At 37.7% G+C, this 144,179-nt stretch overlaps 1 protein-coding gene across 1 annotated transcript; it reads right to left on the bottom strand.

Moving 5' to 3' along the window:
* Positions 1 to 8,106: 8,106 nt before the first annotated feature.
* Positions 8,107 to 84,389, bottom strand: TRPC6 (transient receptor potential cation channel subfamily C member 6). The gene is made up of 12 exons (XM_079302238.1): positions 84,111 to 84,389; positions 38,123 to 38,897; positions 30,773 to 30,958; positions 28,737 to 28,901; positions 26,751 to 26,964; positions 24,736 to 24,963; positions 22,743 to 23,007; positions 21,761 to 21,956; positions 20,756 to 20,959; positions 14,832 to 14,915; positions 12,822 to 12,897; positions 8,107 to 12,017 (listed from the first exon to the last, which is right to left on the bottom strand). The coding sequence occupies exons 1-12, from the start codon at positions 84,251 to 84,253 to the stop codon at positions 11,866 to 11,868; spliced, it is 2,688 nt and encodes an 895-aa protein (XP_079158364.1). The 5' UTR covers positions 84,254 to 84,389; the 3' UTR covers positions 8,107 to 11,865.
* Positions 84,390 to 144,179: the final 59,790 nt, after the last annotated feature.

The following is a 144,179-nucleotide window of genomic DNA, read 5'->3' on the forward strand; positions in this document are numbered from 1 at the left end:
GGAAAAAAAGTTTTCTGCTGACATAAAGAGTGATAATAAACCTTCACTCTCCCATTTCTGCCTATTCTATTCATTTTCAGGGAAACAACATGCTCAGTGCTTCTAGAGCACTGGCAGGTTGTCACTCCAAACAGTCCTTTGACATTTTGTTGCTTTCTGAGGTCAGACTCTAGTATCTTTATGTAGAAGTGCAATGTGTAATAATACGAATGAAAGCAATACCATTTCTAAATGAAAATATACTTGTTTTGTGCTTATAGCCAGTAAATAGGTCCAGAACATGGAAGTTTGGTGTAGACCTTTAGACTGCCTTGGGAACAGCCCAGAGAGGAGCAGCTGGAGCTCTGGGCAGTCCAGGGTGGATTCCTGCAGGCAAAGACTGCTCTGGGGGGTCCTGTTGGGCAGCAAGGACACACAGATCCCTTCCCAATGCATTCCCAATACCAGAGGGGCTCTTTGGTGATGGAAATCCTGCAGCCATGAAAGCAATAATGACACTAGGAGCTGGTGGCAGCCCCATGCCTTAGGCTACTCTCCAAGTAAACAGAGCTTATTCTTGCCTTTAAAAGTAGGGAGATCCCTTTCTTCCCCAGCAATGAAAGCCTTCTAATGCCCTTCATTTTGCTAATCACAAAGCATTAGCACCAAATACACACAAGTCAGCTCTGTTTTTTGGAGAAGAATCTGGCTGTTTATAGCTGTGGGGAGTGATTTAGTGTTTCCTTACTGAGTACTGGTGTCATGCAGAAAATATAGCAATGAGACCTTCATGCCTTAATTTCCCTGAAAGGATGGGGTTTTTTTCCAAAATTCCACCAGGCAAACTGATTTGGTCATTGTTTTCCAGTGGGAGGACAAGTCCTTTATCATATACTTGTTCCATACAACTCCCATCACTTAGGACTTGGAAAGCAGACCTTATTGTCCCCAAAACCTTTTAAAAACGAGAATATTTCCCAACTCTAAATAGTGAAATGCATTTACTCTGTTCTTCTGAGTCCTCCTTATATCTCATATAATTTCCCAAACCTTCTTATCTGCAGTTAGATACAAAACTCCTGAGGAAAGATAAGTCATAAATTTTTCTCAAAGATCGCCTGTTTGCTTGTTGCTTTCTGAGGCACAAGGTGCAGATTGAAGCACTGGCTTTAGCAAAAATTATTTACAAAAACAGAAGTGTTAAAATATTATTCAGCAACAAATGGCTGTGTTTTTTCCAGGTAACTAGCAGTTTCAGCTCATCTAGCAGGCATAGAAAACCTGTGGTCAATTTGCTCACATCACCCCTCTGCCTGCCAAGGCTTAAGAGCAAGGGAAGAAAATGAATAGAAACAAGGCCATGTCACATAATCATCACTTTTCTGTAGAATAAAATCCAGACACTGGAGTAATTCAACCCTCATGACCTTGCTAGGACTGGAGATGTGCCAGTCCCAAGAGAAGAAATTAGATATAAGACAAATAAGCATAAGTCACAAGGACAGTGACCATTAAAATGAGATTTCATACGTATAAATGAGGTAACAGGCAGTCAATTAGCAGGTGTGGGATGGCAAGGATGAGAAATACAAAAACACAGCCTGACAGAACTGCAGTTTTCAGTGTCCATTATTGCAGCATGGCCCCAGGAAACACATGCAGTCCAAACCCATGCAATGCGTTTGACCTGTGCCACCACTTTGGATTTCTGTGATGCCCCAACATAGTGGGATGAGTGGATGGAATGTTTTATTTTCTGTGAGTAAAATGAAGACAGCCTCTAGACTATTCTGCAATGAGAGCCATCTGTGAGCCAGTAAGTAAGTCTAGCATGGGAGAGCCAAAAACATGGAGCTGAGGATTATGTTCTCAATGACCCCTCTGTAAAGCCAGAGCAGATGAGAACTGGGGTGAGGAGCTGAAAGCTGCACTGGTCCTCATGCCTTCTCCCAGTGGCCAGCACAGATTTACTGCCTGCAAGGGTCAGAGGCCAGGGTCTGCCTGGTCCCTGAGCTGTGTTTGAACTCCAGGGCTGCTGGGTCACTCTCTGTTCTATTTCCAAATATTATATATGCCCAAAGAGGTTATTTACTCATGGGCTTCTCTCAGAAACTTCTGGCTCCATCCTGAGTGAGGAAAGTACAGCACAAGCCCTGTAAAGTTACCACACTGGCTGGCAATTTGATTTGGGAAATATTTGCATTAATATGGAATATTAATATGGAATGGAAACGGATATAATAGTAAAACATCTTGTTGTTTTTTTGTTGTTTTTTTTTTTTTTTTTAATAATAAATCTAATATAAATCCAGGAATGAAGAAGGAATCAAAATACATTTCCTATTTACCTATAACCTAATAAAGTTGATCCATGGCATTTAAGATACAAAAAATCCAACTCATTTGACCTTCTGCTGTAAATCCAGAGCAGGTTCTTTGCTTCTCTCTCTCTTGGCTCTCTCAAGCCAAACAAGCTCTGTCAAATACTCACCTCCTCACTGCTGTTCCAAAATTAATATCAAGCACTGATGACCAAGGGTTTATTGAGAAAAAGTGGTGCAAGATAGGAAATGAGAGAAAATAATTTGGAGTTGTTTTACTAGAAAGAGGATAATGTGAAAATTGGTGAAGTCATTTTCATGCTTGGAATCTTAGCCTGAGAAGTGACAGCAGATATATTTTAAGACTTAAAAGTTCCTGTCTTCAGGGATTTGAAACATTCATAATAAGTTCTACCTGAGGTGCAACTTTTTACAGACCTTCATTTTGATGATATAATATCTTTCTAAAGAATTGTTAAGGCAGCTTTCTAATGCTGCTGCATCAGATTGGAATAATAATATTTTTCTGCTACTTTCAAATTTTATATTCTGCAAGACTTTCTAAGTAGGGATAGGCCCTGTTGCCTATATTGGTTTGTCTTTTTGAGGCTTTTACTTGTCTGGTTTTTACTTGGTTGTTTTCCTTGGATGGGAAAATAAAAAAAAATTCTGTAATTCTGTTGTGTGTAGATGAGAGGGAAGTAATTAATCATAGACATAGAAAATATACATAAAAATACTAAATTTTACGAATTCACCAAGGGAAAATTGAAATGGTGAAATCTTAGAAGATTTCTTGTATCCATTCTGGAACACAAGCCAGAGGCTTTGCAAACATGGTCAGTCCAGAATCCTAAATTGTTGCTTTGTTTAAATATGGGTAACACATTCAATTACTGAGGCTTGTAAATGTGTTTAAAATTACCCATAATAATCAAAGACTTACAGAGTTATGGAATATTTTAGTTTTGAAAGAAGTGCAATAGACCATCTGGACCAGCCTCTTGGTCGAAGTTGATCCAAACCCTATTAAATTGGCTCAAAACTTTGTCCTGTCAGATTTTAAAATCTGGCAAGATTAGGACTACACAGTGTCTGTGAGCAGCCTGTGCCAGTGTGTGAACCTGTCCAGTGGGAAAATACTTCTCCTAATATCTGACCCATCTTTACTGCACTTTGTGTCAATGGCCCCTTATTCATGATTTTTACAGCCTTTGAGTATTTTTACTGCCATCATAGTTTCACTTGACCATCTGTTTCACAGGAAAGATATTATGGGAATGCCCAATGCACTGTGAAATTCAGGTAAGTTTGGTGTCTGTATGTCTAATAATACACACTTATGTGTTATACATATATAATATTTGTGTATGTGTAACACTTATGGATATGTAGCAAAGGCAAGCACACACACAAACATGCATGTGATGGGTGTACATTTACATGAACACGAGTGTGCAAGGACAGTGCAAAGCCTGTGTTTGTGTGAGCCTTTTGCCAGCCCTGCTCAGGGAGGTGAGAGCACAGGTTTGGCAGGACTGTGCACAGCCAGCCCATCACCTGCTTTTTAAGTAAACCTAGGGCATTGCTGCCCCAGCGTGGTGGATTGTGCTCTTGCAAGTGCCTTGAGAACTGCAGATCCAGAATTCACTGAATTTTTCTCACTCTGATCCTTAAAACTTTACTACACTTATACAAATTCAAACAGAGTTTTGTTCTAATCTTCATGTCAGTTTCCCTGAACCTCAAATAATAGAGTGCTATTAGACTAGGCAGCTCCAAAAGAAACAAAAGAAACATAATGTGCTTTTTGTTTAAGAAACCATACACACACAAAGAAAATACTGCAAAATAATATAATCATTTCAACACAGACTGTTTAGAAGATTTTTTTGGAAGTGATGCCTTCCTTGTGATTTCCTTTGGTTTGGCCAACCAGCTTGCTCATGCCTGGAGAGCAAAGCATGCACACTGAGATGCTATGGGCATCACTGCTGCCCTTAGGTGGCTGCAATTCTTGCACCTGTATAGCTGATAAGGCCTTACTGCATCTGATTTAAGGCTTTCATCTGTTTGTCCTGAGTGAGCCATATGAGGCCAAATGAGTGTACTGTGGACATTATAGCACTGACCTCAGGCCAGGAGAATAACATATTCCCAGGTCAGGTTCATAGGCACTTTAGCTAGGAATAATCTTGAACCCATTTTGAAGGTGTGTATGGGCTCAGTCAGCCTCCATTCCTGGTTTTCTTAACACTTTCATCCAGACCATCTCAGTGGGAGGCAGGTGTCAGCTGGCATGAGGGCCTGGTGCTCATGTTTGCCAGGCACAGTGCCAGGAAGATGGAGCTCATGACTGCAGAGGCAGAGAGAGCCACCAGACATCAGGGGCTCATGAGTTTTATTTACAGTGATGCCCAGCCAGGACATCCATTGCATCCAACTGCTGTTACAGCCAGAGGGTTAATGTGGAAGGTAAAATACGAACTGGGATATAGGGCTTGAATTTTATAGGGCTGCAACCTGCTGAAGGGGATTTATCTATGTTACAGTTGTTTACAGCCATTTGTAGTGCTGAAGATAACTTCTCCCAGTAGAAACTGGGCTTTTATAATACTCAAATCCTTTTATATTGCAAACAATAAATAAGAATGAGGACAGTGGTTTTAACTTCCATAGTTTGGTTTGCTCAGACAAGTTCATTTCTTTTGTGTTTCCTCCTGGTTTTGTAGAAAGATTTCTGAAAACTTGGTGCAGTAAATTGAATCATCCATACTTTAATAAATGTGCTGCACAAAGATAGGTCATTTATATTATAATCATTACTGAATCAATTATTTTTTTTCCTAATTATTAATTCAAACCTCTGGCCACAGTATAGAGTTTATGTTTGCCAAGGCACTGCTGTGAGACAGTGTTGTTTTCAAGCTGACTTGGAAGTGTTATTAAGAAAAAGGGTAGAGGAATGTGCAAATACAGTTGGAAAATAACATGCTGTTAAAATATTTGCTTTATTGGAAAGAGAATGATACTTTGTGCATTTACATATCCAGTTAAGACATTTACAGGGGTGAACTTAGCAGAAGATGGAGTTTAATGGGACTACTGAAGACAGTGAGTGTGCAGCAAGAGGGAATGCAGTTCTCATTAACTGAAGAAAATGTGATTGATATACTTCTGTGCTATAGGAAATCTTCTCTTTGATGCAGTTAGTAATTGTATTTATTTTGTATAGCACTACCAAAAAAAACATTGTTGCAACTCAGCTAAGTTGATGAGAAGTTGCCAGTGTTTTCTTTTCCTGTTGTTCAGAGGGAAACCCCCTACCAGTGGGCAGATTTTTGTCTAGGAAATAATTATGTGTTTAACTCTCCTGACTTGTCTCATGAACCATAAATCTCAGGAGTTGCTGGAAGCTGTTTTTCAGTCAGTCACTGCTACTTCAGCTATATTGGAACTATTCTTAGGGTTTTTTTACAATTTTCGGAACTAGAAACTTAAAATAGTCACTGAACTTTGTAATTAGAGATTCCCTTGGTTCTTGCTGGATTCTGAGATCCTACCCACAGTCCTGCAGGGACTTTACTATAACTCAGTCCCCATCATTACAGCTCCCTCTTGTTCCCCCTTACCTACCAAGTCACCTGAACTAAGAAACACCCGAGGTTTTATTTGAAGACTGACTTCTCCAGGTTGTTTTTACCTTTGCTATTAGACAGAATTTACTTTACACAAGCAACTACAGGTCTGTGTCACACAGAATAGGGTGCATATAAATATTTTTCAGCCCCATTATAAAGTTAATTAAAATCTTTTAGGTGTGTAGGAAGGAAAATTCACTCTAAGTCACTGGAATGGATTAATTTGAGAGTCTGCAAAGTCTGGAGTAATAGCTCCTCTACAATGTATCCTGTGAATGCAAACACAATTTACTTGACAGAAATTCAAAGTTCTCTTTGCTATAGTCTATTAAAAAAGATGGATATCTGATACCATCTCTCACCTTCTGATCTGCATCCTGGGTTCTGCAGGTACACAGAGATCTTTACCTTCTGCTGCATCAACTGATGGTGTTCATCATGCATGGAGGAATCCCAGGACGACAAACTCTTGGCTACTATGCTAGAACACCACCATAAAATTTATAGACATTGAAAATGATGACTTGAAATATATTTATTTTAGTTAAATTCCCGCCTAAACCAACTATGTAAACCAATAAACCTAAAAATAAATGGATAACCTTAATAATTTACTTTTCAAAAGCAGTGTTAGATGACAGGAAGGGATAAGTAAGCAGAAATAGTTTACTGGGAGGCATGCTATGTCAACTTTGCAGTTCCTAAGACTAATGGCATAAGTGAAGAAGCTGAAGAACAGAGACTTGAGCTGGTTTAACAATGGTCATAGGAAAATACATTTATTTGTATTTGAGAGTGAATAGGTTTTGCATAAAAATTTTTTGGACTGCTTGTCACTTTATTTATGCCCTTTGCCTTGTGCAAACCTACTAGAATATACTGGTTTATGAAGCACAATTAAACATCAAAATGGTATTAAAGTGGTCATATATAAAAGGGCATAAAAATGTTGCTATTAACATTGATAATGATTTATCTGCTGATTTTTCTTTGCATACAGTATGAACTGATCTTCACTTACTTTGATTGGAGTTCCATTGATTAAAGGAGCAAAGTGTAAACATCAAGGAGCTGAATCACAGAATACTCAAAGCTTAAAACAAAACTGAATGCTACTAAAATACAATTTCTTGGACAGAGAAAGAAAGGGGAACTGGAAACTTTGCAAAAAATGAAAACAAGAGAACAAATTAAATATTTTGCTGTAACTCATATACCAGGGAAGAACAGTGTATGGGATCCCCTGGCCTTCTAAGAGCTTGGAGCTTAAGGTACACAACTCACCCTTGATTAACTTCTCCTGATATGAGCTTCTGAAGCACAAGTAGTTTTCCAAGCACAAACTTTGTGAATTCTACTTTCCACAAGCCAAATTAAAATTTAAGCAGGAACATAATTGCTTAGATAGATTATTCACACCAAGCAGTTTCTAACAAATTTTAAAAAGCGTTAAATATTTACATGAAAGATTAGCAACTTATACTATAAAGACAATTTCTTCTGTTCTACAAATGACATTTGCAGACTATGTGGTTTGTAATGTATTAATTATAATGTTCAGATACAAATTTCAAGCCTGAGGGAAATCTCTAAGAAGCAAATGAAAGATTTTGTTGTACTAAACTGCATTTTGGGACACAGCAGTCATGAGAACATGTTCTTAGTAAATTACATGATACAGCTGCTACAGCTGAAGTACTGCCAAGATCAAGCTATATATTTTAAGCTTTGAAAACATTGAAAATATATGCTCACCCCAATGTAGTAAAAAGTGGGATAAACTTCTCATTATCATAAAAGTTCTGGTTTGTCAACAAGAATTTAGTTGACGTGTTCTGTAACAGAGTTTTTCTCACATTTGTGATAGATTTGATTAATGTGTGGTTCTGTAACACTAATGAAAAAGGAAAAAATGAAATATTGGTGCAGAGTAAAGAAGAACCTAACTCACACATCATCCCTGGGGGATGGGCTGGATTCTTCTGAAGGCAAGTTAGATCCTGCTCCTCTCAGTGACTATCCTCATCAGTTCAAGCACTTCCAGGGAGATGATCATTTGTGATGGTTCATGGCCTTGCCATGTTCATGAGCTGCAGTGCTGACAAGCTGGGGCTCCTCACACTTCAATAGAAATGTTGCTAACAGCTACAGTGGCTTCTCCAGAGTAACAGGAGATAAATGGTCACTTCTACTGCATGACTCCTACCTCAAGATAACACAAAATCCTGCCTTTGACAGTCTCTATCCACTGAATACAAAGAAAGACTAGACAAGCTCAGCTGCATAAGTCTTCATGGCTGTCATCTAAAATCAGATGAATCTATAGATGCCCCTTCTAAAACCAGAAGCATTCATTGGCTTGGCCTGTCAGTGCTCTAAAATATGGCATAATGCAGCAGTTTTTTACCTGGAATGTCGGAATTTTCATTTGAAATCCTGTAGCTTTTTCTCAGCATCTGTCACCATAAATCTTGGGCACCTTGGGCTTGCATTGCACAATTGGTCTCTAACAAAATTTCCATGATGTATAAAGCTTTTTCTCAATCTTTAGATGTGATTCTGTTTCATCCGGAATAGTGTGAGAAAACCTTGGATTTGGGGATTTCTTACTTCATTGTCCTCTTATCAGAAGTTCTCAAGTCCTTCCATAACTTTTAGTGAAATATATTTGGGTGAACAGAAAGGAGATTCTCTAAGGGATGATGCAATCTACTCACCATATTTCATAATTCAAGTTTAGGAAATACTCAGGAGAAAAAAAAATATATAAAGGCAATACTTCATAGCAGGTCTGGTTTAAATGTGGAAGCTGCTGATACAGAAACAGAATTGCTGAGCTCAAATAATTAACAAGGTTTAAAGAAACAATTAAGTAGGTAGCCAGACTACCTTGTTATCCTAATAATTCATAAAAAAATCTTGGAATGTTTCCTCATCAAATTATTGTTTTATAAGAAAACAAAAGGAAACTATGCAAGGTGAAAATTATCTGTTACTGCAGATGTTCTGAAACATCTAGCATCAGACACAGTCAGAGGAGACAAAATACTTGGCTTGAGTCTAATTAAGTATGAAACGATCCTTGTTCCTTCTCTGAATGTTTTTTTAATATTAGTGTTGTTAGCAAATAGAAGTTTTTTTACCATATCAGTCTTCCAAGCAGGAGCAGACAAAGGTTCCCAGTGAAATACCAAGATGTTCATACAATGGATCACAAAGGCATTTTCAGTCTGGTAAATTTAATTAGGTTTTTTTAATCAGGATAATATATTTGGTATTGTGCTCATTTTAGATACTACATTGCTTGTCACACTACATTTGGCAATAGACCTCTTCAAATATATTTAACAAATTGCTCCATGTTTATATGAGTAATAACTACATATAAAATATCTTCAATGATTAAAAAAATCCATATGCATTTTCTTCATGAAATACAATATATACATTATGTTCTTATAGTTTTAAGGTACATCAAATTTTGGGTTTAAACAAATTCACAGTGTACATTTTAGCTCTGTAATAAAAATCTTCACTTTAAAAGTGCCTGGATCTCAAACTGTGTATATGCATTTCCTTTCACCAGGTTTATGGAGAGTGAGGGTTTACCATCAACAAGCACTACAGCAGATCCAAATTGTGTATTACAATGACCAAAAATTAAGACTTTTGATTACTGAAAGTGAGCATTGACTGTCCCTGTTAGCTCAGATTCTGACCAAGAGATTTTCTGAAGAGATTCTCTCAGATGGAAGATGTTCTTTCAGCAGCATGGCCTCTAACACAGCCATTCAGGGTAGCTGAATGAACTGCCCACAGTTTCAGATAAAAAGACCCAAAAATCTCAGGTGGACTCCAATGCAGAGGCCAGTCCTGGCCAAGGGAGTTGGCCAGGAACCATCCAGGACCCAAATTGCAGTGAAGTTACTGTCACACTGCCTTCCAGCCTGAGGTCACACCAATTGCCTGTGTTCTACCACCTTTGAATCCTCATTTTCCTTCTTTTTCCTCAGAGGAAGCAGCCTTAGAAGATTCTAAGCCCTGAGTTCAGAGGCCCACAGGACACACAATGTTCCCCATGCTCCATTTGTGGCTAAACTTTTGTGAAAAGCACTTCCTCCAAAGCATGACAAACACTCATGGGGCAGGCTGACCTCAGGCCCCTATCTCCACCTGTCTCCAAGTGATTTCAAAACCCATTCTAATATATGTTTCTTTTTTCCCTGAAAATACACAGTGATTCCATCAACAATTTTTAAAAAAGAACTATCAATAAATCCAGCTGGAAACTAATCTAGAGCCATTAAAAATAATCTCCAGCCTAAAAGGGAGAGGCAGAAACATTCTAATACATTCCACAGTAAATAAGTTTCAAAAAGCTCATTTTAAAGCATTTTTAAAGCATGATTGATGACAAGCCTTTTTAAGTCTTGTTTCATACAAGTCTTTTACAGGTGTGTTATACACGTTGATGTCATCTTAGAATTTTTCACAGCCCTTTCACTAATCTCAAAAAAAGCCTTTAAGAGAAGCAGAGATGCCCATGTAACTTAGGTTTATAACACTTCCAGAATTAGTGACTGTCCAAAGAGAGAAACACAAATTACTGTATTAACCAAGGGAAAAACTACATGGAATTTATGCTGTTTCTATCTGGAAAGACCGAAACCAGCTGACTGTCCTGCATGGACATTGTTACACAACAAAGCCAGGCAGAGCATGGGATATTCTCATCTGCAGTATAACAGAAAGAGACTTTTAACTACTGCATTGGGCAGGGTGAAAGTGTTGGAGCTTTCCTTATCATATGGACTGAAGACTCTTTATTAAAAGAGTCCCAAAGAATACAGCACAAGAGCTGAGCTTTCACCAGTGGAAAAAAAGACAAGGGATGCAAATCCACAGAACATGAGATTTCATGATTTTTTGCACCAAGATTGTTTTGTTTGCTATCTATATGCCTGAAGAAAATTTAATCATTTAAACAGGTTTAACAAAGAGAAACATGGTCCCTGTGTCTGACATTCCCAGAATCCAAAGAGAAGTTTGCACTTAACATTTTGTTATCTTCCACCTCAAATAAAAATGTTACATTCAAACCCCTAACCTGCACTTTGGGAGGTTCAGTTCAAGACATAAAACCTGGAGAACTTGGGAATTCTGAAACAGATTGGAACATCAAGGGTTAATTACTTTGGGTTAAAGAAGGTTTTCTTCCAGCATCCCAGCCTCAGAAATAGCTTTTTAATAAACTTGGTGATAAATACCTCTTTCTTAATGCACTCACTCCCATTGGAACTTAGGTACCTTGCAGGATAGTCCAGTGCTGACAGGGATCAGTAGGGGAAAGTACAACACAGTGCTCTGAGTGAACTGCTATCTACCTCTACATGGAAACTCTCATAAGTTTATTTAAATATCCTACACTTCTTAAAGAAAGGCAGTTAGCTTTTTCTTAAATTTTTTTGCTAGTTGGGAATTTTGGAAAAATTATATAGCTTTTGATATATGTATATAAAAAGCCTGGATTTTTTTTCTTTTGCTTCACTAAAATATATGTAAGAATACTTACAAAAGGAAATTCACAAAAAATAAACAGTTAACATAGGAAAAGTTTAGATCTCTGCTTTTAATCTTTCTTGACTGGACTTATCAAGATTGCACTGGTATTCTAAAAGAGGTAAATTGAGTATTTAAATTCTCTCAGATCATCTAGTCTTCAGCAGGTAAAGAATAAATATCTTTACTGAAGTGGTCTCACTTCCCTACTGCAGACCCAGAAGATTTGCCACTGTGTTTTTTCAATAAAGAATTGAAATGATTTAATTTCTGAATCTTTTTTAGAAATGTGAGCTAGACTTGAGGAAAACAGAAATATGGCTTTAAGTGAACTGTTAACATTCTGTTGTGTATCTTATTTTTGGTTATCTCTTGCTTTGTTCTTCCTTAGAGTCAAGTGACAGTTTTTCCCCAAGTTTCCTTATGAGTTCTGCCAGATCTTCAGAATTCTGAGATTTTTCCTCAAGGAGTTCATACCGAAGACTTGAGATGTCCTGTTTAATTTCCTTCAATTCACCTGTAACAGATTTTAAAAGATCACAATATTAAGAAACAAAAGGAAAAAATCCCCAGCTTATCCAAATATCTCACAATTATCATGACATTATAATTATAATGGGTTTTTTCTGTATTTCTTTGTTGAAATAGAAGAAGTAAATATTCTGCTGCCTGTTGGTGAATCATATTATAGTCTGAGTTGGAAGGGACCCACAATGATCATTGAGTCCAACTTTTAAGTGAATGGCCCACACAGGGATTAAACCCAGAATCTTGATGTTATTAGCACCATGCTCTGACCAGCTGAGCTAACCTCAGTGGAATGGTGCCTTGGGGATAGGAATATGAAGATGCAGTTCAGGAATCATACATATCTGAATGCAAAACTGTGAGAGACCAGAAGTTCATAAAATTCACATAATCTATTTAATGGAAGATGCTGTTCTGCTGCAAGAGAGATCATAGAATCACAGTCACAGAATCATTTAGGTTGGAAAAGATCTCTAAGATCTCTGAATCCAGCCATTAATCCAGCACTGCCCAGCCCACTACATCCTTAAAAAACTAGATGATCTTCAAGAGCTCTTCCAAACCAAACTATTCTGTGATTCCATTATTACTAGATGTAGCAACTTGTTTTAAAGCTTGTCAGAGCAGTGATAGTTTCTGATGGAAGAGACAGAAATCCCATCCCCTCTTCAATTGCATGTTGATTTTATCTCTTACACTTGTAAACATGTCAAGTGGATTAAGTATTTTGAAAATATGTAACCACTTGATTTTGTTTTGATTCTCTGATGAAACACACAATCCATTAACATACCTTCATTGACTTCATCACTTTCCTTATCTATCTGAGCTTTCAACACGTATCTTTTAATAAGACGCTTCATTATTTTCTGCAGAGAAGAAAGAAAGGAAAAAAGAATTTTCTTCTAGTATTGTCATGACATTTCAAAGAGCTCTTGTCATGGTTTCAGCTGGGACAGAGGCTTGGCCTTTTGGCCTTGAGGGGTGATCATTGCTCCTCTCTCTCTCCTTTTCATTGCTACTGCTACTACTATGACTTCTACTATTTTTTAAAAATTTAAATTAGTGAAGTATTATTATCTCAACTCACAAGTTTTACCTTTTAAAATTCTCCTCCTCATCCCATGCAGCTGGAAGGGGCAGTGCAGGAACAGTGAGTAAGCAACTGTGTGGTACTTAGTTGACAGGTTAAAGAAATTGAATGTAGAAATCTCTGCTTTAATCTACATGATTCTGCATATACATATATAATTCATTGCCTTCATTGCTACTCAAAGATGATAATGACCCTGCTTAGCAGTGCTAATTGCTAAACCCTTTTCTTGTCAGTTTATTTGAACCTATTTTGATATATTTGCCAAGTTATATTTTCCCAGGGTAGGGCTTGCTTAGAGAAAATGGGATCCAAAATTCTAAGTCATTTAAGTATCTCAGCTGGGATTTATCTAGCCCAGACAGATTGTTTCTAATATAAATATACATATCTGTCACTTTTATTTCCTTCTATGGATACAATTAGCAAACCTGAGAGCACAGTTCATCTGACACAGCTAAAAATGATCAAACAGCTCATGCCATGAGAATGACCAACCTCTCTGCTAATAATAAGGGGAACCTAGGCCAGCAAATTTATTGTAAATTTTACCTTTCCAGGAAAAAATTTATTCTGGCTATGATTTTCCCATTAGTTCAAATAACTTTAAAATAGCAATGTTTTAGGATGTGTATTTCTGCCTTTGGGTTTAATATTTTTGTAGGGTGTAGTTCATGACAAAACAATACTTGTTCTTTTCCATGTTAAGATATAAAACATTCATAAATTTATATATGTGCTTTTGTCTCCACAATAATAGAGCTGACCAGAGCTGGTTTTGAGGTGAGTCATCCCACATTAGTGGTCCCAGACCATCACTACAGTCACGCTTGCAAGGTCAGCAACTGTACTGTTTATTATAATAATCCAAGAATGTTTCAAATACAAAGCCACCCTACATGTTTATGGGATAGATTTTTAATCTTAGTATCTATTCCTGCATCATAATGAAATTGGCTGTGAAAAGGTCAGGGAGTTTTTGGAATAGACTCTTGTAGACACTGTGTAACAAAAAGTGGAGTGGAGCCAGCCTGCCCAAGGGAAAATCTCTTTTTCTGTCTTGTGGTCAATAAAGTATACTTGTTTTCTGTACCCTTTTTCATTCAGATTGCCTTTTTATATTGCCCAGGCAGCCCTTGCTTCTTCCTTTCTACCCACTTTGTAGCATTACAAGAAGGAAACAAACAGTCTCTGGACCAGAATAGCTGAGATTTATGTGGATTGTGCTGGGTCTCTTTATACTTAACTGCACAGAGGCTCACTGCAGTTGTTTAGGAGGCAAAGGAAAAACAGACTGCATTGATAGGATAAAGGCTGACAGATATTGCAGTGCTTCAGGCATTTGTATGTAGAGGTGTGCCACAATAAGCTGATCTGCTTCAGCAAATGGAATGGGAAGATTTGGGGATTATTTTTCATTTTCTCAATTCACATTGTGCAGTCGAGGACTCAACTCTAGAATTAAAACCATTTTTCTAAAGCACATTAATATATTGCACTATAAGGGTACCATTACAGAAACAGAGGAGAAAAATATCCTCAAATTGTGCTGCAGATACCTAAATTGTTTAATTTATTTCTGATATATCCAAATTCTGTAGATTTATTCTTGACTCATGTTGTATAGAATCAATTCAAAATTGTCCTCATGCCATCAGTCTGTCAGTTCTACTACTTCTTGATTTTATTTAAAAATAAACTGGTTTTTACCTGGTATTGTCTTGGAGGATTGTTTAAACTGTTTAAGTGGATTTCATCTGAGCTTCTTATACTTGATTGCTTCCTTTGACCGAGCTGAAATGGAAACATTATTTATAGTACAAAATAAATAGAAGATCAATATGTATATCTCCTGTATATATCCTATGACAGAAAACCTAGTGCATCACAGAATGGTGAACTGGGACTCAAGCTGAAGAACTGGGCTGCAGCAAGAGTGAACAGAAACTGTAAAAACAAATGGAATTACTTTAGATAAACAGTAGGGCCAGTTCAACAAGTAGCAGTGCAAGAAATATAAACAATGATAGATTTGGATGAGGGATAAGTGAAACTGTCAGTAAAAATTCAGTTCCCTGAAATTATATATAGTCTAACAAAATTTTTACTGTTTCAAAGGATGGGACTATCAGTGCAGTGTCTCAAATCCTGTGGGATCATTTTGTACTTCCATTGAAACTCTCTGTGTTGTGTCCTAATACATAAAGCATCTATTGACAAGTTAAATACTCTGTGGGATATGCTGGGATATAATTTTTGGGGACAAAAATATGGCAGGATTCTATGCTTAGGCAGCTGTACACTGGGAATATTTTAAATACTACCAGATTTTGTTTAGCATTCCATAGAATCACAGAATGGTTTGTGTTGGAAGGGACACCTAAAAACAGGTAGTCCAATGGCACCTTCTATTAGATCACACCTGTATTTTGATACAAAAATTGATTACATCTGCTGATAAAATATATTCCTTAGCAATTAATATAAAGTGTACACTGAATTTAGGATTTTTTTTTCATTCTTTAGAAAGATTCATAAATCTATTTGCCCATAATTTTAATAAAACATTATTTATTTGTTTTACTAAGCAAAAGTAAAGATAAATGATAAATAGTGTAAAACATATCAAACTATTAATATTTCACTTATATATTAACCTACATGTGGATGGAAATTAATGATATATAAATAAATGCAAGTTACTACTTTTTCATGCTTGAATAAAGCTATTTCAGATACTTTGAAACCATAATCTTATCAAAATGCTTTAACTTAATCTAGGTATCTTATTTATAATAAAAATAATGGCTAGTGAGTCTACACAATCACTATTTAATCACAATGCTTTTCAGGATTTTAGAACTAATTATACACTCTCTTGGACTTCATATATAATACTGGGTTAAAAGAGGAAAATAATCTTCCTGTTTCAGCTCCTGGATTTCTCAGGCACCACTTTTGGAAATAATATAGTAGAATAAGAGTAAGACCAGCAGCAGCAGAGAGAAGTTGCCTTGCATATTTATTATGTATGTTATTATATATTTTAAAAGCACTGTGTCCTGCTGGTAACCAGTTTCAAACTTATTGGTTCACCTCAAAAGTTAATCCATTGCTTAATTACAATTTAATTTTCGCTTGAAATAGCAAAATTGGTAATACGTGGCAAGATGAGTCATTGCAAACTTGTAAAACCATGCTCACTGTAATGCTTTTAACCTAACCTTTTTAACAGTTTTTAAGATAATAAGGTACAATTAGCTACAGAGTGTACTTTGAAAGTTGGCAGGTAAATCAGAAATGTGTGAGATCTTCTCATGTGTACCAGTAACAGGACACAGGATCCACTGTAAATTGCTGAATGACCACTTGGTGGCAGAGACTGACAAGATTTCATTATAAAATCTAATAACGTTCTTAAACTCTCTTTAAGCTCTCTTTAAACTTCCTTTTAGCTTCCTCACTATGGCTTTTTTCTTTCTCCAAAAGTACTACTAGAGTACACTCAGCCTGTCACATTGATGACTGACCTAGAAATTTTTAATTTAGTATTGATTGAACATGAATAACTAGAGGGGAAATGATGCAAATTAAATAAAACAATTATATAAATCCCAAGAAAAAGAATTCTTCTCCTAGAGTGTTGTGTGAAATATGAAATGCAGGATATATGGATCACTACTCTTTGTAAACACCTTCATCTTTAAGCTTGCCTCTCGTTAGTCTCTTGTACTACTTAAAATTCAATGCAATCAGAATAGTAATGAAATCATTGTAGTTGTTTTATTTAGCACTTCATTAATGTCTGAAGTCAGAAGCTGCTGTCAATTTGAAATTCCAAAAGAATTGTACTTTCTTGGATCAAAAGGGAAGGTTCCCAGAAAGTGGCTCAGTTTGTGCTACTATAACCAGACATCACCTGTAAAAATTTCAGAAACACTGTTTTACACTAGGAAATTAAAGTTGACGTATTTTTTTTGTTTGAGTGAGGTCTTAAAGCTACCTCAATAGTTGTCCCTTACTTTTTATCTGAAAGGCCATTTTTAAAGAACAAAATTTAAATATATTATCTCTCACTGCTGATTTTTTAGCTTAGGAAGATGAACAAGTTCTGTGACACTTGAGCAATAAACTTTCTCAGTCCCAAGGCAATTTTTAAATGTAGAATAGAAGGTGAAGTAGGATTATTTTTAAAATGCTCTCTTTTCTTAATTTTTTCCTCTCTTTTATTGGTTTGTTTCTCACACATTTGATGTTTAAAATGCCAATTCTAGTCTGAAACAAGAAATCTATAGATTTTAATCAACAGCCTGAAAGAAAGCATCTTCACAGTCATTAGTATTGTATTTAGATATGTCTCAGGAAATTAATTTGTAGTGTACTACACTTTGAACACAGCTATGAAAATAACTTGCTGTTCAGGACTGAGCATCTGGCTTCATTTTCTGCTAGCAATAATCAGGGCAGAGGTGGATTTAGGAGTAGAATTTCCTTCCTTCTCACCATAATGTTTGTTTTCACACCGAAGCTGCTGCTGCTGCTGCTTTTGCACTGAGAAGGTGCAGGCTCTGCAGCAGAACAACCCACAGGCTGGGTCTGAATCAGCAAACATAAGTTTGTATAAACATTTTTGGGCACTGCAATGCAATGTCTTCCATCAGTAAACATTTACTGTCCTCCTAGGTAGGACTTGCACCAGAACAACCTTCTATCTTCCTAGGCACAGTCTGGCAACTGGAATGTTTTGGGAACAAGAGGTTTCCTACTTTGTGAGGAAAACCACCTGAATAGGGGCAAGCCATTCCTGAATTGGCTTCAATGCCCACATAAGATACCCACAAACACAGCCATCAGGTCTTGGGTTTGGTCTTGCCAAATCGTTCCTTATTTTTCCACAGCTCATTTTGTTTATAGTAGCTCCCTGCACAGGTAGCTCCTTGCTCAGCAGTCACAGCAGCATCAACCCACTTAGCACTAAATGAATCAAAATTCAAAATCCAAAAAGCCTGAGAGTGCCTTTGAGAAGATGCCATGACAGTCTCAACAATAATGAATCATCAACAGTGGACCAAAAGGCAACACAAAACCACTTTAGCTGCTTTTTGGAAGTGCACAGCATGGCAACATCTCAGAGATTCAGATAAAGTCAGCTCCACAGCATGTGGTAGCCCAGAATGTAAGTAAAAATGAAATCATCTGCCAGTATCTGCTGCAAAACCTGAGAAATTAATAAATATGACTTTCAACATAAAAGCTTTTTTTTTTTTTTAATTTGATATGCAGTTTTATAACTGCTCTGGCTGGGGAGTAAGCACATTTCATTTAGGATTAGTTATACTAAAATCTGCACTGAGTGTAAAGCATTAATATTTGAAGACTTAAAATTAATTCAGGGTTAGGAAAATATCTGATAAATGTTTGCATCCCTACAGCTCTCTTATAGAGGGACTGCTATAGAAGCTGACAAACCTGTGACTGTTTTATGTAGAACTGTTAATTATTAGACTTTGCACCCTTCCAGAAACATGCATTTGCACCCTTCTGAGAAACATTCATGACAGAAAACATGAATTGCTAGTTTGAATGGAATGATAAAAATACATCTTCTTTCCTTAGACAGTATAAATGGGATTTACAAGAGCACCTGTTTTGTGGGAACATAAATTTCATGTTAAAAGTCATTAAAACAAGCTTATGTGCTTTTCAAATTCATAGAGTGAGTGAATTAGGAGAAGAACCATTTGTTGTTTTCCATCACCACTCAATTTTAAGTTTATATGCATCTCCTCAAATGCACAATATTTTAGTGATGACTTTATCACTCACAGAGGTTTTAAAATCAGGTTGCATCAGGCTGCATGATGAGAAGTTTTGCAAATGTCAGATTCATTAAAAACCTGAGCAAATACAGAGTCATTTCTGTCAAGTCTTAAATACATTAGGATTAAATTTCCTAAATAAAATGAAATCTGTAAAACACTAGAAAAATTACTGGTAATAGAGATGGGGCATTTGAAATTATTAACAATTTTTACTTTGGTGACAGTGTTTGCAATACTTGTATTTGTTTTCATAAACTTACCCAGAGGCACAGGATTTTTCTCTAAAACTCCATTTTTTTTTTCCTTCTAGGATTGTGAATATTTTCTCTCTTTTTCTATAAATGTGAAAAATGTGCTGGTCACATTAGTGACAGAGAACTGACAGGTGCACATAAATTCCTCACTGGTCCCCAGTGTAATGACTAATGGCTCCTGAGTACAGACTTAAGAACTACTAACCTTCAACAGGCCTCTGTTCAGACCACAGCCCATTTTAACAAAGAGCCTTCCACACTTAAATTTCCATTGAAGAAAAATTTGTTTTGTCACCATGACAAATTCTTTTTTTTTTTTTTTTTGTATGTAAGCATATGATCACCTTTCTACTCTCTGCATGTGATCAGCTGCCTAGCACAACTCTTCTTCCATAACACATTACAATACTGCTAGAATAGTGCCAGCCTTTACATTTCCAATACCACCTAACATTCCATGTTCTTCTAAAGCAATTGATTTGATTTATGCCAAGACAGTGCAAGGAAAATACACTGACTACAAACTCTTTAAGCAAGTCCTATGAATCAACTCAAGTGCTTTTTACTGAAACTGTGTAGTAAAACAGTTAAAAAATATTTTACAAAAATACAAGGGCCATTTGCAGTGGAAGCAGAGACAGGCTACCAAGGGGGAACTTTAGAAACTGCCCAGGCTTGTGAGGGTAGAAAAGACAAAGCTTGCCTTATGCTGACATTTGCAAGGGCAGTAAGAACTATTGCTACAACAGCAATGTAAAGCTGAACAAGGGAAATGCAGGCCTATTGCTCAGTGGGGAAAGGGATTTAGGTGGGAGTTGAAGGTAAGAATGAGGGACTTGATGCCTTTTTTGCCTCAGGCTTCATCAGTCTCTCAGGCCTCTGTGCTGAGGGAAGGAATTCAAAGAGACAGGAAGAACTTGATCCAGGCAAGTCCAGAGTGCAACATCCACAGGTAGCTACATCTGAGAGAGCAGATGCACCCCTTGCAAATATGCCATCATCTCTGAAAGACCACGGGTATTGGGAGAGGTCCCCAAAAGCTGGAGAAAGGCAAATGTCAGATCCATCTCCAAAAAAGGTCAAAATTGTATTTCAAGCAACCCATGGCACTCAACCTCCTTTCAGTAATGGGCAAAATAATGGAAAGAAAAATGAAACTTCTTGGAGCACATGCAAGAACAGATGGTGACTGGAAAAAGCAGGTGTGTATTTATGAAAAGTAAAATCTGTCTGATCATCTAGATGGCATTCTGAGATAAAATGACTTGTAAATAAGGGGAAAGCAGGAGACGTCATTGGATCTGAACTTTAGCAGGGATTTTAACTATTCTATTCTATTCTATTCTATTCTATTCTATTCTATTCTATTCTATTCTATTCTATTCTATTCTATTCTATTCTATTCTATTCTATTCTATTCTCCCACATTAGTGAATGACTTCAGTATGATTTAAGTATGTTGGGAAATTCATGAGTAAAGCAGAGCAATAATAAAAATGAACTTAAAATTTGCTTTATCTTCTAAAATTAGCAGTCAGTATATACAAGATAAAATTACCTTGTTCATCTCTGCATCTTCCTGAAAGCTTTTCTTTTGGCACAAAAATGGTTTAGAAATGCATTTTTTAATTCTGATTAGGAGATACAACAAAGATTTTGGGCTTGGCACTAAGTTGAAGGGTACTGGAAGAGTTCTCCCTTCTTCAAAGTAGGAAAACCAAAGTTTAGCCCTTGCAAATTTCCATTCTACATCAGCATCATCCTGTAAAACAGAAACACAGCAGTTAAGGCACTGTTAATATCACTTTGACTATTGAAGATGCTCTAGCTAAACTTTATGTGTGTTTTAAGTGTAATTGACTGAAGTAAGATCAAGATCTATGAAAACCAAAATTTCAATGGATGGAATTGTTCTTATTAATCCATTTAAAATAATTCAATTGCAGAAGAACAGAATGGATTTCATTTAAACATCCTTTATTCCAGAGTCAGTGCTAATAATATGCCATACAGGATCATAATGACAGACTCTATTACTAGCATGGCCCAGCTCCTGGAGATCTGCTTACTTGTTCCCTAAACAGTGATAATGATTTAGCCCTCTGCTTTCCATGGAATGCAAAAGGTCATGCAGAAGTCTAGAGCAATACTTGTTTCAATGAAAGAAGAACACAGCATGTGGGAGATGTGCCTGCAATGCTGAGGCACAGGAAAGAGAACATCCTTGCAGGAAGGACACTTCTCAAGTAATTACAAATAAGGCAAATGAAAGATTCACAAAGTCACACCATGTAGCCCACACTCTTTAGGAACGTGACACAACTCACCAGTGGTTTCTTATTCCAGTCTGGTTCTTACTATTGCAAGCACATGCAAACAGGTAATTGCCAGGTATTTTATAATAAAAATGAACAGTGGAACAAACATTTTCTTCTAAAATATTCCAAAAGCTTATGTGGTACTTTTCTTAAATCAGATGTCAACAAGAAAATTTCCCAGGAACCTAAGACAATTAGTTGTAACAGTAAATAGGGTGATAGTTCATCATAAATTGACTTTTTACCTCAATTTCCTGGAATGAACTGTTGATCATTGCAATAAGCATGTTCAGCAAGACGATGACCATGGTAACATTATAGACTCCATAAAGAACATAACCAATATTTTCAATAAATTTGTGTTTATAATTGATAACAACTGATTTAACTTCTGAGAGTCCAAATATAGCCCAGAACAATGTTTTGAAACTTTCTTCAACACTATAAGGAGAAATTGGACACATGCACACATTATTGAAGAAAAGCTGTATATTCTTATTGTAGAAATTCCCAGTTATATTTATACAGTGCACAAATTTTTCCATTCTCATAATTTTGAACTCCACCTCAGTGCATAAAAGTAGACTGTCTAATTTAATGGGTATAGGCTGTTTCATAACATGAGATTCCTAATACTGAAGAATGACAATAAAACCATCTGATTCATAACAGATGGTTTTAGGAATCATATATCCATCCTCAAAAGAATATTATGACAATTCACTTGCTAATCACTTTAATCTACATGCTACAAGCTAGCTGTTAATATGAAAGTAAATTTTAAAAATAATTAACATGCACCATTAGTTCACTTACTGGGAATTATTTCACCATTAATATGACAAACATTCTGAAAATATGACAAAGACAGAATATCTGATAGCAAATTACCAATTTTTAAAAAAAAATTATTCTTATGGACCATAATCTTTTTGAGCTTTTACTATTCCACAGTTCCAGGGTAAAGCCATGGTAGGGGAATAGTGATGTTTTTTTCAGGTTAGTTAATTTAAATACATGTATTTCCTCCTAATCAGTTCACAAATAAACATATGTCCAAATCTCTGAGGTACTTTTTCCTATCTATCTCCATCTGTCTGAAGACTTATTTTCTCTTGCTTTGATAAAGAGATCTCAGTTCCCCACATCCAAAAATATAGAACATTTAGTATTTTATTGAGTAATTGTTAAGAACATAAAGGTAACAGTTTAATCAGTTGTACTCACGTTGTGAACGCTTCATTTTGTTTTGCCCCCAGATAGTAGGAATAGAGATTAAACATGCCTATCATGAAAGCCACAAAGACCATGATAAATATCACCATGAACTTGAAGATGTCTTTCACAGTTCTCCCAAGTGATATCTGGAGTGGTCCAAAGCTTTCATTAGCTGGTAAGATGTAGGCAATCCGTGAGAAACTTAGCACCACTGCAATTGCATACAGCCCTTCAGAAATGATCTGAGGATCAGATGGATCCCAGTTTATTCTGGCTGGAAACAAAAGATGAGAATTCCTGTCATTATAACATGTGCTTATCCATGGGAGGTCTTTTTGGACCACCTGCTGCCAGTGCTCTGCCTAATGCAGCCCAGGATACCACTGGCCTTTGCTGCACAGGCTCATTGCTGGCTCATGTTCAACCTGCAGTCCACCAAGTTATGTTTGCTAGCCTATAAGAAAACCTGGCATTAAATATTCACTGTTAACATTATCCATACACAGAGGGTCTCCAAGCAGACTTCAATGTACGTGCATGCATGAAAAAATGCCTTAACTAGCTGCTTTTAGGACTTAGGTGAAATTTATAAATTTCCAGTGAAATTTATAAAACTACAATTTAATGCATTTCAGAATATATATATTTTACTTGCTCTGCTTTTCTACAGTCTGGATAACACAGAAATGCAACCTTACCAGAAATAGTACCTGAAGCACAGAATACACATAGAAACAGATGTAATTCAATATCTAGAGAAAAATATCTAATAATGGTAAGAGAGATGTGGTGGTCTTGAGAGTGAACACAAGTCAACAGTGCTTCTTTTTTTTCTCATTTGGGCAAAATACCTTCTAGGAATTCCCAAATATGCCACAAAAATTTATGAACATTTGTATCTCTTACTGCTAAAGTGAGTAGATTGAGAAATATTAAAGTAATATAATAAAGTCTCTGACCAAATAATGTACAAAAGATATACTTGCTTTGCTGGCAAAGCAGGTTTAACAACCACCTGCATCTCATTGCTCAGCTCTGTCCCTGCATTAAAGCACATTCCATTCACAGTTGCACCACCACAGACTGGTTTTCGACAGTATTATGTAATTGAACTTATTAAAATTATCTAGAAAAGGGGTGGGTGTCAGTGACTTTATTTTGATATTAGATAATTTCAGTGCTGTCTAGAACTGTCTACAAAAAGATGTACAAACACAGTCAGAACTATGATCCAATAGCAGAATCATAGAATAAGCAGAGTTGGAAGGGATCCATGAGGATCATCAAGTTCAGCTCCTAGCCCTGCACAGCACCATTCCCAGGAGTCACGTCAGGTGCCTGAGAACATTGCCCAAATGTTTTCTGAACTCTGCCAGGCTGGTGCTGTGACCACTTCCCTGCAGAGCCAGGTCCAGTGCCCAAACACCCTCTGGGTGAAGAACATTTTCCTAATATCCAACCTAAACCTCCCCTGACACAGCTTCAGGCCATTCCTATGGGTCCTATCACTGTCACCACAAAGAGATCAGTGCCTGCCTCTCCTCTTCCTCTCTCAAGGAAGCTGCAGATTGCAATGGGGGTCTCCTCTCAGTCTCCTCCTCTCCAGGCTGAACAGACCAAGTGACCTCAGCCATTCCTCATGCAGCTTCCCCTCAAGGCCTTTCACCACCCTCATGTCCCTCCCTTGGACACTCTCCAATAGTTTAGTGTCTCTTTTATACTGTGGCACCCAAAGGTGTCCCCAGCACTGGGGGTGAGGCTGTCCCAGCTCAGAGCAGAGCAGGACAATCCCCTCCCTTGCCCAGCTGGCCATGCTGTGCCTGATGCTCCCAGGACAGGGCTGGCTCTCCTGGCTGCCAGGGCTCTGCTGCCTCATGTCCAACTTACAACAGGGATAACAAAGAGAAGAAGTGGGAATTTCTTCAGCACAACATTGTGAAACTAAGGTATTATTAAAAGAAAATCAGTTTGTTTTGGCCCAAGAAGTGTGCAATTAACTCACCTAAGGTGTAGTATTTTATGTTGGGCTCCAGTGTTGGACTTGTCAGATCTTTCATATTTGCATCAACGATGTTCTGGGCTCTGGATGCATGCCAAAATGCCATAAACCTTGCTATAAATGATGCTGCAAAAATTGCTAACATACCAAAATCAAGCATATTCCATAACTCAAACAGGTATTCCTTTGGACCTTGAGACCAAATTTCTTTACATTCAGACCATATCATGCCTGTGTAAGATAGAACAGAGAAAACAGCATGTTCTTTATTCTTCATGCTTGTTCTATATTTTTATTATATATAGGACATGCTCTTGTTGCAGTCAAACTCAAAACTATTTTCATCAGTGGCAATTCAGACAGAAAATGAAATTCTTGGACTTGCAAATTCATATACATTCTGAGATTTCTTTCTCAACTGAGTAATAATAACAATCTTTCAGACTGCTTCTTCCTGTAAAACTACAAAATCTTTCCAAGAGAGGAATGGGATATGAGTATAACCATCTGTTACAGACTCAAAGAAACGAGAAGAACAAATGCTTTGGCATGAACATATACTGGTGGTAGAGCTAAAGCAGAACTCACAATTTCTTATTTGCCATTATGCTGGGTACAGTCTCTCTTACTGAAATTGAAAATATATGTGACAAATCATCATGAAAATAAGACTCAGACCTAATGCTTCTTCAGTAGTATAAAGGTATCTGTTCGATTCCTAACTACTGCCCCTTAGTAATAAAATTAAAGTAGAATATCAGTTTATGTCAGCTTTTTCAGTCGTGAAAATCCTTTTTTCTTTTCAAGGTAAAAAATATATAATTATGAAGTACAGTTCTAGGATTCTAAAGAGAGTTAATACTGAATGGAATAATGTCACTAATTCTTATGCTTATCAAATTCAAATCACTTTTCATCATTTTCAGATAAGGACAATAGCAATGTCAATTATAGCAGCTAAATTCAATGTCACATCTGTATGCACGAATCAATTTTTCATAAACTGTCTTATGCATGACACTGAGAAAAGATTAAATTAGCAAAGTAGAATTTCAAATTGGGAATTTATTATTTACTTCTTCATTACTAGATGAAAATATTGATATTTGTAGACTTTGGAAATCTAAGTGCTATCTAATTCCTAAAATAAGAAATTATAATAACTTATAAACAGATTTACAATTAAATAAGTAAATACTGCCAAGGTCTTTTAAAGCTATAAGAATCAGTTGGTATACAAACTTCAATCACAGTGAGATCACAAAAGCAAAATATTTTAAGTGCATAAGCTCTTGAATGGATAGCTTGAATTTAGCTCACACATATTACTGTCTTAACTAACAACCAGAATCCAGATCCTTAAAATACTTGGCCATCTAAACCCTACCGGACCAAAATGTAGTAGACTTGCAATTAAGAATCAGACAGTTAAAATATTTTGGAAGGTCTGTGCTCAAGTTCTGGTGCTGAAGAGTTCTACATCACCAAGTCGAATGGGTCGGCTCAGAGTACTGCTCATAGCACGCATTTCATTCCTGCATTGGGATGGAAAAATCTACCACCAAATCTTCAGGGATCTATATTCTTCTCTTTCATCACTAATATATTCAGCTAATCAGTATTAGTTCTGCAGGCATGCTTGCAAAATAAGAGAATAAGAGACAATCAGACACAAAAAAATCTTGACTCATTATGTAAAAATCTTTCCCTTGGAAGCTCATGCTGTGATTCAACCAACCCAAAAACTGGTAGACACTTTGCTTTGATATTCATAAAAGTGAATTAATTCATATTCAGATAATATAGATTTCACCTAAATACTTTGAATGTTTGTGATCAATTAGATGCATGAATCCTGCTACCATCCAATAAAAATCACAAGGCCCATGTGGGAATGCAGACAGCTGAATAAACTCCCTTCTTTGCAATTTTTACAGAAAACATAAAAAGGAAAGGATTCTGTTGGATTCAGCTTCACTTGTAATCATAGCAAGGCAAATTTAAGCAAAAACTTTTACCTACTACCCAAGAAATAATAAGCATCTCCATCCATGAGAAACAAGATGTTTTCATCCTAAAAAGCTGTTTTACATTGTCTGTTGTTTCATTAGGTCGGAGTTTGGTGCCATCAAACCTGTCAGCTGCATTCATGACAAGCAGACCAAGAAAAATGGTGAAAGAGGCTGCATGGGCTACAAACTTCATGAATGGTCCACGCATTATCCTCCCCAGCTGCAACAGAGATTAAGAAACACAAGGATATTGCACTGACTGATTCCAAATAAAATGCATATAAAGAGAGCAGTCACACAGATAATCATACATTTCAGTAATTCAAAAAATCAAATATTTGAAAGTGTATACTATGATGCCCTCTTCAGAGTCATCTTTAGAAATTTCTATTGATTTGCTATTTTCAAAGGAATAATCTCATAGTTTCACTGTTAGGATAGCAGCAACAGATTAACAGTGAAACTGAAATGAAAAAACATAAAACATATATTTTAGCACAGTGGTTTGAAATAATACTGTTATTATTTTGTAACACCCATTTCTATTATAGATAAACAAGAGAAAAACCTATCAAAGTTTTTAAATTTCTTAAAACTAGCTAACTTCATTCTGAGGCAAGACAGAAAATAAGATTTTGACACACTTACTAAAAGCATTATCATCATGAGTGAATTATGAAAAAAAGAATTCCATTTCCTGGCTGATGTGAGACTCAGTTTAGCACAGTTATTGTGCAATTTTCCCAACTTATTTTCTTTTTAAAAAAAGTTGTGACATCTCAAGAGGTTACATTTGTAGTTCTGTAGAGTCTTAAATTCCTTCTGACTAGTACAATGGAAAAGTTCTCAGCTTTGTAATATCTATGACCAACTTAAAAAATGATTTAGTGCGACACTTTAAAAACCCAAACGTTCCATACAAACTCACATGAAGTTGATCTTTCAGCAATTCTTTATCTCTGAGAGTGCCTGTATTAACATTAAAAGCCTTAGCTAGTCCACCTAGTTGGCAGCTGCAGAAAAGTACTTTTTAATTTCAGACTGACTGCATTTGTATATGACAAATAAATCATTGAAAAAGGCAAATAACAAGTACATAAGTCACTGCTATCGCAGAAAATAATTTGAAATGTGTTGTATTTCAAGGCATTTTAAGAGAAAACTATTCATAAAGCCTCCAGCCACAATGCCAAAAAGTGAAAATAATGTAACTGATTTTTATGTCTAGATTGAAAGACATGAAAAAAAAAATGGCAATACTTAAAAAGGCTACTGAGTTCAACCTGCTAGAATTCTGGATCTCATACTGCAATATGTTCAACAATCCTTATTGGAGACTATTTGTCCCTCTGACATACCAGCAAGGGAAATTTTCCATTAGGGAAAGGGATACTGGCCAGCTGAAACAGGGATTCAACACAAAGCTCAGTGAGGTCAGAAACTGCAACCCATCTTTATTGGAAATGTTTTCCATGCTACATATAAACCAAACCAGATTTATTGGTAGCACCTAATCCCAGACAGAGCATTGCAAGTGAATGCAGGGCAGGTTGAGTAACTGCTTTGAAGACCTCACAAAATAGGATGAATAGTAGCACTGTCTTGACATTTATTGAGTTATTTTTAATAATGAAAAAGAAAATTGCCTTTGAGGCAATTGGCATCAACCCACAGCTTGAACTTAGTTTACATCTGAATCAATGGAAAATGAGTATCCTCTGCATCTGACTGCTAAGGCAAGAACTAAATAAAAAATTGTTTGACTCCTTAGTCAACCACTGTAACTTAATTTACTACATATTGCAATTAGCACGACTCATTTACCTGCCTTAATAACAATTGTCTGAACCTGCAACCCTGCAGCCATTCCATTCTAACTGGGCTTTAAAGCAACACATTTCTGAAGGATTATTTAAGTGTATCTTAAGATTCCTACAGGAATCTACGTGCAGAGGAGTTAAGAGAAGGCCCTGAGAGGTTTCCCAGGCTGACCTTACTGCAAGGAGCAATCCAATAGGCCATGGAGAGGAAGGGCAGTCCCACTGCAACTGCAAGGACAACCAGAAACTTCACTGCCATCGTCTGCTGCCGCAAGCCCGACAAATTCTCGTACCAAATCGAGAGCAGCTGCTGCTGGCAGTTTGGATGTGCTACAAACTAATAATAAAAGAAAAAGAGCAAAAAAATATCACTACTATCAGAATAACTTGTTAGAATACAGCTACAGGAAGTGCATTAAGAAAGTTGGAATAGTGGAAAGGCAGTTTATATTCAAAGCAGCATTAACACGGTAATAAGGAAAACTATTTTGATAAGCCAAATCTCCCAACAAACAGGTGTGCTGTCATCAGCAACAATAAATTTGACTTTAAAAACTTATTTATTAACACTATGCTCTATCACAAGCTATTAATTTCATCTAAGGCTAATTTGTCTGGGCAAACTTTTTATGTTTCTGACACTTGTAACTTTAATTTTCCTGCTTCAGAAATTACAATAGTTTTGAGTCTTTTGGTCTGCAAAAAACGCTACATAATCTTCACTTAGGGAAGAATGAATATGTGCTATTTTCACATGTTAACACAGAAAATACCATTTTTCTCAGCTGGCATGAGAAAACAGCTGTCACATTTGCAGGAAATCAGATGAGGATTATTTATAACTTTGTTCTGGAATCATTTGGACAAACTGCAAAACGAAATCTTTCCTACAAGGCTGTTTGTGTCCTCTAGACAGTATAAGAAGCATCTTACAAAGGTAGATGTTAAAAAGTAGTATATTCTCATGCATCGTACATTTTTAAGTCCAAATTTATAAGTAAAATAAAATTTAATTGAATGCAGTATTTTTTTTCTAGATCCTTTCTCTATGCTTAAAAGATGACTGGCTGAAGGTACAAGAAATTTCTTTATTGAGATAAGAGAAAGTGCTGCAAGAAAGTTCATGTCTGCAGAGGTATTAAGACCCAAACAGTATGAAGGACCCAAGCTCAGTGTAATCTGTTCTCTTCAACAGCTGTTTCAGCTTTCTTTAGTGACTGTAGCTTGGCAAATGTTTTGCAGGTTTGTGTTCATATACTGGTTCAGCCAAACTGTTGTTTTTTTCTTTTCTTCCCTTCATGAACACATAAATGCACCTCACATATAATTTTTTTGTGTGTGTCTCTCAGGGATGTTAACTCAATTTTTGTAAAAATTTGGGGTAACATGCTTTTGAAGTACACTTTTTATCTGTGCCTTCTTGATCTTTGATAGTGCAAACTTCAACATGCAAATCATTTCTCCCTGGCTGACATAAGTTACCCAGAATTTTACAACCAAGACAAGTTTCCTGGGAAATTCCAACATTTATGCAGCTATAAACTCAGTTGGTTTCACTGAGCACTATTCAGATGGACAGCAGAGTATTAAACTGACAGGAGAAATGAAAGCAAGCCAAAGAAGGGCCAATAATTTCTGCAGTTGGCATTGCCTAAAGCCTGAACAAAGAACCACAGTACTGATATTCCTAGGTTATGTCTTGAATCCCTTTGTGCAGTCATAAGTCCAGTTTCTGTGAAACATGCAGTTTCTCCAGGTTTTCTCAAATTTCTGAGCAGGACACACTAGCTTGACAAAAAATTGTATCAACATTTATTATGTAGTGCATGGGACTGATGTGCTATTCTCTAGCTTTTATTAAATCTTACATTCCTCCAGGCTTCAGTAGTGCAAAATTTTTCCACCTTTTTTCTTTAAAATAAAACTTTAAAATATTTAAAATAAAAACATATATCAAAAGTTTCTGCACATAGCTACACATTGTTTCAGGGTCATTTGCTCTCATGCTCATTGTGACAAGTATTCACCTTAAATATCTACTTCTTGTTTATATTGCAAGCAAGGATTCTTTTGATGGCAAAACCACTGTGCCCAAAGGGCCCAAATACTCATTTCAGTGTTGCAGGCTATCAAAAACATAAAATTTAATAATAGGACAATTTTATACCACCATCATGACATGCCTGTTTGATCATCCTAATTGCTTACTTTTTTAACTTCGTACTTGATGGCAAGTTTTAAGCGGCTGAGGCTGGGACGACCATGCTCTCCATTATTATGGCTCATCTCTACATCACCATTCAAAATAGCTTCCACTTCTTCTGTATTCCTGCACAAATCAAGCAGTCCAACTACAAAATCTTTGCATTGCATAGACAGTTTCTTGTAATCATTCTAGGAAACAGAAGCGGAAAGAAAAAAACTTGGTGTTTAGATCCAACGGGAGAGAAGCAATTCTACATTCCACCTACACCTCTGTGAACATGGATAGCTTCTTTGCATTTTGTTATGCTTTCTTTTTCCCCAAATGTTCAAGGAGTGGGATCCATCTCACCTTGGTTGTCTTGCATATCTACATTATCAATTTTGAGTCACTCCTTTAGATGTGCTTTAAAGGAAATTAAAGTAGGAAAAAAAAAACACTTTCAGAAACATTGTATGACACATTTTAATGAACAGTTCAAGTTGAGATGTATAGCACAGGGAAAATTTTTCTATTTATTGTCACAGAAGTCTAGAAAAGATGCAGAAAATTGCACTGTAGCAATTTCAACTGGGCAAGATGAGCATCCTACACAGAATATATCTAAAGAAATTCCCAACCTTCTTCAAAATTGCATAAATATACTGAATTTTCTAAGGCCTAGAATTGCTCTTGTAAACTTTGGCTTTTTCCTTTTCCAACATCTACTTTAGGTTGCAAACACAAGGTTTGATTGCTGTTCTCCATCAACACTGCCTGCAGTGATACAGCTTGTGTGGTGACTGCAGCTCCACTCTAGCTCAAGGATTTCACAAGAGACTTCACTGTGTGAGCCAAAATGTTGCTCTGCAACTGCAGCTTCAGCTGCTTATTGCTTTAACTAATAAGAGTTCTCCCTGGGCACTGTTTTCCAAAAGACATAAGTCAAACCAGAAAATGGTATTTTGATCATTGCAATCTGCAATTCATTAACCACTCCTTACATGCAGCTGTGTTTGGGTCAAAAGAGTTGGACATAGCTGGGCAGACAGGGAGTTAGGTATAGATGTGTATCTAAAGCTAAAAAATTCTCACAAGTGACTTACATGTGTCAACAACTTCTGCTATTTTTATGATTTCTGCTCATTTTAATGTCTTAAAAAGATGAAATTACTGCAGAATTTTTCCTAAACAAAAGGAATGGAAGAAACCTCTAACCACCCCACACCACACAGGACTGCTCATCTAGTCTCTGTGGCATGTTGAAAGCAATTTTCAACAAATACTTTTATTACACTGACATATTTCTCCCTCTTCCAGTCTGTTCTTCAGGGTATTCCCTCTTCTTCCACTCTTAGTTTCTAGTTAGCCCCTTCTCTTTAAATACTTCCCTCATGCTAACCACCATCTAATGCATCCAATATTCATCTTGGAAGAGAATGAGCATGCAGGATACCCTAATTTATTTGCTGAGGGTGTACTTCATGCATCTTTGTGCTTTATTATCCACAACACTACAATAACAGTTTATTACTGGATATATTAAAGGATTGCATCCAGTTTTACACTTCACTTTGCTTAGATGGATGCAAACATTCATAGACAAATATTTACAGACACTATTATACATTTACAGAAAACTGCTAGTGATTTATTTTTTTAATAATATAACATAAACAAGGCAACTCAGATCTGTCATAAAAGTAAAAGGCATTTCAATGCCATTTATCAACAAAGACAACAGAAGCTAAATACTGAAACTAATAATTTCTTGTCATTCTGGATGATTTATTACTGCTTTATTTTTTTTTCCCTCCATTCAGATGAATAACAGAAGAGGCTAACCAAAATCCTGACTTCTGGCACTACAGAAAGACAATTTTTGAGAGCAATATTTCATATTCTGTTTGGCTTCATTTTTGTGCAGAAGTTAAAATTTGGTGTTCAGTATTTTTAACACATAAATTTTCTCTTCCAAACGAAAGGAAAATTTTCCATTTGAAATTCACAAAGGAGAAACATAGACACAGCAACCCACAATTACCCTTGTATTATTAGGTATCAACTCTTCCAAACTGATATTTGACCCTTGAATACCAGTATAAAAAAAACAAATAACTTCCAGTAAACATAAGAGGAATATAATTTGGCTTTCATAAGAATTTATGAAGCATGGTAATATATTAGTATGTGTGTTTTTCCTGGTAGAAGATAGGTACATACATCCACACTCTTCAGTATTTTCCAGCTCAAGTGACTGACCCCTGACATGAAGTTTCAAAACAGTTGGTAAACAGACCATTACTCTACAGGGGAGTTGTCCCTTCTGAATTTGGTACACAGTACCACAGTAAGTTAGCACCCTGTAAGTTCATCCACAAAATCCATCAGTTTATTTTCTCATTTGCAAATGCAGTAAAACACTTCCCCCTCCCATGAAATACTGCTACAGCTGTGACCAGTGGTAGCCAAGATGAAAAGTTCTCAGCAGCCCCGTTATGGCAAACAAGCTTTGGGAAATTGAGCATTGCCCATCACTGCCTCCACCTCAGCCACAACACAGGCAAAGTCAGCTTTGGCAGAACAAAAATGAAATGACACCAAAAATGGTCTATACACTCTTCAGTGTCTCTCTGTCACACACACAAATAAAGCTCTCCTTCTCTGAGTCTCACATCCCCTACATTTATGTGAGCCAAGGGAATGGGGCAATTTTTTTGGCTTAACTTATTTTCCAAAATGGACAAAGGCATGGATGATGAGTTCTCCTTTACCACATGTTGTAAACTTAGTAATTTTTTTAAAACCCATTCCTGGCAAACTTTAGATAGTAGCTAGAATTAAATTAGATGGAGACTCTAAAAAGAATCAGCACTGAATTCTGCAGTAAAGCAGGCATCCTTTATTCTCTGCATGCAACAACATTGGTTCAGAGTTCCTCAGCAGTTTAGGAAAAAAAAATTGTGCTGAATTTCACAACACCAAGGATAAGAGAGCAGTACTAGCTGCTCCCACCCTGCAAAAGGAAGGTAATAATTTGGGGTGAGCACTGTGGGGAATGAGGAACTAGGGGAACAATGCTGGTGGCAGAGGGATGAGAGTGAGAGCAGCACTGCTGAGAGGAGTCCCCCATCCCTAATGTTCATGGCAGCTGCAGACTGTCTTGGGGGGCCAAGTAAGGCAGCAAGCAGGCTCTTGTCACTCTGACAACTTCAGCTGACCATGCCCTGCTTTACCTCTTAGCAAGAGACCAGGAGAGCATCACTACAGCTGTATCTCCCAGGAAAAGTCTATTTTCACAATCCCCTGTGACCAGTCACAGGCTCCTGCTGTCCCCCAGTGTGTTCCTGGGATGAGAATGCTCTCAGGATGCAGCCTGACACTGAACCCCAGGGATGAGATGGAGCAGAGCTCCAGACCATGTCCTGGCTCTGCTTGGTGAACTGTAGAGGTCAAGATCAGAAATATGGATACTGATATACTAGAACTCAGGATTTCAAAGTGAGATGTAATGTTGGATTTAGATGTCATAGTAGGTACATAAATACATTATTTCCCTTTCAGAGGTGGTCCTTCTGCCTTCAGTGTTTCTCTCTTTCTTCTCTAACAGGTGGTGTTACTTTTTATTTAGAGAGCTGACCATAGCTGTAGTGAAGACTGGGGTCCCATTTCTGTAATGGGGGTTATATAAATGAAAACAAAACAAAACAAAACAAACAAACAAAACAAAAACAATAAAAGAAAATCACAACAACAGAAAATTAGACTTTGAGATGATAAATTGAATTTTGCTTCTCACCAGAAAAGCAAATTCGGACAATCTTATTAGGGGGATTACTTTACAGCAAACAGTAATATATCTATGTTGAACTTAAAAACACATTTTCCATTTCATCCCTTTAAACAATAAAGCAGTCAGTTGCCATTATAGTTGCAGTGGACTTTATAATAAATGCTAATCTTATCCATTTTGAATAGCACTGGGCCACAGCTGTCCCTCTCAAACCTTCAGGCCACACCTCTGCAGGGCAACATTTGTCATATATCATCTACATTTTTATGGAAATAGTAAAGATATTAGCTCTTAGGTGGGCAAACCATTGAGATGACAGAAAACATGAACACTGTCTCCAAAAATAAAAATATTCTATATAATATCAAACTTTGTAAAGCTGCACACTAAGCCATGTCCTACACATGCTCTGATGATCTAGATAATCTTTAAGGTCACTTACAACCTAAACCATTCTGTGATTCTAAGACATGAAACTAAATTAAATGGTCTTGAGAAAATCCTGAAGAACTCAGAATTACTCATGAAGGCTGAATTAGCTATTTGTTTGACACAGAAATATTTCTACGCTGTCCTTTATGTGTCTGTTCAGTTATTCTTCCTTCAGAAGTAATTCTCTACTTTTTTCTGATTTTACTCTAACAAAATACACTTCTCTCTTAAATAGTGCAACACTTTTAATACCTGCAACAAAATAAAAAAGGCATACCATGCCAAATGACACTACTGCATGGATTTGTAGAAAGAAAGGGGTTTATTCCAGAGAATAATGGTTCCCCCTGACTATGGCATTTCCTATTTTGTACAGATCACAGTTTCATGGCCAGTGTTCTCTCTAATATTAGAATAAAGAAGCAATTTATAGGACAATCATAAAACAACCAGCATCACAGCTTAGCACTGATCCTTCCTATTGCCTCTAAGGAAAACCTGGAAATTATCTGTATCAGTGGCTGCTGTAGACAACCACTTAAAAGTTCCCCTGTTACAATACCCTATCAGCACTATAAAATAGGTGACCTAAAATGGTGTATTACCAGAAAGCTCAGTTTTAATTTAGGTAAGGTTTGAAATACTTTAAATGGCTCAGGCTAACCCTAGGTGGAGCTAAAGATTTGCCATGTCCAGCTAACATATGCACTAAAAATATACTTGTTTTGATTACACTAACACAAGTAAAGCATTTTTACCAAACCCACACTTTTATGCAGTGACTACACTCTCCACATAATTGTAGCAAACTCCTGAAATAAAGCAGGGGTAATCATTTTCTAGATTAATTGCTGGAAGCAGGGATATGATCTTGCAGGGGTCCAAACAAGCCCAAACTCAGTAAAGCTGACAGCCTCCATTTCTCTTAACTTTTACACACTTGTAGTGCCTCCACTGAACCTAAGGCAGATATTTTGCAGTCAAGTCCCTGGCCAGTCTAGATATTGTAAATGTCACTGCTTATCAATAGTGTAAATGTCAACTCCCATCAATTCAGTTATAAATGTACTCCACAATCTTTAATATTTATCCAGAACCACCACATGGTTTTAGTATCTATAAAAACCTTCCCAAAAGGCCTTATGCTGCCAGCTGACCACTCCTGGTGAAACCTTAAATTATTGGAGAGTTAAATTTCTGCATTGCCTTGTGCTTGAGCTTCTCACTGTTCCCCTTCCACTCTCCATTCTATCCAAAGAATATGTATATTCCCAGCAGAGCCTGGATGATTAATGCCAGCAGTATGGAGCTGCTTTGTCTCTCATCTAATCTCCTGTTGCTAATGAGAGACAGTATCCAAAATCTGTTAAAATTCTTTGTACAACACTACACCAGAAGTGAAGCTCTCATTGTAGAGAAAGCAGCTGAGACAAAAGAGGAACTGGAAAAACAGAAGCCACCAAAGAAGAACCTCCTCATGGTACTTCAGAGCTGTCTGCAGAAGCTTGTTCTGTGATTCAGCCTGCTTGGGTTCTCACCTGTGTGCTCCACTCCCTGCCTGGTGGTGCCACAGACAGGTGCTGTGCTCCCATCCATCTCCCTGATTGTGTCCTGCAGCATGCACCTGAAGGGCACCTCTTGCTGGCTGCTCCAGATGATGAGTTTATTTATCTTTATAATGATCTCAGCTTGTGTCACTCCAACTGTGGTAAAGGGATCTATGCAGTCCCTACAAGTCAGACATGCAGCTTATCTCAACATAGCTGTAAACTTAACAGGCTGCACTTATGGTTTATGATAAATGGTTTTCAGCTCTGTTCTAAATTTACTCTGCTTTAAGTTAATCATGTCCTTTTGTTCTCAGCAGCAGCTGCTAAAGAGAAAGAAGTATGTGGTTTCAGTTCTCTTCTCTGAACTATACAGTAAATCAGTGGATGAAATCTCAGTCCATTGATGTCCTAAAGGTTTCTGCCAGGGACTTAATGGGGCAGATATTCATCTGCAATAATCTGAAATGGTCCTACCAGTATTTTGGTTTTTTTCTCTTTCTCTCTAATTTCAGCAGATCAGCTGCTGTTCTTAAGATCACCTTGTACATTTCTTCTCCTTATTTTCCCTCTCTAATAAATATTCTGGTTTCTTATAACAAATTGGTGCCACAAAGATTTACCTGTGAGCACGAGCCCAGGGTAATTCATTCAGAACTGCAGCTCCTCTGCTCAGACTGGCTGAGTAGAACTGTGCCACTGTTAAAATTACTGTTAAATATTGATCATGATAATATCAAACACTTGCTAGCACCATGTTGGAAATTATTCTGTTACAGCTTTGGAAGGATGTTGATCACCTGCTAGTGAAGTCTATATGTATTGCCCTGTTACAGGAGTATCTGCTTTTGACAGGGTCCTGTGAGGCAAACCCAGATTAAGTGATTTTAGCTAACCCAGGTCATAAATAACATTGGCAGTATTTGCACAAGGCCTGACTTTACATTTACTGATAGATAAAACATTACATTCTTACTGCCTGAGCTGATGCTTCAAGAATCTATGGAGCCTGGGTCTCAACTATTAATATTTTTTCAAAAACATGCATTTATGAAATACTAAAATTGTGTAACTTGTGAAAGTAAACCTTTTAACTCTAGAGAGTTCACATATAACTAAGTACTAATAAGTAAGAGAGAGGGAAAAGTAAACAGAAATACCATAGTAGCACATTAAAAAAGGATAAGATTTATTTAGAATGCTCCTTGTGAATGAATGCAAGAATCTAAGAAGTGTGAAAGCTTCAAGTCCAAATAAAAGAAACTAAAGAGAATGCACGAGGGTTTGACAGAATCATGGAACTTGTCTGTCGTAAGTGACTAAAATGTACCACTTTAATCTCCTCCTCACCCTAAACCAGCTTCAGCCATGGGTTTGCAGGGCCTCCTTCACTCTCCTGCCGGACAGAAGTAGAAAATTAGTTCACTGGCACATTCTACACTCGCAGCATGAATTACAATGAGCACATGGCAATAAGATATTCACAGAGATTTAAATCTTCCATTCAATTGAAAACTGTATCTCTTCCCAGATTATCTTCCTGATTTATGAAGGATAGAATTTGCAGTTCTCCGTCTGCCAGAAACCAGTGTCCCTCTACTCACCTTGAACTCTTTTTCGATGTTGGCAAGCACGGCCAGCTCATTGCTGAGCTCTAAGGCAGTCATGACAGGGTCTTCGCTGGACAGCGACAGATAGGCGGGGCTGGCCAGGCCTTTGTAGGCGTTGATCCTGGACCTGGAGTGGCTGAAAGAGTCGTGCTTCTGCTTCTGGCTGCACTCGGCGCACTTGCAGAAGTAGTCGTGGGGGCGGTCGATGCGCGCTCCCTTGCGCAGCAGGGTGTGCACGATCTCGTACTCGTGGCAGTGCGCGGCCAGGATGATGGGGGTGACATCGTGCGAGAACCGCGTGCCGTCCTCGTCGTACGCGTAGAAGTCGTCGTGCTGCAGCTCCGACTGGCTGGGGCTCAGCGCCAGCCGCTTGCCCTCGGCGAACGCGGGGTGGCTCAGGATGGCTTCCACGATGCGGACGTAGCCCTTGCTGATGGCCAGCAGCAAGGCGTCGCCCACCCGGGCCAGGTTCTCCTTCTTGAGCAGCAGCTCGGTGATCTCCAGGTGCTCGTTGGCCACCGCCAGCTGCAGCGCGTTCTGCCCCATGTAGTCCACGCAGTTCACGTTGAGCGAGGGGCACTCTTCCAGCATCTTGCGCACCACGGGGATGTTGCCGTACTCGGCGGCGTCCAGGAAGCGCTCCTCCTCCAGGGACAGGCTGGTGGAATGGTCATTGAACATGTAGGCTGGCCCCCGGCTGGCCTGCCTCCTGCCCTTCTCCCGCAGAATGGTCTGCCGCCGCAGCGCCAGCCTGCTCTCGCTGCCCCGCCTGCGAGCACACGAGAAAGCGTTAGTTCCTCTTCATGCCACGCCATGTCCACTTTCAGTAGCAATTAATAAACTATCCCAATCCTCTATCTGCTGTGCAGTTTGTGTGCAGCACCAGAAACCCCGCCTTCGACGCGTTTTGTGACCACTGTTACTACACAACCTGAGAATCGGTAGCCAGCTACGTTTTGTTTCAACAAGAAGAAAAAGCTCTCATCAATCATCATTTAAAACTACGCCTTTTTTTTTTTTTTTTCTCATTTTGTCCTCACAGCTCATAGCGAGAACCAGCCACAGTGTGAAAGGAGTCAGCAGTCATGGGATGAGAAATGCTCAGGACAGCAGGGCGCACAAAGATGGAAACTCTCTAAACTCCCTTCTGCTTCAGGCTGACTTCACTTGCTTTATTCTCTCTACTCCAGCAACCATCTAACTTACATTTTAGCCCTGGTTTCTCTTCTTCACACTGATGATGTTTTTCCGACATCTATAATTGAATGCTCAGGCACTAACTGAATCTGAACAAGATAAAAGCACATCAAATACATTGTATGACATCTCTAACTCCCCATCTCTGCCATTCTTTTCATTACTACAGTTCATAATCTTGATCTGCTATTTATTCCTTCATTCAGGGGCTTGCCAACAAATTCTTGATTCATGATAGCTCTGAAATGCTGTCCAGTCTGCTACTACTAAAATCCCCAGCCATTTCAAACCATAATTATTAAATACCTCATTAATAATTATTTAGTGATTATTGTAAATAAAGTGAACATATCAAACTTAAGTTTTCTGTGAAATGTTACAAAATTTGCTGCATTCTCTTTAAAAAGAAGAAAATATAATTCACAAATTCAACCTTATTTCAGCCAATTAAAATCCCAATATTCAATAGAAATTAAGTTGCAAATAATTTTCTCTTCTAGAATTACTCTGTGAAACTACTTAATATTCCCCACAACTTCATAATTTTTCTTTATTGAATTAGAAGAATTAGTAGTTTAATTATTCTTTACATATATATGCTCAAATACACTTCACTACATTCAATATTTCCCACAAAAAATAACCATGAGCAATATTTTATCCATTACATACTAATAAATATGAATTTAAACACCAGTAAAAAAATAGTCCTTTGTGACTCAAAATTTCTTCACAAAAAGTAACATTGCAAGGTATTATTTATTCTAGGTTGTTTAGATTTAGCTTTAGTATATATTTCCTTTCTGCTTCTTGCCTTCTCTGTTTTACAGATACAGTCTTCTGCAGCATTGGAAATACTTCAAATTGCCTTAAGTCTTATATATAAATGAACCGTTTGTCTGTAAGATAATAATAGGTATGGAATGTGGAATATATCACAACTGGCAACACTAACTATTAAATATAATTATTAGTTTCATCATTTGATATTTTTAATAAATAATTTTTCAGAATTGTTAGTAGGTATACATGGGTGCAGAGGGAGAAATCATGGCAAGGTTGCTCTCTACCATTTTTTAAGTGCACCAGGTTTTCCAACTTTGTTAGCTCCACACTGGCTTCTCAGTTTTGAGTAAACTGATTATCTAACTGCAGCAGAAAAATAATCTTAAATGCAGAATCCCTCCTATTGAGCAACATGCTGCAAATCCCCAATCTGTGTTGAACTGCTTTTTTCTTCTGTGCAGCACAAATTACTGCTTGACATAATTTAAATAATTTCTGCTGAAGTTATTTCACAGAAGGACAGAATCATTGAGGTTGGAATAGACCTCCTAGATCATCAAGTCCAGCCTTTGACTGATCACTACCTTGTCAGCTAGACCAAAGAACTCAGTACCAAGTGATTGCACCACCTCCTTGTGCAGTCCTTTCTGATGCTTAACAACCCTTACCATGAATAAATTATTCCTGATGTCTGACTTGAACCTTCTCTAAACAGGTTATAAACAGATAATAAATTCAACTCACAAAAAAATCCGAACATATTTTTTAAACTTCTTCCAAATAACAAAGATGTGTTCTGTGTAGACTTAAATCTTAGTTAAACTAATTGTCAATAACAACATAATTCATGTAAAACATGCAAAACTAACCCAGTATAAAATTATTTTGCTAATATTTGATCCTTGAACAAGGAAACCAACCCTTCAACAGAATCTTGGTCATTATTTTTTTCCTGAGATTCATCAGCTTCAGATGTCTGGGTTGATTAACTGACCCAATATAATGCTTATGAGGATAGAACTCAAATGTTTAAAACAGGGCAAAGGAAGCATTGAGTACCTCAGCCTCACTTGGGTCCTTTGTCACTGGCTCCACCAGCATAATCAGTCTGTGGTGGTGAACTGACACAGCCCACAGCCAAAAACTGCTGCTCATTAAACACTTCCTCTTTCATTTTTCAAATAATGGAAAGAGATTATATTTCTGTTCTAGTAATACATTCAGTATGGCTTATCAAAGCAAAGGGTAATCATTGCTAGTGAAGAATACTTAGAATTAGCATCTTTGTCTAGTACCATTTCCTCTTTCCTTGCCTGCATTTAGAAGAAAATCATTGCTCAAATGGGATATTAAATACACACATTCCTTACACAGAAGCTCATCATCTGAATTAGAACCTATTATAGAATGAAATAGAATATATTTTTATTGTCTGCTGGCCTGTACCACATACCTGCTGCAGACCCCTAGAATTTCAATGAAATCAATTTTTCCTGCATCAATGTATTTCATATGTATGAAATTAACATCCTGGTTTGTCCACTGCAACTACAGTCAATTAAATGTAAGGGTCTGCAATTAACACTGGTTTTTGCAACAAAAGACTATAAATACGTTTAATTGCAACACAGAAATATGAATTTTCTCTTTTATTATTTCTGTTTAATTAGACAGGGAAGCAAACATTACTTCAGGAGTTTGTTTAGAAAGTCCAAGACATTTGATGGACTCCAAGCACAGGGAAAGGAATTTGATGGTCCAGAAGAGTATGATAAATCTTGTTATATTCTGATGTTCTTACATTTACTTTACATTCATTAAGGTCCTTCCAGTTCATTTTTTCTTAAAGAATGCTCATGCCACAGGTGCTGGCCACATAAATCTTAAAGCCACTTGAAACCTCATCCTTTTCAGACTGTAACTGTTGGTTGCAAGACACTATCAAAGCATTTTGGGCAAATGCAGTCTAAAGTACAATACTCATTACTCCTTGGTACTGAAGAGCCAGTAAGACCAAGGCTGGAATATTGTCATCACTTTGGATACCATATCACAGGAAGGAGTTCTACAAAATTAGAAATTAAATGCAACAAAGAGCAACAAAGGTTACACAGTCTCTACCATGTCTTCCACTTGAAGACTGATTTTGTGAATTATACAGGATGGTACTCCACTCATCTCACTTCCACCCTAGGATCAGCAGAATTCTAGTATAAATTAGTCATTTTTATCTTCTCTGTAAATAGAGACATTTCTCCTATCTACTTTTTTAATGGAGAACCTATATTTTTCCACTGCTTCAAAGAGAATCCCAGCAGATTAGGTGAGGCATCCTTTAATGCATAAAATTAACAGGAATATAGACCTGGAATTTAACAGGCATATAGAAGGATGATGGAGTAAAGTCTCTTACAAGTATAGATATCACCTCAAAAAATTCCCATTAAAATATCAAACTCTGCCTTTAAGGAAATTGCTGAAATTTTATTATCTGCCACTAATTGCATTGAAAGACTAATCTTGAATTTGACTGTTCCAGTACTCAGAAACATTAACCTAATTTTCACCCTAAATTTTGAAATCACCAATTAAGATCTATTTTACTCAAATTAAGTAGCATTTTGCTCTGACAGTAGCTACCTGCAAAACACAAACTCATAGCAACCATATCCCCTCTCAATCTTCATCTTGCTGAGTGAAATTAAGCTTCTCTCATTTCCTGCTACATCCATGAGATTAAATATTTCACAGAACAAAACCCTTCTTGAGTACAGCTTCCTAAACTTAAAATACAGTAATCCCTTGTGTCAGTGTTTGTAGTAAAATGATTAGACACCTTTTTTTGGTGCAGTACATCTTTGGCTATCTCTCAGGTGCATTTACATCCAAGAAATCACTTAGACACTATGGATTCTCCTGCGAGGGAGAATTCTGCCTTTGCTGACTTTCCTTAATCAGGTGTCAGACAATGAATCTCAGATTTATGAACTGAAAGAACTGTGCTGAAAGAACTGATTTTGACCCTCAACTTCCTTTGAGGATATGAAGTGTCATTACAAAGAGCTGTGAAGATGGGAAAGTTTGGGCATGGGAAACAACTGTGAGTATCCACAGCATTAGAATCCAAAGTAAAATGTTTTGTAGGAGATTCTGCAGTATCTGATAGAAGTTGAACAAGTTTGTATAATGACAGGGTTAGAGTCCTCATCTTCCTTTACTCATTTAAAAGAGCTTATAATACTTTAAAATTACTTTATAAGAGCAATCTGTTAATGCATTTAAACCTAAGGTTTGGCTTTTCGTCAAAAGTTGTTAACCTTTAGAAGACTGAGGAACATCTCAAAAAATTACAACATATACTAAAAGAATCCAGCTTTGCTACTATCTTCACGACCATGCTTTAGTAAGAGACTACACTGCATTTATTAATACAAAACAAGACATAAAACCTGCTGTTCTCATGAAAAGAAAATAAATGTGTACTCATGTGCACTGCCAACAGTGCAAATCTACAGGCTGGAAACACTGCAAGGAAAAAAGGAGGCTGATACTACTAGCAGCATCCTCAAGGAAAAAAGTCATAGAGATAAATGCTTTCAGAGCAAACTAAATGGAGAAAGTTGTGTTGACACACTGGTGTAATCACAAACTCCTCAATCCTGTGAAGTTCAAGAATTTTGAAAACTGTCCAGTCACTGTGACAATAGTATCCACTGTTTGCTCAAAGTGCATAGCTGAAACAAGGTTGAAACCATTAGTAATCACTTCTGAACCAACTCTATGGGGAGGCTTCCAGAAAACTTGAAAAGCCATGAGCCTATTTTTACAAACAAGAAAAAAGCTATGCTAAATCAATCATTTTCAATTTTAATTATTTTATGCTATTGGTAAACTGTCAATAATTAGCAATTAGCAAGGAGATTAGATAGGAAGTAATACCAAACAAGATCATCAGCACCAAACACCCAAGAATAACTCATCTTAAAATTTTGCTAATTATTTGTATTTGGATGTTCTCTTTTTCTACTGTCCTTTATCACACTTCTATAGAAAAAAATATAAAAATACATGCAGCATATAACATTATATATAATCTGCCAAACATATTTTATAGAATTATACATTGATATACATAAAATAATAGCAGCATATATAAAAATAATATAAACTCCATTTAACTAGAGATAGGATGGGAACTGAGACAGACACATGGTGTAAACCTCTATATGATACCATGCTAAGGGACAGAAAATGAAAGGCTGTAGAAAATAAGATTAAATTGAAATTCTAAATGTAAAGACGGTAAACATCTTGAAACAAATATCTGAAAAAATATGGGCATATCCTTTGGCATGAGGATCCAAGGTTCTTCCATAATCCTTAAAAACTGGTGGTGAATTATAAGTGACCTGGGGCTGAAAAACACTAAGTAACAAGCTAAAACCATCTGTGGACATGTACAATAAAGCTTACAAATAATCAGTGACAGTGACTGTCTTAGAAGTAAGAAAACCACATAGTGAACATCCCTTAAGTATTTAATTTAGTAGCAGATGAAAGGTACAAGTAAGAATATTTTTTGCCTAGTGGGGTTTTTATCAGAAGATGTACACCAAACACACAGTATGAAATATATCATCTGTAAGACTTTTATTTGAAATATTGGCAAAAACTGATTTGACTTCTGCAACTGTTCTGCAGGTCTTTCTGAGACCTGGACTGTCAAAGTTTTTTTTGTTCACAGACTGCTGAGGAGTGTTTTCTCCAAGTTGATTGATTATGTTGTGCAAATACTTTTGTACAGAAGCAGTTAAAAACAATTATGTTTTAGAGAGTGTTTCATCAATCCCAGTTTGTGAACCTGGAAGGATAATAGCCTGACAAACATTCTTCAGGAAATAAAAGATTTTTCTTTGTCTTCTGAAAAGTAGTTTAGTGGCTATCTAATGGATGATGGAGAGAAAGCACCCAACATAAGGCAAACAACCAGTTCCCAGGCTCCTTATTTCATTTGTCATTCATTCACCCTAATTTTTACTCTTAGTTGAGTAATAAAACCAGTGGCTTATTATTGATGAAGTAGATTCCAACCACTGAAATGAGAATGACAAGTAAATAGAAGTATTTAGGGAAATGATTGGGAAAACAGTGCTCTGAATAAAAATGGCCTAAGGAGAAAAGTAACCTGGAAAACTGTAACTGAGTCAGCTTACAGATTTATCAGGAACAACACATAAAAGGTTATAGCACACAGATTGCTTGAAGCTTTTAAAGAGGGGCATGAGATTTAAATTCTTCCCTAAGAGGGGAAAAAAGAGAGAAGAGAGTGCTTTACCAGCCCAGAGGCTTTTATGCATCACAATGGCAAAGCAAACAGAGTCACTGACTATTCTGAGTTTTAAAGGACTCATGAGTACGACTGAGTCCAGCTCTGCTGTAAACAGCCCATATGAGGAACAAACCCACAACTCTGGTGTTACTAGCACCAGGCTCTGACCAACTGAGCTAATCTCAGCATCAGCACAGGACATAAAGCAAGGGAGATGACATGAAGAAATGGGTTGGGACTGCTTAGTATGGAGTGTCAAAAGATATCATCCTTTTCTTTGAGCATTACTAACATTTTAAGCTTTAATGATTTCTATGGATCTGAATTTTGTAGGTCTGAAGATTGAGTTGCACCTGAGCACATTCATAATTTCATGCTGGCTGCTGAAAACATCTGACAATAAACTTTAAAGATAATTTTTGAAGCCTAATTTTAGTGCCATTACTGAAAAACTGAATTCCTATTTTTCAGTTGTTGATCTTGCTCAGAATGGTGTCTAGCTGTGCCTGCAAAACTAATTCCTTTCTATGTAACACCTGCTCAAACGTTTTTCCTCAACTGCAAAAAAATGTTGAATGCATTCACCCTTTAAAAAACTCATTAATTAAAGTGTAATTGCCTATTTTCACAGCTTATTTGATCAATGTGCAACCTCAACTCTGAGGTTGTTTAAAGATAGGAAATACTTTTCTGCATTGTTTCTTGCAGAAGGTGGCAAATACTGGTGTGTACCCACCAGATGGAACATCTTGGTGCTTGATAACACCACTGTTCTCCTCTATACCCAGCATCTAATAAAAAAAATACAGGATTCCACATTCCTTACACATTTTTCAGGAAGTTCCTCTTGGTGCCTACTGTATGACTTTGTTACATCCTCTGCCCCTCTGAAGACAGACCATCCAAAATTCACGTGTTTAAGAACAGTAAAACAAAATCAAAGTCTTAATAATTCAAATTAAGGCTAGTATTTCATATTCTGGACTGAGATAAAAAGGAAAATTAGATGACATTAAATATAAAGTATGACTTAGCATAGTTTTAGCTGGCTAAATTGCTAATTTGTGGATTTTATATGAATATCTGTAGTACATCATGGCCTTCACTGCCACATGTTTATAGAGATATTCCACTTGCATATGCCAAGAGATAAGTTAAATTCTGTACTCCTACAGTGTTACACACTGCCATTTTGAGATTAAATAAACAATTCTCCATTTCTGAAGGTTTCTATATGGTTTTGTATTTGGGGCTTAAACAATTTATATAGGTCTATCTGAGCTTGCATGTTTTGTAAAATTTAATGTCTTGTGCTTTGTTCACTCCGCAGTTACCTGGCAGTGCCAACTTTGTCACTGCAGCTGCCAGTCCTTGTTGAGGTTCCTTCTGCTAGCCCTGGAATTATTTCCCCTTCCAGAAACTCAGTTTCCTGGTCAGGTGCTTTCTGCCCATTTCAAGCCATTCCTTTTGCAGAGCTCTCAGTGCTGCCCAGTGCAGCTGCCTGCCAGCAGTCTGTGCTCCCCATTTCTGGTGAGTGATGGCTTTCATTACTCACCCTGCTGCAAGGTGACTGTCAGGAACTGCAGACAACAATTGCTGGGTGCCTGCTTGCCCCAAGCAAGCTTCTCCTCTCCACCAAGAATCACTGGCCTTTCTGTCTCAATAAACCACTGCACTTAGCAATTCAAGAATTCCAGGCCTGACTCAGTCTGAGCTGGAAATTTAAGAACTAGTTGTTTACCTAGATAGGAGCTCCCTGAAAAAGTTCATATTAGAGTCATCACTGTAGTTCCATAACTCTCTTATCATTAATATCATAAGACTACTCTTGATGATTTGCAGACTAAATCATTGAACCTAACAGGTCACGATTTCTAAAATGAAGCTGAAACTTTGTTCAGTTAGAAGGATCACAATCAATATAGTGGCTGTAACACAAACACAGCTGTCTGTCTGTGATAAACATGCCTCTATAAACAGAACATTATTAAATTAGCAGTGAAGAAGCAGGCATCAAGGCCATAGCCCTTGTTACTTTGTCAGAGTTCTTTAGGAATGAAGTGACAAGAAAACAAATAAAAGCAAAACCCACATCTCTTAGATCTCGTGTAATGTTGTGCTACTGTGTTGCATGTGCTTAATGCTGTGTCCCACTGGTTATAAATAAAAGCACTTTAAATAAATTGTGGATACTTGTACCTGTGCTAAAACTGGATACAGATAAAGCAAACTTCTATTACACACAAACCACTCGATGTTGGTCCTCAACTGTTAAAAACTCTGAGATTCTTAAAGAGAAAATATCCTTTAAACAATAAAGACAATGTTCAATGTTTTATTTCTCCAAATCTTGTTAAACAAAACGTTGATCCCATAGAGGGACAAATTGAATTTCTTTTTTTATTTTCAAAAGGATAAAGCCCAATTTCTATTCAACTAATCAGGTTAATTCCTGTACTGTCATAATTTATACAGTGCAGCAGTTTTGCTAACTGCTTCATAATTAGGTCAGAATGCTGTTTCATGTGCATTCTTGCAGAAACACTCCAAACCCTCTTCTCTGCTTTGGCTGCTCATGGCTACTGTTGTGCCATGCCATTCAGTATCCTGACAGATATGCTGGGATATCTCCAGGCTGACCCCAAGCAAGGAGCTATCTAAACAAAAACTGACATTTCTGAAACAAGCAAACTCCTCCCCCATTACCCCTCCAGAAAAATGCTTAATCTAAGCCCAGTTCTCCAACCCAGACTATCATACAAATGCAAACCCTTGTGGCTGCTCCCTGGCAGGAGTCAGTGTGAGGACAGGAATCAGTAGCAGAAGTGAGAAGATTTGATTCAAATACCAGTCTGTACCACAAAGCCTACTGTCTACAGTAGTCACTTAGACACAACTGTGTATTTTCTTTTGCATTTTCCCTTTGTTGAACTACCCTACTGCAAGCTGTTACTCAAAACAATATGCTATGATGCAAAATAAAGAGGATTTTTTTTTGAACCAACATTTTTTTACCCACTCATAAAGTGGGTATCCTCATATGAGGATAGATGATATAGAAGACAGGGGAAAAGCAGAATAGAAAATTTCATGTGGATTTTCTCTATCAAGCTCTGGGTTGTGCTTTCTTATTGCATAACCACATATATAGAACCTGAGCATATTAATCATATTTAGACCAGTAATAGTGGTCCTTCAGCTGAAAAAAAATGGAAAATGCAAACCTGAAAAACACTACATCTCTAGTTTTAGTGAATCCTAAATAGAAAACAAGTTGAAACCTATGGGTCCAGAGGGGCCAGGTTATTTTCTCAGCATTTAATGCTCTCCTGTCCACTCACTGTCTACAGCTCATAAATAGGTACCTGCAGTTGGCACCTGCTCTGATTCCCTGCCCCAAGGACTGCTCATGCACAGCTCTCTTGCTCACATTTCTGAGTCATCATTAGCCCATCAGTGAAGAGCTACAGAGGATCCCAGAGACTGGCTGGGAGCTGCTAAAGATCAGAGACCCATTTACACACTCACATACACACACATCCCTTCTATCTAGAGAACATATGCCAATCTCAATAGTTTTAATATTTGTATCACATAGATGTGTCCATATTATAAAAATTAAGCTTAACAAAAATTATTTTATGGAAATTTTTATGCAAACTTGGGTATGGATAAAGATTATTAGATTATGCAACAGGAAGGTGCATCTATATACTAGAGACAAAATTACATTTGTGTTGCTCCTCTGAGTAAAGCCACAATTTATCAGAGAAACATGGAATCTGATTTAGTATAGTGGTAATTTAGAGTTAATGGATTCATGTTTATAAAAATCACTTCACGCCTAAGAGAAAAAATTAAACTCAAGAGGTTAGTGTAAATAAATTTAAGGAACAGAAACTGTCCTGAGCTGCAGTCTTTCCTGAGCATTTGAAGAACTCAAGCGTTCAGACAGCTGATCTTGATTTAAGGTCCTCTATAGCAAATATCAATGTCTGAAATTAAACAGCAGCTTTAAAAGATGCTAACATCTGTGTACAATGTACCAGAAAGACAGGAGACTCAAACATTAATTGATTAGCTCTGTAGCAGCCCATTCTTCATCAGCTATTCCAGATGCCAAAGTTCAATGGCACAAGCTCTCAATGCTGCTGCAAGAGCCTATAAACTCTGCAGCAACACTGGTGGGTGCACTACTGGTGCCATATCCTCTAAATCTCACTCCTCTTGCCTTTGGAAAATCTTATACAATTATGGCTCACAGCTAGAGAACACCACCAACGTATGCCTCATGATTCTGATGACCAACTTCTTCCTACATGAGTAATTAGCTGTAAATACACAGCCAAGGAAAACTTCCCACTGTGTTCTCCCAGCCTAGTTTGAACTTGGAGCTCTTTAAAGTACCTGACAGCACAGCCAGAACCTTTTTCTAATAGCCTCCCTCATCTGAATAGCTCCCACCATAATATATGAAATACATTTTGCTAGTGTATCTTGACCTTTAGAGGGCAAAAAAACACCAGACTTTTCTAGTACATGGGGTTTCAGTTTAATAGGATTTAATCCCACCTAATAGTGCTGCACTACTTGCAAAGCTTAATACTGCTGGGACCAGGTGATTTTGAAATAAAGGCAGGAAACCTTGGATACCTAATTTAGGATAACTGGGCAGTTCATACTTTGTGAAACTATGGCTGTTTGCAGTCAGGAAAGTGACATTATCCACAGTCACTAGCTCATATTCCCAAAGCAAAGAGTAATAGCTGGAGAGGTAGAGCCCTTGAACAGTTACACATTGATGAGCTCCAGCAAAATCCCAGCTGTGGAACCACAGGGGCTGTGATTCCAGATGGCCACAGCTGAACACTCTGGGTAAGTGCAGCACGTGAAAAATTGCCTAAATCTGTAAACCAATGAGTAAACCTAACCTAGCAGCCTTTAGTAACAGCACTGAATGCAGCATTCTGTTCTGCTTGCTAAAATGGGCAAATCTGTAGAGACTGCACAGAGCAACACGACAGATTCTGTTTGAGTTTTGTTGACCAAACAAATGGAGAACAGAAAGAAAACTCAAGCAGTGCTGGGGAAGGGTATATTTAAGCCATGCCTCAGATATGAAGCAGTGTTCTATCACAGTCCTGAGGCATTAGCCTTCTGATAGCAGTGGAGTTGCTAGCAGAAGCTGTTTAAAAATTAATGTAATTTCAGCTCACAATGTTGTCACATTCAGGAAGACATTTTAAAAGCAGAGAAACTCCACATACTTGCTAGCATTACTGTTCTTCAGCTTATTTTAACTGTGCTCTTTATCACAGCCATCTTCATTCTGCTGGGGTTTTTTCATAAACTGAATGCTGCTTACTGACACGTGTTAATTAACCTCATTTGCGAAATGCTTCTCCCCAGGCACTTTCTTGACTCATTCATTTATTTTCAAACCAACATTTGTTAGAGACAGTATTGTCACCTACTTTATCCATATTCAAAACCTGCCTGAGGATATTAATAAATTGCTCATAAATAATATACAATAAAATTAATATACTAGAAAAAAACCTGAAAAACACAACATTCTTCCCAATACTTAGGGTTATAGTTTTGTGTGTAAAATTAAAGATATTTAAGGCACTGATGGGCTGTGCTTCACATGGTTTGAACCTAGAAAATAGCTGTTAATAACAATCAACTGAACCAGATCAGGTGGAAAAGGCATCCAACTTAGAAATTCTTCAGGGAAAACACACAGTGAAAATTGCACACATTGCAGGGAGAATCACCAGAATTTAGCAGACAATTACTTATTCAGGTAATCAAGGCTCCAAATCCCTTACCTTGTAATTGTAAGAATAAATGTAGAGGTTTTACCAATAAAACACAATAATCCATAACAGATTAAATGAAAAAAAAAAAAAACAAAAAAACCCATCAACTGTTTCTATTTGTGATTCTTTGAAATACAAAGGGTATGTTTACTTTCCTAGAAAAACATGGTAAAATTTTTTCAGGATGTAGGACAGCATTTGTCTCTCCTGTCTGTGGTATTACCACTCTTCAACTTTCTTTCACCCCTGAAACATAAAGAAGCCCAGCAGTATCATAAAATCACCCTTCTAACAGAAATAGGCTGCTGGATTACCCCAACTTTAGTTCCTTTCCATTAGGAAAAGATCCATTTATGGCCGTTTCTTGGTTTCTGGAAATTGGCCAATATCCTATTTCATCTTTCACTCAACACTATTTTACCACAGCTCATTATCTCCAGCAAGGAATCTTGTCAAGTGATTTTAGAAAACATAAGGCATATCACTTATCTCCTGCAACATTTTTATAGTGCTTAGAAAGGATTTTGCAAAATTAACAAAGGATGCTCCCATGTTTTTGAACCTTCCAGCTATTGAAGAATAAATCATTTATTTTCAGGGACTCCCCAACACCTCGAACCATAGAAACCTCAGAGGGTTCATATAACAAACAATTAATTAAATTAAAATATTATAGTTATACACAATATAGATACCTGCTTTGCCCCAAACCATTTCAGAACAACCAAGCAATAGAATGGAAGGCGGTAATTGAACTACAAGAATTGGAAATAACACAGGAAGTAACATAGTTCTATGTATTGTCATACACAGCTTGGATTCACTTTCCACTTGCAAGAATGCTGAATTTCCATTCACACATTTTATAGCAAACACTGTTAAATATGTACAAAGAGGAGGTAATCTTCTGGGGCTACTGATCATTGTTTTAAGTGTTAACTTGGGCATTATATTGAGCCCAGATAGTCACTACATTTTCAGCAGAGTGAAAAGGGGAATCATTATCTTCTTAGATTTACTAACCACCTCAAGCATTTCGTTTTGGAGACTGCTTAATTAAAATTAATACATCCACTCCCTATTCTTTTTAAAGCATACCATTTTATGGCACTCCTTTTTTGACTGAGCTGTCAGAGATCACTGGTGATGCAGAGGAATCAGAACATGACAAGTTCCTAGTTGGATTTTCCTGATGCAAATTCCTGATTTTATCCTGAATATTACTTCAAGAATATGAAACTGTTATTGACATAGAGATGAAGCAGATATGTGGAAACTGAAAGGAATCAGATTGAAATTGCCCCTGGAAAGAAAAGGTGTGCTGAAGTACTTCAGGCTGTGCAAGCTACAACTGTACTTGAGAGCAACATCTATCTCCAGCTCTGTTCTGCTTAGGAGATTTGTCTTGCATTGCACAAAAAAAATCTGTCTCTCAATGCAAACAATGAATCTACCTAAAATCTATGTAAATCTTGATCTTCCAGGAATAAATAAAAACACTGAACTTATGCTGTGACCAGTTTTGACGAAAATAAATTCACAACTTCAAAAAAAAAAATGTACCAGAGCGGGATGAAGTAAGGTAACTGAGTTCACACAAGCCTTCATCAAAGAGGGTTTCAAATACTTAGTAACCTGTTAAGGAGAGGAGTTTGTGCAATGCTTTAATTCCACACTGATAAAGAATAATAAGTAAATGTATTGGATTGCTTTAGAAGGTATCCAATCAACTTATTCAACATTAGTCAAGCTGGTAGATAGTCCAGGGTCACCCTGAATTGCTTTTTCTACCAGTGAGCAGAGAAAGTGATATATCCCAAAGCCTAGTCCTCAGTTCATTATGCCATTCAGCATTCCAGTGCTTAGTACTAAAGGGAAAACAATTATCAAATCATCTCAATTGCAGAAGCAGAAATAATTCTGATCCCTTAAAGCTGTGCTGAATTTAGCTTACAGAAGTTTGTGCCAGTGTAACTCTTACCCTTGCCTTAGGTTGCCACAAGTCTCTTTGCTGCTTGAAACACAGACAAAACTGTATTTCCTCATTCACATTTCATTTATATTATATAAAATTTCCCACAGTCTTCTGTCTGTGTGACCTAAATAAAAAATTCTTGTAAGTAAAGAATGAGATTTTACCTTATTTTTTTCTTTTCTAAAAATACTTTGCATTTTCCCTATAAATAAGTAATAGTGGCATGAAGCATCTGGGCCAAGTCCACTGTAGAAAAATTAAGTCAGCTATCCAAAAAAGTGAACAGATTCATGTAATGCTACCTCTAGTTTCAAAATGGATTAATTTCTTACTGAAGCACCTTTTGTGCCTCCTTAAATGCCTGGCACTAGCAGATGTTAAAAAATTCCATGAAAAAATATGGTGGATTATCTCAGTCTTTCTTTTTGAGATCTGCAGTTTGGGTATTGTGTTTTCTGTTTCTTGGTCATGAAAAATACTAATGGGGGAAAGGAACAGGCATTATGGGAGTCTGAGAAGGAAAAATTACAGCAACAGTTAAAGAATTCAGAGCAAATTAAAAATAGCTCTGAAACTGAGTAAAAGGGAAAGATGAAACAAAGTAGAAACAGTGGAAACAGATGTAAAGAGCTGACTATTCAATGTTCCTTAATAAAAAACACTCAATTTTACCTTTATCCTGTTAAAACATTTTTTATAAATGACAGTGCCCCAGAATTATACACAAATTAAAAACCTAAGGACCTTGTTCATATATGAGTTGTACTATTTCTTCCCATCCCCTCTTCATCACTTGCTACATTGGTCTCTAACTATGAGTCTTACAAACCTTCTGAAAATTGAGATTTTAACAGAATTTGTTTTAGTTCTTTTTAGTTTATTCCACTCTCTAGACAGGTCAGTAATACCAAAACTGTGCTCATTTGCTGTGTCAGTCTCATTCTTTCCAAGAAAATCAATATGTTTTCATTGCTATGGCAGGGAGAAAATAAATTTAATACATTATGTTCCTTTTGTCTGCGTCATCAAACATAACAGTCCATTTATCATGGTCTAGCTCATCAGTGTTCCTTTGTATAACTTTTCATGTATAATGCAATTGCTAGAGCAATCACAACAGCTTTAAAAGACTGAAATGAGCAATACTGACCAATAATGAACTTGTTGAAAGGAAGTTTATTGCTAATTTATTAAAGAAAAATAATACCAGGACAGAGAATACATATTTTCTTTAACTTTTGCTGACTCTGGGTAATAATTTCTCAAGTTTTTGACTCATTTCCATTAATAAAAAAAGAAAAGCAAACATTAAAATATTTTTAAATCAGTTAAAATCAGAAACAGGCAATCAAAATAAATATTATCAAATTGCAAACACTAGCACTGAAGCACCATCATAAATATAAATATCAATTGTGCATTTTACTTGGAGAGAAGAAACCCTGAATGAAGTCTGAGAATCTTCTAAATCAGACTGGCTGAACTGGCTCATAAAAAATTGGCTGAATGATCTAAAAGGGTTGTGTTATCATAATGCAGCTCTATCAGGAAGGCCTGCTGACAAGAAAGAGTGTAATGCAAAAAACCTGACTCATAAACATACTTCTCATGTAGGCACCTGGGTTATTTAAGGCACTTTAAAAAATGAAAAGATGACAGTCAGTTGATTAAAATGGGGGAAAATGTACTTTAAATAGGGAATAGCATGAGAAAACGAAAGGAAAAGTTAACAACCAGGAATTCAGGTCAGGAAATTACTCAATAATACAAACTCTGTTTCCTGAACCAGTACACTGTCTTGGACATTTCTCTGCAATACTATAATGCATGGTGTCAGAAGCACCCTGAATTTAGATCATATGCACTGCAGAAAAATGAGCTATCTGCCCCTTTCTGGCTGCATGTCACCTCTCCTTTTGCATCACAAAATCAGCAGATCCTGGCTGATGTTTTAGTCTGGCATGACAGGATTACAGTTCTACTCCTAGTTGTACTGCTACTATTCAGGGTCTGTGTTTGCAGCAGGGGAAAAAACAAAACAAAAAAACACAAAAAAAAAAAAAAAACCAACAACCCCAACAAAATAACAGAAAAACAAATCCAAACCCAAAACCAGTGAAATAGAAGCTGGGGAAGCATTTTGATTATTATTTTCACATGAAATTATGGACAGCATCAATAATGTATTAAGGAAAACTTCAGAACATGTTGCTGTCTTACACTGCCAAAATTCATGTTACCTAGTACCCAGGAAAGGCTTCTTACTTATTATAAACTTATTATAAATTCCACAGAAATACTGAAAACCTGCAAGCAGACCTCCCAGCTGAGTTAATGTTTCAGGGGAAGTAAAAAGAAAGTAATTTCCAAGTAAGAAACTTGCAGATGTCACTACATGGAACACTGAATATCCATAACCTACTTGGCTTTATATCTGTGGGCTGATTCTGTTTCCCTAAAAAAGGTAACAATTCAAGACAAGTCCCCTTCCCTCAAAACAGCAGAAACTCAAATCTAAAACCTGACAACAATAAAGGAAAACATTTCCCTAGATTACAACTCATTTTGAATTAGACCAAAGCATGAAGCAGCTTATTTTCTAGGGAAACTTGTTTTTCGGTTGTTCTGAAATTCATTTGCGAGGAAATGAAAAGTTTTAGTGACTTCAGGCATGGGGCAAATCCCAAATATCAACTTGGGATTTTCTGCAGGGTGATCAGTGCAAAGTTAAAAAAAGGTCTCAAGTGATTTGCCTAGTGTGAAAAGGACACATTTTATTCTTGATCTTCAAGGTCACACACACTAATTGGTAAATCGTTGTTTTTGTGCCTTAAAAGGAAAAACAAGTGTTTGTGTCTTATGCTTGGTGTCCATGGCCCCAAGAAGTAACCATTAATTTCTGTCTGCTTTTGCTTCTGGGAAGAATATAATTGTGTCACCAGATCCCTGAGCACTAAGTCTTTTTGCAGAAGCAAAACTACTAAAAACTGAATAATAAGTATAATAAAATAGATCTGGAATAAACCACCATTGTTTACAGTAGCCATTGTTATGCCTAGAGTGTTATTGTGTTGAACACTGTCAGAAATTAAATAATGCTCCCAAATAGCTTGTTTTGCAAGGATTAAAGAAGTATGTCCTAAATGCTGCCCTTGGTAAAGAACTAGTAAATGTCCTGTGTTCTGTGAAATAAAACTTTTTGTGTTCTATTTTCTGAGCTTCTGAAATTGCTTTTGTGACAGGGAGCCACAGCTCTTTGCATGGGTTACCCATATCTGGTTATGACTGTGCACATCAAAACTGCCTTTGATACTATGCCAGAATAAAACCTCATGTCCATTTCATGTGTCCTGAATTCAACAATGTGACAGGAGTTATTTGAAAATACTATGCAAAACTAAATAAATAGCACTCATCTTATGAGAAAGGTTTTGCCCCTTATGATTGTTTACTGATGTAGCTCCTTATTCTTCTAATCCTTATTTTTCTGGCTGCTCCATAGACACCCAGGAAGCATCAGAAGAACTTAGAGGAATCTTGATCTCTACCTTTATGAGCACCATCTGTCATAATTATATTTTTTCAAAGATGACAAACTGACAATTAAACAGAGTAATTAACTATCACAGCTGTCTATGGGTTCCCTATACATGCCCTGTCACCTCAATCAATTTTATGGCAAGGCTAAATCCATATGAAAATACATGGTTCATATGGTCATTAATGACCTTGTCCCTCTGTAGGTTTCATTTGGAGATGTTTCAGAGAACATTCATAACAATGTTTTATCATCTCAATTTTCAAAGTAACTAGACAATTTGTGGCTTAGCTCATAAAGGGACAGTTGTAGGTAGGCAAATGAGCAAGGAAGGGATGTGTTTGCATTTCTGGATAACAGGGTTTGAAGAAATCAGGATATAAAAACTGGTGTTTAAAGAACAAGTAGCATAAAGAACAAGTTGCTCCCAGTGCCCAAGTCCAGACAGTGGGCAATAACTTGTGAGAAATATCAAAATATGCCATCAAATTCAACTCACAGATTAGCAGAGCTTGGTATGGTTAAGTCTATAACTTTATAAGTTTAATTTCTAAATCAATGCTTCAATGTTTTACTTTGTTTTAATCACAACTCAGAGAACAAGAAGATCCTTACAACCTCTTCTTTTGACTTCAATTCCTAACTGCTTTTTGACAGTTAGTAAACTAATCACTTTCCTTTGAATGGCTGCAGAATTTTTTGAAGGACAGTTTGAATGCCAGCAATTTTGTCTAGGACCAAATTAGGCTCTGATTCTCATACTCTTACACAGATTTCAACACACCTGAGCAGAACATCCTAGGCATTTCCAAATACTCCCTAGAAAGGGCTCAGAACACTGACTCACTCATATTTCTATTGATAATGAGATCTGGAGGAACTCTTCTGTCAAGAAGTCTCTCTCTTGCTGTGCACAGTCTACCTCACTACACTAGATCTTTCTGGCTTTAGCTGCACAAGAAACCCACTAGTAAGAAAGACGATGTCAGAATGGTATTTCTTTTAAAAAATTTAAACATGAGTCACTCAGCACAGTAGAAAATAATCTGATGCTTTTAATGGGGTATACTCATGTTGACACCAGAACTGACTTGGGAAATGAGATAATACCTAATCACATCCATTATGTGTGACACAATCAGACAGATTGATTTAACTAAATATAGATGCACACAATGCAGACATCTGCAACTGAACTCGGCATCCCGAACCCTCCACACTGCTGAGGGACAGAAATAAGCCATTCCACAGCATGATTCACTGCCCCAAGTAAATGTCTAAACTGAACTGCACATTGGAAATGCCTATTTATCTCCACTTTTTGGAAAAGAGCTAAGCATGGCTAGTTGAGATGTAGATACCTACATATGCATCACTAAAATTATCTGAGAGGATTAAGACTTTTTCATGCTCCGATTCAGGTCTACACTAACTGGTCTAAGAAAGGTATTGCCTATGTCCCCAAAACTTATCTTGTCAACATTCTTAAATCATTCTGGCTATAACATTGTAAATTGAAGCATGCCATTTTATCAAACTCTGCCACTCTGTAAAGCAGAATGCAGAGAGTTTAACCAGAACTTGTACCAGAAATTAGATTTAAAGCATGGATCTGAGAGAATTATGTAAGAACCAATGCCCTCTCGAAAACACACATTTCTGATATTCAATCTAAGCTCTTGCAAAAGGTCACATAACGCTGTGAAAATTCCCCAGGCAGTTGCATTTTCACCATGGCAGCATAAGCTAGATAAAGCCAAACATCTCCTTGAATCTGATCCAAATGTTACTGACTTGTGTGGGAACTGGTCTGGACCTCAAATGTTCAAAAAGGGTCTGAAGAGTCCTGTAATGAGATTAAATAATGCTATCTGTTTGGAAAAGATGAATCATTATTAAAATATGCCACCATCTTACTTTATTTAGCACAATGTATAAGAACATCAATCTTTGAAAAACAAACAAGTGAACAAACACCCATGAAAAACCTACAGGAATAAAACTCTTGCTCAATCAAAGACAATAAAAAGCTCTGTTGCTCACTTTAATGAGGCTGGGATTTTACTTTATGACTGGCTGTTTTCTGACATACATATATCAATACTCACATACTCATACTGTATATCAAAATAAAAAACCTCTTAAAATTGTATTCAGCTTTGCTGCACTATGTAAGATATTAGTCAGCCTATATAAATACAGACAGATTTTGCATATCATATTTTCTGTGTGTACTTGAGTTTAACCCTATAAATAAGATCTAAACATTCACACTTGGAATCCCAGATAGAGAGGATGAAACTCATTGATTTCCCTGACTTTCAGCACCCCACTCTGTTTTGTTCATTCACTCTTCTCGATTTCATATGCTAAATGCAATGAGTTGCTGGATCACAGGGAAGGCTAGCAAGCTGCCTCTGGCACACTGGATCCTTGAAGGCTTCAAGCTCCTGCAACACAAATAATTTCCCCAGAAAATATGGACTCCTCCCATTAAGGCAGGAAACAAGAGCCAAAATAATTGTTCTATGCTCAGAACAGGACACAGCATGTATGGTTAGAGAGAAAGAGAATTGCAGGTGCTTTCTGCTGCTTGCTCCATTGTCCTGGTCCTGTCCCTGTCCATACTGAGGACTTGTCTGGAGCATGCTATGACTGCCATTCAGCCAGTAGATTAATTTTCTTTCTTTGGAAGACTCAAGACATGGTCTTGAAATGAAAGCTGAAGGAAATTATGAGTTAAGAGTATATGTGGGACACACATATGGGAGCTGGTGTATCTGCACCAGAAAGTGAACTGGTGCTGAATAGCCCTTGACCCTTTATTAAACCCTATTATTTACAAAAACATGGTGGCAGCATCCAGACTAGCTAAAGGAAATTTTCCATGGCCTGGGTTAACTCCTGAGTGGTGCGTGGGAATATCTGGAAATGCTAGTTGGCTTATCCCAAAAACATACCAGGGACCATTCTAATAATTCAGCCATACAGAGTGAGATCTGCTGCCCAGGAACATTCCCTGGCACTTACTCATTTATTGGTACAGATATAGCCTAGGGACTAGAAATTGAGCAGAAACCTGTGTGAGATGCCCAGACACATAAGAAAACAGTAATTTAGTGACCAACAGGTTTATGAGTGACAAAACTGCAAGTTTTCAAATCAGTTCCTAGTATTTACTGATTCCTTTTACAGGTGTTTTGTGAAATTGCTGGGTACACTCAAAAAGTTGGAAAAGGCACATTGGGTCCTGAAAGAAAAATGTGTAGAGAGCAGATGCCCAAGAATAACCCTAATAAAGCTCCTGTGTTTCCAAAACAAATAATAAACCTTGCATATCCCAGGAAACATGTCCAGCTGAATGGCAAGATTTCCCTTCCCCCATACATTTCCAAGGACAGGGGATGCTACAAAACAAAGAGAGAAAAGAATATTGTGTAGTTACTGACTAATTGAAGAGGAGAAGGAGGCAAAAAAAGCCTGAGGTATTGCATCCATTACAAATGTATGACACTCCTAAAATCAAAAATTCCTTTCTACAAGAAGCAGCAGCTTTTCTTCCCAGATTTCCTTTACTCTTTTTTGTTTAATCAATTCAGACTTACACCTATTAGAAAAAGATGAGCCATCTGTTTCCTCTGGTCATGCTGTCTGCAATGCAAAAAGTAAATATTATTGTACAATTAGAAGATACTTGGCATAGATCTGCACTAATGCTTATGTGAATCCAAAACAGGAGGGAGTTTGAAGAATGGAAAACTAAAAAAAAGATTGAAAGAAACTGACATTTCAACTCATAGTATCTCTAAGAGTACAACTGTTTTATGCAGCATTAAGACATTTTCTAGAAAATGAAACAAAGTGAGGAAAAGTAATTCATAATGGACTGCACAGCAATTTCATTATAATTAATGGCCATATTAGGATCCTCTGGGTCTTTTGAATCCTTCTATGCAGGTAATTTGCAATCTTTCCCCTGTCTGTGAAGGTAAGCACTGAGATAAGTGGAAAAATAGAGCAATGGAAAGAAACAAAGTGTTCTGAAATATGAAATAAAACTAAAACTGCAAGGAAAGAAATATTTTTGTGCAAAAGTTTGTAATCAATATGTTATTGATAAACAACAATGCAGCATCCTAATTGCACTCAAAGCAATGGTAGAAGTAGAATAGACCATACACTTGTAATCACTGCAAGATTCTCCTTTTCCCTCAGCAGCAGCCAAGCCAAATGGAAGTTCCTGGGCAAATACACTAATGGACATAAAAATTACACTCTGGCATCTGTATAATCCCTGCCTGCAGGGTTCATTCTGCTGACTTTCTAAGCTGGCCTGATGTGAACCTCCACCAAGTGCAAAGCTGAGTAATCACAGCAAAACCACAAGTTCAGCCTGAGCCATCTGCCTTCCTGCTGAGTGCATAACCCAAATTCAGCACCACACCAATGGCCTTTATGAGCTAAAAGCAAGTTCAGGCCAAGCTGGCATCCACCTGTGCAGGACTGTGAATACATACCCATGCAGAGGCTCCCTGTGGGAACAGCAAGTTATTTATATAATCCATATGAAATACCTGATTTTGTAGACAGCCAGAAACATTAGGTGCATATATGCTGATAATATACATGGAATTAAAATGAGAATGCCAAGTAATTTCTTATGAATACAGAGCAAGAGGCTACTAATAATCCTGAATTTGGATTCTTGAAGTTCAATGAAGTATTACATTTTTAGTTAGGCAAGGATCTTTCTTCCAGTTATAACAGCACAAAGTGGATTTGAATCTATTGTACAGAAGTATAAACCCTTGTATGCTGTCACCACAGAATTCATCAGTGCTACGTAATCCTCAGGGAATGATTTTGAGAAATTCTCAAGAAACCTGTCTTCACTTTTCAGATGTGAATTTACTGGAGGAGTAAAAGATTCCTAAATTTCATTGCCTCATTTTCACAATTTATTGGAATGCTGCTTGTTCTTACGTTATCAAGAAACATCGAACATATTTATTCAAATACAGCCTTATGAAGTAGAAGTGATTTATATGAAAAGAGGAATCTCAAACAATCTTCTGATGGAAATTCTCTGTACTTATCTGCTGAAGTCAGAGCTCTAAGATAATCAATCACAAATACCTATGAAAATTATAAACTCAAAAAACTTTAAAAAAATTTTAAAACTTTTTTGATGGGAATTAAAGAAAACTTTAAAATTGAATTGAAGTATTTAATAAAATATTTTAAAATCTCTTCTAAGGGATTTGAAAAAGGAATTTACATGACTTCTCATGCTGGAGGCAATAGTGATAAAATGTAAGGATTTTTTAAAGAAACCATTATTCATCTAGCAAGGTTTTCTATTCTTCACGATGATTTAAACTTAAGGCTGATGAGTCTTTTTGCTGTAACTATTTGCAGACTTTTGCTATGTCCTTTTTCCACCTGTTTTTAATATGGGGAAAGCACATATCAGACAGAGCAGCAAGAAAACAATCTGTTTCACGACAAAAATTCCTGTAAGAAACTTTTGCACAATGGAAAGAAACATTTATCAACATTATGTGCATCTTGACCTGTGGCTGATACCTCTTTCAGTCATGAACTGGCTGATACTTAAATCCTCAGGAAGTCTCATTCCATGATTATTGGCACATAAGCATTTTAACTTTCTGCAAACCAACATTCCTCCATAATCAGTGCACCCAAACTCTCATTAGCAGTGTTATCAGCACTCTGGGATTGCAAAGGTATTGAAGAAGCTGTGACAACACACACAGTGGCAGTGTGCTGCAAAGACAGAGTGATTAGAGTGTCCAAAGGAGGGATGTGAAGAGGGTGAAGGGGGCTGGAGGGAAAGCTGTGAGAGGAGTGCCTAAGGTCACTTGATGTGTTCAGTCTGGAGGAGACACCTCATTGCTGCTAGGACTTCCTTGTGAGGGGAAGAAGAGGGGCAGGCATTGATCTCTTCTCTGTGGTGACAATGACAGGACCTGAGGGAATGGCCTGAAGCTGTGTCAGGGGAGGTTTAGGTTGGGTATCAGGAAAAGGTTCTTCATTCAGAGGGTGTTTGGGCACTGAAACAGGGTCCCCAGGGGAGTGGTCACAGCACCAGCCTGACAGAGTTCAGAAAGTATTTGGACAATGTTCTCAGGCACATGGTGTGACTCTTGGGGATGGTCCTGTGCAGGGTCAGGAGTTGGACTCAGTGATCCTTGTGGGCCCCTTCCAACTCAGTATATTCTGTGATTCTGTGAAATTGCACTGCACAAAGCAGCCTACAGCTACCATGCTGGCAAGAAACTGAAGCTATTGAGTCCATAAGACTCCTGCAGTGTCCCATCACTCTGGGATAATGAGAAACAACTGACTGCAGCACTGGAGTAAACATGGGCCAGCAGAGACACAACCCACAGCACGCAGCTACACCCACTGACTGCTGACTGCTGATGAGATGGGGATTCTGCAGGAGCCAGGTTTGACCTGTCCTGGCTAAGAGCTCAAGTTCAGAGCAAGTCATGACATTCCATCCAGAAGGAGACACCCACCACTGCAGAATTACATCAACACCCAGATTTGAATTCCACCACTACAAATGCAAAAATTTCATAATTATTTTCAAGAAATTGATAAGAAATACCATATAGAGGAGTTTATGGAAGAAAAACATCCACTAGAAACACTGCAAAAAGTAAAAAAAAAAAAAAAAAAATTAAAAACATAAAAAACTCCCCATACACTGTAACTTTTCAATTAAATACTATCATATTATCAAATAAATTTATAAGCATTGCTCCAGTCAATTTCTCATTTTTGCTCCTATGACACATTTTTATTTTAGTAGAAATATTTAAGAACACATTTACACCTCTGTTGTGTAACTATAAATATGCTGCCTTCCAGTGCACTGTCAGAGAAGATTCTTTTCAACGATTGCATTGTGGCTATAATACACAGCTAAATTAAACTGTCACAGAAGATTTATTTATTAAGTCCAAACTCTGCTTTGAAAAAAACAGAGAGTTATATGGTTCCCTTCCAACCTGCATGAGAGGTCCTTTTGTATAAAGCCAAAAAGAGACAGGAGCGGGTGGGGAAGATGGAAATGGGGAAAGGACACTGCAATCCCAGCAGCTTCCAGGGGATGTGTCAGGTGCAGGGCTTTGGAAGCATGAGCAGATGGGTTTAACCAAGGAGCATCAGCTACTCCTTCAGGCTTTCCTTCTAGAATCAGCAGGAAGCAAACTTTTAGAACGAGGAAAACCAATATGGGGGGAGGGGGTGTGATGTTATGACAGACCACTTGTCTCTTACTCTCAGTGAACTCTCTGCTTTGAACTTTGCCAGGTCAGGACTGGCTGAGGGTTTGGGGGAACACATACAGACACACACTTAAATTTCTCTATCATCTGTTCTCTATCTCTGTATCCCCTTTTTTGAGCTATTGCAAGTCTTTTGCAGAACAAAGAAACACGTTCTTATAATTGGCACTAGCTGGCACAGTGTTTTTCACAAGTTTAGTCAACTGTTTGCACAGCAGGCCTGTGAGGCTAATTCTCAGCACTGGTTAAAATGAATGTTTCACTACAGCCACCGTGCTCAGTTCCAGTAAACTCTCTCACTGTTGAGAACAGGGTGGCTGCATGAAAATGTACATTTGGAAACAGGTCCAGAAACACTCTCCATTCTAAAACTGTGAAGGGAATTGTTTGCAATGATGTATATGGATTAGGCAAAAAGAAGGACTTTCCAACTTGTCACTCACAAATTAAGAAATGGTATAAGATACAAAGGTCATCAACAGCCTTGTCATCAGGAACTGTGAAGCTGTATAGTTCAAAACCCTGAAACAAGCCAGCAAGACAAACAACGTAATTGAGTCTTGGACTTCAGGAGAGCAAGCATGACCTTGTTTAGAAAGCTGCTTGGCAGCATCCTGTGGGAAGGCAAAAGTTAAGGGGGACAAATGATTTTCAGGACACCCTCCTCAAAAACATGAAAATACTTTGTGATGCACCAAAAAAGCATTGTAGGAGGCCAGCATGGGTGTACAACAATGCCCTGACCGAGCACAGGTGTAAAAAAAGAAGCACATGGATGGTGGAAGAAGGAGGAGACTATTAGATTCAATACAATGGTACTGTCCAACCACACAGGGATGGAGATAGGTAAATCAAAGTCTGGGTAAAGCTACAATTAGCAAAGGAAATGAAAAGCAACTCTAAAGGTTTTTAAAGAAACCAAGTAGTAAAAAAGCAAGGCTGAAGACAGGTCCATTACTCAATGTGGCAGTGAATCTAAAGGAATGAGTAAGTTTGAGGAGCTTGGTGTTTTCTTTGCCTTGACAGGCAAAGTTTATCAGGTCTGTGAGCCAACTATCAGAGTGCAGGGGACTAAAGCATTATCTACATTACCAGAAAATTAAATTGGGCCGATATTCGTAAGTAGAACTGATCACATCAGACACATGCAAAGTTGCTGAGGGACCTTGCCAATACCACTGAAGATTGTCACCTACTATCTTTCAAATGTTTTGGCAATTGAGAAAATTCCTGATTCTTGATGCCCAGAAAAAGGCAAATGTTGCACCCCTTTTCAAAAATGGGCTTCCCCAGAGGTAACCTGTGCACAGCTGTAGGTGAATCAGCTCAGTCCCAGTATCTCAGGAAGTCTATGGTAAATTCTCCCAGAAGACATTTTCCACACATGAAGGATAACAAGGCAGAATAGGCAGCATCAATTTACTAAACAGCAAACCACACCTGACAATTGGACTTCCTTTCATGACAAGATGTTGGGCTCCCTGCACTGAGCCAGAGCAATGGCAACACTGACCTTCAATTTGACAGTATGGTTTGGAGAGGGACAGGAGAACACGAGCACAGAAAGAAGAGAATCAGGAAACTGTTCTTAGCCATCTTGAAGGAAAGAAAGCTGAGATCTTATTGCTTTCTTTTTATAAAGACCTCATGGAAGGATATGAAGATAACTGAGCACTGAACAGACTCATCTCAGAGCAAGGACAAGATGCAATAAGCAGAAGTTGCAACACAGGGAATTCAGATTTGGTTTAAAGAAAAAAATGCACCACCATGGCACAGACTGACAAAATAATTAGTGGAATCTCCATTGCTGGAGACTGAAATTGTTCAAACTTAGCTGAACAATACCATGTGCAACATGAACTAGTTGCACCTACTCTGAGCAGGGATTTAGTCAAAGTGAACTTAACAGGTTCATTTCAGTCCCCACTGTTCTATGATTTGGTGGCTCTATGATAAGTTTAATAATATAGAAAACTGCATTTCAGTATCCACCATTATAAAGGTAGCCTCCCCTTCCACACAGAAAATGAATAAATAACTATATTTTGTAAGCAGAGAAACATAACAGGAACTGTTTGTCACTGTATAATTGAATATGGACCAAATCATCACCAGCAAAGTGGGACGTGTGGTAATAAATTATTAAAAGTCAAGAAAAGAGCACTTGAGAAAAAATTTAAGAAACTAGATTGCTTCTTCTTAGCCTGGGGGGACCCCCACTATACAAAAAAATTTACAGATACATAATGCTTCAAAGACAAAAGAAAAAACTATTTCCTTGAACTAGGCAAGGAGTTACATAATGAAAAACTATAGAAGTTAAATATTTGGAAACCAGAATTCAACCCCTTATTTCCTTCCACCAAAGCAATTTTTTCAATGACAATAGTATTCCCTAACTTAACAAATAAATTCCTATATGACATTGTATCAAGCATTATTGAGTCCTAGCCCACTAACTCTTATTGTCCTTCTTATTAATATACAATTAATCTTGCAGTATCTGCAATGTGCTGCATTTAATTTTCTCTTATTATTCTTTTCTTTGATTTTCTGTCTAAAACTTTGTATTCTGTTCTTAAAATGGGGCTGGTACCTCTACCATTTAGTAGTCACCCCTATCTGATATTAAAAACCAAAATGGCAAAGAAAAGATTGCTTGCCTTTCAAACTGAAAGCTTCTGATAGACTTTGAGAAAATTATTTTAATATTTTCCATATTCCTTTCATAGCACATTTTGAATCAACTCTACAAACATGAAATTTCCTTTTAAGAGACAGACTTCTAATTCTTCCTCTCAGCATCTATCTGACTGAAATGTAGCTTATTTTATTCCAATCAAATATCATAAATTTCTATTTATGGACCATATTTAGGATGCTCAAGCTTGAAATGCTTCTAAATTTTAAGAACTCCAGCTGGTGATGTACACAACCCTTTGACATTTCAATGAGAATATTACAAAGCCTTTCTACTGTGAACTATTGTGTCAAGTGCCCTGATGCCTTCAGGTTCTAAACAGGAATTTGGGTCATTTAAATGTACATTTTAGAGTTAAAAAAGAGCATAGATAATAATCTGTTTCACTAAATTCACCCTAGAATATGGATGTTAGACCATCCATTTGCCCAAAACTGGACACTTTCACCTATTGCAGAAAATCAAATCATGACCTCTGTCTGGTTCAGAAAGTCCCCAAATCAAAATTGGATCAACTCACAGAAGTCCTAATGAAAGCTCTCAGCCTGCAAGTGTACTATATATCTTGAGATGCAACTTTAAAATTGAGAATGTTTCAGTGTTTTTCAGGCTTGAAGGTAAGTATTAACTTTCCTTGAAGTTCTTATATTTGTAACTGGAAAAATACAGCTAAATACAGTCAGCAATATAATATGGTGCTGACAGACTAGTACTTTTTCAGCAGACTAAGTTTTGACAGAATGCACATAAAAACATTCTGCCACAATCATACACAGTCAATTTTATCAAACCTTGAAGCTCACATTAGGAAATTCATTTGGAAGCCACAAGGATCTTTTAAATCCAGTGTCAGATACAAATAATCAAAGACATTTATTTTCACAGTAGCAATGGTTGACCGTGCAGTAAGTTGCTCATTCTGTAAGTGGTGTTATAATATGAACATCCATAACCAGAAAAATTAATCTCCATAATCCTAAAATAAATTTACTATTTGGATATTTAAATGAATTTACTATTTGTATGTAGGAAAAACTGGCTTTTTGAAGTTCATAACAAGTTAGTCTACAAGTAAAATATATCTCAGTGTTGTCCATCTAGATAAACTTTGCACAAACACTGCTCTCTTCCCACAGTCAATGCCATAAATAAGGGTGAACTCCAGAAAGTGCAAAACCACTCATCTTTTCCCTGTTATGTTGACATGCATAAATGCCCCATTTTCCCCATTATATTTATCTGTGTCTCATTTAACTGCATTTATGACATCATCTGCACCATGATTCCAAAGAATTGTTTTTGTAAATTATAGGAACTCCAAAGATAAACATAAAGAGGCCTGAACTGTCATTAAAGAAAGTGGATGACAGTAAAGTTATTTTCTGTAGTTTTGCAAATTAGAAATCATCCAATCATCCACTTAACTACTAAAAATGCAATTTTTTAAGGTTCTCAACTCAAAACTCAACACCCTTCACAAGACACACACAAAAGGCAGTTTAATCAGTAAGAATGTAAGTCACCCAGGTAATTGAGAATTCACACAGCCCTTCAGCCTGCACAAGGAAAAGCCAACCAGAAATTATCTGGAGAAGTGAAGGAAACAGAGCACAACTTTTATAACTAGAAATGAAAGTGTTACATAAGTCCAGCAATACCCAGTCAAATACATCTTCACCTCCAGTAAACAAACTGCAGAAATGTGAGATGGATAAACTAAGCTGAAACTTACAAGTTTCAAGGCTACTGCAGGAGAACTGTGCCACTAGAGCACTTATCCTTGGCTGTAAGAATATCTGAAGTGCTGTCAGTAGATACTTCAACAGTTTGTCTAAAGCCAAGCTACATTCTGTTTTTGAAGACTTTCTCAGATATATCCAGGCTTTAGTGTGTAAGTACTACAATTTGCTCTTCAAAATTAATTCAGTGGCTGATTTTTTCCCTGTAGCCAGCAGCCCTTATTCTCAATTTCTTGCTCTTCAACCAAATACAAAACATTGTGATTCTCTACACTGGCTCTACTGTGAGTTAACACCACTACTCAGTGCTGGCACGTTTAAATTATCTTAGGTAGCAAGAAGAAAGCTTCAGAGTTAAATTAATTCTCATTCTAATACTTTACAGTCAATAAAACCTCTTAGGAGATAAAGTCCTACTGCTCATCTATGCCAAATCATCTGTCAATATTCATTTATGCAAATCAACTCATGTTTTTAACCCCTCTAAATCTGCAAAACCGACAAGTGCATTAATACCTTATAACATGCTTTATAAAATCCACACACAGAAACAGATTAGCTCAATAAAAGTATAATGCTTCCATGCCTACCCATCCTTATATCAAATCATATAAACACTGTTAACTAATGTTAAATACCAGAACTAAATTTTATGCCTTTCAAAATTTCTCACTCATATTATTACCAACTCAATTAACTGACTCATTAATATTCAATTAAATAAAGATAAAATTAATTCAATTAATTCAATTAATAAAGATAAAATTTAATTTATTGCTTCCAAATGTAATAAATCATTAAAAAAATAATTTATAAGTGCAGAATGCCAGAATCATGTTTAGCAGTCTGGTAAGATATGCACACTAGGAAAATTAAATTAATTGGTTCATTTAAAGGTCTATTTTTCTTAAGGCCAGTGAAATGAATATGCTACATATGTAAAGCTAGAAAAAAAATATTTTTGTACCAGCAAAAGAATAGTAAAATATTAGAGTGGGTTTTTTCTACTTCCTTTTATGTAACTAAAGTCTAAGCTCATAAAAGAACTTGGTTGTTTTTCACTTTAGTTGCCTTAAAATCATTAAGACTTAGTCACATGATAAAGTGCTTTCTGAATTGGAGGGGCCTTAAGGTTGAATATACATTTATGAGTAGGCTTAGATAATTTACATTTTCATATTACTTCCACTGCTCCCTACATAGTACCTTTTGTGTACAGATTAATTCAGAATTGCAATTTAAGCACAGAGAATCCCATTTGTCAAAACAAACTAATTGCTATCAAATGCCTTGTAGTCCTCTCATTTTTAAGCTACTAACAATGATTCTTTCATGCATTCTGGTCATAAATTAATAACTGTTCTGCTCAGAGACAGCCTCAGAAGGAGCAGCAGCTTCTGTAACACTGCTTCCCAGTCTGGGGTTTTGCCTCCCCAAACACAAAACCAGATAAAACCATTCTGTGTGTACAAAGTGCACCCCACAATGCTGGCCACTTCAGCAGGTTCTTTCATGTACCTGTGGGACAGACATGGTCCTGTCTCTCCCTGACCCTCTCTGCATCCTTGGGCAAGCCTGCTGAAGGATATCCAGCCAGCAGTGCCATGCATCCCCTTAGCTCAGAAGCTGCAATGCCCCTTAGGGGTGATGGGGAGGGAGAAGGAGCTCCTGATTGCCTTTACACAATTCACATCATGTAAGATATCCAGGGACCATCCACTCACAGAACTTCCAGCAGATGAGGAGGAACACAACACTACAGTGACAGGATAAAAACACAAGCTTGTGCTGGCATTGTCAAGAACTCTGCTGAGCTCTCTCTACTTTCATCATTTAATGGCAGAGGGTAATTTCCTTTAATTCCATTTAATGTCGTCTATTTTCAAAAAGGGAAAAAGGGGAACATGTATGAACATATGCATACATTCCATATATATCTATAAAAGGAAGGAAAACAAACATTTATCACATAGTTCAGATAACAGAACTCATCCTAGACACTGAATGTACCTAAATCCAACTGCAGTACAGCAATCCAGGAACTGCATGAGGGGGATTCAAGGTGAAACGCTGTAAGAATTCAGACCAAACTCACTTGTTTTATTCCTCTTCCCTGTTCTTCTAGAGGTATTAATTACTTCTGGTATGAGTCAGACATAATCTTCACCATTACCTTTAGCATAGTTTATTTTACAGTTGTGTTCCAGAAAACAGAGCATGGTATCAGCAAAACAAGGTCAGAGAAACACAAAAATCATCTTGAGCAGGAGACCTGGAGATGATTAGAAAAAGAATTATGAAAGTAGTGTAAAACACTTTAAAAAGACAGTTCTTCAGGCAGCTGCTTCTTCTGCTACTTGGTCAGAGAGATGCTGCTAAAGGTAGCAAGTCTAAACACATCACTTTCACTTTAAAACTTTATTAATTTTAGACAGTAACGTTTTAATTACTTGTTCTAAACCAAGACTACTGGGCATCCTATAAGAAAAACCTGCACAAGAGCCTCAGTAGAATTGTTCTTATTCTCTGTAGCACAGAGTTTACAACAAAACCCCATCCAGTTGTGAAGTATGAATCCTAGACAGGAAACAACATGGCAACTAAGATTACTCCAATATTTCCACATGCAACGAAAGTAAAGATAGAAAAGAGAAGAAAAAAAAAAGAAAAAATGTGTTAATTGAATGAGGGGAAGCACACCCACATGGTTTAATCATAAAGCCTACAGTGAATGACACAAAACAGGTGAGTCTGTAACAGGGCTATGGCAGATCTACATGCCCTCCAGTCAGCACTGAACTAGCATTTCAACACAGGAATAAATCATGCTTTAATCAGATTAGTCAGCTTCTGGGTTGTAATCAGAAATTGAGTATTTCTTTTATCCTCAGAAGATCTACTTAGTCTATATTTATTTAATGTAAACCTGTCTACTAATATCAAATGTAGCAGAAATCCGAGGAAAGCTGCAAATATGAAATACAGCAACTCTGAGATCTCATCAAATTCCCAGGTAGAGTCCCCACACTCAAAATTTTTCATGGTGAAATATTATTCAGGGCATATTCTTTTTTTTATTTCAGATGCTATTCCTTTTCATAAATATAGTATCTTTCAATATATTCTCCTTTATGTATCTCTCATTAATCTTGACCTGTCTTGGGTGAGGGCACTGAACTGAGGAAAACTGCCAATAAAATAAGGAGGGGAGAAAAATATGGATTTTAACATCATGGATCCTTCATGCTGAATATATGTCTCATGATTGCAGGAGAACTAGAATAATTTATGAGTGCATGCAATTGTGGATGTGAAATGAAAGCCATTTAAACAACTGATTAGGAAAATGACAACCAACAACCTCAGGACTACTCAGAGTACAAGAGAAAGTACTACAGATCTTTCAAACATCTGAATAGAAAAGAGCAATAGGAAGATCTATTGGAATTGGATGAGTGATCAGGGTTTAGTCACAGAGGAACTTCCTTCTGCAGAAGCAGTATGTCCATTTTCTGCTTGGCACCTGAGAAGGAAGGACTAGTAAGGTGTCTCTGCTTTGTAAAAAAAAGCTGAAGAGAGTATAACTATACTAAAGACAGTAACTAACCCAGAGATAATTGTGTTTCAACTAATGTAGATATGCAATAATATAGCAAATACAATTGAGAAAAGGTAATGAGTAAGATTATTCCAGCAGTCACATTTGACACTCAGGAACTAATATGCTTATCCATTTGTTCTTCCATTACACTCTTATATAATAAAATGTGTCCACCACCTAATACGAGTCTAGGTCTGACCACATATTTCTACGAAATTAAAATTTCACTGAGAAACCGCATTTGTAACTCAACCAGTTGTGAAAGGTTGACACTAATTTTAACACCTTCAGAGAGAATACCAGATCTAAGCAAACCTTTCATACTTAGATAAAATAAATATTTGCAGAAGATACAATGTTCATGCTCAGGAGATAATTTTTTTTAACAGCAGTTTGTGGAAAAATAATTAAGTGTGCCTATCGATACTCTTCCAACATCTAAGCTAGGAATAAGCCATTTTCATCATGTAAATGGGATTTACTTCTAATTAAAGAATCCATGCAGTATCATTAAATTAACTTAATACACACAATAAAAGTTGCAGCAGTATAGCTTCAGTATGAAGAAGAGTTCCTGCAAAGATTTTAGCATTTAAACGTATTCTTACATAAATGGGAAACAATGTTTAAAAAATGTAATTACTTCTAATGTCTGTAATTACTGTTATTCAAATAAATTACCTTGTACAAATAATGAAACAATGATACTGTTTATTGTCCCCTGCTATGCCCAAATTAAGTACTTGGTATCATGAGCTCAGTGACACTTTTAGAGAAAATAGAATTGGCAGAGAGTCACACACACAATTCCAGCGGGAAAAGATCATTTGTTTTTCTCAGATCTGAGATGTAATGGTGATTGCAGCACACAGCACAAGTTAAAAAAGAGCTCTGATCAGATTTGATAGATCAAAGGCATAGAATGAGACCTTTAACAGTTACTGCTACTTCATAATTGCAGAATATTTTGCAGAATAGGTGACATTTGCAAAAATTGTCACTCATAAGAAATTAGAAGGCCCTGGCCTCCACTGAACACCATGCTGCCTTTGATCCCACAGAACAGAAGAAATCCATGAACTAGTTAGTCACATGACAATGTCATTACCTGTTGTTGCTCTCCAGTTAGGTACTAATAATAGAATAGCTCAGGGAGGATTTTACAAACAATTGAAAAAGACTTTTATTATAGCTAAAATGAAATCAAGAGGTTTGCTTTCACAGAGGAGAATAATGCTTCAAAATATACAGAGAAAACCTTGAGACCTTTATCTTCCACAAAAAAACATAAGGAAGAGACACAAGAAGTTCTGCCTTGTTAATGCTTTTCTGGCAGGTAGCTGTTGTGGATTGAGATTTCTGTTCTTGAAACTGGTTTGCAACTTGGTCTTTGACACTCTACAAACCTACCTTACTGCTAAATAATTCACTATGGTGAAATACAGAGATGAGAAATTTTTCTAAGGGGTATTTATTCAAACTGATATATTGATTCAAACTGAAAGAATCGGGAGCACTGACCTTCAGGTGCAATAGCAAATACCAATCAAAACCAGTTCGCACACAGTCCTACTTATTATCAAATAATTCTGGATTTGTAACATGCTCCAGAGAAGAACTGTAATTTAATATAAACTTTGTTTAATTAAATAGCATTAAGTGATAAAGAATGGTGACTCTAACATAGAGAAAAACCAGTGAATCAAAGCAGAATAACAATGTACAGTGTTTTTTTGCATTAAATTGAAGGGACACTGGCAGAGTTAAGACCCACACAATAACAGTTTATTGGGATGGAAGGAAACTCTCCTGCTGGAGAAATAAAGGACACCAGGAAAAATAAGAATCAAAGTGGCCTTTTCATTTATTTGGTGGTGTATATAGGCTCTGAAAAAAAATCGAAAACTTTCATCAGGAATTCTTGCTTGTCTAACTCCACTTACCAGATTTTAACCAAATACATTAAAATTAAGGGAAGAATGGAAGGCCCCATTACCTGAATCCAAACTTCCATACTGCAGAGAAGAAAGTATTTGTAGGGTTGCTTTGTAACTGATCTGAAACATACAACTCTGCATCAGTGCCACAGCACAATTAGCTACATTTTCCTACTGGGGACAGAACTGTAGTTTAGTTTTGGTCAGTTGCTTTGCTGGGCTGGTCTCTTGAGAGAACACCAGGACACCAACAAGGAGATACACCCTGAGCACTGCTGTGGGAGTCAAGTCACGTATGCAGAGTGGGAAAGAGCTCAGCAGAGAGCTGGAACTGCCCTCTCCACAGCCATCCCTGGAGAGGGATCCAAAAGCAGTTAATATTGAATCAAACCATGTATGATTTATGGTGGCTTCAACAAGACACATGCTAACATTCTTATTTCAGCCATACTGAAACACTTTTGATCAAAAAGCCAATGGAGAATACTTCTGAGAACAGCACTGTCAAGACTTATTTGGAAAAAAAAGAGTGAAAGAAGATTTTTAAACCGTGAAAATAGATACAAAACAAATAACATTCCACATGAACAGACGTTTCAGACCTACTCAGCTTTCATTTTTACATAGGACTTGGGAAAATGGGAACACAGCCTTTGTCCCTATTCTCTATTGGAAAAATGAAATTATTATTTTTTTGCCAAGAATAAAAGGTGACATCCCAGAAGAAGTGAAGGGGAAGTAAAAACCCAAAAGACAAAACATGCACTTTCAGAGTTTTACTTAAAATTTTTATTTACTTAGAAGTTGGATTTTTTTCCTCATGATCCTCCTGTAAGTGTAATGCAATGTACTCTCTGGAGCAGCAGTAAGTGCAAAAGTGTGAGGAGCAGAGTCATGCTCTCATGCAGCAATAATGTCTGGGATATAAAGTCAGTCTAGTCAACATATCATTTCTCTAGATGCTGCCCAAGAGAAGTGTCATGAAAATAGCTTTACCATCCTTCTCCCTCCACTCAGCAGTGTCCCATTCCTGTGCATGAGAATATACAGCAGCTTCATTTGTCTTGGCTGCTTTCTGGAAATACCTTGATTTTTTAGGAAGATGCTAACTGATGACTGCACACAGGTGGAAAAAAAGGTCTTATTTTGTATATCCATAACTTTTCCAATTCCTTTTAAACATCCCCTCCAGTTACATGATTTTTAGCACCTTTCCATTTTCTGTAAGATATTTAGCAGTCATAATTTCATATTTACTGCCTCTTACATTCTCACAACTAGTACTTTCAAGAATATAAAGCGCTACTAGATGCTTTCTTGTTTTGTTCCTACCTTTTGTCTCCGTCTTGGGCTCAGGGGTTACCGAGCAGAACAAGAAGTAAGGTGATCCCATCAATCCCTGACTCTTCAGCCAAGGCAGTTATATGTATATAGGCAGGATATGTTAGTATATCTGAACATAACCCACTAATGACCCACTGCCTATACTCAGGAAAAATGTTTTGATTACAGGAACAAGAGCACCAGCCCAATGAGCATAACAAAAAGCTGTGCTTACCTGAACAGGCAGCATAACATGGTGGTACAGCTGGAATGATCTTGACTGCTTGCTATCATGACATAGCAGAGCAGTACAACCCCAGCAGGCACAGAGGCAGGATCCCAAGCCTGCATCACACACAAAAAGAGACACCTCATGCCCCTTACAAGCAGCAGCCTGCTGCTGAGTCTGGATGTGAGCTTGCACAGATGGACACACTTCCACTGTCAGACACATTCAGCACTAAAATCTTGTTCCACACTTCTTACCATAAAGAGCACCCAACTGTACAGTGCCACCAACAAGGGGCTGTCTGGTTGGAAATTCATATCTGGGGCAACATTCCCCCTCTGCCAATATAATATTGATAGATTCAAAAGAATTATTCCAGATATAAAAATTATTCAGAAATTACACCTCACTCAAGAAAAGACACTTTGCAGTTCAATCTGTCATGTAATTCTGATTCCCCAAAATGGTCCTCAGGTCTCTAACACATACAGTAACTGGACCACATGCCCCTGCAGTGAGTCTATTGCCCCTCCTACTCAATGTGTACTTCCATGTCTCTTCTGGCCCTCTGGAGTTATCAAGACCTGTATGCTGACAGAGTTTGAAAAAGGCACACAGATACCCAGCAGTGTGGCTACCAGCACTTTCTTCATTGCTCCATGTCCTCCACAAAGCTAGTTAAATCACAAAGGATATTCTTTTCCCCTAAGGCATTATCAATGATCTCACTGATAACTAGGGAAATTTCTGCTGTTTTTCAGATTTGATGTAAAATCAGTAACATAGAAACCTCAGGTCATGAAAGATCCTCAGGCAGCTTTGTAAAATGAGAGGTATTAGCCTTGCTGTCTCTGCAAATCCCTGCCTAGGTTATTTTTATAAGTTTTTCTTCCTGTTAAGCACTAAATGCTGTTGCTGATTTTAGGACAGAAGTGGCTGTGGGGTAAGAAATCCCAGTGTATATTTTATATATCAACTTGTTAGGTAAGATCATTATTTTTTTATCATACAAAGAAGTTCTGAAATGTCACTATCACATCATTTGCTGTTTACCTACAAATGTGCTCACATCCGATGTTGCTAAATGATTAAATAGCTTTCTGAATTAAACCTCAAAAATTCTTTTCTGAAGAAAAGTAGGGAGCATTAACTTCTTCAGCTTTATACCATATTCAGCATTCATTCTGCAAACCTGGAGATACTGCTATTGCTTACTTTTTTTGTTACAAGTGTTTAAAAATGCTTCAAATATTCTGAATTGTATCTTCAGAAACTTAAGTCCCTCTCCCCACCTAATTTTTGGTTGTTTTATATGTTGCTTAGATGTCAGTTCCAGATACTGCTATTTTTGCTCCAACATACCTGCCATGTTGTTGCAACCCTTTAGTCTTCCCTGGGCAGCAAGAGGTTGTTACAGACTGACATCCAAGGGACTTGAACAGTAATATGGATTACAGACCAAGTTTCCCAGAGCTTTTGATATTGTGTGGTTTAGTTTTTAACATCCTGGAGTGAGAACATCTCACAAGGAGAGGCCATACAAAATACCCAGTGTCCTTGAAAAGTTTCATGCCATGCCTACTACTTGAAAATGAAATCATATTAGCTATATTTTGTAAGTGCTACTGAACTTTGATTGGATTTTTATCAAGGGTTGTTTCAGTTTTTAGCTCAGATTTCTACACTTAAAAGAGAGAAAACAAATTTGTGTCTTGTATTGGGAGAAGTACTATTCTAAGACTCACTTGAGACCCATAAGATTCACTCTTTAGACTCACAAGAGCAGCAGTCCTCAAAAACTGCCCTGAGTAATTAATATGAAATTTGCTCTTAAAGGGAGAGGAGTATAAAGTCTGCAGAGAGGAAGAGCCACTGCTGCCTTCCCACAGCCTGCCTTTTGCATCTAATTTGCCAAGATAACTAGGAAATCCAATCACCAGAGGAGCAAGATGATGCTTTGAGAGCCTGAACCCTCTGAGCAGCCATCCTATTGTATGTGCTCCTACAGGCCAGAGGAAAGCAAAAGACAGGGAGTGGACATGGCACAGGCAGATTCTCAAGGGTTCAGATTTATCTTTCAGGGCCAAGAGAAGCTTGAGAGCTCTAAGAGCACAGGGCTTCTCTTTGAATAAGCACCACTAGTACAGCACACATGTAACTTGCAAGAACTCCTCTCCCACATATCCCCAAATAAAGCTCTATAACCTTTCAATTACCATTTCAAAAGATTTTTGTACGGAATATACTTGAATCCTTGCAGTTTCACTGGAATTAACTATAAATTAATAAATTCAGATGGAAAAAACCCAAAGAAACATAACTTCAGCTCATGTACAATACAACCTTAGCAAATGTAGATAATAAACTAGAAAATCCTAGTATGTGTTTCTTTCATGAAGAAATTTTTTATAAGACTTGAAAATTGAAAGCAATTTTAAGTTATCTCAAGGAAGAAAAACATATAACTAAAGATTAGCAGAGTGGAATTAAAGCTAGTACAGAAAATCAATTACTGCATTGAAAAGCAGAAAGGAAAATTGGTTTATAATTTTCTGTCATGAAAAACAGTTGCTTAGGAACAATTGTTATAGAAGTTTACTGTGGGCTATTACTACTTGGCAGGCCTAGGACATGTACATAGAGTAGGACTAACAAAGTTTATCAGTCTGGCCTGGCTACCTGTTCCAAATAAAGGGGGGGGAAACCATGACTAGAAAAGTTGAAACATGTTGATGGCAGACAAATATCTTACAAAAGGAAAAGAAAGTATAAATCACCCCACAAAGATAAGGGTATCTTCCCCTTTGAAAAGCTGCTAAGCAGTCAGTCATCAGTCCTAAAGTCAGTCAATGTGCACAATAGGAGAAACCCAGACTGGGCCAGGAGGAGAATCAGCACAACCAAGTGCTCCTCTGACAGAAAATGACAGGAGGCAACAGAGCATCTCTGAATGCACCCCTCCAGTCTGCTGGGCACTCACCTATTTGCTAGTGAAGATGATGTAACACGTCCAGCACAAGAGGAAATGGCTTTAAACTACAACAGGAGAGATTTGATTAGCTGCTAGGAAGAAATTCTTTACTCAGAGGGCACTGAGACAACTCGAACAGAGAGGCTGTGGATGCCCCATGCCTGTCCAAGGCCAGGTTGGATGGAGCTCTGAGCACAAAGCTTTATGAAAATTCTCCAGTCTGAATACTCTGCAAAACTGTTAGTGCTGCAGCAGCACCTGGCCTTGTGGTCCATATTCTGTTTTTTCACAGATCAACCATGATCCTTTGGTTTATGATCTTTCTTTCTACCTGCATGAAAGGCCTCATAGATGCTAAATATTTTTTTCAATATCCTCACTATCCTTCACTAAGGTAAATACTGACATCAAATCCAGGGTCTAATTAAGTTCTAAGACCAAAATGAACTCCAGTCATGCTCTTCTGAGCTGGCAACATCTAAGCTCACAACCAGAATACTGATATTTTACTCATATGAGTGATTTTTTTTTTTGTTTTGTTTTTTTTTTACAAAAGAGAACAACATTCAACTCTTCCAGAAAACAAGTTATCCACCTCCCATACAGCTTTGAGAACACACCTAAAAATGGCAATACTTGATATGTCATTACTTCATTTACTCAGGGTTCTTGTAGTAAATCTTACATTTTATTCTTAATGCCAAAGCTTGCCTTTTTTTTTATTTTGCAATATTCACAAAAATTTATTCAAACATATCAGACTGGAGGTTACAATAGAACTGTGCTGAAAACTGCACTATTGGTAGGAAAAAGTGTAGTTGTACAGAAATGGACATAGAAAATAAGCCCAGACCTTAGTCAGTCATCTTCACATTATATTCCATGCATTTTATTTCACTAAAAACAACACTTGATTGTGCATGTCACTGTTAAACAAATAATAACCATTCTACTTCACGACAAAAATGTTAATCCATTCCAGAGAATGCTGCCTATCATTTAATTACCATTAAGCTTTTTGGCCACATTTAATTATCAAAACTTATATTTAAATACTGCTAATTGATCTAAATCCTTTAAGTCTCCTGTAGAGTCTATGTGCAAGTGGCTGCAGTCACAGGTAAGTGCACAAACCTGTGTATGAGACTCTGTATGCACTTCAAGGCTAAGGCTCTCTGCTAAGGCACTGCCTGACAGCCTGAGGTATGAAACCAAGTTACAAAGAATTTGACTAACACAGTTTAACTGCCAAACTTTTCTTCTGGTCATATTTGCAGAGCTGGAAAGTCTAACACAGCCTTGATGACGCAGACCCACCACGCCAAATCGCCTTTATTTGGGGATACTGATATTGGCAGGGATAATTCAAGTAGCCAGTTATTACAACCTTCAGCTTCTGTGGTGGCAAATGCTGCTGGGAGTGTGTTTGACAAACAGCATGATGGTTATTAACATTTACATTGAAAAGTATGCCATATACATCCCACACATTTCTGAATCACTACTCCACCTTCCTCATGAAAATGTAACAAATTACTTATATTTTCATGGAAATCTTCCAGTTTTATAAAATTACATCCCCCAGGGAGGTGACTTTCATTTGTTTGGTGACTACATGAGACTTAGGGAACAAATAAACTTGCAGATATATTGCAGTGGCTCAAGCAAAATCATTATGAAGTATTAGCATAAGAAACTGTTTGGGTATTGTAGCTGACCAAAGAAGTTCACAGTTAAATTAGTGAGTGTACACAGAGAACACTAGAGTGCCTAACAACTAAACCCAAGAAGTCCCACAAGCCTTCATCAAAAATGAGCACATGGGGGAGGGAAAACCTACCTAATATGAAATAAATAAAGATAAGTGTGATGTTGAAAGTGAAGCATTCTCTTCTACCCACTTGCAGCATACACAAAGTCAACTAAAGGTTGGATTTTCTAGGGCATGAAAACAGTGTTCTTGTCCTTCTACTCAAGACCTCAGGGACTACATTTAGTCACCCAGAATATGAGAGATTCAGATATGATTTATTTTTTTTCCCAGTGCCTAGTATGAGGTAGATCCATCAAACCTAAATCACATGATGATTTGTGTATTTGTTCCATACACGAGGCTATAAAAGGAAATTACCCCTCCATACCAACTCTTCTACCTTTTTGATCTCAACAAGACTATCACAACATATTTTCAGAAGACAAAGCATCTCATCAAAAAGGCTGACAATCTGAAACACAGCTGCCACATTGTACAGTACTCCCTAAAGAGATTATGTCTAATGAAGAGTCTGGAAAATAATTTTACAGGTCATTTCAAGCAAGACAGTTGAGACTAGAGATAAAAATTATATTATGTTAGTGGCAGAAACCATTATATTGCAGGCAGGAAAGAAATCATTAAACATGTTATTTAACAAAGAATAGGTTTTTAAGTATGTACAAGGTTTGGTAATTTCAAGAAACAATTAGCTGGAAAACTGCAAAAATTGAGGAATAGTCTATGTCTCAAGGCAGTTATGCACATCAGAACCCTTTTTCCCCCATTTTCATCTGATAATTTGTGTGCCTCATTTACTTTACAACTGACATTTTAATACACAATTATCCCTCCTCACGTCTGTAAGAAAACATTTATTGTTCACAATGCAAAATACTGCAAAGTATAAATAAGCAGTATAACCAGATGTCTGACTGAATTAGTGTCTTCTCACTAGCTCAGTACACTGACAATCTGTCCTTCACTAACATTTTTTCAGCAGGGAGGTTTACATACAAGTGCTATCACTTCCAAATCCTACTGCACATCAGCACTCAGATTTGGAGTTAGACATTAAAATCTACTTTTCATCCTGTTTTAAACCTCAAAACTGGGCTCTTTGCCAATGAAATACTTGCACAACATATACACATTTTTGCATTTCAGGAATCAATCTTATGACATGTATATTGCAATGCATTTCTTGATACATAAGGGGCAGGACTCAATGACTAGATGGAAGAGCACAACTGGAAATCGAAAATGTTTACTTCCATGTAATTTCTAAAATTTTAAAAGTCTTAAAAAGCAGCCTCATTTTTTAAGCAATTTATTCAAAATTCTACAGATTGCCCAAATTTTGGCTTTCCTGCTTAAGGTTCTGAATTCAAAACAAAAGCAGGATTTTTAAACACAAAAATCCATTCAAATTTTGTTTTTCATCATACCACATATAAAGGTAAAAGCCTTCCATCCACTGCCAAAAGATTGTGTGACCCTACTTGGAACAGCTGATGAGCTCAAGGTACCTTCTTGAAATCTTTTATACAATAAAGGCAGCAGCTAACTTGGATACAATAAAGCTGTTCTCCAGAAAGAGGAGCTAAAATACAGGAAATAGATCTCTGTAAATGATTTGAGTTTTTATTACCATCCAGAAACTACAGCACTTAACAACATCCCCAAAACAACACATGAAAAGCATGTTCTACAAACAACAAACACAGTAACGTCAGCATTAGCACTAAATCACCACTTGAGAAAAACTATTCCTTAGTATTAAGCTACTTTTCAAGTAATAGTCATATGCCATATTATACCAGTAAGTGTGTTACCCTCTCAGTAATTTTTAAATGTTGATCTTTTTTTGGACATCAGCTGTACTCTGCAATACTGTTCTCCATTAACCACCATAATAACATCAGGAAATACCAGTAATTTGAGGATTTAAAAAAAAACAAAAGTAGAGAAAAGTATTCTTACTGCATGTAGAATTATTATTTATTAAATTCTTGACCATATGAAGGCCTCTAGCAAAACTAATGACTTTTGGCTAAAATGTATCTGCAAAATGTACCTGAAATGTGATGCAGCTGGAAGTTAGGAAGAAAAATTCAAAAACTGTGCTTGGTAATCACCTCATCCTGGAGGAGCCTATTCGCTCACTGGCATTCACTCCTGCCAGCCAAGGAGTCCTGGCAGTGGCCACATGTAGGCACTGCCTCTGGATCTCTGTGAAATGGTTCTTCTCCACCTCCACAGAATGCCCAAAGAACAACTTCTCCATGCCTCACGTGCATGTCAAAAACGAGCCCTTGGTAACTCCCTGTGGTTAGTGCTACCCTCGTTCTACAAAGCAGCTCGATTAGGATGCAGGCTTTCCTTAGGTGAGGTGATGAGAGGCAATCTCCACATTGGGAGTGTGCTGGACCAAGAGCTGCTGGCACATGCACTTTATTCTCTTCCCTCTTGAAGGGAAATTATCAGCACCCCACAGACTTGCAGATTTTCTTTGAAGAGATGATTTGAAACAGTTATGCAAGATCTATCCTCTCACAGCTGCACAACCATTCTGAATGAGTAGATGGCAAAAGAACTTCAGAATTCCCATATTAGTTCACAGCTTTAGTCCACTAGTGAGAACCAACCTGAACTAAACATCGTAAGGCTTTTTTTCTGCAAGGATTCATTAGATAGATGCATTCATATATTTTGAGACGAAGTTTAAGTCCAATGTGCAATAACATATGCTGTTACAGCTACATGAGCATACTGAATGAGTAATCCACAAAGACACTCAAGAAAAGCAATACAACAGTAAATTTTGAAAACTCTGGTTGTTCTTAGCTGAGTCGATAAATATTCAAACACTCTAAGTGTTCCCAGTTTCACTGTTGTTATTCCTTTCCTATATCCAGGTAGCTGTCAAGCGGCTGGTAGGTGGCTCACCGATAAAACAGCAAATATTAGGAGAGACTGATAACTGGAATTTACCAGTTAAGCAATAAAATATAATTTGTACAAAAGAAATACGCATCCTCTGGCAATCATCTGAGGTTTTAGGACTCATCTTGCTTTGCTGAATACCCATTTTCTCCCTCTGTTGGATAGCTTCTCCTCAGAAGCATTAACAAGTGGTAATTACAGTAGTCGTGCTGACAGCACATAACCAAAGGGACACTGTCAACACTGAACGCCAATGGACGTGGACATTAAGTTGTGATTCCTGGAACCTTTATAATTTATGTTTGTGTAATTCGGCTTTTATTGCATATGTTCTTGCACGCTGCTTTAAATGATAACTACCTGTCAAAACTCACGTAATGAAATTACACGAGGCTACATGGCTTTGACAAAAATAATGATAAGAGGATGGGGGTTTTTTTGCAATTATTTCGTAATAGTGAAAGGATGGTTTTATGCACACACCTGCAATGTGCGCTCTCTCGGTGGGAGCAACCGAACACAGGAGTTAAAATTTCTGTAATTACATTAAACCCATTAGACACCATCAGTTTTATGCACACCCGACGCGTCTCGCCCTGCTCTCCACAGCTGAGCCCAAGCCTCCCTTCGCCTCCCTGCCAGCGGGAAGGCACCGCGGTCTGCTCAGAGGAGACCTGCCTCGGTGCCAAGGCTGCTCCTCCGCCTTCCCAAGCACCGGAGAGGCCGAGGGAAGGTGGCAGCTCCCCGGGCTGCCCAGCAGCGCTCCGCGCCCCCCGCCCGTCCCGCCACCGCCTCCCCGGCGGGACTCACACGGGGTAGAAGGCGTAGGGCGGCAGGGCGCTCTCCTCGCACGGCTCCGCGTCCAGCAGCAGGTAGTCCTGGCTGTCGTTCCGCCGGGCCCCCGGCGCCGGGGAGCTGCCCTTGCGCGGGCCGTAGGGCTGCGCCTGGCTCATGCTGTCCCGCTCCGAGCTGAGGGGCGGCGCGGCGGCTCCCTCGGGGCGCGGCGGCGGCGGGAGGCGCCGGCGGGAGGCACCGCGCTGGGCTCTGCCCGGCAGCGAGGGGCTCCGGCAGCGAGAGGCTCCCGGCAGCGAGGGGTTCCCGGCAGCGAGGGGCTCCGGCAGCGAGAGGCTCCCGGCAGCGAGGGGTTCCCGGCAGCGAGGGGCTCCGGCAGCGAGGGGCTCCCGGTAGCGAGGGGCTCCGGCAGCGAGGGGCTCCGGCAGCGAGGGGCTCCGGCAGCGAGGGGCTCTGGCAGCCCGAGCCGCCGCCCGCCGCGCCGCAGGCGAGGCGCAGCTCGGAGCGGGGGCAGCAAAGTTTGCGGCGCGTCAGCCGGCGCGGCTGTCCCCGGCCGGAGGGAAGGGGCGGGAGGTGGGAGGGAGGGCGGCGGGCTCCGCTCGCCTCCCCCGGGGCTCCGGTGCCCCCTGCGCGCCTCCCCCGCCGCCGCCCGCAGCGCCCCGGGCCAGCCGGGCCGTGTCCCGCCGCACCGTGCCGCCGGCGCTGGCCCGGGCCGGGGCCATGGCCCCCTGACCGGCACCGGCACCGGCACCGGCACCGGCACCGGCACCGGGCCGGCCTCCCGCCGCTGTGCTCGGAGCGAATCCCGCCGAGCGCTCCCGCTGGAGTTCGGCTGGGGAACACAACTCTTACTCGGATGTGCTGTGTCTTGCTTGTGTCCTCGTGTAAGTGGCCGAGGAAGAGCATCAGTGAAAGTGAATGCTAGTTCAGTAAACCTAGAAAACCTGTAACTTTCAGTCGTCCACATACACTGGAAAATCTTCTTGGAAATTTTCAGGCTCTTCACCTCTTTCTTTCATCTCTGAAACATCCTCTTACAAACGCTGTGCACCTGTTCCAGAGAAGAGACAGCTTACAATCACCTTCAATAATTTCAGTTAAGAGCAGGGGCAAAATATCAAATATCAGTAAAAAAACGCAAACCAAAACAACACAATATTTTTGCAGTAATAGCACTTAAGCAAAACTCAGTCCTCTTGTATGTCTGAGTTCTGCTTCACTGGTACCCCTTTGTTTGATGATAGTTTGCAAACAAACAATAACAAACTTTTCTAAGGAAGAAAGGTATTGCACTGAAGAATTAGCATTTGATCTTTAGGTATCTTTCACATTAAACATAGTACTTACTATTTCATAAGGGAATATTTAGAATTAAATGTCGTTAATATATAGTCAAAACATTAGTGCATCCAAATAAAATCACTCCCTCATTCCTGGCCATGTTCACATATTGAATTCTTGCCAGTGTTTGTGTTGGAACAGCCCCGTATTCTCCAGGCATGCACACCTTGCCCTGATTTAGTGATGTGCTGAGGAAATGACTGGGCAAGCCCCAGCAGAGTCATGGCAAAGCAGGGTGACACTGCCCTCTCTCCAGCAGCCAGCCCCAGCCACACCATGGCTTCAGTGCCAGCCTGGGCCACCGGGGCTCATCCCACCTGCTGGAACTGCCAGAGGAAGAGGAGTGTAAAGAGTCTTTAGAGGAGGTGCGGAAATACCTGCAGGCAAATTTCTGAATTTTCTTTTGTCCTCCAAGCTATGCCTCTCAAAATTACACTCGAATGGGTTTTAGAAATCTTACTTTCTCTGCAATACATTTTTTCTTCTGTTAAAGGATATTTTATTTTAAATAGGAAGTTTAGTACCAATGATACCATGCGTATTTTATAGTTCTCGTGCTGATTCTTCTTTCATATTACTATAAAAAGAGGCAATACAAAGTTATGTGCAGGCTTTGCATTTGAGAAATATGTTGTCGATAATATCTCACATTTTTGTTGAAAGAAAATTGTTTTCTAGAATACTTTGTGATGAAATTTTGATGTATTCCAGTGCTCTTGTGCATAACCATTTAATTTCATTTGTTCTACTGTTATGAAGAGACAGTATTTCACTGTTTTTTGTATATTCCCCAAATGTTTGCAGTTACTTTTTATTTCAAGTAGTCTATTTGATATCAGACTGTTGTTTCAAATCTTTTCTTCCAGGGTACTATTTTTTTTCCCTTCCCTTCCCTCTGTTTGTTTTTCTCTCCCCACTGGTATATTTTCTTCTTACTTAAAGTGAATACCATCCTACCTTGTTGATGGGCTATCAGATCCTTTAATTTCAGAGCCTGCACAAATTTCATTCTGCTGCTTCCTTTGAGCTTGTGCTTACAAATTGAATGCTCTAGATTATCTCCATCTTCCACATGACACCTGTGCATCTATTTCAACTTCCAGGTGACATTTCTCATTTCCTCAGTTGCTACCCTTCCTAGATGCCAAAGTTTCCTTGGTCTTCATTCTGATTTCAAGCCTCATAAGTTCTGGTATTCCCTGAGGCACTCTTACTTTCTTACCAACCCCAAACCTTTCACAATTCCTGAAGCCACTCTCAATAGATGTTATTGATCATACAGTCATGACATAGCTGTGTGATTTTCCAGAAACATTAGGCAGATAAATTATAGGAACAAAAAATGTTCAATGCCCTTGAAAGAAAAAAAAAAAAAAGATGCTGAACTGAAATTCTGAACCTTTTCTACCTGACATTTTTCAACAAATTGTAGCAACTGTCTTACAGGGTGAAAACACACAGTGCTATGGGAGTGGACCATACTTCTACCAGAGGTCAGATAAGGGGTTTTTCAAGAGTCACAAGATGATGGGAATGTTGGCTAAAGGTGGTGTGTTCTTTTGATGCATTTATATTGGAATGGTTCAGGATATGGGAGTGGACTTGCATTTTTTTCTTTTTTTAGGCTAGGGATGATAATCCATTCTGTAACTATCTGAAAGTTAATGAGGTTAAAGAGAATTACTTTGGATGCCAAAATGCTGGAATGAAGAAGCAAGGTGTGGTCCTTTACTTCTGAGAGAGAGAAGAAAAGAGATTACTAGCAGAGAATATAACTTTTGACTATTCATTATGCTTTGTGCATGTCTTTCCAACATGAAAATATAATTTATATATTATTCTAGCTTTCCTAATGACTTGGCATTTCTGTTGCAAAGATGAACATATGCTATTTTTTAATGAATTAGCCATTATTGATATTTATGCAGTCATTTATTTGACATTTAAATTGCAAATTGAATTACAATGAAATTGCTGTTCTGGAGGAAGTTATCAGATCTTCACTCTAATATTTCCTGTATATATGTGTATATATCTATATGTAAAATCAGAGTGAATACCGAACTAGAAAAGCAAGCTGTTTTTCATGAGTCTTTATGGGGTTTGTGTGGCATGGTTTTGGTAATGGGGGACCTACAGGGGTGAGTTTTGTGAGAAGCTGCCAGAAGCTTCTCCCGTTTCAGATGATGTCAGTGCCAGCCAAGACAGACCCACTGCTGTCCAAGGCTGAGCCATCAGCAATGGTGGGAGCACCTCTGTGATCACAGACTTAGGAATGGGGGAAAATTCCTGCACAAGAGCATTTGCAGGCAGAGAAAGGAGTGAGAGTATGTGAGAGGAACAGCCCTGCAGACCCCAGGGTCAGTGCAGAAGGAGGGGCAGGAGGTGCTCCAGGTGCCAGAGCTGATTCCCCTGCAGCCCCTAGTGCAGAACATGGTGATGCAGCTGTGTCCCTGCAGCCCAGGGAGGTCCATGGGGATGCAGAGATCCACCTGCAGCCTTTGGAGGACCCCATGGTGGAGCAGGGGAATGCCCAAAGGAGGCTGTGACCCCATGGGAAGCCTGTGCTGGAGCAGGCTGACAGGACCTCTGGGCCCCTGGAGAGAGGAACCCACACTGGAGAAGATTTGCTGTCAGGACTTAAAACTGTCTGGGGATTTATGCTGGAGTAGCCTGTTCCTGAAGGACTGCACCCTCTGGAAGTGACCCACATTGCAGCAAGGGAGTGTAAGGAGTCCTCCCCTTGAGGAAGAAAGAGCAGCACAACGTGATGGACTGACTGCTATTTCCATTACCTGTCCCCCCTGTGCCACTGGGGGAAAATTGTTTTAGGCTTGATTTTATTTCTTCTTATCCTACTTTGATTTGATTGGTAAAAAGTTAAATTGATTTTCCCCAAGCTGGGAGACTTAGCTGGTAAGTTATCTTTCCCTGTTCTTGTCTTGACCTGTGAACCTTTCCTTATATTGTCCCTTCTGTATCCAGTTGAGGAAGGAAGGAATAGAACAACTTTGGTGGGCACCTGGCACCCAGTCGGGGTTAAACCACCCCTGGGGTTTTATCTGGCTTGTACACACATTAACCTTTCATTCTTTAGAAGTAAAAAATACATAACCTTGACAAAAAAATTTTGCAGCATTTGCATGCTTAATATCTCCCTTGTGCACCTTTTTTTAGTATGTAATCAGAAAATACATCTGTCTTCTCAGATAAAAAGAACTGGTGCATTAATGTGAAATATAAGTGTAGTTTAGAGTTGGCTTAATTGGTTTTATTACAGACAGCAAGTTACAAACTATTCCATCATCATTCCCTCAATCAAGTCTAGTGACTGAGATATTTCACTCACAAAGATGAAACACAAAAGCTGAAAGCTCTTGTTCCCTGTACAAGGGGAAGGATGAGAGATGGAGTGAGCTTGCCTGATGAGTGACAGGCACATTACTTAATGCACTACTAGAAGTCACTTGAGTGCCATGGCAATGAAAGCTGCAAAAGATGCCATGCAGAATAGCACAGTATCATGATTCAGCCTCACTGCATAACTTACAAAAAAGGTTATCTCTATCTAGTGGAATATATATAGGTGTAATTGTATTGCTAATATTTAGACTAATCTAAACCTTTTCAAGAAAATGAGAAGGTGCCACATCAACCTGTACTTCCAAGGAAATTTTCAAGGATTCATACAATGGTGTTTAATAGCCCACATTTAACCCAAGTCTTGTGTTAGCTGGTTGGAATGCACTAACAAGGGTACTCCAGCACATGCCACACTCAGTTTCTTGGCTTTTGGTTCTGAAATGGGAATACTATCAAAACTGCAGTTGAATAAACCAGAAAAGGTGTAAGTCAGTTTGACTGTGCAATGGCTAAACAGTGTCACTGCTGTGGGTGTGAGTATCACTTGGAAAGAGCAGAAGAATGCTATACAGCTTGGAGGTGTGAAGGATGTGTAACCTGCCTGATGGAATTCTTTTCTGCTCTATAGTGCAGAACTCAGGACTTGCTTTTAGAAAGCCTGAAAATGGAACCATTACTACTTTGTAAATTTCTTAATTCTCCACATAAGATAAATAGAATAACCATTGTCAACAACTGGTTCTAATCCCAACTGCCTTCTGCCTTTGTTTAAATGTGAATGTGGGCAGAATCATGTTGTGCCAACCAGAAACCCTTCCCTATTTCTAAAATTCTTCCTTTGTATGGTCTCTTCCAGTCATGATCCAACCTGCTGTTTCCCATTCAGATTAGATATTGGAAAGAAATTCTTTGCTACAAGAATGGTGCAGCACTGGAATAGGTGACCAGAGGTGTTGTGGGTGCCCTGTCACTGGTAGTGTTCAGAGCCAGATAGGATGGACCTTGAGCAGCCTGGTCTAGGATGTGACCTTAAAGGTCCCTTCCAATCCAAACTGTTCTGTGATTCTGTGACTTGGCTCTCATAGCTGTATCCCTTTTGTTCATACAGAATGCTGCCTGCATGTATGTAGGAAACTGAAGTGCACATTTCATTTTTTTGCAAAGGAGAGCTTGATGAGGAGTTAGGTTTAGATGGCTAATGAGCCAGATGAGAACAGTAGGACAGGATCAGAGAAACACATTCAAAAGCTGTTCAAAATATCATTGCTAAGAACACTCTTGGGTGTTCATGGGCCAGAGATACTGAAGGATTTTTGCACTGCAGGAGGGTGGGGAGAGAAGTAGGGCCTGCAGTGAGAAAGAATTAATTTAAGGATGTGCTCCTATCTGGACATTTATACTCAGGACTAGAGTTAGTGAGATTTCTGGGAGCATCATTATTGCTGGACTGCTAGGGATGATCCTACTCCCATTTAAACGTGTACAAACACACTGCCCCCTCCCTTATAAGATCCCACTTAGCCTTTATCTTTTTCATAAACATACAGTTCTTCTCTATGTGCCTTCACACAAGATCTGTCAGGCTACATTTGCCTTGATTTACATGGTATAATTAATTATTGTCAAATAATTTTAAAATTTTGAAATGTGCTAGCACCCACTTGTACTATGTCTACACTGTGAAAGTCAGTCCAATTTAAATACTGTCATTAAACCCATTAAAGTTTCACTGCACATTATTTTGTGGGTTTTGAACAAATACTGTGTTTCCAACCCGGTAGTCATATTACTAAAAAATAAAGAATTCTACTAGTCATCGAGCCCCTATTCCCATTACAGATAATAAGATACTCCTTCTCTATTTTAAGTGAGTAGGAGGATATTTGAAGTCAAAACTAGATGAATTAACTAGAAAATGACTTTCTAGTTTCCAAGGAAGTGGAAGTTTTTAACCTTCCAATGAAGGTGTACATGGAAAGAGACATTGGACCAGAGATCATGTATTTCATGAAATGCAAGACTAATTTGACAGAAATTGATAGACTTATGGCATAAGTGAGATCAAGATTGCCTTCTTTCATTACAGAAAGAAATAAAATATTTTCAATTCTTCATTTTAATGACTGACCTAAGAGCTTTTCGACATCCATTCCATGTTCATGTACAGCACTGTATTAACTTCTGTGTCCTGCCTGAGTGGTTCAAAACACCTCCAGTTGTCACCTAAATTTGTCACAGCAGCAAAGAATGTGATACACTGAAGCCTTCTGTGGACATACTTTGCAGAATCACGTGGCTCTTATCTTGGACATTTGATATTTAGACCTGCAAATGTATAAAGAGTAAACAAGTATCATAAAGAGAGACAAATACATCACAGCTCTAGGAAAAATAGGTTCTTAAACATTCAAACAACTATTCCTTGTATTTAACTTTTGCCTGCAAAGTGTGTTTGAATTACAAGTTGTTTAGCTTGGAATGATCATATATAGCCATAGCAATGGTGTGGTTAATTATTTGGTAAAACAAATTCTATTTACTTTTAATTTCAGTTCTTTACAAGTTGAAGGTGTGTAGCTTCTACTAATGAGATGATACTATTTTTTTGTTGTTTTTTTTTTTTCTGGTGAATACTAGAAATCTCGAGTTAGCACTGTCAACATTAAAGTTTATTACTGTGTCATATTAAGAGATTACATCAGTAGTTACTTTAGTTCTCAAATCAGTTATTCTTATTGTATACATTTATCTGTATATATCTGTATAAAGTTATCTGCCCAGTATAACACTAGGAATTTTCTACCTCCTTTGAGAAACATACAAAACCACAAAAAGTGTGAAAAAAATGTTGAAAGGAGAACAGAAGAGATTTGTTAAATTAAAAGCAGAGTAACTGCAGTGAGTACCTCCTGAGCATCTCACTGCTATGCCAGCTTCATCATCTAGAGATCCTGACAGATGGATATTACTGCCACCATTCTGCCTTCAAGGTGGAATTTATGATTATTGATATGCCACTGGTTTCTTCCTGCTGTATTTAAAATAGTTGTAACTTTATTGTAACTTATTGTGACTTTAGAAGAAACACATAAACAGATTTCTGGGATGAAGTTGTTTATATACATTAATTGTTGAATTATATGAACTAAATTACAGGATATAATCTATAATACATATATAATGTAAGTATGCATATGTCTTGAGAAAGAAAACAGGGCTGATACAGAAAATGTATGACAACTCAGTCTGCTACATAGTGAGTTTGTTACAAACAATTTGACAAGCTCTACCCAACATTCTTGGTAAGATAAAATATATCCTCCATGTATGTGTCCTCTATTCTACAGTTTGAGCTATGGTGGCATCTTTCAGGATGTGCTTTGGCAACAGTAATACCCATTGTGACTTCAGCCTGAATGAGCAGTCACTCTGTGTCCTGCCACCAGATGAGACAGTTGAGTATTAATAACATGGAAATCTTCTATGCTTCATATTGCAATTCACACACTGACACCAGATGCAATTTCAGCTTCATAAACTACAGTAAAGGAGGTTAAATTGCTAACATACATTGCAAGATGCTTATTCATTGTGTCTGGCTATGCCACCACAGTGTCAAAAAACACTTTTTGCTGTTGTTGCTACTCTTTTAGTAATTCACTGGTGCCCCAAGTATGGCTTACACTTGTTGCATAACATTTGCCTGCCCCTTTTACATCATGTCACTTCAGGAATGATGGTCACTACTTACACAGTTTGTGAAATTTCTTTGATCCAGACCATTTTCATAGCATGGAAGGACTTAGTTAACACCATGACAAGCAAATAAAAACATGAAAAGAGTCTATGGAAACCTGCAAGTAATATATTCATTAAACACAGCAAGTTGAACCAATTTCAATCTAGAAAAGTTGAAATATGAAATGCCCACCTGCAGTTTCTCTAAAGAAAACTTTCCTTCTGATGGACTTTACAAAATGCACTGCAATGTTCACCTGCCTAATTTGCTACCTATTAGGCTCCTCCACAATAGTCCACACATAAAACTTAGACCATGTTGTACTAATAGATGCATGAACATCCCATGAAATCATGACTAATAAAACTGTGAAAAATATTGAACAGGAATGTTTCCAGACTCCTAGTTTGCAAAAAGCCTCAGTGAGGTATTATCTGCATTTCATGCCATGACCCCTTAACCCGCCAAAGGAAAGAAAAAGACAATTCTAGGATTTAGTAGAGACCTTTTAACATAAAGTTAGTCCACTAAAGGAGTGGAATGAGACATGGGGACAGATGAGGATGAAGTTAGGGCAGGGAAAGAGACAGTACAGCTCTAAGGAACAGGTTTTTTCCCTTCTGATTAAATGTATTTATCAAAAATTGTAGCAAATATACATCTTTAGAAGGATTTGGTTGGGTTTTTTCCCCCCTTTATCATATGACAACTGTTGTTAAAGAGTTGAATCTTTATGGTTATATCCTTTCAGTAAATATGCAGTTCTTCTTTTATCCCCTGAGACCAGATCACATGTAATGGGTTTCAGCGAAATATCAATATGCACAAATACCACAAAAGGAATCTGGATATTCAGTTCTTTCCTGAGAACAAGAATTAATAAGGAGTTAATAAATATGTATGTGAAAAGCAAAACTGGATTTAAAGTGAAGTCTTATGGCCATGGTCAGTGTTTAAAGATTACTGATGATCAGTACATTGAAGAAGTTCTCCCAGAGAAAGTTTGTAAGGGGGGAAGGAAGAAGTATTTTGAATATATTTTTAAAGTAATTTTGAATAAAGCAGGCCTACTGAGAGTTGAGCCAGAGTTATTTACTCAATACTTCCAGGTAAAGTTTCACAAATTTTTGATTGTTTAGTCAGCAGGTCTCTGTTTTCTTCACCAAGTTGAAGTTGCTAAATAACTTGCAGTTGCAAAACATCCTTGTTCCAGTCTCCAATGTTCTCAGATTCTTACCAATCTGCTGGTTCCTCAGAGCTTAAGAAAAATGACTGCAAAAACTACTTAACTTTATGCAAACTACAGCAGTGATCTATTGCACACATGAGTTATGTGGAGCACAGTTTGTTCTGTGCAGTTCTCCTTGATTCTGAGATAATTTTTTTTAAGGAATTAGATGCTACTGAGATTTTATTCCAAAGGGACTATACCTGCAGTACAAACTATGCAAATGTCCTGCACTCATTCTGCTGTAGTCTGTGCCACCTATATGGATCCAGAATTGTATGATGTATTTTTAATCCTGTCTGAGTTCTGCAAACTACATCATGGATGAATCTCCTCATAGAAAATATCCTCCTCGTTGATATAAAGAGATAAACCACTGTAGTTTTAACTCTTCATGGCATCTTTGAAAATAAAGCTAACAGAACTTTCTGCTGAGCTCTACAGGATCATTCTGGTAGATCACATTTATGGGACAAAAAATGTATAACAAGGACAATTCAAAAGCTTGCCTGAAATACACAGAACCCATGAAACCATCCAGATTGTGTCACATAGGTCACACCCTTAGTTTTACTTTATAATACTGATTAATAACAACAAATTAAAACAAAAAATGATTCATTTTATTCTGTCAAAGCAATTTGCGTCTTTAGGAAGCAATTCAAAGGAAAAGTAAAAAAGAAAGGATATTGAAGAATTTAAAAATATGTAAATGCTGACTCTTATCCCAGATACATGAGCTAACCTGCATGATGTTAATTATATTCTGATTAGATGAAATTTTTCACAAAACTCTTCTCTGCAATATTCAACAGATGCAGTGTCCACAAAATCATCAGTAATTACTTGACAGGAGTTTTGTCTTGGAAAGAAATTAAATCCCCAAATGATAAACAGCCATTCTTTGTCACTTCAAATTGTATCCCCTTCATTATTTTTTCGTGATTACTTTATTTTGATTTTAGTAATTACATTGGAAAATCTAAAACCAGAATGAAGCACTTTAAACATTCTCAGAATTAAATGATTCAGGAAGCCAAATAAATTTGATCTTTTTCACCATTAATTAAACACTGGAACAATTTCATCTTTACAGACAGTTGACAATTAGTACAAACTGGTTGAGTTACTGACAAAGAAAAAGAATTATTGATGTCAGTAGATAGTCCACCAGAAAACTATTGAAATTAAATTCTGATCCCCCAGGAATCCATGGAAGTCATGTCATCAATGGATTACAACAAAACCAAGAGTTTATCTTGCATATTAGCAGGATTTATACAAGCTTTAAGGAAATCCCAGGTGTATGGATGAGCTAGATAAGTATCTTTGTATCATTAATATTTAGTAATTATACCAAAAACTCTCCCAGAACCAAGAGCTAGCCCAGTGGAATTCCATTTCATTGTTTTGGCCTTGCTTACTGAGAATTGTTGAAAATTACTTTAAAAATTATCATTGCATGAATTACATTTTCTGTGCTTGTAATATTCTATTCCATAGAGTCATGAATGTTTGATGAATGCTTTTAGAATCATCAGTTATAGATACAGTCACCAAATTCAGAAGATCTAATGGGTCTATACCATTGCTATATCATGGCATTTTATAACTAATAAATCCTGAAATCCTGCAGGATTTTTTAGGTCTCTGTAGGTGTTGGGATTTAGAAATGGTATTCTCCAGTTTAGTTCTCCCATTGAGACCACTCCAAATCATGCACTTCCTTATGGAGGGCTGGAGAGGAGAACTGGAGGCACAGAAGGCAAAGACCACGGGCTGAGACAAGAACAATTTACTGGAAACAGCAATAAGACAAGAAAACCAACAGTACCAGCAGCAGTACTGATAACAGAGGGTACAAGATGGAGGCAAAAAATTCGTATGAAAACCCCCAGAGAACACCTGGCTGTTCCCTCTGCTCTCCTCCTACACTGACCTGTAAGGGAGCCTTATCTCATCCCTGGAGGATGGGAGGTGGTGTCACATAACCCCTGGGTCCTGGCCATGCCACTCCTGCCTGCTGCCAAAATTATCCCTGTCCTATCTGTAACCAAGGCAGTGGGCATCATTGTTCTCTGTGGTTGTACTACTTACATTTTTGGAGCTAAATACATGATCTTTGCAGGGCTGAAGTTTTTTGGAATTGCTCTTCAAATCCCATAATAATCATTAGTAGCCACTTTCTGTGGTAAGGTACCTTCAGTGGATAAATATTAGTGAGTTACTTTGGCTACAGCACTTTGTCTAAAAGTGTATGTTGTTCCATTGGAAAGGAACATGACAGCTGTGAGACTGAAGGTAAGAAATCTCTGCAAATATAAATCCTGGGTTTCTGTCCTCTTAGTTGTGTCTTTTCTGAAGCACTGGTATTTCTAAGAAGTGCTAAAGTTTCCAAGGCCACAGTAGCATTCTAAAGAGGATTTTTCAAGCAACAGCTTAGTTCAGAAGTTTGTTTTCGTTGGAGAAAATAAGTTGTTGTGACTTAACTGATTTATTTATTAAATTCTTGGATGAAACTCCCATGGAACTCTTTCAGAATTACAAGTCTGCTGTTATTAATCTCTAAGTGTTGTATATTGTGAGTAGCTCTTTGGAATCTTGAGTCAAAGAATCTGCTCTCCTTCTTCACTTACCAGCTCTTGGGACTGTGTTACTTTCATGAGTGTTCTCAGTGAAAAAAGCTTCTAGTACTCTGAGCTGCAAAAACAGAAGTGAAAATAATAATCCACTTCACATGCCTCTTGGGAATTATGCTTAAAATAATCCTCAGGCTTTAATGTTAAAATTAATATTAACTTCAGGAAGAATAGGAATTGGTTCCAATTATAAGGGGTGGGGAAAAAGCAGTAGACCCCCAGTTTAGACACAGTAGTTCTGGAAGTTCCCTATGCCTGTATCCTCTTCTCATTCACTCTAGCAGCAATGAAAGAGCCTTTCCAAGCCCTTTCAACAGGACTCTAGAAGAAGATATTTTTTTTCAAATAGATTAAAATTAGCAATAAATTCCTCTCAATTATGAAGTGTTGTGTTCAAAGTAAGAATCATATTCAAAATCATATCTTGCAACTGAGAGGAACTGAGATGCTCTTTTGTCAGATTTAAATCAGAAGAGCTGAGTCTCCAGTTGTGGAATTGAGAAGTCTTAAGCTTGGGCTTTTGAACAGGTTTGGAAAATCTATATAGTTTATCTGTAATAACAATTTATCTGCAGAGTTTATCTGCAAAACACAATTATACAGTTTTGTTTAAAATCATGTTTTAAGCAACATCCAGTACTGTCCTAGTGAGAACAGGCAGCAGCTTCTCAAGGACAGAAGTATAAATTTCCAAACACAGAGATATTGCTACTTTGCATAGGATGCAAGAGGGAAATATAAGAATATACACAATGTAATATATATCTCTGACAACTGGGTAGTCCTCAATCCATAGGTTCCAAAATCTACTTTTAACAAAACTAGTAAATATTTTTCCTACACAATTGACTTTTCATACTGATTAAAACAAAACTGTAATAACTTAGTCCAGAACTGCTTTCTGGGGAACTGGGGGTGAAGCAATCTCTTAGATTAACACTTGCTGGTGTCATCAATGCTCTTGTGCCAAAATTAACCATTCTGTGATTCTAAACCTAGTCAAGTTGCTGTGATCCCATAATTCCACTGCAGTACATACACACTTCAGCAAGGTGTTTCAAGGAGTCACCTTGCCCTGATTTGTTTTCTCCATATTTTAAATTTAATCCTACTGCCACTGCAGTCAGTGTTCCTTTCCTCATCTTCTACTGTTCCTTCCTTACATTTCATGCAGTTTTTGAGGTAATATGTTTTTGCTAGGCTTTTGGATGTCACTACTGATATATAGTAGAGACAGAGCTCATCCAACAGTTCATGATATATTGAATTTAAATTAGGCAATCTAAGCACTCAATTAATTATAATTAACAGTAAGTCACTATTATGCAATTTTTTTTCTGAAGATATCAAACAATATTAAGCAGCTATTATGCACTCCTTCTTTATGTGTCTGTTCCAGTGTTTTTTTCACAGTGAGTGCTGCATCACAGTTTGCATTAAAGCTGTCATATTAAACCCTTGATTCTTAATTACCATTAGGGTATTAGAAGAATGGCCTGGCCAAACTTTCATTGCCCAGTCAAATCCTTAGATCTGAGAAGTTTTAAAAACTTTTTTCTCCTCTCTTAATCATCAAGCCCTAAACATCTTCTGTTGGTTTTCACCTGAACCACCTTCAGCTACTGCAAAATCCTCATAGAATGCTCCAACATGACCCTCACTTAACAAAGTTTTCGGTAGAAGTTTTCTATAAGAGTCTGGGCTGAACGAAGGCTGAGCAAAGATCTTAGAGTTTGTCCCAAAGGATTTAGTAGCTCCTGTGTGACACACAAGTTTTATTGTGCGTGACTTTGTATTTTTGAACCTGAATAATTCAACAATATGTGTTAAATAATTAATTTGGGGTTATTAGCATTTCAGAGATCTCTTGTGGTAAAAAAAAATGCCAATTCTAGTGCTGCTATGTTTAACTTTTATCATGTACAATTGCTAGCTTGATTTTATATCCATGTTTTTATGCTTTACAGTCTCATTCTCAGACAGTGTAAATAATAAAACTAGCCACAGCCCGACACTTGTTATTTTGATATCTGATAAAATGTACTACCACTGAACTTCCTTCATAGTTTCTATAGGGTTCAATATGTATTTTTTCTATCATGTCATGTCAACACTTAACATTACTTTAGCTAAGGACTTTGAATGGACCTCAGTTAATTCATGAATCTTTGAAGAAACTTTGAGAGACAAGTATTAATTATGGGTAAATGAAGACACGGGAGATTTTTGATTTTGAAATTTCAATACAGGTGAGAAGCAGAATGAAGAACAGAACTGCAGCTCACAGAGAAGGCCATGCCAGAGCAGGTTGATGCTCAAAGGAGGTTGTGACCCTGCCTGAAAAATTGTACTGAATTGTAATTCAAATATATAAAAAGCATTCAGGCTGTTACACACAAGCACTTTGCTTGTACAGTGCGGTCCAATCCATATGTGAGTATTTAAGTCCTTCTTTAGGCAAACAATTAAAATATCTGAATAAAACTGCTTGCTTAAAATTAGAACAGCTAAATTCAGGAGACCTACTCTGGTTAGCAATTAATTTCTGTGTGTTTTCCAACTAAAAACAAATGCTCTTAAAACAAAACTAAATAATCAGGCCAAAGCCATTCAAAATTAACTCGTTTACTAATCAACTCATCAGCATCTCTTTCATCTTCTTAGTGTTGAAGAATAGCACAAATTTATCTTTGGGAAATGAGACTCCAAGCATATTAGATCCATATTTGTGAGAATTGATCCAACTAAAATGGTGAAATGTTGAGTTTGATACTGTGGTTCATATTCTGCTATATTTAGCATTCAGATCACTGTGCAGCAGGAATCCTCTGTATGAATAAGATCCGAAAGCAAAAAAGGAATAACAAGCCAATATTATCTTGACTTAATTTTGACCTCTACATACACTTGTGGGGACATCCAAGTCCACCACAAATCCAGGCTTCTGGGTATTTTTAAGTCATTAATCTACAGAGAGCTGGCAGACAATTCCTCATTCTTGTTCCCCTCACAGAATCAGAGAAAAAAAGCTCAGAAAATTAGAGCTACTACCTTTCCTCCATCTCAGTCCAGAGACGGAGGGAAAACCCTTAGGAAATTCATCTCAACAAAATCATGTTTCATTTGTTCCTCTTCTGGGTTCCTACCTATGTATGAATAGCAGAAACACGTGAGACATAGAGTATTACTCTTTCAAAATTTTCTCACAGATAGGTATCAGTGTATTCAGTCGCCAGTTTTTTTATAACAGAAACATGTCTCATCTGATACTCTGTGTGTGATTTGCACTAACCAAACCTATGATTTAGAGAAAAGATAACTTTTCCAGTTTGGCTGTCTGAGATTGCAAGGTGAAAAGTTTATAAAATCCCATAGCATTTCACAATAATACTGTGTAATTAGAATTCTAAAGTCTTATCTTTCTAAAGGTTGTTTCTAAAGGCACATAGACTTCAGATTTATCTTTGTGATTATGACTAACCATTCACCCCGAGTCTAATGTTTCAAAAAAATTCATAGAATGGTTTAAGATTTCTGTGGAACATTTTTCTCTCCAAACTTAACAACTCCAACTCTCTCAGCCTTTCCCCACAGCAGATGTTCTCCATCCCTCTGATCATCCTCGTGCTCCTCTGGACTCTCTCCATGCCCTCCCTGTGCTGGCCCCAGAGCTGCTGCAGCCCTGCAGGTGGGGTCTCACAGAGCAGAGGGGCAGAATCCCCTCCCTGGCCCTGCTGCCACCACTGGATGCAGCCCAGGGTACAGCTGGCCCTTCTGAAACTGAATTATGTTCAAATGCAACACAATGAGCAGCAGTCAGCACCATTGAATGGGGCTTTGAGGGGGCTGAAATGATTTTAAAAGTCCTGGGTTGGTCTTTTACGAGTAATAGAAGGTAATAGACTTTAGAGGTCCATATGTGCAGGGTGGTGCTGAGTGTGCCTAAGAGATTTGCTATTTAGAACACAGATGCCACCAAAATTTTTGTGTGCACTGTTTCAGACACCTGTACAGAGGTTGACTTAAAATTGATTCAAGTCTCCAATCTAGAAATTCTAATTTCTCTTCAGTCCATCCCCAGGCAGGATAGTAAGTAATTTCAGTGTTGACTAGATTTTCACAACTGAACAATCCTGATTCTCAACATCCATCTTTAAAATAAATAAATTAGCTAGTGTCTAGATAGTGAAAGAAGAGTAAACCATCAGTTAACTTCTATGTTGTGCTACAAAATGATTTTATTTGAGGTGTAACACTGAAGGTACTACTTTTTTTTTGTTTCAGTCACATATGGTGGGGGATGTTGCTGCTATAACTCACAGTATATGTTCAGGTTGTTGTCTTTCAAATATTCATGCTATAATTGGGTATTATAGTGTGTACTGGGTTTGGCTGTTAATGATGAACTTAATTTTCTTTCTATCAGCCTGAATGGTGCTGTGTTTTGAATTTGTGATTAAAACACTGTTGATAGCATACCGGTGCTTTTGCTATTGCTGAGCAGGGCTTGCACAATGTCAAGACTTCCTTTCTTTTCCCATTCTCCCCCAACAGCTGGAATGCTGGAGGTGGGTAAGAAGCTGCAAGGGGAGACAGCTGGGACAATGGACTGCAGCTGCCCAAAGGGATATTCCAGGATATGTAACATGTTCAGCAATAAACCTGAAGGAAGGGGGTTTTGTGGGAGGTAGCCAATGCTTGGAGACTCCTGGGTCATTGCTCCACTACTGTCCATCTTGATGCCTACATCACTCAGGTTTTGTATGTTTCCCTTTTCATCTTTCCATCACTTACTAAATTGTCCTTGTCCTCACCCATGAGGGTTTTTTTTTTTTTGTTTTGCACTTCCTATCCTCTCTCCTCTCCAGTTAAAGGTGAAGAGTCAGTGGGCACCTGGGGATGGCTTATCTGTGGTTGGAGTGAGTACATTACCAGAATCTCACAATGCTGCAGTCAGAAGAAACTAGTTTCTGAAAATAAAAGATAGGAAAGAAATAATAGAAATATAGTGATCTATCAAAATGTCAACACATCTTATCCATGTAGCCAAAAAGTGTGAGTGTATGTGAACAAGATTTGCAAGATATAAAACCAGGTATAAAGATTAAATAATAAAGATTAAATATGAAACAAAGGTCATAACAGTCATAACAGGAGCAAAGATTGGTGCATTTTCTCAAGAAGTATTACAGTATCTCCTGTAAAATTCTCCAAGAAAAGCAAATATGACAACTATCTTGTGTTAAGTGTGACAATTGACTCGTAGTCAGTAAACTAGGCAGCTGCAGATTGCAAATATGCTGTGTTCTTGAGGTAATGATGCAAGGTCTTCTCCTTCATCCTGCTTTTTTCAGAAGTGCAGGAGTCTCTACTAGAACAGAGGAAGAAATGAACACTTTGCAGAAAACAATGAGGAGTAGGGCTTGGTTGCAAAGTAAATATCTGTCCAAAATCTTAGTGCAAGAACTTCAATAAAATCTACAGCAATACCCTTTTCAGGAGAGGTGACTACCTTAGTCTAAATGACACATTTTTTTGTCCTTTTGTAATCTTCAAAAAGGCAGTAGGTGTCATTAAAAATAAATTCAAACTCAAGAGCAGAGATCTGATCTCATTACAGTTTCTCAAGTCCATAATGCCTTTGCTCACTAGATTAGATGGTTTTCTTGATTGCCACCTCTAAAATACTTCTAGATCATTGTCTTTTTCAAGCAACAAGCATGTTGAGTAAGTTCTTCTGCACTGCAGTGTCCTTTCCCTGTCACACAGAAGGTGATTTGAATGCTGTGCTCTGGGCTCTCTGTATGCTTAGCAGCACTGAAAACAGGGCTTCAAACACAAGATACTTCAGAGATTTCTCAGTTCTGAGTGTGAAGAGACTGAAGGGAACCTCTGAGCTTTGTCCATGCATTTATGAGTGCATTTCCAGACCTAGCTAACTCCTACCAACTCCTTGGTTCTTAGTAGGACACTGACATTTTATTAAAGGAATTGTAATCACTCATTTTGCTAAGAAAGAACCTTCCAATAGTGCATATTAAAACTTCATTAAAGTATTTATGCTTTCTCCTTTGGATGTCCTAGGATCAGCAGTCAGGCAAACAGTGGTTATGACTTCTCTGTTCCAGTTTATGCTTTTTCATGGCTCTTTTCCCGTCTTGATTCTGTTGTTGACACTCAGCAACTTGCACAAATCAGGTAGTTGAAGCTGGATGAAGTGAATCCCAAAACAAGACAGATTATAGCAATTTTTCTGTGGCTGGATATCCACTATGGGGTGTAAAACTACTTTTTAGAAGGGGAATGAAAGAAGGACTCATTTGTATTCTAGAGCTGTATACCTTAATGTTTCCTTACCATCTCCCCCACACCAGCCACTGGAAGCAGGGCTGCACAGGGTCTTTACAGGACAGAATCAGAGAACTCCCTTATTTGGCTGAGGCAGCAGCTCAGCCCTGGTTTTTCAGCACACAGACTTGTGAAGGATGCACCAACACGACTCCATCCATTCAAGCACTGAGTGCTAAGAGCACATTTGTTGTCACTGATTTTATGCAACAATCCGGCTTTCTGATGACAAGATTGTACAAAAGTCTGATTTAACTAACTATTCGTTATCCCTCCTCATTTTCCCAATTGATGAAGCATTCAGTGCCTCAGAACACTTTTCAGCAGATTTCTTGAAACTCTTTCATTCTCTGCACGATTTTTGCAGATCTGCTACATTTCAAATGTTTATAGTTCTGCGACGTGGGTGAGCATTTCTGATGTTCTGAAAAATTTTTATTGAGAAAAAAATAATAAATCTACTCTTCATAAATGATTACTAATTTTAATGTTATTTTACACAAGCAAACTGTCCTTCAAGATTAGGTGAGACATGATGTAAATTCTGAGATGCAAAATATGCAATCCGTACAAATCTGATTTTGGCTTGTCTTTGGCCTTTAGGGGAGAAATGATTTCTGGTAAGGTCATAGTAAAACTTTTATGTACAACATTATAGTTATTCCTATGGAAAAAAAATAATAATAAAATTTGGAAAAGCATTCATTATTTTAAAAGAAAAATTTATGTGAAAAATTTATCTGACTCTATCTGTGTTCTACTGAATAGCCACTTTGAAGAGAGGATTACAAGAAAATATGACTAACTATGTCAAGTATTTATGAGGTCCAGATTATCTACTGTCTATAACCAAGAATGGAGAAAGAGCAATGTGCCGTGACTTACCCATGATTAAGTAGGAATGTCTCTGGCAGACCAATTCCTCATCCTTCTGGTTGCATGGTGCCTTGGAGGAGTAACAGGCTACACTTACATTTCAGTGAATCATGTGGTATTTTTGAAAATCTGAATGTGATATTCTCTTTTTTATAAAAACCTTACCCAAATGAGAAGTTTCACAAGCTGACAGAGGCTTTGTTATGCTTGAATTTGTTTTCATAGTACTTTGTTTGTTTTTTCATCTGACAATTTGAAACACATCCCACAGTTAGAACTGTGCAGGCCATAATACACATGAAGTGAACAGAGCTTTTAAACAGTTTTTGCCTGTGAAGGAAAAGAACAGCAACTGAGAAACATAAATCAAACTGTTGATCATGGAAATTCTGCAGTGAAAGATAAAACTAACAAGAATAGAGAAATGTATGAGGCTGCTTCTATGCATAAGCAGCCTCTGTTTTGTTGAAAACCTAAATAATAAACCATCTTTTTGCAGAGTAAGATGAAAGAGCCGTGCACTTTATGAGCCAAACTAACTAGGCATGTACTCAAATCCAAATCATGATGTTGCAGAGTACCATGTAATAAGGAAGATTTATAATATAAAAAATATGAAGGGCATTAGTGGTTAGTAAATTAGTAAATCAATTGCTGTTTCTTGTTTTCTTTGGCTGATTGCCCAGAGCCATACCTCAGAAAAACAAATTTGATAAAGTGCACTTGAAATTTTACCTGCATAAATTTCTGTAATTAGTCTTCCTACAGCAAAGGAAACAAATTTCTCTGGGCTATGCCAATCCCCAGAAAAATAATGCAGATCTCATTTGGGCTATTTGTGTGGCCAAGTGTCTTAATTTCCAGGGATTCCAGGTATTCCACCTGTAAACCCAGAGATATTTGTAATAATTTATCCTGGAAAAATAATACCCAAATTCTGGATTATGTTCTTTGACCTGGATTTTATAAACAGAGTATGATATAATGTTTAGAAAGGATTAGAGACAGAAGTCTTTATCCTCAGTGTTGGTATATGCACTGTAAAATGTATGAATATATAAGTATTGTATGAATGTATGAATGTCTCTTTAGCTCATGTCCAAAAGAAGAGAAGAGAAATAAAAAAAGCTAGCAGCTGAAATAAAGTTGGAATTAAGTAGGAATATTTTAACATTAGTTTAAAACTCAGGGAAAATTAATTTCAGATTAAAAACAAATATTTCATTCTTCCAAGAGCACATGATTTGTATTCCATTTATTTGAGGAAGTTGCCCTGTTTTACAGAGTATCCAAGCCCCACCCTACCAGAAAGAATGAGCTGAGCTGAGAGAGCTGGGAATGCCCACCTTGTGCCTCTGGCAGGGATGTTTCAGTAAACAATTCTGGCAAAAACCTAAGGAAGAAGTTGCACAGAGAAAAGAATACTTCAGGCCTGAAACAGAATAATATGACAACAGGACTAGATGACTATTCAGAATTTAATAATTAATGCTTTCCTGATTGTTAGCAAAATCAAGTTAAATGGTTGTTATTTCTGCCTGCAGTTCTTCAGAGATGAGCCATAAGTCTGCTTTGCAGGATCTACTAGTCACTGGATACCACTGAACATTTACAGCAGTTTCAAAACTTGCCTGGATTTTCTTGTTCAAATGTAAACAACCAAAGGTATAAATACAATTGTGAGCATGAGGCAACTGTAATATTTTAAAGTCGAAGGAAGCTGGAAGTCATGCAAATGTTTTGCCAAAGCAAGTGTGAATATATTACAATGGTAATTATTCTTCCTTGTGCACTCTCTAATTTAATGTCTTCTAATTCCATGTGAGGAAAAATATTACATGTTTTTTTTCCACTTTAACAGTAGATGGGAGGTGTTTCTTTTTCATTTCTTTCCTGTGCCTGTTCTTCCTAAACTGGTTGCATATTTGCTGTAGCCTTGCTCTCCTCAAAACAGAATATTTACCAAAATTATTGCTATAAACTAAAGATAAGATACTCAGAACAAACCTCTGCATTTCCACAGCTCTATTTAAAAAAGCTGGCTGAAGAACAACCAGAAATCTTGGTGATAGAGCATCATCTATAGCACCTTTAACAGAAGCTGCATGGCATAAGTAACCCAAAAATGACCAGATATTTTAGGAGACCAATATGAATGAGGATCTTAAATCCCATTTGGACTTTCCATAGAAAAATCACCTACTCATCATTTGAGCTTCATTGAATTAGTTCTGGGTCCAAGGAGTTCCTGACAGGATGGACACAGCTTCCAGTTTCCCACTGACATATTCAGTGTTAGCTCAAGTGGCCTTGTAGCATTACTATACACAAAGTTTCAAAAACCCCATTCTGAAGCATCTGTAAAGATCCATGTATTTTTGCATTCAGTTGTACTGAAACAAAACTGTAGAATTAAAAAGTGGTTTGTGTTCTCCTTTGTCCAGAGCCATTTCAAGTGACAGTAGTTGCAATACCCCAACTCTTGAATGAGTTACTGAGAGAAGTTAATAAACCTTTAACCATGAGTGGCATCAGCAGCCACTCAGCACTTCATGAACACACCTTGTGTCTCAAAAAGCAGCTTAGTTGCTGCTGGAGTGATGAGTCCTGTGGCTGTGACATGTTGAAGAGCCAAAGTGAATCCTGGGTTGTGCTTCTCATGAAGGGGTTAATTTCCACCATCAAAATGGAGATTTGAAATATTTAACTTCAGGCTTTCCATGTAGCTGTTCACTATTTGAGGAATAATCCATTGCAAAATCCGAAAGATTTTGTTATTTCAGGATATTTGTTCTCATCTCTTCCTAACCTTTCTCTCATCAAACAGTGGGAGGAATCTTATGGGATTAAATCCTCTGCTGCTACAGCAAGGGCACTACATTGAAAGGTTGCTAGGGCATCAGCACATGATGATTTGGCCTTTTTGCCATTTCTAATAAGCTTAATGGAAATGGCAACACTCTCCCTCCTTACTTGAGGCATTTAGCTTTGTGCCTAAGGTGGGAGCCCATGTGGGAGTGGAGGAGGCTCCCAGCATGGCTGTTCTCAATTACCCTCCAAAGGTTGCCTGTACTGCAAAGGGGCTCTGAACTCCCAGCCCATGCACGCAAGTCAAAGGTCTAAAATTATCTCCTGGCTCTGATATAGCCAATTTTCCTGCACTTCACATGGCCAGGCTGTGATCAGAACCACATCACACAAAGGTGTTCCCAAGTGCCACTCACGGAAAATTCTGCTGCTTGGTAAAATATAATGACCCATAATGACGTATAATTCAGCTTGTGGAGGGTTGTAATTAGTGATAAACCAAAGCTGAAAGATTGTGTAGGTGAACTGCAGTTTATAGAATTACAGGGCCAGCTCTTTCTGCTGTTTAATTCTGTAGGCTCTGAGCTATGGAGCAGTTGCAGTTGCACTCCTCACACCCCACAGAGCAGGGCAGAAGCTGAAACTTACTCTGTCTCCCATTGGGAATTGCTGCTCAGCAGGTACAAGACCCAGAGAGGTGCAGAATGTCATAACCCAAGAATAACTTAAATCTAGGATGTTTCCAGGGAAAAAAGAGGCCTGAATTCACTTGGGTGCAAGAGGGAATTAAATGTGAGGATGCCACATTCTGAGCAAGTGCTAAGATACTGCTCACAAACAGCAGCATAAAACTAAAGATTCGTTTTTAAAAGTAGAAATTCTTCCTCCTTCTGCTTTAGAAAGAAAGAAGAGATGCCATTCCTGCTGCAGGATTTGGAGGTGAGAGTCTCAAGTGGAGAGAAGCACTTATCTGCCTCCCTGCATGAGGCATCTCAGCCCTGGAGAGAAACAGCATTTATCATATATCATGTTTTCACTGCTTCTCCACAGGCTGACCTTAGCTGGCTTCCCAGTTATTGCTCTGCTTTAGAGCTCTCAGCTTTGGGCACTCCCTTCTTTGGGGCAGCAGAGGCACCCAAACAACTGGCTGTACCAGCACCAGGAAAATTAAATGTCCTACTATTTCCCCTTCTCATAAAGGAGAACACCCATGAGAGCCAGTGCATTAAACACTGTGAGATGCTCAGAAACCATCTTGATTAGGGGTTGTGGAAGAGCACCAAGGAATGCTCAGCCCCTTGGATCTAGGAACATCTGAACTGGCCCCTGCTTGAAGTTACTGTAGCAGTGATTTTCCATGTCAATGCTTAGCACCTAGGAATTCACATTGAAGTTAAATGAGCAGAAAATACCATGGCAGTGTTCTTCTCCTACATGTTTAATGTTTTTTAATATATGTACATGTCACCCAAAAAATTATGGATTTTTTTAAAATTCATCCATTGTTTTTCACTAGGTCTTAGTTTCATTTACAGCCTTCTAAACATGGTTCTGTGTCATAGCAGTGCTACAGACTGAAAGCAAGTGTTTCCCTGTTTGGGAAAAAAATGGTATAACTGACAATTACTTCTCAGGCATAAGGCACAGGGACCTATTAACTTTTTCAATGGAGTTAAAGTGTCCATAATTTTGATGAATAATCAGAGATTTATACTGGGGATCTATGGAGAACATGAATTCCTATTACTGAAACCCTGGTCTTTTCTCAAGCTGTGAAATGCTTCTGTGAAAGAACACTGTTATTATGAATATATGCACTTGAATTGTAAATTCTCAGGGTGTAATCTCAGACTTGGGTATGCATATATGAGATAGTGATACAAGAATACATATGACTTCATTGCTTGAATAAACTGATGTTAAAAGTAGTGATTTACTTTTCGTGGTGTTTTTGTCTCTTAGCAACCTCAATTGTTTTCATCCTAGCACATTTATGTTTGAGTTATTCATTAACTTACAGTACTTGAAAGTGGTTATTACTATAATCTTTTGGGTTATGATCTGTTCTTTTGGGCTGCAAGCTAATAACAAGAAAGGCAGCCACTTTATCTTTTAAAAGTTTTTAAATGTTATCAGATTAAATAATTCTCTTATTGGAGTATTAATGAGAGACATCTTTTCTGGATAATTTAGTCTCAGACCTCAAGCATGCATAATTAAAACATATTCTAAACTTTCACATGTTCTTTATGCATCATGGATCTTAATTACATATTTTGAGCAAATGCATTTCTTGGTTCTCTTTATTGGACAAAGCTACCGACTACTTCTCTGCTTTGGTTTTCTATAAAAGTTCTTTTCACTGGGGATTTTTTATTAACTTACTTCAAGAAGATTAACCTGGCATAGTCTAATAGCTGTTATAGTTGTATAGGCAACTCAGTTATTAAACTTCTTATGGGTTATAATAATCATCTCCATCACAAAATTGCAAGAGAAGGAAAAAGAAAAGACAGTGATTGCAAGGATTCAAGTTTACATTGGTGTCCTTTGCAAAAGATGTAGGTTCAGATGATAACCATGAAAATATACCAAAAATATAGGAATTGTTATATACATTTCTCAAGATTTCTTCTTTACTTAATTTAAAATCACTTTTTACTTTTTATGTGTGTAAATTATTAAAATCATACAGCTCTAATATTTCAATATAAGGAAATTATTATCTTGGAACAAGTATTGCTCCATACTATGCAAACCATGAATAGAACACTTAATAAATGTTCCTCAGCAGAGGAACTGAAATAAAACTTGAAAATTAGGACAGAGATCTAATTGTCTAAATCAAATAACAGTGGAAGGTGAGTCACTGGTCTTCATAATCATGACAGAAAAAATGCAGTTCTGGACTGTAGCAGTAAAAGTGCTTCCTCAGAGAAACAGAAGTACTGATAACTGAGTCACTGTGGGCAATGAACTGATGTATCTGAGACATCTGTATAGGAAGATGCATTTGGTAATAAACCATGCCTGACCTGCAAGTGGCAGTGGGAAGCTCAATAAAACATCATCTCATATTGCTCTTGTCACAGATGTTTGAGCCTCTGAAGTGCTCCCTGGGATTTTTACCTGCTTAGATTCATTGATCACTAATGGAAAGGGAGAGAATGGAGCCCAAGAGAAGAACATGTTTCTCCAACTTGAAATTTAAGAAGTTCTGAGGCTGTCCCTTCAGGTCCATGACTTTCCAAGAAGTTCACTCCATTCCCATGCAACAATAAATTTTAGTTTCTTCAAAATAAAACTTTCCTCTAAAAGCAATGAAAAAAACATTTTTGTTTGTACTTAAATGAAGCTACAACTTTTCAGGGGCATTCCCCATGCCTTTAGGACGTGAAAGTATTTAAAGGTCATGAATGCTGCTTTGATGTTTCCTTTAAAAAATGGAGATATGCCAAGATTAACTGATGTGTGTCTGGTGTTTCATGAGCCAGTTATAGATACAATGAAATCTTCACACAGATCTTTGCAAGAGCATGTGAAAGAGAATACAAATCTTCTAAGCTTTCCCACAACTTAATTTTACAAAGCCAGCAATGTCCACTACACACACAAACTCATCCAACACAAACTGACTGTTAATGTGCACACCCAAATGAAGACTGGGCTCATCAGGATATCTGTCTTTCCCTTTGTCAATTATATTCACACAAAAAATATGAAACGTGATGAATTTATTTGGTTGTATTTCTAATATAATTTCTTGGAAATAGATTAAAAAAAATCCACAGTACTGACTGTTCTACACTTAGATTCCAAATCAGCCTTATCTAGGTGTCTTCTAAAAGAAGGCCACAGTGTTTTGGCTATTTAAGGCCTTTGATGACACATCTTCCAAGGTCAGAAATATTTTTCCTTGCCAGAGAGCCTCATGCTTGTTGCATATAAGGCCAGTGATGTGGAAGAAAAAGACAGGCAGTGCCCATATTCAGTGAACATGTTCTTTCATGTATTTGAACAGTGGCTTTGCTACACTCCCTCCTGGTTTTCAAACCTAGTACAGCATCATCCTGCTAAAGCTCACCTGGTTCCAGTTAGCCTGTGAAAACTACATTATTTGTTCTAGTATATAATTCCTCTCTGGATTTTTTTCCTTTTTTTTTTTTTTTTTCCTAGAGATAGCCCAAATCTGCATATGATTCCTGTTGTTTCTGGAGAACACATTCTTCACCCTAAGCATCACTTCATAATTTTGAGAATGCTGAAAATGGCAAATATGGAATACAATAAAAAAGTCTGTAAAAGTATTGTTTGTAAGATGAACCTAATATCCCAAATTAATAATGAAATTTGGTCACCACATATTTTACAGAGCTACCACAGACTTCTAGTGCTTTCACTGAAGGACTTCCAGAAGAAGAGATACAGAGTCTGGTGAGAGAAAAAGCACAATAATTCTTTCCACAAGGTTCATAGATCTTGGTGACCTGGCTGTTGGCTTTTGCAGATTTAATTTGAGTTGCCACAGCTTTTCACTTATTATTGGTGACCTCAGTTTTGTGGTCATGCCTTACAGCAACAAGAATAAAAGCTTTCTGTGGTGGAAACTTTATAGAAAGAAAGCCTAGAAGACTGTGAAAGGATGCTGAAATCGAGAAGGTGAACAGCAGGGAGGTGGAAGAGATTCCAAGAGGGAAAGAAATATCTATTTATTTCTGCAGAAAATCCTCTAAATGTTTAAAGATATCTTTGGTAATTCCCACATTAACTTCTACCAGCTGATGTTACTCACTGATTTACCTTCATTTCAAACCCCCAATCAGAAAAAACTCCAGCTTTAAAAAAAAAAAAAAAAAAAAAAAAAAAAAAAAAAAAGAAAGGAAAACATGTCCCAAAAAAGCAACAAGTCGCACCCACAAAACAAAACAAAAAACAGAAACAAACAAACCCACAGAAAAAAAAAACAAAATTCCACCACACACTGATAGAAGAGGGTGAATGAGGAGGAGAAAGGATTCCCCAAGCCTGAAAAATCTCCCTTGTGCAGTCATTTGTTTGAGGAAATCTAGAAGTAATTGCATTTTAATTGGACATAATCTTATTGGAACAGGGAATAGTGAATTTAGCACATTAAATAAATAAAATCGAACTACTTTCTAATTACCTTCTTACAATCTCAGTAAGGAATTTGCAGTTACATTAGGGTGTTTCAGGCAATTACATTAAAGACTTCCTAATTCAGAAAGGAATCCAGCTGGCACTAGAAAAGCAGTATTGTCCTTGCAGTGCAAAATGCAGCATTCTCCTTTAGTCTTCTTTTTTCTTTCCTTTTGGTTTGGTGATTTTTTTGTTTTGTTTTGTATTTTAGGGTTTGGGGGGATTTTTGATTTGTTTTTATTAGGAATAATGGAGTTTGGAAGGATGTACTAGAGCAGTCCATCCTAATACATGTTTCAACTCACAGAACAAGGCAGAAAAAGTAACTGAATGCAGAACCCATTTATTTCTACTCCACCATCTATCACTATTGCTGCATCTGCTCCATGTCTTGACAAAAGCTACAAATAGACAGGACATGGTAAAATGTTTTCACACATTCATTTTTCATTCTAAAACTACAGCTTAAAATGGACAGAGTAGAGGAGGAGCATGCCTGATAAATGTCAGTTTAAGATACTCAGAACCAGCTAAGCAGCATCAGAGGGGTGTCTGCCCTATTTGAGAAGCTGAGAATAGAGGAAGAAGGTAAGCACAGCACCTTTCCCTAAAAAAGGAGTCAAACATTTACAAACTACTAATCCACTTCATTACCATAGAAATTCTGCTAAAACTAATTAATTAATGTCTTAAATGAAGACATACTAACACAAACTTGTTATGAACAAATAATCTCAATCCAGCATGTCTTTTTCCATGACTGCATCACAGGGAGAAGCCCTTGTTTTTGCACAAACCATTTGTGTGCTTGTCAAGTATTGCATAGAATTTGATAGGCAAAACAATAGGCTTCACTTTTCTAAAACATGATACAACTATCATAGGCTGGATATAACATTAGTTAGGAAACCTCATTCAGATAATGTTTTGTTGATTACCCAAATGGAAGGTTGTACTATTCAGTAGTGATGTAGTGATAGCACAAGGGGTAATTGCTATGAACAAGGAGAGGGTAGGTTTAGATAATAGGAAGAAATTCTTTCTTTTGAGGGTTGTGAGGCACTGGCACAGGTTGCCCAGAGAAGCCCCATCCCCAAAAGTGTTTGAGGCTAGATTAGGATGGGGCTTGAGCAGCCTGATCTCATGGAAGGTGTCCCTGCCCTTGGCAGGAGGGTTGGAGCTGGGTGGCCTTTAAGGTCCATTCCAGCCCAAACCATTCTATGACATGCCCTGGATTCAGTGCTCTTCAATAACCACCTGCAAGACTGAATAGAAAGTATGTGCTATTAAATTTGCAGGTAACATGAGGCTTAGAAAAAAGGACTGTCTTGAAAACAGAATTGCAATTCAAAATAAACTCTTGTGGAGGGTTCTGTAAAAGAAGGACAAAATTCATCAGGAATATGTACTAGGTATTTATTTCAGGAGATTGAATTACACAAGTGTCCAGGGAAAGAATTCATTAGAAATATTTTCCGAGACTCTAGGGACATCACAAACTGGAAATCAGCTATGGCCATCTTAATTGCTAAAAGTCTGTGTGTGTATTAAAATATGGCCTGCAATACTGCTGGATGTTTTTCTCCAATGCTATGCTCATCTTTGAAAACTGCACTCTAAGGAAAACCACTTGACCACTAGGGATATTTTAGAGAAGAAGCTGATAAATGGTTTCTATAAAAGGGAAAAAAATTTTCTTTTCATGTTCATGACTATTGATTCCAGTAGCAGCAGGCTAGAAAAGTTCCTGTTAGGCTTGAAAGATTCGTGTTGATAGGGAAACTTTGTTAATAATATGGCTTTAGACCTCTACACTGGCTGGGAAACTGGGTTGGAATAACTGATTATGATATGGAGAAGTGCCTCTTTACACACGTCCATGAAATATATTATATTATATATAAAATTTAATATATTATATTATACTTTTATTATATTTTTATTATATAAATATTATATATATATTATATAACATATAATATAACATATCATGTCAATTTTGAAGTAAATAAAAATGTTTATACTATTTAAAATCAGATGGCCCCAATACCTGGACAAATTTGCATTTTAATACACTCACAATTGTAAATAAATGATGATCTTACCAGTTGCTGTTCTATCATAATAAACTTTTATGACAGCTCTTTTTAGACTTGTAAAGTTCATATTTTGATGACTGTGTTTCATATCTACCTAAATTCATTAAAACTGACAAATTCAGTTAATTGCCATCTTGATCATTACTTATAGCAAATTGTAACTAGAACTAGTTTACAGACTGAATCACAGGAATTAGCCAAAAGCTGTTAATTTCAGCTGTTTGAAGAGAAGAGCATTGAAAATACCCAGATTTCCTATCAAAAACTCAAAGTGAGTGAAGTGACATGACAGATTCACGTGTGGCCCCAATATGTGCAAAAATCACAGAATAAAAGGGGTGCTTTAACTGAAGAGTAGAAATAGTGTAGCTTACAATAAATTCTGAAGTACCAGAGAGCAATGTACAGATTTCACAAAAAGATAATTACTACCACTGTGCCAACTCCTATGGGCAAAAGTCTAATTGGCATTTTGAGAGCAAAAGAAAACAATTTAGATTTGAACTACAGTTTTCATACAAAGACAGAGCTATAAAGAAAAGTATGTTTAAAAAAAAGTATAAAAATCATTCTTCCACCATTAAATCACTTGAATTTAATTTGTCCATAAGGACAATCTTCTTACAGGAAGATCTGAGTAATTTTAATTTCTTAAAATGAAAGCACAGATGTTTTCCTTAGTTTTTGCTTATTTGTAAGCTCACATCACTGGGTCTTGCTTTGGAGATTAAGAGAATCTTTTTTAAATCAACACAGGGAAAACTGTGAAGAGGCCCAGGTAGCTCAGCTGAAAATGAGGCTTCCTGGATTTGAAATATTTATAATATTTTTTACACAGAGATCAAGGTCCATGAGATTCTGTTGCATCATCTCTATTCCCAGTGCTGTGCCTCCTGTGTAGTCACCTGCATATGTCAGATGTATGTCTGTGTTCCCAAATATTAACTGGATAAAGACAATAAGTTCTTTTTATTTAGGATTTTTCGTAAACTTTCTCTTTTCCAGGACTTTTACTGATATTGCTTCATACTCGCTACACTAAAACAAAATGTAGCTTACAATTTATAATTAAAATTGAATCTGTAGTCTGACAGACCAATATTAGCTCTCCAGTAAAAGATTAGTTTAATTAAGAATGAATGTCATTCTTTTGCTGCGCCAAATTCTCTAAGCTGGTAATTTGTAACACCTGGATTTTTCTAATTGCAGGTATGCTATCTAAGCAATGTAAAACATTTTTATCACACATTAAATTATGTTTTTAATGCGTTACGCTCATTACTTAATCATCCTGATGAAACTGCAATGATCAGCAGAGTAGCATTTAACTACTGCCATGAGCAAGAGCACATCCATGATGCAGAAGAAATCCTGCAGTTGGCATTAACAGGATTTTGTGCAAAGTGCAGCAGTGTCAGCACATTCCCTTTGCTGGGAGGACAGAGCTGTGACATTGGCAATGGACAGTTATTCCCTCCATGCCAGCCAGTGTCCAGCTGGGCCCCAGGGGCAGCCAGGACATTCTCACTGGGGACACCTCTGCAGGCACAGCTTTATTCCTCTGCAGGCACAGCTTTATTCCTCTGCAGGCACAGCTTTTCTCCTCTGCACTGACTCCCTTCTGCCTCCCTCCAACAGACACCACGTGCTTCTTTAGGGTTCTTTAGGGCAAAGAGAAGTGCAGAGACAGCATGAGGTGAGCAGAGATGCGTAACATATCTTGCATGTCCCTTAAAAGGCAGGGTTCTGTCCAGCTGGTGTGTTTTATGGTATGGCTGCACCAGGATACATGATTAAATTAATTTTTTTAAATTTCTTTTTAGGAGAGGGGTATCACTCATACAAGTTTCCCCAGCCTGTTTTGCTCCAGTCATTCATCTTCTGAGATATTAAAGACTCTTGACCACTTCTATGACACAGTTCTAAGGCAGGATTAAAACATGTACTTTGTTCACAGAATTTTTTAAATCTTCACATGACATTTACATATTCTTTTTAAGATGTTAGAGGAAAGTATTAAAGCTCTCTGTTCTGCAGATCTTAAACAGAATACCAGTACTGGCTGACATATCAAGATCAAATATTTTGTTATATCATACTAAGTACTAGAATTTTTCTACAAGGTAGCTAGGGAAACCAGAGCTCCCATTTCCCCCCAAGTTCTTTGCCCAACACTGTGATCTGATGCTAGAGGCAGAATTAATTTATCTCACCATGGATACCTAATACCACCTGAGGTGCTCTAGTGATATAAAATAAATTCCACAAAGGACTGGCACCCACTAGAAATCCATACTTCACTGGTACAAGCAAAGGAAAACACATGTTGCTCAATCAATCTCTCCTATGGGTAGTGGACACATTCATGGGAAACATGAAACTGGAGAGGGCTAAATACTTACATATCAGTAATCAAATTTTTAATCTCTGTGGGCTCTACTAGAAGTTTAGACAACTGCTTAAGCAAGTATTTACTAATGTCTTAACCGGGGTATTTTATTTACATCCTGTATCCCATTCTCCATGGCTTGGGTCATTCTGGGGCTATGGCAGCATTTCTAGAGTTTTGACCCGGGGTTATTGAGCTTTTCAGTTTTGTGACACAGGTTTGTGTCCTGTCTTCTGGAGTGTCCTCAGGTAGTTTATTGCCCCTCCAGTGTCTGCACTGTAAACAAAACTGAGAGATTCACCTTCATCGAACCCACCTTTTTCTTCAGCACTGTTACAGAACAGATTCTTTCCCAGCTGGTATTTACCTGGATAGTCACATCCTCTATTGTGTAATCACATTCTCTATTGTAAGACCAGTGTTATGCAGTCCAGCTTTTAGCTGTTTAACTTCTTTTTTGTAATAATATCATTGTTTGTGGCACAGCCTTTGCCTCTTCACCTTTACTCAAAACAAAATTTGCAAATATTATGTGTTCTTTTGGGCTGCTAGCTTATTTTTTGCTGCACTGTCACCTTTTGTGTCTAGCCCTAATTCTTTTGAATTAAGGCACTGCCTCAATCCTCCAGTCCATGCTGTGCACACTGCTGTCATTTGCAAAGCCCAGACAAATAATATAATCTCTTGCTAATATTACCTCCAATCTCATCTCCCTACCCAAAAAGCATTGTTAGTTCTGATGCTCAATATGGCTAATAAATGCTGGCTCTGAGCCATTTTTCACCTTGGATCATTTTTCTTCTGTTTTATGTCGTGCTTCTGTCATGGCTGCAGTGTCAGAGCCCTCTCCATTCCTAATCAGCTTCAGCCTGAATGGAGATGTGGGAGTATCTTAATTTTCTTGGCAAACCCTAATGACTGAAGTGTTAACTCTATTTCCTAGTGTAAATCTGCACATCTGCCTCTTCTGTTGGCATCCAAAACAAATCTAATTATTTAGCCAGTATAAGTGTCCTGATCACTGAGAGCTGTTGAAAAATAATCATAAAATCCAGCACCAGAAGCACAACTGCCCTCAGACTTTGTGCTTTCATGCTGCAGTCCACCAGTTGCAGATTGAGTGAGGTGTGAGTAAATCTTCTCCACATTTCATAAGTGTCAAAGCTGGTAGAGCTTTTATCCTCACCAGTCTCTCTCTCAGGGTAATGTTTTCATCACCATAAAACTGACTTCATATTATTTTTATTGAGCAATTTCAGACAGGCATTTCGCTGCAGAAGCATGATTCATTTCCATCTAAAATAATTTATCCTGTACATATCTCAAGATACTTTGTTGCAAAAGATTTCCATGCTGTTGATTTCACAAAGTACAGACAGAATTGCTTAGAAGTTCTATTGTGAGAGTGGTGCCCACCCTGTGAAGTAAAACACAAGTGTCATTATATTATTATATTTAATTATATTGATATTATATTGATTATATTCCTTCCAAGCTGATACATTTTAAGAGTTGAATTTCACCTATCAGTGACTACATATCAGTTAACAGAAGATTTTAACCTATTTATCCATTTAAGAGCTGACTACTGATTAGCCATTGCAAAGGTGTTTGCCACTCCCCCTTGCTGCTGCACCAAACCCCTAATTCTGATCCCCTGACAAGGGTGTGGCAGAGGATGTGTCATTCCCTCATGTCCCCCATTTAGAATGCAGGCTCTGGTGTGCTGCCCTCCCTTTGCCAAAAGCACCTCCATGGTGAGGCATCTTGTTGCCAGCTTGTGCAGTGGGGGCAGGAGGTGATAACTTGACACAGGACAATCCACAATGAAGTCTCATTGAAATATGTTTCTCATATTTGTTACATAATATAGTGATAGAGATTAAAAATCCCATTTAAAATGCCTTTGGGTGTTTTAATTGGTCTAGGGCAGATGATGCAGGTCCAAGATAACTATATTAGTGTTAGAAAAGCAATTCACAGTCATAAAATTCAGTTTTTTTCCTTCTTCCTCTGTTATTTACAGAAGATTTTACATTTTTGTAGACATTAATCCAGAGCAAACCAGAAAAAACAGTGATTTTTTTTTTTAATGTGCTGTGAAGATCTTGTTCTAGGCACAGCTGCACAATTTTCTAACAGTTTCTTAGCAAGAAATGAGGTTGTGATGAACACCCATTACCCAACCCTTAGCCTAACATTTTTTCTTTTCTTCTTTTCTGCAGAAATTTAGGTTTTGCTTGTCCATACATAAATTTTATTTCCAGTTGAGATACATGACATGATAACAACTTCCTTAGGGTTGGTGTCTGAAAGATTAAAAGGCTTCTGGTTCTTCTCTGGGGCATTTTAGAGCTCAGTTCCTAAGAAAAATTACTGTTTCCTAGTGAGAGCAGCATCTTAGTGCTTCAGATATCTGCAGGAAGCACTGCTTTGCAACTCTTGCACATGCTTTATGGGCCATTCAGGGAATAATTTAATCAAATGTGGAAAAAAATATACTACAGTCCTATTCAGGATTCAAGTTTGATTTTGGTCCATAACAGCAGACTGAAACCTGCCTCTCTGCCCTGAGATGAACCATATATACATTTAAATACACACATATGCAAACCCACTTCACAACTTTGCCATGTACATGTGTATAGTTGATGACTTCAGAGCATATGCATGAGCAGCTCTTTGCTCCATTCTTTGAAATATTTAGCACTAAACATTTTTAGTGATGCAAGGACAAGGGCTGTTTTTTAATTCATCTTTGTTTTTTCCCTCAAAACAATCTAAGAAGAAAAAAAAGGTCTTCTAAACTGAAATATTTATGGCTAATTTGGAACAACAGGGTTTTTACAATTTTTGATCAACTGCTATATAAATTATGATACAAATGCTTCACAAATTACATATTGCTCACTGTCAATGAGAATTATGTATGACACACTATGGAGCTGGTCTACAAAAAAATTTCAGAGAATATCTTTACTTCAAATCATTTGAAGTAGACTTGAAGAAGACCTTCTGAATCATTTATGCTACAAAATGCACTATGTCATGTAATCTCCATCAGAAATTTATTATTGATTTTTATCTGAAAGTAGGTTCATATTTCACTCTTTTCCTCACTGCTCCACAACTACTCTTGTGGACATGTCTAAGAAAGGCCTGTATGATTTTTGGCCAAAATTTAATTACTACCATCTTATTCTTATCTGTTATATATCTGTTCACCTTACTCCCTCCCCTTGCAGCCTGTCTCTTGGAGTTATTTATAAACAGGGGACACTTTTTATTGGAGGTTTCCTGTGTAAGAGAACATTTTTCCTTTAATGCTCACACAACACATAGACAAACATGAAATAATTTGCTACAGATTTTCTGACAAGTCTTAGAACTTCAGTGTAAAAAAATCTCCAAGTATCAAATATACCATTTTGTTACTGACTTTTTCTTTTACAGCTTGTGTGCTTTCTCCATAAACATGCTGTACTTTACCCCATCACAGATAAAGCTGCAGGTCAATATGGCAATCTTAAGATTTGCTAAATATTCAAACTAATAGGTGAACACTTCCAAGAAAAAGTAAGCACATCAAAATAGTCCCTTGAAACAGAAGCCTTTTCTCTTCTCTTCTTGCTGGTTGCAGGAACTCCTGAGTAGCCACATCTGGTTTTCAGTATAAACATGTATTGATTGTCACTTTCTGGTATTGTTGTGGACCTCACTATCATCTGCCTTCCTACAGAGGGGCTGCTCAATAAGAAAGAGAGGAAAATTGCAGCAGGCCAGGAAGTTCATCAGTCCAGTTCCCCCAGCACCTGTGTACAGTCTGAAAGCTGGGACCTGAAACAGGGGCAAGAACTCACATCTCCCTCCCCAGCAGTGAGACCAGATGGCTCCTCAGGAAAACTCCACTTTACCTGATGGATCAAAGGGAAGAGAAGTAAAAGACATTAGTGGGAAGGCCTAAATCCCATGAATTTTGGACATGCTGTGCTTGTTAGGAAGGCAGAGCAGCCTGGCCTGCAGGGCAGCTCCCCTTACAGCAGTGTGAGTGAGAGCAAAGCTGGATGCTCCTTGCTGGGCACTGCACTGGGGCAATCAGCCACTGCAGGGCAGAGGAAAGGGGCCATTCACAAGAGAAATGGGAGAAGGAATTTGAACTTCTTGCAGTATTTGAGCTGTGTTTGGTAGAGGCCTGGTAGAAACACAACTGTGATGACCAGGGGTGGTTGCAAGGGCAAGGAGGAGGAGGCAGCGTGGAGCTAGAGGGTGACACCAAGCAAAAAACAGCACCACAAGTGGGGATAAAAAATCAGCTGTGAGATCAGAGTTACTTCATTTGTCCATGTCTTCAGACTTCTCTTCTTCCCTCTAGTAAAAACTATTTGTTAAGCCAATTTTTTAGGCTTTACAAGTGAAGCAAACTAGCTCATTTAGTATGAAAATGCTAGTTTGGTTTTCTTTTTTCCCCTTTTACTGGGAGGCACAAATCAGCATGTTAGCATTGACTCCTTTATATCTAAACTTGTCCCTTTTTGCTTCTAGTCAGATGGTGACAGAAGCATTATGCAGGGTATAATGAACTGTGGCTTTCATGATTAAACACATTTATCTTCAAACATACTCTTCAAGTCAGAGTGAACAACAGTCCTCCCTGGAAACTCTCTAACTTCAGAACACTGACTGATTGTTCAGTCATCAGTGAATTTTCATTAAAAGTGTTGCTGTGTGATAGACAGGTTTTCCTAGTTTTATTCCAAACCATGTCAAGAAATAGTCTGGGACACAAAGTAGGGGCATAAATAAGTCTTTATGAATATTAAAACCACCTTCCATAGCAACATTTACTATGGATGCCTGTATATTGTCCAAAATGAGGTTTGGTTGATAACACTGCAGTCCTCAAAGCACCTCTTCATAAACCATGGACACAGTACAACTGTGCTAGAACTATTATTCACTGCAACTAAGGCAAATTTCTACACAGACATGTCAAGTAGGAGCTGATTTTTTCCTAGTTACAGCAGTTGTGGATGATTAATTCTCACCCAATTACTTTTGGTAACAAATGGGTTTCTAAAGTTCATGGGAAAAATCTGGTATTGCTCCCCACACTGTGGTTTCCTAGCCTTCACTATTACTAGGCACACAGTAAAGAAAGATGGACAAATTCTCTTATCCATACAAAAGCCCTAAAAAAAGGTCCCCTTCAGCTTTAATTGGCATGGTTTAGTCCCTCCCAAGGTTATTCCATTTCACCCTTGTCTCAGAGTTGTCTGCAAGCCCCATGTAGCCTGAAATTGTCTTGGAAAACAGCCTCACAGTCCTGAACAGCTTGCACCTGGCCATTTTCTAATCTTTTTTCACCACTTCACCAGCAAGAGCATTTTGAATTACAGCATCTGGCTCAGAGAAGAGTCACCAGAAGCAAAGGATCAACAGCTCAGACGTTAAATAGTAGCTTAGGCAATGTATGGAACGAGGATGTCACAGTGATCTATTCTCATTGAGTACAGCCTCTGTCCATTTAAACAGACATTTCATGTGGGCTCTCTGGAGACCAGTCTGTGCCAGGTTTTGCTCAACAAGCCCTAAAGGAATGCAGGTACTCTTTTAGCCTTTGGAGTAAAATGGAAATGAAAGTTCTTTTCACCACACAATTATATAGTGGTTTTGTTTCCTACAATCTCCCAGATTAATGTTGTATCTAGTATTTCCAGAAAACTCATTGCCTCCTTGGCTCCACCAGGTATTTACAAAATTGTCTGAAATGTCCCCAGTCTGATTTGGAAAACTGCTGGAGAAATTTATTGAAGCATACTATGTTTTAACAGCATCTGGATCTTTCACTGAGAGAAACGAGAAACATTATCATTGATTCATAGAATGGAAGGGACTTTAAATATAACCCAGTTCAATTCCCCTGCCATGGGCAGGGAGACCTTTCACTAGACAAGGCTGCTGGAAGGCCCATCCAATCCAGAACACTTCTAATATACATTGATTTTTAAATTCTTTTCTTATATACTCTGTCAGATTTATCATGGGAAACCTTTCCTTGTGTATTGTCATCCTTGTAATTTACTGTGCTGATGTCCACTTCTAGCTGAGAAGCACAAGAAAGCTAGAGTCCAGCTTAAGAATCTAATTTTCTGACATTACTCCTTCACTGGAAATGTCATTTATATCCTATGAGAAAGCACAAAGGAATTCCAGATGTTCAGAAATCTGAAATCAAATCTTATAACACACAACTGATTCTTTATTTGTTTACCTTTCATGCAAAATACTTTCAAATGATACATTTTATCAGTATGTTTATTTACTGTTTACTATTAGTTATGATAATTTACTTCTCACTGATTAAAAGCTTAGTTTTTCAAGTGTCTGCTTGGAGTTTAATCAGCAAGTAACATTTCCAGAAATAGTTTATGATTTTTCTGTCAATGCAAAATAAATTTCACTGACATTATGGTAGCATTTTCTGTATTACTTTTTGCCTGTTAAACTTAGCTCTATTAGTGAAGTACAGAAATTGCACATTACTTGAGATTTTAGGAATTTTTTTACAGCACCTCAAGCAGCTGTTAAAAACTCCTTTAAGAGCACACACCTGAGTCACTGCAGTTTCCTCTGCAGCTGTGTGCTGTTGTGTGCACAGCTGGGCTAAGGAGGGAGGCAACCTCTTGTCCCAGGGACTGGGGCTGTCCATCAGCTCTGCTAAACTGGCACCAGGTGAGAGGCAACATTTCAGCTGGAAACTGAGTTTTAAACAAGGTTATGGAGAAAGAATATGCTCTAAAATGAGGGTTTATTATATCAAATTGTTGAGCAGAGGCTAACAATTTCCATCTCCTAAAAATGCAATTTCTTAGCACATCTCTTTCTATATCCTAATCCAATGGTGACATTTGTTTTGGGGCTTTTTGCTTTGCTTTTTGTTTTTGGTTTTTTGGTTGTTTTTTTGGTTTTTTTGTTGTTGTTGTTGTTGTTGCTTTTGGTTTTTTGGTTGTTTTTCTTTGTTGTCTTGTTTTGGAGTTTGATTTTTTTGAGGGGGTTTTCTTGCAGCTCCAAGAGAGAACGCTATTGAGGGCTGCAGGGACTATAGAGTTCCTGTATCCCTCTACCTAGTTTTGTCTTTTGGGAAATTGCACACAGCATGCAAGCATACAAAATTCAGGCACTTGACATGAAACCTGACATTTCAAGGATGATCTGTTTAGCAGAGTTACTAACATAACTGCAATTTATGTGTAAGCTGCTTTATCTGTCAGCCAAGTGTTAGGAACTGGATACAGCCTCCCAAAATAGAGGCACCACTTAGAAGTCCTTCACTCTCTTTCACCAAAAAATAAACATGATAGTCATTAGAGTGACATGCCAAAAGCAAAGCTGCATTTTTCAGAGGGAGAGAAGTTTTAGCTAACACACACCCACATGTTTGCAGCTGTGTCACCAACATTGCCCACTGGCTTCAAGACCATTTCAGAGTTTTAAAACTCTCTGGCTGCTAAGGAAGTGCTGCCACCACAGTTCACATGCTTGATTCCATCAGAAATTTGACTGAGCTCTCTATTCTTCTTTTCTTCTTTTCTTTTTTTCTTTTTTTCTCTTTCTGTTTTGTAGGTTTTTTGGGTTGTTTTGTTAAGGGCTTTTTTGTTCAGTGTTTTTTAACAAAATGAACAAATCTTTAAAAATCTAGATCTATTTATTCATGAAGCTCACAGTTCCAAGAAGAAAATCCATCACAGGTTTCATATATTACTTATGATCAAAGCCCAGGCTGAAGTAAGCAGCATCACTGCAGTGCTAACACTAATTCCAAGAAGTAATGAATTTAACTACTTGTGATAGTATTTGAAAACAGCACTCCTGGAACCTGACTTTTATAGTGCATTTGGATCTCAAATTTACAATTTACACTGTAAATTAAATTTATTTTTATAAGCTAAGTGGAAAAGAAACAGCGAAAGAAACAAACATGACAAACAAGGGATAAATCCTCTTGGTATAGACTAGTCTAACAAGTGATTCACTGATTCATGGCTTAGTTCATGAGGTTTCTAACTCACAAGTTCTCTAATTTATAAGTTAGAACCTGTACCTCTGTGCAAGTTGCTGGCTGACACTGGGAGAGCTCATCCCCACTCCTCTGCCACTCCACAGTTCTGCCCTTCATCACACGAGCACAAAAGGCTCAGCAGTCCAGCTGCTGTTGTGTCTGCTTCCAAAACATTTTGGGTAAGGTGACATATTCCTAACTTTGAGCATGGAACTTGGCCTTGCAGGAGACAGCAAGCTGCAGGTGGCAGTGGCTCCAGGGTGACCTTTAGCCCTCTGTGGCCATGGTGTCCTGCCTGCATGTTGTCCTTGTTTTGACCTAATGGCACTGCTCCCAGCACACACAGAGCTGGGTATTAGGCCAAATCTAAGCAGAAATTGAGCACAGTCCCAGCTAACTAATTTTCCCATTACAAGCACACCAGAGTCTTTGGCTGTTAAGTGATGTATTTGGTGAAAATTCTTTCCATTTATATCCCAGGTGTTGCAGGACATTCTCTTTTCTTTCTCTCATATGCTCTTGCATTGCCAAACTCTACATGGAAGTGAAATATTTGATTGCAAATGTGGCCTCACACATCTGTTCTTGTCTGAGAAGGGATAGAGATGCTATTCACACACAGAATGTTTTGCAGAATACATTAGCTCTCTTACTTATTGAAAGCTGCAGAATACCAAAAGGACTATTTTCTTTCAGTAAGCTCAGGGGATTTACAGAACTGTCACTCTGGCCTCTACATATTCTATAATATCTTCTCTTGCTTCAGATATAAGTAATGAATTTACATAATAAAAGGGATCCTAAAAATCCTCATTCAACTAGTACTTACAAATACACAAACTTACAAATATTAGAGAAGCAACTGCACCCACAATAATAAAAAATGAAATTTATACTACTCTATAATCCCTTCCTCAAATTATTTACAATGAAATGAAATTTAGTTCATTAGCTGTAAATGGAGACAAATTTTATAGTCAAGCACAATATACTAGTAAGAACAGAAAGTCTAAACATGCTCTGTCCCAATTCTGTCTCCCACTGAACTGACACATGCCTTAGGCTTACATGCCTTGTATCTGCTCACATATGCACTTGCTAGAGCTTGGCTTTCATCCTGTATACAAAATAATTCAACATCAGCCTCAGGTTTGTCTTCTGAGGCTGTCCCTGTAGCTTTCTGTAAGCACCCTTAACTTTAACTCTTGTTCATGCTTCCTTCTGTGCTGTTCCTGTGTCACCTTCCAAATTACTTCTTCCTTGGAATTTATTTTCTGTACATCTTTTTTGTATTCTAAACACATTATTCAAACTCATGTTTTCCCTTTATAACATGTTCTTCCTTCTTACTGCTTCAACTTCAGGCACAGAGCAGTTCAGCTAGAGGGGATGACAAATGGATGTCTTAATCCTCACACATTATGGAAAGGGAATGATCTAAGAAACACTACAATGAGTTTGAAGTTTTACAAATGGGTTGAGCAGCTGTAACAGCTATTACCAAAATGTAAAGCCTGCTTTCTCTTCCCTTTCTTTCTCCTCCCATTCCACTTCAGCTCTCTTGATTTCACATCCCAGCCCCTCCCTTGAACCCACTCTAGTCGCCATCAGGATGAACCAATTCCATTCACTAAATCTCCAAAGAATGAACCCATCAGAAAGCAATGTGTCCTTTTCTGCCAGTTTAAGGAGCTGAATCAGTCCATCACAGAACCTGATAAGTGCCAGTGCAAAGCAAGGGAAATATGGTCAAGAGAGAAAAAAGTAGTGGGACAGCACCTTTTGGCAGACCCAGGCTGCAAAATCTCTTCTTGTGCTAAAATTGCATACTCAAAGCAAGTCAGCATCAGAAGAGTGTAATCTAGGTTTTGGCTCATTCAACGTCTCTAGATCAGCTTTGCTGTCAGCCATAATGTCAGCACTTACTTAAAAAGTAAATAGAAGCACTACTTCAAACACAGTCACTCACAGTTTTCAGCCTTGCAGAAGTTCCTACTACCAAAATACCATGCAATAGTTCCACCAAAATTGGTGCTTAAGAGCTGTTCAGGTTTCCCACTAATGTTAGTGGAAAGCCTCTTTTTCTTTATATAGCTTGGCCATAGTGGGACAAGTTATGTTATATGGCTTTGCTTTTCTGCTGTCTTTGCCAGAATGTAAATATATCAACAGAGTGTCCACTAACTTTGTACAAATACTGAAAATCTCTGTCATATGAAGATCAGCAATTTCTAAAGCCAGAAAATACTTTTCTGTCACCTAAAACATAAGCATCACTAGAAATTAAATCAATTGCTGACATCACCTGCTTAATTTTTATTTTAAAGATAATTTTATCACCCATTAATCACAGTAAAAACCTGTAATAAAAACCCTTCAAGGTTAGCAATGGCTGACAAATGTTAGGGTGGATTAAGATAATCTCTAAATGAAGGGGAGAATCCACAATCCACCCTTTACACTTCCAGGTGCTTGGCAGTCATTGTGTGAGAGCCTTTCTGTCTGAGAGCTTTCTCCAAACTTGATTTAGAAAGGCTAAAAAGTCTGACAGTTCTGCAATGATAAGAGTGCGATGACAAAAGAAATAAAATTTAACCTGAAAAAGGCCACAAGGCTGGGTAGCATATCCTCATGGGCTGATGTAAGGTTGGGAATGCCATCCTCACCCTTGTGTGACCCCCCTACAGCTGTGTTCAAGGTGCAAATCATTCCCAGCTCAGTGGAATTAGGAAATTGCACAGCTTCATATTGCACTTGTTACCAAGGAAGCTGGGAAATGAGACACAAAAGTTCTGACACCTGTTAGATTCCAGCCACTCACTGATTCATTGTGTGCCAGCACTAAAAACACATTGCTTAGCAATCAAAATTCTCTCTAAATAAATAGGAAAGTATGTTGAAGTTTTTATGTGGACAATTCATGCTGAGAATTGCAAAGTACTTTTATAAAGCCCTTGAGATCGTGAAACGTGTATTTCATAAAATTATTGATATAATTGTATCAGACATCTTCAAACACCAGTAAGAATCTCCTGAAAGGTCATATGAAATAAAGATTTGGTTTTTGGACTCTTCTCAGGAAGTTCTATAAAATTATGGTGCTCTCTCTCATGAAAGTTATTTCAGTACAGCACTGTAAAATCATAAGTGAAAAAAGTGATTATTTCCTATTGAAAAGATTCTAACTTCTTTTACTGTTAAATAGTTAATAGTTTCAGCAATCCAATTATTTAGTAGTTGCTGAATGACCTCAGAAACCTACAAAATGCAATTGTAGCTGCTTTTTTAGAAAATTACTTTTGAATGAGAAAGTTCTTCTTGACAAGCAGGCTTTTGGAGCTATTACAATTGCATACCCCAATGTAAGCTAACATAGTAACTATAGGTCTCAGTTATGCCAGCTATGAAGATAACTGATGAGAAATATCTTTATTCTTGTTTAGAAAAAATTACAGGTTGTGAGGTACCTTAATGTTTTGAGACTGAGTAAAAGGTTATGTAGATATTGACAGATTTATTTTTCACAATGAAAAAGAAATAAAACCCAGAAAATCTAAACTAAGCAAAAATTTAAAACTAGAAATAAAATTTATTTCTAGTTGAGTTCTATGTCTTAAAAGAAATTTAGAAAGAAAATTTAAAACTTGGCTTTGTATTATAGCTATGTTAGATTAATTTTAAGCTAAAAAAATGTGCTGCAGGAGGTCAAGTAGAATGTCATCTCAGATACATCTCGGCAGATGTTGCAGCTTACAGTGAGCTATATGTTGCTGAGATGATGCTAAAAAAATTTAAGCTTAGGTCAGGTGTGTCTGCAACAGGAGCAATCCCTAAGAGAATTACAGAATCAGAGGAAAAAGGGGATCCAGATAACCTGAATAGAAATTACAGTTTAGGAAACCACTGTATTTCATGAAATGTCACAACTAGAGAGGTTATGCTCATGGAATTCTCACTGATGCAATGCAGAAAGGATTAACTGTCCTTCCCGGCACAGAGAATGACCAGAAATAAGTCCAGTGATCCATCATCTCTTTTAGACTCTAATACTTTTTCCTTTAAAGACATTATTTATTGACACATACTGTCCAAGGTTTGTTCTGAATCAATTTCAATAAGCTTTAATTAAAAGTGAGCTGATCCCATAAAGGCTGTGGATATTATTAAAGGTTGAAACACTGATATAGTGCAGCTTATTGATTGCCTTTGGTTGCACAGTTCATGGATGCAAGGAACTGAGGGCAATTCATAAAAATTAATAGGAGTGACCTTGCCTGTGGGCAAACAATTTGTTATAGAGCCTATAATAGTTTAAGCTCCAAGGTAGCTGCTAGAGAGGTTCTCACACCATCCTTGACACTCTTTGTTTTCCACCTTTTAAATGCATTCATCTTATTTAGCCAGTTGTCTGGAACCCTTGGAGATACATAATAGTGCCTGTGGAGAGAGCCACGTTTGACACTTCCAATTCTGGCACTAACAGTGCCTAGAGGGCTCAAGAGAGAGTGGATTTTTGTACTAGTTTCCCAAATTGAACACAAGAAAAATATTTAGGGAAGATACTGCAACTCTGGCATCTCTAAGCAGTGTATTATTTCCCTGACAGGTGCCCAGACTTCCCAGAGGGCAAATCTTTCAAATCACTACCTTCAGATAATCAAATATGTTTCCACTATCATCTCAAAGAGGTGAGCACTTGCCCCTCACTGCTGGCAAAGTAGTGCCAGTGTGGGGAGGGTAAACAGGAAAGTGCTCAAGTCACTCTGCCATTCTCAGCCATCACATTAAAGTTTATCACATGGCTGGGGATATCAAGAATCAACAGACCACAGCCACAGCCCAATTTGCTTAAATTCTTCCATATTTTCTCTAAGAAGAGTGGAAAATTGCTAATTTTTGAACCAATTCTGCTGGCAGCAAACAGTTGTGCTATGAGGAGCTTGTGAAATTGCACTTGGGTTTCCAGTCCTGGAAGACGAGGGCAATGGGCTTGCTAGAGCTGCTTACTGCCAACTTGAATAAGAACATGTGTTGATAAACAGTCTATATATAGGCATTTTATCTGATGATCAGGAGTTATGGAAACTGAGGAAAGATGTGCCCATAAACTGTTAGTACCAACTCCAAAAATGTGTAGGGCCAATAAAAGAAATTATAGCTTGTATTAATCATTACTATTTAATTTTTGGTTTAAGTTTTATTGAATGACCAGGTGGTTTAAATTGAGCCCATGTTTGACAGAGATGGAATTTGTTGTATTTTAAAAATCCATTAGTCTAGAAGAGAAATGTAATTATTTTACCAATATCTGGATTTTACTGAGCCATCGATTCTGTGCTATTAAGCAAGTGACTCAAGACTTTGGGAATCTATTTGGTACCAGTCCTCATTGGGAGCATCAGGGAAAAGTTAGAAGGTTCTTACAGTACCTCTTTGAGCCCTTGGATTTTTATTTGAGAATTTAGCTCAAAAGAGTCATAAGTATGTGCAGTGGAGAATACAAGGAATATTTTCTGAATGAGATTTTCTTCAATTATTGCATTGAAATTAGTTTATTAGTTCATATAAAATTTAATAGTAGTCAGTTTAAATTGCTAGGAATCAGTTTTCAAAAACCTTGAATAAGCTTTCTTAAAGAATTGATTCAACATGAGATTAAACAAAGGAATCCATAAAGTAATAAGATGAAAGATGTATTTCTATATTTTGTCAAAATCTTCCACACTGCTGTCAACTTTGTTTGGTTTAGGCTGAGGCTTTTATAATTGATTGTCACCAACAGAAGGACAAATATGAAAAAAAAATAGGGGTGAAACTAAACTCTGTCGGCAGATGAAGGTCAAATTTATGATGTCTGATCTTGGGAACACAAATCTCCCATTATCTCTAAAATGAAATAGTACAAGCACTTAGGCTGTAATACTTGAAATCCATGAACTTACTTAGAAAATTTCAAGTAACCTCTTTTCTTATGGGAAGAAAATTAATGGCTGAAATGATTTTAAAAAGCCCAGGTCTGATGCCAAACCCTGCCCTGTCAACCTCGGGAATACCAAAGGTCTATAAAGAGAATTCATCTTAAAAACAGATTTCAATAAATTTTGGGGGGTGAGATCTTTTTGTATCTACTGTGTCTCATTTTTCAGTGACACCCCTATTTGGCCTGGATGCAGTGAAGATTGGGGGGTTTCAAATATTGGCCTGATTTTGTACCCATGGAACAAAATCTACCCATGGTAGACTTGATCAGATATCAGCAAAGGCTGGAATTGAGGTATTTTGTGAATCCTGTGTTAATGAGAAGGAGACAGTCTGCAATAACCAATGCAGACACAAGATAACTCATGTATTTTTTGTGTTCAGAAAAAGAATGTACCACAGTTCAATCCCTGTCAACAGTTTCAGCTCACTTTAGGGAGAGAAGGTCTTGCAGTTCGTGCTGGAACATCTTCAGTACTGTCAGATGCTCATGGCTGCAGGGTTTGGGGCCAGGCATGACTTTAATTCCAGAGGTATCAAATAATATCTTCTGTCAACTTGATGAGTGTTATTCTTCCAGAGTTTAGTCTTCAAATCCACAAACTTCAGCAGCAAGTACCACACAAATCTTTGACGTAAATTTGGGCAGCAGGTAGAACTTGCTGTTTTTAATTCTCTTTAATCTTTGCTGAGCTGCTTTTTTCTAAATTGCACTATAGGTACTAAATTTCTCTCCCCAGTATTACAAGTTTGTTGGGTTTTATGTTTGGGGCTTTTTTATTTCATTGTTTCTTCTTGCTTGAATGATGGAAGATAATAGCTACCCTGTGGCTGTCTGGAACTGCCTCCCCAGAATGGATCAGAGCACAGCTTCTGAACAGGTCTCTTTTCTTTAAACTGTTCTGCTGTAGTCTTACAGAGAGCTGAAAGTCTTCCAAGCCAGGATTAATGTGCCATGGCTGTGGAGTGAGCAGAGGGTAGAATGAAATAACTCAGCATGAGCATAGCCACAGATTGAAGTATTTGGGATTCCTGACTGCAGTGTACTGTCTTAAGCAGGTTTCAGGTACAGGAGAACAAAGAGAAGGTGCTGGGGAGCAGACAGCAAAGGGCTGCAGCACTCTGGTAATGCATTTATATGAACTTGGGGATCCAAAGGCCATAAATGCCTCCATATCTCAGTGATCCTGAAAGCACCAAACTTGCTGCATGTCCCTCACTTAATGTTTAGGATCCTAAACTCTTGTTCTATATCAGAACACCCTGAACTAAACTTCAGGACTCTGAATTCCTGCCTGCCATGAATCATTATCCAAAAACTAGGGGAAATAATGTTATCTCTTCTGGGACTTGTAACTGGTTTAGGTGCTCAAAAATCTAATAATTGCTGCTTTTTTAAAAAAATGAATTGATAGTATTCATAACCTAGTCACAAGTCCTTTCAATAGAGAAAATGGAACCTTGAGTTTTAGGTCCTGTTTAGCCTAATTATTTCCACAACTTCAGATCTATATTCTTGGAAAAGAGTGCTAGTGTTGGATACTACTGATGCTTTGAGCATTTCTTCCTTTTCTCCATTACTCAAAAATATTTTTTCTTCCCTTTCTGAAGGAAAAGATCATGTTATCTTGTGCTTTGCACAGCCAGTGAATTTTTATGGTTTTTGGTTTTGGTCTTTTTTTTCTTTGCTGATTTGGTTTTGTTCTTATGGAAGTTAAGGGCAGGATTAAAAAAAATGTGGAAGAGCAGAAGAATTTGTTACAAAAGGCAAGTAGTATCAGGAATTACAAGTTATGTAGGGACAGTGATTTCTAACTAATGCAAATCTTTATAGCTCAGGAAAGAAAAGATAAAATGGAAAAATGTAAGCAAATGAAAAGGTATCTTGCAGTGGAGGTATTCATTTCTATAAATGCTATCCTAATATTCTTTTTACAGTATTAATTGTAACAGTGACAAAATTGCAAAGGGAAGGCAGATGAACTAACAGAAGAAACTGTCTTTAAGCACACCATTGCATATAACATAGAAACTTTGAATTTATATTCATTTGTGCACAGGTTTGTGTCCTGTTACATCTCACACAGTTCTGGCACCTCAACTATGGCAAAATCATCATGGTAACACTAAGGCAAGTCTTGGCCAATAAAGGCAGGGAACAAAGAGTCAGTTCATCTTGAAAGAACTATCACAAGCATGTTTTAAGATGGAACCTGAGCTCAGTGATGAGTTTCAGCTGTCTAAAATGTCATTTCAATAGAACCAGATTTTGTCATTCTAACCCTTCAGACTGGGATACTGAGTATGCAGGTGTTTTTCACAGGCCAATTCTGATACAGCATCCATCCTGCTTCAAATCTGACACAGAATGGACAAAGAAATCGTGGATAAATGAGAAAAAATGCCTTTTGGGATCTACTCAGAATATTAGCCTCTTAGGAATGCCTGGGACCAGGCTGCAATCAGCCTCCCTGTGCCTGTTCTTCCCTTGGCCTCATGACTTGGATCCCAGACTCAGCTCCATGAGTGCTCTATCCACTAAATGTTAATTGCAGAACATACAAAATATCTCTTCTTCTTGCACAGACTAGGTGACTGTCTGCCCAAACCTGAATTATGATGCAGGTATAGCCTGCTCATCCTCTTAAGGAATGTTTGCTCCTCTTTGGAGCATTTTTGAGGAGCCAAAGCTGGATACCTGAAGGTCTTCCTGACTAGGTAGGTAAGTGCCTACAGGACTAGGCAATATTTGAAAGATGCAAATCTATGTTGCTCTCTAGATGAAATGAACACAGCTTTGTTTGTGCCTGTGTCTCAAATTAGATGAGATTTTGGCAGACTGGCTCCTACCCACAATGAATTTTTTTCCACCTGTTGATGTAAAAAAATTGTGAAAAAATTATCAAAACAGAATTTCTACAGTAGATTAAAAGGAAGTTATTTTTTGTATTTATAGCTAAGCCTAAGATGATAAACAAGAATAGACAGGTAAAAGGTAAGTAAATAAAAAACAGATTCTTAATAATTTTTGGTCTCTTGTGCCCAAAGGATTATAAACTCAGATTATAAACAGTTGCAGGTATAAATAAATGAGGAGCCAGGAGGCTCATGATTGCAGGACAAGACCTGGACTTGTCCCATCGTGCCACATAGGTGTAGTTAACCTTGAATGTGCTTCTGAGAAATCTATGTCTGTATGTGCTTGCAGAATTATTCTAAATCTCTCTAACCTAAATTAAATTTCTAAGACTTCCCAAAGCACCCTACAAATTGTTTCATATTTTAGAATTTAAATTGTACTTCTGATTAGGTATAATGTGTTTATCCTTGAAAAAAAGGTACAGTAGCTCTGAAAACATCAATTTATAATTAGAGGTAAATACATGGAAATAATGAGCAGGGAAGGAAGAAGTAGCTATTAGAACTAAACCTGTCTTCTCTGCAGACATTTTCACAGGAAATATTAAAGCTATTATTTCCAGTCTTGAAGATTTAGGCTCCATCTGACATAAACTTGGAATTTTCATTAATGTTAATGAAACTTATGCAGATGCATCCAGTGAAAAATAGTCATTGAGCAAGGAAAGCTGTAGTATAGCAAAAAGAAATGACACCATAGAGAAAAGACTCAGCAAAGCCAATATTTAAATATTCCCCAAAATTACAGTAACCTAATCAATTATTGGAATTCTAGTAACACTATTTACCTGTAAAGATGCAACTGGACCCAAATATTTGGACAATTGCTTGGTACTTTAACACCCTTTTACATCCATGTTTCCAGCTGTCCCCCTAAAGTAAAAAATCTCCTTCTCTGAGTGTATACATTGCCCAGATTCCATAACAAAAAAGCATCTATAAGACTATAAGCATCTATTTCTCCCTTTCCCAATAAAAGCAATTCATTCCTCTGTCTGAGGATTATTTTTTTTACAAATATCCATAGAAAATATAAATTTTTATGGTCTATGTCTCTCCTATGTCTCTCTGCCTACTATATATATATAGTATATGTATATATATATATGTATATATATATACACAGGGGATTTTTATCTGTTAAAACAAATTTAAAATTTTTAGATATCTGAAAAGCTGGATTGGTGAATGCTTAACACTGGGAAGCTTTTTGGAGCTTGGTGTCTTAAGAACTACATGACCCCAGTTTTTGGGCTGGATAGATTCTTTCTGAGGTATTGGTAATTCAAAGGCCTCAGTATTCCTCTGCATTCTTCACAGAGAAGCCAATGACAAATTATACATGAAAGAAACTATTTTGTATTCTGTTTGCTCTTTGTATCTACAGAGCACCTAAAGTATCTACAACTACCAACATAGTATTTTTATTTTAAGTTAATTTTGCACATTCCCAGATAGGAAGAATGAAACAAAAACCAATCATGTTTCTATGAACACGACATACTTGTTTTCTGTCTTTCTGCTTCTTGTTTCAACTTTTCTGAAAAGCTGTTCACAAATGTTACTTCTTTGGGCTGCAAAGCCATAACACTGAGCTGAGTAGCCTGGAAGAAACTGGTGTTTTTCAGAGGAAGGTGAATAAGGAAGTGTAAAAACTGTGTCTTTGTGCCTGAGCTACATAAGGCTTTACACTCTAATCCAATTAGCAATTAAACTGGTAGAATCCTAAATCTATGTCCTGGGTCTCCTAATCTCATGTTTGAAAACTTGTTTCTTCCCAAGGGCTGATAACTTATCTGTGTAGTGAAACAAGTGTGGGCCAGTTTCATTCAGGTAACTTCATTTTCCCTGATTTCTACATTAATCTTTGCAGGTCTATTCAGTCCATGCTTAGGCTGTGGATTGAGCCTACAATGTTTGATAGAGATGATGATATAAAATAACCCACAGCCTCTCCCTCCTTTCTGCTGATTCCCACCCTGTGCCTGGGAGGGGTTTTAAGGAAAATCTTGGAAAATATTAAACAAACAAACAAATAAACCACCAAAATCAAACTAACACTACATTTGTTCATGCTCTGACTGTCAAAGCAGCGATACAAATGCTGGTGTTGACACCCCAGGCAGTGACAGCAAGTGAGGAGGGGAAGCAAAAGAGAGCCCAGAAAGGCCACTTGTGATGAACCATTTGTTCTGTAAACAGGGACATGATTTCCATTTCCCAGGTGCTCGTCCAGCCTTTCATAAATTGGCAAATGACTGCACAAACACTAAACAAAGATAAAGCATTTGTAGATGTTTGAATGATCTTTTAGTAAGTAACAGGCAGATGGACTCTGCCTACCCAGAGCAGTGAGTGTGTTGGCAATTGCTGAAAACAAAAAAGACTTGTACTTCACTCCTTTCCTGCTCTATACCATCAAAGCTGCTTGATCACCTCTACATTAACTCTGCACTTTGGAGAGGAGCAGCAGCTGGCCACCATCAGATTCTTTTGGAACACTAATAGTTTCATTGGGTTAATGATTAGTAAAATTCACAACAAACTGGAATTTCTTTTTTATTTTTTTTTTTTAATACAAATGCTGTCTTGGATAATACACGTCTGAATTGCCATATAACATTATCCAGCCATAACCAAACCAACCAAACCTTTTCTGCATGAGAAAAGAAGGTTGAAAAGGTTGACAGAGCAAATGGAGAGTATTTTGAGCTATAGTTAGTTCTTCAACTTTTGGGAAGTTTTTGAGACAATTGCTCCAATCTGCAGTGCAATAGACTAGAGTGCATAATGTAATCACAGATAATTCTTTAATTTACACAGTTCTCAGTGCATGTGAGGATGAACAAGTTGAACATCTGGTAACAGAGACATCTACCAATGAACTTAGAGCTGTATTTTAACTCCTGCAGCTGTCCTAGCCAGCCAGATTAAATGCTTTTGTTGCTCTGAATGTCTGCAGCACATGTGTATGAGTCTGTGGGAAAAAACTAAGTTTCACATCATTTGCAAGCTCTTTTTGTGAAGAAAACTCTTCCTCTCATAAAATATGTATTCATTCAGGCTAAAAATAGAGCTTTATAAGTCATGTTCACATGACCTATGTACCCAGAATGTGCCTATAACATCAAAATAGTAAATGTACCAGAAGGCCTGACAAAACAGTGATACCTGACTCTGGATTGACAAAAGGTTTTAGTTCCCTTGTGAGTTTTTTCAGTATTTTTCCCAAGGATCGAAACATCACATACTTCTTTCCATCCCTTGAAAATTTAATGTATTTCAACTTGATCCAGGCCAAGCACTTCCTGCTGCCCCTCTACAAGTTAATGACCTTGCACAGTGTGTATGTCAGCAAATAACTTGGAGGACAAGTATAATATGATTTATGCACCTTGGACCTTTGCACTGGTCTTGCACAGGAGGACAAGATTATGGAGTAAACATGAGAATGTTTCTCCAGGCAGTGGAGGAATGGGTAACACAGTCCTGACTAAACTGACCTGAGGAAAATTAGTCTTGCCAGCCACCATGACCTAGGACCTCTTGGTAGAATCAAATAGTACAGGATGAGTTTTATCCATTGCCTAATGTAATTATTTTCCAGGGATGTGTGGGTGAACATCTGGGAAACTATTCCTGAGATACTTAAAAACTGCTCTAATTTTATCTTTTAAATTTTGAACAAGAGACATGAACAAACCAGTATTAGAAGTCTGGCATTCCGAATTTTCTTCACTGTACCAACATGGAATTCTTTGAACTGCAAGATGTTTACTCGAGCCTGGCTGCAAATGAGACACTTCATTAGGGCACAGACATTTGACTAGACTGTCCTTATTACATTATTTTTATTAGTTATTGAAATTACTTCTGTTTATAAAGTTAGCAGCCTCCAAAAATTGTCTGCTGTCCTGAGCTACCTTATTACCAATATATTATTTGTGCTGCAGTGTGTATCAGTGGGCTGCACATTATTAGTCATAATCCTACAGCTCTAGGATTTATATAGACCCTTAAAGGCAAAAATGAGTTCTCAAGGTGGTATTCAAAATCTAGGAAAGATATTAGTAGCATATATAGTAACAGGGACAAACAGGCAGTCAGTCAAAACATGCATGATTGATAGGCTGTTGAAAAAATCTTAACAAAGAGCCAGCCAGACACCCTGTCAGCATGCAAACACCCTACACTTCTGGGACATTCCTGCTTGGTTTGGCATGCTATGCTACTCAGATACTACACTGCTTTCCAGGCAGGATGAGGTCTTCAGTAATCAAGATTTACACCTGAAATTCAAAGAGACAAGGAAATGGAAGTTTCCTTTTGTGGGCTACCATTGCTGTGTTAAAGATCCTTCAAAATCAGAATGACTTGTGCTCAGTACGTGCTGTTCTGGACTGCATGAGACTCGTGCTCCTGGGAAGTGGATTTTATTATCAACAAACAGGGAACTTGTCACAAGGGTAAGACTCATGCAGCACGTAGACTTATTTCAGGAAAATTGGTAACATCTGAGAGTTGCTGTCTGTAACTGCCTGGTTTTTTAGTCTCTAAACAGAAAGCAGTATGTTTAATTAACAATGCCAACAGTAATTTCCTATTATCTATTTATTAATAGGCAAGCTAAAGTCAAATGCAATTGACAAACACTCATATGATGCTGAAAAAAACATCTGGAAGTTCACCAGGATCACTGATACAAACAACGATGTACATTTTGGCAGTGTCTATGAATGTCAGTGAGATCCATGGGCACTGTCCTGGTAACCTGAATTCTCTGTGGGCACAAGGATGGTCATGCCAATATCCAAGGCCACACCCAGTGTCAGAACAGAGGGAGTTTTCCTTGTGAGGTTGTATTATATCACCTCTTAGAGGGGCAGCTGACATTGTATTTATAGCAGAGCTGAGGGCAGGGTTCTAGGGTACTATATTTGAAAACAGCCATTACATGACCTTGTACTGCATTTCATTCCAGTTTTGCTTCAGGCACATTAGACACTACTGTGAAATGTGCTCCAAAACAGAAAGAAAGTTAAGTATTTTGAATCAAAGCTAATTATAATTAGTTACTCTGCTTCCCTGCTTTTTGGCTCTTTCTTTAATTTATGGTTTTTTGCCTGTTTACCCTGTTCACCATGCATAACTTGATTTCCTGTAATGTTGCACTTTTACAAAGCGTCATCATAAATATTTTCGGATGTTGTTTTCTGTCCTCATTGTAATTTCAATCAGAAATACAGAAGCTCACTTTTATCTGAACCACATATCTGAGACTTTTAATCCTGAACTCTGCTGCTCACTAATAGTGTGTTCATGTTTTCAAAGATGAAAACCATACATAAATTATTACAGAGAATTTTGGAAACAGAGAAAGGCAGATAATTTTGTGGTAACCCAAATAAATTGCTTTATCAAGTTTCTTCTCACATTTTAAAAAAAGCATAACAAAACCAAATCTACAGAATCTGAAAGATAGAAAGATACTAAGATATGAAATCATGGTAACAAGACTAAAAGATTTTTAAACAGCAATTCTGTTCAGTTTGATAGTGTTCTATGTGTTCTATTATTTTTCTTGTTTGAAAGTCTCTTATGTGGTAATAGTATTAGGGACATACTGAACAGGTGGGAATGAGGGAGCGAAAATGAAATGAGAGAGAGTTGGGGATGTGTGGATAAACTTACATACTGTAAGGTCCTTCAAGTGAAATCCAAGACAGAAAGTACTACAAATCGAATTAGAAACTCTGGACAAAGTGGGACTCATAGATGAAACACCTTAAAATGGATGAGTGGATGAGAAGGAAGGACACACCAGCGGTCAGATTTGGGAATATGAATGATTGCTTTATAAATATAACGATGCACAGAAGACTCCCCATAAAGACACCTCCTGAGTCTCCCCAGTCACAGGGGAACAGAGAATCTTTTCAGGAACACATGCTTCACAATGATAAAAATTGATATGTTGAATTAGTAGATTTATTAATCTTAATTATGATGCATAATCAAATATGTTGGTGGAAGAGGCTAAGGACTGTAAAAGATATCTAGTTAAAAATGTCTGAAGCAGAACACCAACCATTTCTCATGGAGTAAACCAATGGAAACAAACACTGTATTCCTCCACAAAATCATGTGCATGTGCTCATGTATGTTAATGTGTATGCATGTGATGAGGACAAGGTGAGTTTTGACCATAAATTGGTATCATGCTGGTAGGAAGAAAAAAGTGTTTGAAGATTTAAAAAAGCTGCTTGAGAACCTTCACTTCAAGTATGACTATATGCAAATTATACATACTTCTTTTTGAGTAACGTTATTTTGATTCTCTTCATTACATGACATGATGACCATGGTTTTTAAGCATGCTGAATCCTTGAAGTAATACCTGCAATCATAAACAGTGAATCCCTGGCATGAGTCAAACTCCTGATTTCAGACATTTCTAGCTAATTATGTCTCACATATTACTCCTGAGTAGAGTATTCATTGGCTCTCAAACAATGAACACATCTCTCAAAATGTATTGTTGGCAACTGCCAGCTGAAAATGAGCTATATTTATTGGATTAATTATTGTGGTTACCAGCCCTAATTGGAAACATGCTTGATCCTTTCTTCTAAAGCAAAGCAAAGTACTCAGGCAATTTCTGATGGCTCTGCTGTCAGGCAGCTCAGGATCACCGTGAGAACAGCTCCTCAAATTTCATTTTGACCATTCCCTTTCCTGTTTTTTCTAATAAAGAAGAACAGAGGTAAGCAGACCAAGTCACAGAAAAGTACACAAGAGTTTCTTCAAGAACTAAAAATGTTTCTGTCTCAGTTTGATGTGAAAGTTCATGAGGCTTACCAAAACATTTCTACCCTATTAATAGCCTTGGTTTAATATAGGCACAGAGCAAAACCACTGTGAAAACTTCCTCACATAAATCTATTCATGCACTTCAGGTTTAAGCTACATAATTGCTTTCTGACTTCTAGAACCTCTTCAGAAGCCAAACCAAGCAAAATTTGAATTTTTCTATATATGGTTCAGGGCAGTGCTGGATAAGAGATTTACTAGCAAACAATGAGGAGATCAAAGACACCAGCTAGTTCTCCACCAGGTCAGTGCTGTGCTGCTCACCAGTTCACATGGGTGCAGTACTGGTGAGTTTTCCCACAACTTTGGGGGAAAGTGTCCATAGGGAGGTGTTTTCTCAAGCCTGGCCTTGGCCTTGGGAGCTGCAGATGGTGCTACTGAGCTGTGAACTCCTGAAAATCAGGTTCTTAATGGAAGAATCAAATGGCTTGAAAAATTATCAGTCATCACCCATCGTGCAGCTGTTTCAGGACTGATGTCACTGTTGATCTCAGCTCACCAGACACAGCCTCTTAAAGGTCATTTCACTGTCATACTTTATAGTGGAAGATGCTAGGGTTGGCAGCAGCAAAGAAGATGCTTGTGTCTTTTAGCATTGGAGTTTTCCTGTGAGTTATCTTGAGGTTTTGGCATCTTCTTCTGAATGACGATGAAATGTTTTAAAGTCTGCCAGAGATTTTAACTCCTATATTTCCAAATTAGTAAGTCTTTACTCTGAAATTTTGTGTATTTCAAGTGCTTAATTTTGCAAAAGGACATATAGTGCATTAGTTTTCAGATTCTTTTAAACTACAGTGAGACTCTCATTTATTTATTTATTTATTTATTTATTTATTTCAAAGATGAGTGCAAATTCAGCTCCCCAGGCTTTTGTTTCAGCACTCCTACCAACTAAAATAGGATTTAAGTTTGCATTCACAAATGTAGACAGGTGATATTCCTGAATAAGGACCATGGCATCCATGGGAGAGAGAGGAGAACCAGAGCAAAAAGAGTTTTCAGATATCCCTCAAGGCAGTGGGTGGGGGGAAGAGACACCCAAAAAGCAAAATTCAGGGATCAGCCACAAAATATAAAGGGTATAGGATGGAACAATGTAGTGACAATTTTGCTTTGGGCATGAACTGAATCATAGGATGACCTGGTAATGACTTTTCCACTGATTAACTTTCTGGCTTAACTTTCTGACTACTGTTGGAAATGATAATGGAATACTTTATTACAGTGGTTACAGAGAAACAAATTATAGTGCCAAAAATGAAGGATGCATAATAAACTTAACATCTGTGAGGCTCTCAGTGACAGATGCTCAAAATGTGTCTCCTGGGGAGTTATGATTCCAGTGGCCCTGACCCACAGTAGTTGTCTCTTAGAGATGTCCCTTAAAAAGTTGTTATTACTCACAGAAAAAAAGGCATGTCTGAAACAGAATGTCATGACATACAAATAAAACTGTGTTACAAAGAGTCTCATACTGGGGGAGGAACTCAGAGTTTGTTTTTATTCAAGGTAGGATCACATTTCAATGATCTCAGTTGGAAAATAACTGAGCATGCTGCTAAGAAGATGAAACAAGCCCCTCATTCCAGCACATGATGGGCTATTGCTAATCCCAAACTCAATCCTATGGGATAAATCATTCCCAGTTAATATTAAATCATACTGTATTTGAATTTTATGAGAAAGGCTCAGGTATGCTTCATTTTTTAATTGTTTTAAGTAATTTTTTCTACAAACAAAAAGATATTATTTTCATTTAATTTTTCCTAATAGTAGTATTAATTGTCTATAATAACTTATTTATTCCTCATAGAGAAATTCCTTAGGGAAAACACACAAAGAAAATTCCCAGTACCTAAAGTTAGCTCCTTCCTACCTTCACACCAATTTTTTCCTGCAGCGTAGAAGGATGCATTTGAGACTACAGCTTTTTGAGGGTGTTTAAGTTTAAAGTTTAAGTTTATTTCAAGGCTGAACTTAAAAGCAGTCATATGAGATGCTTGATAGAGGAAGAACCAAGGAGATGGAACAACCTTATGCCCACACCCACCTACTGGAATGAGACTTCCAAGATGCAGTAATTAGGAAGTGATGAACACATTGCTGGGAAAGTTTTCTCTTTACTTGTCTAGTCCTTCACCTCAGGATTTAGACACAGATAATAATTGTTATACTCCTCAAAACTAGTTTTACTTGCATGGGCCTGTCACATTAAAGCAGGAATAAATGATACTCACAGTATGTTCTCAGGGTTCTTAATTCTATAATCTTCAGATAGGAATATATCTTCAAATGAAAATGTTATACTTTCCATGAAGAAAGAACCTTTTAAAGAAGATAGCTACTGCAAAAAAAAAGATCAAAAATTATTTTATGAGAAACAGAGCTCTCTCTCTACTAATCAGTTGTGTCCATATTCTCTGGCTACCATCAATCTGTAGAATATAACACCCCATTTCCTTGGAACACAGTTCTGTTCACTCCAAGTTTTTGATGGTTTTATTGTCAATACCAACAGAAAATAGGTTCACTTTGATTAGCTATTCTCCAGAAAGGAGAAAACTCCAAGTATGTTACACATTAAAGCATTTTAAACTACTAGTTTGTCAATTACAGCACTCATCCTGATTCCCAAAGTCTTTGTAAGGGGCTGCAGGGAAAATCTGGACCTTTATAAAATGGTGCTGCTCAAAATCAGCAAGTATGAAAGATAGAACCAGAAATGTTAGACCCATGCAAGCAACTGTGCAAACACAGAGGATTTGTTCCCACATGAAGTTCATTAGAGCACACACTGAAATCTACTTGCTCACTATAGGTTTTACAGCTAAAATGTAACTTGATAAGAGATATGAAATTAATAGGATAGGCAGAAGAGGAAATAAACACCACAGCCTTTATCTCAAAGAATCTAAGAGTGCCCAAATTCTGGAATTTCTGTCCTTCGTGACTCATTAGTTCTTCAACATTTCCTTTTGAAGGAAATTGTAACAAAATGTCAAAATCTTCCCATGAGGTGAAACTTCTAGAAAAATTCACTTCAGAATTATTTGGTGTTATCTGGATTTTCATTTCAATAAATCAAAAATACTCTCCTCACTAAAGCTTTCCATGATAAATTTTACTGTAAAAATTAACATGATAAAGGAAAAATAAAGTGTTTCAGCTTTATCACAACAGTCCATTAATTTACTTGCAACAGCTATGAGAACTGACAGTTCCTGGAACCATGGAACTTAATCTGATCTCTCCTTTCCAAAGAGAAAAGTGTTCAGAGGCCTTTAATACAATAATGCACTCATATATCAATATTCCCAAACATTCACAGAAATTTCAAGGACTGATAAGAACTCTAAAAGTATTTTTAGAAGTGTATATTATTATCCACAGAGGAACAATTTGTCTTCCTCTGTTAGTATTTTGCTTTCCTTGATGCACATATTTTTTTATTATTTTTTCTCTTTCCTAAAAGATATTACACAAGAGCAGCTGCTTCCCTCTGGTCCCAACATCACAGTCCAGCAGTGGTTTCTGGCCATGCTTTGAGATCCTGTCTGTCTTCTGGGAACTTCTGCTGGGACTGTCAGGGCTCTCCTGGGAACCCTTTGAGGAACACCAGGGTACCTGCTGCTGCTCCTGCTGGGAAAGAGGATGTGACCACCCCAAAACTCTCCCAGCAGGAGCAAGCCAGAAGCCTGCACAGCCTCAGGGTGAGCAGGGACAGAGTGGCTGGGTCCCCTCAGAGACCTGCAGCCTCATGACCTTCAGCCTCAGCTGCACTGAGGAGGGATCAGCAGCATCCCTGCATATCGCATCCAGAAAGGGAGACTCCTACAGTGGGAGCCTGCAGCCAGGGACCAGCTGGCTGGAAAGCAGCTTTGCACTGCAGCCCTTGTGGATCCTGGCAGGGAACAAGCTGCCCATGAGCCAGAGAAGTGTCCTTGAGGCAAAGAAGCCACCAGCCTCCTGGGCTGCACCAGGCAGGGAATCCTTCCCCTCCACTCAGGTGAGACACACCTGGAGCACTGTGCCAGAGCTGGTACAAGAGAGGTGAACACACTGGAGTGAGGGGCCATGAAGGTCATTAAAGGCTCAAAGCATCTGTCACACAGAGACAGAGATGGCTCTGTTCAGCATGGACAGGCAAAGACTCCAGGGGATCTTAGCAAAGGGTATAAATACCTAACACTGGGAGTAAAGAAAGCAGAGCCAGACTCTTGCCTGTGGTGATCAGTGACAGGACAAGAGGTAATGGACACAAATTGAAACACAC

The sequence above is a fragment of the Erithacus rubecula genome, assembly GCF_903797595.1.
Source record: "Erithacus rubecula genome assembly, chromosome: 1".
Classification (NCBI taxonomy): Eukaryota; Metazoa; Chordata; class Aves; order Passeriformes; family Muscicapidae; genus Erithacus; species Erithacus rubecula.

Excerpts from the sequence above, each read along its gene's own strand:
- TRPC6 (XM_079302238.1), bottom strand. The coding sequence starts at position 84,253 with ATGAGCCAGGCGCAGCCCTACGGCCCGCGCAAGGGCAGCTCCCCGGCG. Across the intron at positions 26,965-28,736 it reads GGATTGCTCCTTGCAGTAAG|CTGGGGAGGATAATGCGTGG; the intron begins GTCAGCCTGGGA and ends TCTCTGTTGCAG. Across the intron at positions 23,008-24,735 it reads CATAAAATACTACACCTTAG|CCAGAATAAACTGGGATCCA; the intron begins GTGAGTTAATTG and ends TTTTGTTTCCAG.